At 37.4% G+C, this 144,179-nt stretch overlaps 2 protein-coding genes, 1 long non-coding RNA gene, 3 other non-coding genes and 2 pseudogenes across 9 annotated transcripts in view; 5 read left to right on the forward strand and 3 right to left on the reverse strand.

Annotated features, from left to right (window-relative positions):
• The window catches only part of LOC116536535, a 500-nt pseudogene extending 230 nt beyond the window's left edge, over window positions 1–270 (forward strand).
• Window positions 271–10,880: 10,610 nt separating this feature from the next.
• On the reverse strand, window positions 10,881–95,764 carry ECT2 (epithelial cell transforming 2). Of its 4 annotated transcripts, none has more exons than XM_032258287.1 (25): window positions 95,587–95,752; window positions 92,110–92,261; window positions 91,413–91,492; window positions 91,202–91,294; window positions 89,523–89,705; window positions 88,058–88,147; window positions 87,203–87,310; window positions 86,101–86,174; window positions 85,252–85,382; window positions 85,000–85,115; window positions 84,838–84,900; window positions 83,012–83,234; window positions 77,053–77,189; window positions 70,681–70,800; window positions 61,707–61,775; window positions 60,028–60,138; window positions 59,141–59,237; window positions 57,364–57,445; window positions 31,297–31,375; window positions 31,010–31,129; window positions 28,142–28,280; window positions 25,762–25,916; window positions 17,037–17,144; window positions 15,914–16,060; window positions 10,881–12,195 (listed from the first exon to the last, which is right to left on the reverse strand). In XM_032258287.1, exons 2-25 carry the CDS (start codon window positions 92,237–92,239, stop codon window positions 12,106–12,108), a joined length of 2,745 nt encoding a protein of 914 aa, XP_032114178.1. In that variant the 5' UTR covers window positions 92,240–92,261; window positions 95,587–95,752; the 3' UTR covers window positions 10,881–12,105. The 4 variants fall into 4 exon arrangements, with proteins under 4 accessions (XP_032114178.1, XP_032114179.1, XP_032114180.1 ...); XM_032258291.1 differs by lacking the exon at window positions 10,881–12,195 and adding an exon at window positions 13,793–14,097 and having other exon boundaries at window positions 95,587–95,753; XM_032258288.1 differs by lacking the exon at window positions 91,202–91,294 and having other exon boundaries at window positions 95,587–95,764.
• On the forward strand, window positions 38,265–38,403 carry LOC116536537. Its single transcript, XR_004262689.1, has one exon. It is a non-coding gene; the product is annotated as a U4 spliceosomal RNA (small nuclear RNA).
• On the forward strand, window positions 73,073–73,194 carry LOC116536548. The gene has a single exon (XR_004262699.1). It is a non-coding gene; the product is annotated as a small nucleolar RNA SNORA72 (small nucleolar RNA).
• On the forward strand, window positions 73,740–86,000 carry LOC116536514. The gene is made up of 3 exons (XR_004262682.1): window positions 73,740–73,816; window positions 78,292–78,300; window positions 85,991–86,000. It is a non-coding gene; the product is annotated as an uncharacterized LOC116536514 (long non-coding RNA).
• LOC116536513 lies at window positions 73,953–74,680 on the reverse strand (annotated as a pseudogene).
• A 37,510-nt stretch (window positions 95,765–133,274) lies between the features above and the next one.
• NCEH1 (neutral cholesterol ester hydrolase 1) overlaps window positions 133,275–144,179 on the forward strand; it is a 61,008-nt gene continuing 50,103 nt past the window's right edge. Inside the window, exon 1 of the mRNA XM_032258292.1 lies at window positions 133,275–133,740. Within this exon, the coding sequence (XP_032114183.1) occupies window positions 133,603–133,740 (138 nt within the window). The 5' untranslated portion in view covers window positions 133,275–133,602. The remainder of the gene's footprint in view (window positions 133,741–144,179) is intronic.
• On the reverse strand, window positions 139,219–139,326 carry LOC116536544. The gene has a single exon (XR_004262696.1). It is a non-coding gene; the product is annotated as a U6 spliceosomal RNA (small nuclear RNA).

Consider the following 144,179-nt stretch of genomic DNA (forward strand, 5'->3'; position numbering starts at 1 on the left):
GTTCCGGGGCTGGCATTGGAATGGTGTTTGGCAGCTTGATCATTGGCTATGCCAGGAACCCGTGTCTCAGGCAGAAGCTCTTCTCTGTGCCTTTCTAAGCTTTGCCCTGCCTGAGGCTATGGGGGGCTCTTCTGTTTGATGGTCACCTTCCTCATCCTCTTTGCCACGAGGCTCCTTGGGGGTCACCTGTCTGTCCCCAATGCTGCAACTCCACACCATTCCTGGTGCTGGGGTGTGCTAAGCTTTACCATTAAGCATAACGTTTCTTAAAAAAAAATTTTTTTTCCTCAGCAACATTTATTGAATAAGCTGTTTTTCACCCACTATTTTACAATGATAATGCTGTCCGTTTTGGAGTTTTCAGGTATGATCTACTAATTCATTTGTGTTCCGTACGTACACCAAGACTTCCAGCACTGCACTGTTTTGATTACTACAGCTCTAGAATAAACCTTGTATCTGATCAAACAGATCTTCTCACCTCTGTAACTGTATTCATTATTCTTGACCCTTTGTATTTCCATATAAATTTTAGAAACAATTAGTCATGTTTTATGTACACACACACACACACACACACACACACACACACACACACACACACAAAACCTATTGATATTATTTGCTTTATTTGAATTTGCTCAGTTTGGGGAAAACTGCTGTTCTTCAACACTGAGGCATCCAATCTTGACAATCATATTAAGGTCTTCTTTAATTACTGTAAATAAAGTTCCACAGTCTTCTCTGTAGAGATTTTGTATGTCTTTTATTAGATTTATTCTTAAGTATTTCGGTAGTTTTAATGCTACTGTAACAAGCATCTTTTAGGAAAAAGTATTTTTACCTCTTTGTGGCTAGTATCTATTTGTATATTGATTTTGTTTCAGAATTTAATCTAAGTTATCCCTAGATTATTTATAATTTTCTATCTAAGCAATGATATCGTCTTTGAATAATAAGAGTATTGGTTTTTTTCCTTTCTAATTCTCATACCATTTCTTTTCCTTACAATACTGCACTGCTGGAGCTTGCAGTAAAATGTTGACAGAAGGTGGTAGAATAAGCACTCTTTGCTCCTTCCTGATCTCAAAGGAGATGTTGCCAATGGTTCACCATTAGAAACGATGTGTGTTACAGCATTTTTGTAGGTAACCTTTATTAGATTAAGGATGTCCCTTTGTATTCCTGATTTGCAAAGAGGTTTTATGATAATGGATGTTGAATTTATCAAATGTTTTTTTCTGCAACTATGAGATAATGTAATTTTTTTCTTTATTAAGTATGAAAATATATTGATGAATTATCTAAAGTTAAATAACCTTGCATCCCTAGTATAAGCTCAACTTGGACATGATATATAATTCTTAGCATGTATTACAAGATTTTGTTAATATTTTATTTTGAAACTTTGCATGTATTTTCACAAATGAGATTAGCCTTTCTTAAAATGTCTGAAGTTATCCAGAATTCATAAAATGAGTTAGGAAGCGTTCTGTTTCACTAGTCTCTGTAAGAATTTGTAAGATTAATTCTTCATAAATAGTTGATAGAATTCACCAGTGAAGCCATCTAGGCCTGATAATTTCTTTTTAGAAATGATTCTTTTTTATCCCTCTTTTTTTTCCCCCCCAGACAGAGTCTTGCTCTGTCACACAGGCTGTACACAGTGCCACAACCTTGGCTCACTGCAACCTTGGCCTCCAGGTTCAAGCCATTCTCATGCCTCAGACTCTCAAGTAGCTGGGACTACAGGTGCCGCCACCATGCCCAGCTAATTTTTGTATTTTCAGTAGAGATGGAGTTTACCATGTTGACCAGACTGGTCTTGAACTCATGGCCTCAAGCAATCCACCCACCTTGGCCTCACAAAATTCTGGGATTATAGGCACCTGGCCTTACAAATGATTTTAAATGCAGATTATATTTCTTTGGTGTTTACAGGAACATTTTTCTATTTCTATTTCATTAAGTTGTGTTTTTCTTTTTGTTGTTGTTTTTTGAGACGGAGTTTCACTCCGTCGCCCAGGCTGGAGTGCAATGGCGCGATCTTGGCTCACTGCAACCTCCGCCTCCTGGGTTCAAGTGATTCTCCTGCCTCAGCCTCCCAAGTAGCTGGGATTACAGGCGCGTGCCACCACACCCAACTAATTTTTGTATTTTTAGTAGAAACAAGGTTTCACCAGGTTGGCCAGGCTGGTCTCAAACTCCTAATCTCAGGTGATCCTCCTGCCTTGGCCTTCCAAAGTACTGGGATTATAAGCATGAGCCACCACGCCCGGCCAAGTTGCGTTTTTCTAGAAATTTGTCTGTGAGTATTGTACTACTCTGTTGAACTAACGAGTCCCCATTTGTTCGCATCTTCCAGCATCCACACCTCTGGATAGTAGCACCTTTCCACATTTACTTTAGTTTTGGCTATGCGATTTGTTTTGGCCAATCAGAGACAACAGGAAAAATAACATAAGCAGAGATTTTTAAATTGCTTGCTTTTTGGAACCCTAGAACTGCTACCATGTGAACAACCCTTCACTGGACAACTGATGATGAGACATGCCTCCACCACTCTTAGCAAAAATGCCAGGAAGCCTGTGATACCCTGCGTAATGATTCTCCAAACATGCTGACATCCAACGCCAGGAACTTATGAATATGTTAGATATGAAACGAACTTTGTAGATGTGATTGTTACCTTCTTGCGCTGGGGAAATTATCCTGGATTATCCAGGTGGACCTGATGTAATCACCAGTGTCCTTATAGTAAGAGGGAGGCAGTAAGAGATTTGTCTACAGAGGAGGTGATGTGTGACAGAAGTAGAGATTGGAATGATCAGTCACAAGCCAAGAAATACTAGCAGGCTCCAAAAGTTGGAACAGGTAAGAAACAAATTCTCCAGAAGGAACAAGCCTTCTAGATAGCTTGACTTTGGTGAGTCAGGCTGATTTTGGACTTCTCATCTCCAAGCTATAGGAGAATAAATTTGTGTTTAAACCACTATACTCAGTAATTTGTTACAGCAGCAATAAGAAACTAATACAGGTTTTGGTATCAAATGTGGAGTGTTGCCGTAACAAATACTTAAAAACGCAGGAATGACTTTTGAATTGGCCAGTGGGAAGAGGCTAAAAGAATTACAAAAGGCAAAATGGAAAAGCCAGTATGTATCCCAGTATTGCAGGTATATGAGGTAATGCATGTTAACTACCTTCGTTTAGCCATTACACGATGAATACATATTTCAGAACATCATTTTGTAAACCATAAATATATATAATTTTTGTCAATTAAAAAAATAGGCAAAAGCCAAAATATACTGGGGGAAAAAGCCTAGATTGCCCTAAATACACTGTTACTAGAAATATGAATGTTAATGACTCTGCTAGTGAGCACTCAGAAGGAAGTAAGGATCATGTAGAGGGGGCCCACATGATGTCAGAATACCTAAATTGTCAAAAACAGACTGCTGGCAGGAATATGTTAAATGTGTGCTGGGGAAAAATGAGGAATTGGAAACTAGAGGAAGCGGGACCCTTTTATACAGTGGCAGGAAACTTAGCCGTATTGTGTCCTACAGTTACATGGTGGTGGGGTGGGGGGCGGGGGGAGCGGTGGAAGGAGCCTAAACAATCAGGATTCAGTCAGAGGACCCTATTCAAGCCTCCTGAATCTTTGTGAAGAGATTAGGCATGTGACTCAGCTTTGTCAGCAGAAGTCAGGACTAGAGATCTGATTATTCAGAAAAGATATGTGAAAGATCTCTTGTCTAATAGAGTAAATTGTGTGCCATATATGGGAATTTACAAGGATTCTGAAATTGTTATACTAGGAGAAACACCCGCATCTTAGACTGATAAGATTCCATAAGCAAGAAATGGACTGATAAAATCACTTAACTGCAAACTTGTGCTATCCTTCATGAAAAAGTAGGGACGATTCATGGTGCATCCTTAGGAACTTAACCAAAGCTTTTCTAAGGATGTTCCCTGTCTTAACAAATTACGGAAAGTCACTTTGCACAATACATATTTTGAGGTCATTAACACGATCTCTTCCTAGCCTTTGCTTAGGCAGAAACCCAACACATTTATAAGCACAATTTTGACCAACTGAAGTGGTCCCTTTATGATGATGTAATTGTCTACATCTTCCCGGCAGAACTCTTACTGTGTATCCTCATTATAATTCTATAATTTTTATGTGTACATTGATAAATTACTAAATTCACCAAGAATAACTTAGAATCCAAAAAGCTATAATGGGACTTCTAAAATGTCAACAATAATATGCTTAAAAGATAATCTTAAAAAAGTGGAAAAACAAAATACCAAGCATCCAATGGTCAGCTTTGATTGATGTCTAGGTCTCAAAACAAAACACCAGTCCCAAAGTGGCCTCTTTCAAAGTAAGCCAAAACAGTTTATTCAAACTCAAACCTGCTGCAACTTTTCACATTTTAATGTTTTATTGTTACCTATAGTCACCCTATTGTGCTGCTGAACACTAGATCTTTTTCCTTCTACCTATCTTTTTTTTTTTAAGAGACGAGGTTTTTGCCATTTTGGTTAGGTTGGTCTCCAACTCCTGACCTCGGGTGATCCACCCGCCTCGACCTCCCAAAATGCTGGGATTACAGGCGTGAGCCATCACACCCAGCCTCTAACTGTATCTTTGTACCCATTGACCATCCCCTCTCTCTATCTCCTTCCCCACTATGCTTCCCAGCTTCTGGTAACCATCATTCTACTCTATCACCATGAGTTCAGTTGTTTTAATTTTTAGCTCCCACATATGAGTAAGAACATGCAATATTAGCCTTTCTGTGCCTATCTTATTTCACTTAACATGTGCTCCAATTCCATCCACGTTCTTGCAAATGACAGTGTTTTATTCTTTCCTATGGCTGAATAGTACTCCATTGTGTATACGCACCACATTTACTTTATCCATTCATCTGTTGATGGACACTTAGGTTGATTCCATGTCTTGGCTTTTGTGAATAGTGCTACAGCAAACATGGGAGTGCAGACATCCCTTTGACATGCTGATTTCCTTTCTTTTGGATGTATGCCTAGCAATAGGATTGTTGGATCATATAGTAGTTCTATTTTTAGTTTTTTGAGGAACCTTTATACTGTTCTCCATAGTGGTTGTACATACGTTCCTGCCAACAATGTACAAGGGTTACCCTTTATGTCCTTGAACAAGCATCCGTGATTGTTCTTTTTATAAAAGCCATTTTTACTGGGGTGAGATGACATCTCATTGTAGTTTTGATTTGCATTTCTCTGATTAGTGATGGTGAGCATTTATTCATATATGTGTTGGCCATTTGTATGTCTTCTTTGAAAAATGTCTATTTAAATCTTTCACCTTTTTAAAAATCAGATTCTTTTTCCTGTTGAATTACTTAAGCTAATTATAGACTCTGGTTATTAATTCCTTGGCAGATGGGTAGTTTGCAAATATTTTTCCATTCTGTCACTGTCTCTTCACTTTGTCGATTGTTTCCTTTGCTGCGAAGATGCCTTTTAGCTTGATGTGATCCCATTTGTCCATCTGTGGTGGAGGGTCTTGCCTCAACGTTGGTGGCTGCTGACTGATCAGATTGGTGGTTGCTGGAGGTTGGGTGGCCGTGGCAATTTCTTAAAATAAGGCAACAATGAAGTTGGCCACAGTAATTGACTTCCTCTCATGAAAGATTTCTCTGTAGCATGCAATGTGTTGATAGCATTTTTACCCCTAGTAGAACTTTCAAAGTTGGGGTCAGTTCTTTCAAATCCTGCCTCTGCATTAGCAACTAACTTTCTGAAATTTTCTAAATCCTTTGTCATTTCAACAATGTTCACTGCACCAGGAGTAGATTCTATCTCAAGAAACCACTCAAGAGGCTCATTAGTGGGCTTAAAATAGTCAGTTTAATCATGCTATAAAAAGATGTGCTGTCATTCAAGCTTTGTTATTCCATTTATACAGCACAGGCAAAATCTATTTAGCATAATTCTTAATGGCCCTAGGATTTTCAAAATGGTCAATGAACATATCTTAAGTTACCAGCCATATTAGCCCCTAACAAAAGAGTCAGCCTTTCTTGGAAGCCCTGAAGACAGGCATTGACTTCTGTCTTGCTATTAAAGTCTTAGATTGGCCAGGCACAGTGGCTCATGCCTATAATCCCAGCACTTTGGGAGGTCAAGGTGGGTAGATCACCTAAGGTTAGGAGTTTGAGACCAGCCTAGCTAACATGGTGAAACCTTGTTTCTACTAAAAATACAAAGAATTAGCTGGGTATGGTGGTGCGTGCCTATAATCCTAGCTTCTTGGGAGGCTGAGACAGAAGAATCACTTGAACCTGGGAGGCGGAGGTTGAAGTGAGCCGAGATCGCACCATTATACTCCGGCCTGAGCCGTAAAAGTGAAACTCTATCTCAAAAAAAGTCTTAGATGGCATTTTCTTCCAACAGAAGTCTGCTTTATCTACTTTGAAAATCTGTTATTAAGCATAGCCACTTTCTTCAGTTATCTTAGCCAGCTCTTCTAGTTAACTTGCTGTAGCTTCCCTATCAGTACCTGCTGCTTCACATTGCACTTTTATGTTTTGGAGACCATTTCTTTCCTTATGAACCAACCTCTGCTAGCTTCAAGCTTCTGCAGCTTCCTTATCTCTCTCAGCCTTCATAGAATTGAAAGAGTTAAGGGCTTGCTCTGAATTCGGCTTTGGCTTAAGGGACTGTTGTGGCTGGTTTGATCTTTAGACTACTCAAACTTTCTTCTATTAGCAATAAGGCTGTTTCGCTTTCTTATTATTCACATGTTCAGTGGAGTAGCACTTGTAATTTCCTTCAATAACTTTCTTTTTGCATTCACAACTTGGCTAACTATTGCACAAGGGGCCTTGCTTTCAGTCTATCTCTGCTTTCAACATGCCTCCCTAAGTTTAGTAATTTTTTTAGAGGCCATTGTAGGATTAATTATTAATTAGCCTAATTTCAATATTGTGTTTCAGGAATTAGGGAGATCCAAGCAGAGGGAGAGACTGGGGAACAGCTATTCAGTGGAACAGTCAGAACACACACAACAATTAGCGATAAAGTTTGCAGTCTTAGATGGGTGTGGTTTTTGATGTCCCAGAACAATTACATCAAAGATGACTGATCGCAGGTCATCAAACAGGTATAATAAGTATAAAATACTGCAAGAATTACAAAAATGTGACACAGACACGAGATGAGCACATGCTGTTGGAAACACTGTGCCGATAGACTTGCTCAAAACAGAACTGCTATGAACCTTTAGTTTGTAAAAAGCACACTATCTGCTAAGTGCAATAAAACAAAATATGCCCATTATCTATCTACCAAAACGATATACATTTATCTTATGACCTAGTAATCCTATATGAACTTTTTTTTTTTTTTTGCAAAATATGCTGACAGAAACACAAAATGACCTATTCACAAAACTTGCAGCACCATTGTGGCAGAACACTAGAAACTAATGTTCATTAACAGGGGATTGGGTGAATACAATAGAGTCTACTCACACAGTGGAGTATTCTGCAATTGTAAAAAGAAATGAAGAACTTATATACAAATATAGAGTGATTCCCAGATGCAGCTGTGGAGAGCGAGACTGTCTTAAAAACAAAACAAAACAAAAAACTTAAAAGCTTTAAAAAGAAAAAATATATATCACATGAACCCATATTTTGAAGCGATAAAAGCAAGATTGCAGAACAGTAATTATTATATACCAACTTTTCTGTAAGAAAGGGAGAGAAAATCGTATTGCATATTGATATGGTTTAGATCTGTGTTCTCCACCCAAAACTCCTGTTGAAACGTAATCTCCAATGCAGGAGGTAGAGCCTGGTGGGAGGCGATTGGATCATGCGGGCGGTTTCTCATGAATGGTTTAGCACCATCCCCCTATAGTGCTGTTCTCAGGGTTCTCACAAGATCTGGTTGTTTACAAGTGGGTAGCACCTTCCCCCTGTCTCCCTCCCTCCCTCCTGCCCTGGACACGTGAAGTGAAGTGATGGCTTCACATTCACCTTCTGCCATGATTGTAAGTTTCCTGAGGCCTCCCCAGAGGCTAAGCAGATGCCACCATGCTTCCTGTGCAGCCATGCAGAACTGGGAGCCAATTAAATCTCTATAAATTATCCAGTCTCAAGTATTTATAGCAGGGCAAGAAAAGATTAATAGACATCTGGTACTATCAGATTTAAAGGTGAGCTTACTACCGTATCTAAAGATACTTCAACTAATTTAGTTAAGCCTGCAATTGTTTTTCAACAAGGATAAGCCTTTGCTGCTAGATACTTCTTTCAGAAGAACCCTAAAAGGTGACTTGCACAGGAGGTTCAAAAGCAGCAGCAGAAGGAACAAAGAATGTCAGTAAGTGGTTCAGATAAAGCTATGGAGGGAAAAAAAATGTTTTTAAAAAAAAAAAAAAAAAGAAAAACTTAAAAGTTTTAAAAAGATAAAATATATATCACATGAACCCATCAATATATATAAACATTATGTATCCATAATTAGAAAAGTATTTTAAAGATCCTCTACCAGGAAAAAGATTTTGACTCAGTGAAGGCTCTGATGATCTTTAGCTTTTTACTTTTTAAGCAATAATGTATTTTTAAATTAAGGTATATACAATTGTTTTTAGACATAATACTATTGCACTTAATGGTCTACGGTACAGTGTAAACATGCTTTTATATGCACTGGGAAACCAAAAATACATGTGACTCACTTTATTGAGATAGTTGCTTTATTGTGGTGGTCTGCAACCAAATCTGCAGTCTCTCTCAGGTGTGCCTGTGCTACATTTCCCTCCATAGAGGTTGTAGTCATTTTTATATTCACAACAGACACATGTGAGAGTATGTTTACCCACAGCCCCACCAGCAGAAATATTGTCAAATAGATTTCTAATGATGATTAAAAATGGTATGTTAGTTTTAATGAACTTTCTCTTTTAAGGTTCATAATCCTACATGTTTAATGATAACTCTTCATTTTCTGTGAACCATCTATCTTCTGGCAAATTTTCTATGGGGTTGTTTTCAGAGAATGGAGTTTTCCTTACATTATAAATGTAAATCCTTTGTCTTTTGTGTTACATTTTTCTGTGACTCGTTTTCAACTTTGTTTACATTGACTTCTTTTGTATTTAGTTCTATTAAAAACTCCACTAAGTTTTCAGTTGAATTTAAGTGTATAGGTAATTTGATGAAAATTCGCATCCTTTTCACATCTTTCTATTCATACACATTAGCACTCTCCATTTATTTTTCTCCTATACTATGTTTTCAGTGATAATTTTTTAATTGACTTGGCTCAATACTTGACATGCATGCTTGATTTTAAGTTTCATGTTTTTCTAGTTTTAGAAGACTCTCAACTCTTCAAATATTGCTTTCTGAGCCCTTCTATTATTCTCTCCAGGTATCCTATTATAGAGCTGTTGGATATTCATGTTCCATTTTTTACATCTCTTTAAACACTTCTTAGTACTTGTCGATGGCTTGTGAGGGTGAAATTTATCTATTAATTTACCAGTTTTCTCTTCAGCCAGGTCTCTAGTTTTACTTCTAGAAGTTCAACTTGATTCTTTTTCCAGTCAAGCTTATTTATTTTAAAAAGTCACGTCTATTATTCAGTATGAATTCCTTCTTACAAATACATTTTCTTTTTGATTGATTTATTATTTCCAGCACCTGGAGTGCACATTCAATTTACTACATCTCTTTACTCTCCTCATGCCTTTCCATTTCTCTTTTTGCTTTTAACTAAGATCTTACCTTCAGCTAGGCTGAGTCAGGGATCAATGTTTCAGCATTTTAAGGCTTATATATTGGTCTCAAATCCCTTCAACTAGTTTTTGGTATCAGTCTACACTTAGCACTATGGCTTTGGTTCTTAATTTCTCATACCTGAGGATTTTCAGATTATTCTTTTAACCTCAGTTATTATGAAAATTATTTCTTGGTTATATTTCATCAAGAAATGCTTGAGGTTTCTATTAGAAGAACATCCACTCTAAGTGTAGTAGCCTACTCAAGACATGGTGGCCAAAAGTTCTCAGAATTTTTATTAAACACAGTGGCTAAGTTTCCGTTAAAGAACCTTTTGGAACTTACTGATAAATCACGTCTTTCTTCTTTAAATTGTCAGGATAAGTCCACTGATAAATCTTCTGATATTGAACTAACCTTCTTGGAAATAACACTGTTGGATGACCTAAATGCCTTTAAGAAATTTAAAATGCTCTTATAATACATAAAACCTAAATTATGATTTTCTCAATAAACAGTTAATTGTATTTAATATCCATGCGTGATACAGAATCCTAATGTGAATACATGCAAACTGTCTTCATCTGATAACAAGGAATAGTCTAAAAACCTAACGTAGGCAGATAACAGTAAAAACCAGAAACACTCTCTTTCAAATTAAAATTAACTACCTGCTATATTTTGCCAGTGTACACTCAATACTTTTCCAGCTTTATGCCTTATCTCATGTCATTTCTTGTCTCTGGAAACCCCACCCTTTTGGGGGAAATAACAGCTACAGTAATAAACAGTTATAATAAAATGATAACAGTTGTACATTTTCTGCCTGAAAAATGCATATATGCACATAAACACAAAATTTTACATCAAACCTCATAAAATTACCTACATTTTGCAAAGTAGATTCAGGATTAAAAATTCCTATCTTACAGACAGCCTAGTAAAACAAAATGCTCAAAAATATTTATGGAGGAAGGAACAAATAAATAAGCAAGCAAATATATAAAAGAGCATATGTTGATGCAAGCATTCATATTTGCCTATGAAAATTTCCCCAAAGAAATTAAGACATGAGGCATAAAATATACTTGGGTTTTAGGTATTTATTTACAAAGTTCTTACTTATACATTGCTTTTAAAATATAGCAAAGAGTCATTCACTATTCTCAGAAGTGGCATAGAAAACACTATAGTCAGTTAAATTATTAAAACAGATACTTGAAAATTAAGCGATAAACATTTGTAGTACTCCCTAAAGAAATAGGAAATAAAAATGCATTTATTCATATGAACTTGATTATTCTGAATCACTGACTATAAAAACGCTATTGTGAAACATATCACACTTTGAAATAGCAAATGAATTTCAATTTTACATTTAATTATAAGACCACAATAAAAAGTTGAACATACACATATCTATGGATTTCACAGAAGATTAGTAAAACTGATGGCAACTTCAGAATTATTTCATAAGAGTATAAGCAGTCTTTACCACAATTTTTCCCATGGTCTTATCCTTCAAAATAAAATTCCACACACTATCAAACTAAATTGAGATTTGCTAGTGGCTAAAATCACCATAAATATACAGTACTGTCTCTGAAACAGCTACCAAACATCTTGTTTTTGCAAAATACACAATGCTTCTCAATCTTTCTGTCCTTATCTCAATTTCCAAAAATATTTTGAAGCAATCTCCTTTAAATGTTATTCTTGTTAATAAGGGCAAATCTTTTAAAATCCACACGCTAGATCATGAAAACATTTGAGAAGAAAATAAACTGCGAAAGGAGTGGTTATTTAAATACTTCAAACTGCACATGTGAAACAAGACCCACTATTTAATCAGGATTCTATGCAAGTTTTTATCCAGTATTATAATGCCATTTAATCTCCGCATAAATTGAGCTGCATAAATATCTATCTTCATAAGTTCATTCATGGACACTATACAAATAGATTCACAGCAGTATTTGGCACCTGTCCATAAAACTTATTTACTCTCTCAGGGTTGCAAAGCTACTGATATCAGCTGATAGCAACTTAAATGACTAGTCTTTGAATGACTGATTCAAACAAAAAGATAAGTTACATCAAAGTCACTATCAGTGTTTACATGAATTAACTTGAAAATGTAACAGGTAAACCTTTCTCTTTCAAGAAGAAAAATCAAATAGCATAGTTTAGTGTTACTTATCTTCCTAACGGCTTTCACCAAGTGCTGATTACAAGTACCATTTAAGTCAGTTTCTTATTTGAGTATGAGGTGTTTATACATTTCTATAATTTAATATTTTCTAAAGCTTCATATCAAATGAGTTGTAGATCTACTTAATGTATGACTTCTCCTTTCAAAGAAGGAAGGAAGGCTGACAAGGGAGGGAGAAGGGATACCCTGTAAAAACAAAACAAATATTTCATATTTTAAATTTTCTTTTAAAAAAATTATAAAATACAGTTCAGTATCATGCCTATTATTTTTACATTTTACAAATTACCATAACAATTAAGTATAAGACATCTGACAATTCTAAACTCTTTAAAATTAGAAGAATGGAACAGGCAGAAAAAACAAAACTATTTTAGCATTCTGAAAATAAAACCAAACGGACAGATCAGTTAGCTAGACATTAACTCGACTGAACAGATATTGCCCTATTGCTAGTAGTGATACCTAACTTTCTTCTATGTATGAAGCATTAGTGATCTAGTGTTTCGGGTTATAAAAGAAAAAATGACAAATTGGCAAACAAGGTTTCTTCTTAGTTCATAAAGCAGAATTAAAAGGAATGAAATCATTTCATGGGAAATCGTTTTCTAAAAGTTACACACTCTTAAAGAGTGTTTGTAATATATGTGCAACTCAGATGTACATATGTGAGTGTGAGAATGTATATATATACATAATTTTGTTCCACTGTAATCTCAGCTACTCAGGAGGCTGATGTGGGAGGAGTGTTTAAGGCCAAGAGTTCAAGACCAGGCTGGGCAACTTAGCAAGGCCCCTGTCTCTAAAAAAATTTTTATTTATTTTTTTGAGATGGAGTCTTGCTCTGTCCCTGATGCTGGAGTGCAGTGTGTGATCTCGGCTCACTGAAACCTCTGCCTCCCAGGTTGAAGCAATTCTCCTGCCTCAGCCTCCTGAGTAGCTGGGACTACAAGCGCATGTCACCACACCTGGCTAATGTTTTGTATTTTTGGTACAGACAGGGTTTCACCCTGTTAGCCAGAATGGTCTCCATCTCCTGACCTCGTGATCTGCTCATCTCGGGCTCCCAAAGTGCTGGGATTACAGGTGTGAGCCACCACACCCGGCCCTCTAAAAAATATTTTTAAACAATTTAAAAAATTTTGTTCCATGTAACATTTGAGTGAAACAGCAATCATTCTAGATAACAGTTATTATTAAATTGCTAAGTTTTTCATCCCCAAGAGGTCTTAAAAAATTTTTAAAATAAAACAACTCTAACAAAAAACATGCAAAGACTCAAGAATAACTGTAAATCAAAATCAATTATAAGGCTACTGTTTTATTTTAACATGTGTAAAGGCATAACTGTAACTAAGAGCCAGCAAGGCAGTTGGCTATAAGTTCTCATCTACAAGGTAGTAAAATGAAGCATTTTAAAAGCTGGGTTGATAAAGTATCATCATTCAAGTATCAACAAAATGATGATATAAATGTATAATATAAAAGTTTACATTTTCCTCAGGTGGAACTTTTATGATTTGGCATATTAAAAGCATAATTTTATATAAATGTTATAAACCTAACATTAACAATCAGATTTGGAATATAAAATTACTATTCTTTAAAATGATCATTTTCCTAAATAAGAAAATTTCTAATGGAACTTATTTTTTCTGGACTTAAGAAACTCTATTAAGCCTAAATTGTTATTAATTAAAAGCAGTCATAACATTGTGAATTCCAAAGTTCCCACCCACGAAATAAGTGATTCCCTGGAGAAAAAATATGTTCCTTTTTTTTCCCCTACAAATACAAATTTTAAATAGCTAATAAGCTCACATTAAACTTCATGAGGCTTGTTTCCATTAGTGGTTGGCATATCTCCTAATTCTTCACAAGTGTCAAAGATGACTTGGAAAGAACTTTTTTGAAATTTGAAAAATCAGTATTTCCTTCTAGTATCTCTGAAAAACTAGCTCGGAAAGCAGAATGACGTACAGATGGAAACCAGGAGTACTGAGAGCGCCCACCAGTAGAGTTTGAGCGCTGCACATAAACATGCTTAGTAAATCCAATTACATTGTTTGTGGAAACAGAATGGGTAATCTGTTAGAACAGAAACAAGCAATTGAGAAGATGACATGAATGTCTTGAAGATATTTTAGGTGCTTCTTACATATATTGTCTATTAAAAGTGACATAACCATAAATAACAAATTAACTTTTTAAAATTTTCTATACAATTCATTTATCTTCATTTGAAAGATGAAAATGTTAACAATAGTTGCCACAGGTGGCTTTGAGAAAACTATAATCTAATTCTCAAAAATTAATGCTAATCTGCATTTGTCAATTTTAACTGACCAAACTACTTTGTCTATTCACTTAAATGAATAGGTAAAGCAGTGCAGCTTCTCTCCCACTGGTTAAGGTTGATGTTGATTAGAAATCTGTATAAATATACTGATAGATTTAGCCATAACTCTGATGTGTTAACTAAAGACTTTAACCAACTTTATATATTTACTATTGTGTGCCTTACCTGCAAAAATTTTATTTAATAAAAAGAAATCACTTATAAAACACTAGAGCACTCACAATATGCCAGGTACTGTTCTAAGCATTTTATATATAACTCACTTAATCCTGATAACTACTTAAGACTCACTTTACAGACAATGAAATTGAAACAGATCTTTAATAACTTGCCAAAACACATACAACTAGTAAATAGAGCAAGGATTTGAACACTTGGGTTCCAGAGTCCATGCTCTTAACCACCACCCAAATTGCCTCTCAGTATATAACATCATATATGTATGTGTGATTATATAATATATATATTATTTAGTCCTTACAATGAAAATTATGGAATAAATAAGCACTATTAACATCTTTTCTCTCATCTGCATTTCTGCATTTCTGCAGATGAGAGAATAAGAAACTTGCCACAGGACACACAGCTAAGAAGTGACAGTCACTTGCTTAACCTCAGTAGGTTAACAGTAATTTTATAAAGAACAGATATTTCACTCAAATATTTAGTAATAGTATTAAATATCTAATAATTAAATAATTCTGAAACGGTTGGAAATTTGGATTAATCAGGAAAGATTTTAAATATACATATACATATAGATATAAATATATATTGTATGTGTGAATTTAGAACCCATACTATCCTCTGAAATTCTGTTTCAGAGATTATATTCTACTCATCATGAAAATAGTAAAAGGAATAAAACTCGGTCTCTGTTACGTTATTGGAACCAATCTGTCTAAACAAAATCATAGTTATTTAATTAGTAAAGTGATAGGCCAGACTGAAATATGTTTCTTTTCTCAGAGATTTTAGAACATATTTCAATCCCAATAAAATTTCATATCAAACAAACTAAACATTAAGTATGTCTCTAGTTCATTTGTAGTAGGGTCTTCTCAGTTGCCTTTACTCAATAAAGAGGTTAGAAGTTTGGACATACATATTTTAAAAATGACCTATGACTGTTCAGATACCAAGGTCTGAAGTGCACTAGGGAAGACCTCCACTCCCCCGCCATGCTTTTCATGTTGATTCTTCGGTGCTAGCGTACAGAGCTGTGCTGTCCTTCTAGGAGCCACTAGCCACATGTGGCTATGAAACCCCTGAAACATAGCCAGTCTGAAATGCATCTAGCTTTGTAAGTATAAGATGCACCCCACATTTTTAAGACTTAGTGCTTAAGAATGAAAATATATCACTGATAATTTTTACATCGATTCGCATTCAAATGATAATATTTTGGCATACTGGGTTAAATAAAATACATTATTAAAATTTTTTTAGAATGGAAGAAACATTTCCAATTTTTAAAAGTTAAATTCCATACCAACTTCATAAATATGAATAAGTCATTTAGCCTGTTAAATCAAAATAACTTACTGCTAATGATGATGTGCTTGAAAGACGACTCATTCCATGCTTATCACTGCTGGAAGGACTTCTTCCCTCCACTGAGCTGTGGGATGTCATAAGGGCCCTTCGAAGAGCTCTTTTTGGAGTTTTGGAGAAAGAGAACGCTCTTGTAACCTAGAGTTTAAGAGTTACAGTTGGTTAAACCTAGAGAAATTTAATACAGCTGATAAGAATGTTTAAACATAAAAAAGCCAAATATATAGCAAAAGTCTTTCTACTGTAGTATGTGGCAGGATTAGAATCTCTTTGGCACAAGGCAGTGAGGAAATTTGTAGACTATTCCAACTTTCATTTAGAGAGCACTGCAGTCCAATGCAAGGAGGAGGAGAAACACAATCTAGCCTGGGAGAGGGTAAACCAGACTGGCTGAATCTTGTCTGATTACCCACTCTAGCTGTAAGATTTCTAATCCAAAAATCACCTGAACCTCTATTTCTTTATTGAAAGAGTGAAGGAATTCACTGAATAATAATCTAACATGATTTTCTTTTATACATCATACATGTTAAATGATAGGAGATTCAAAAATTATTAAGATAAAATGCCTCCCCACAAAGGGAAAGAAAACAAATCTTGAAAATCTAGCAGTAGAGAATATGGCTGCGAATTTCTCTTGGAACACTAACATTCTAATATTACTTTTAAAAAGCCTATTATCGATATACTTATGTAGTCTTCAAAACTCTCATAAGGTAAGTTAAGTTATCTTCATCACGAGAAGACTAAAATATACTTCTAGAGTCAGGAATAGATCCCAGGTCCCATGACTGTCGTGTGCCCTTTCCTGAAAATAACTGTGGTGATATATTTAAGATGAGTGCACACATATTTCAATCTAAAACACCAACAGTACATTTCTTCTTTCTTTCTTCACAGAAGCATCACTATTACAATAACATGAGGGATAACAAGTTATAGTTATTGTGGCAAAGTCATCACTGATGTAAAACTATTGTTTCTGTGGGTCATTTCCTAGAGCTGAACAGCTTTGTTTTATAGACTATACTGGTGTTTGCAGCAATATTCTTTGAAAATAGTCTGGAAAATATATGTTAGAGATGTGTCCAATAATAATTTCACTAAAACTCACCTTTTTTGAAGTCTTTTTTATTGCTCTTGATGCTCTACTCAATGTACTATCCATATCTTTTGTATTTACTTCAAAAGTTTCTGGATCAGCAGTGTAAATAAGATTCTCCTATTGAAAAATAATACTTTTTGTTATCTTAAAATAAAAACACAACTGTTTCTAAAAATCACACTTTTATGCATATTTATACATTTGTTCACTTTACAAACACAAGATTTTTTATGTGTTTGATATAACTTCTATTCCAAAATGTGCTAAACGATAGTGAAAAATAAGCATTCAGTCAATGAGTAATTCATTGTAAGGGTCATGGATACAAAAGCAATTGGAAATAGACATCAAAATAAAATCTAACAACTCTGAAACAAGTTAAAAACTTAGCAGACTTAAACTTAATGCTTAAGTATAAAGTCAGCTACAAGCCCGATACCACAAACACTGTTCTTGACATAAACTCAAATTAAGATTTAGACTTTCTCCCACTTTACCCTTTCTTCCCTAATCAGCATTTGTAAGGATTCTAAATCAGAGGTTCTTTCTGAACCTGTGACCAAGAACCCACAGGGTGACAATGAATAGAAATTGGGTGCAACATTTTGAGCGCACATGTGCAAAGTGCATATTTCTGAAGAGTAGGTTCACAACTTGTATCACATTCCCAAAGGAATCAGAGAGCTCATACAACCACTAGTCTACTCTTATATCTATGAGGCCAGCCTCTGCTGATATGCTGGAGAGGACAGGATGAGGTGGGAGCTGGAGTGAGACTGGTCAATAGGCACAAAGTTACAGTTAGAAAGGAGAAATAAGTTCTGGTGTTCTACTGCACAATGGGTGACTACAGTTAACAATACTGTATTGTATATTTCAGAATAACCAGAATAGAGGATTTTTAATGTTCAAGGAAATGAGTATATTAGGCAATGGATATGCTAAATACCCTGATTTAATCAACACGCGATGTATACATGTCTCAGAACATCACATTATACCCCATAAATACGTACAATTATGTGTCAATTTTTTAAAAAGACCTCATATAGGCCAAGAACCACTGAACCATTTAAACAGGATAACTAATCTCCAAGTAATTAAAAATGTTACTTGCTCAAATTATGGTTGGATTTTCAGAAGAATGCAAGTTAGACAAAATGTTTTTGCATAGTCCCATAGCCAATTTGCACTTTAAATTTATAAATCTAGACTTATGAACAGGCAAATTGACTTGTTACTCTGGCATTGTAAGACTACTGTCCAGCACTATCATTCTATGGTGACAAGGAGTATTAAACAACCGGCTCACGCTTGTAATCCCAGCACTTTGGGAGGCAGAGGCAGGCGGATGATGAGGTCAGGAGATAGAAACCATCCTGGCCATGGTGAAATCCTGTCTCTACTAAAATACAAAAAAATTAGCCGGGCATGGTGGCGCGCACCTGTAGTCCCAGCTACTAGGAGGTTGACGCAGGGGAATCGCTTGAGTCTGGGAGAAGGAGGTTGCAGTGAGCCGAGATTGTGCCACTGCACTCCAGCCTGGTGAAAGAACAACACTGTCTCAAAAAAAAAAAAAAAAAAAAAAAAAAATTATACAATCTTGTGAAGTTGTTTTTTCTGAAATTATTTTTATTTGCAAAATGTAGAATATATCTAGTGTACCTAACCCATAGAACCATAAGGCTAAAACAAAATAATGCACAGAAGTACTCTGAAACCTTAAGCCTCTTTACAAAGTGTTAAATATTATACAGTTACAATGCTTGCTTTAGCTCTCCACCACTGATACACAGACAGCCTTTGTTATGCTAAAGCTTCTCTAATTTTGTCATTTAAACCACCACATCCCCTCTGCCTGCTACAGAACCTCTCTTTCCACTTGATCGATTTCCTATATAACTCTATGTTGCTATCTTGTCCAAATTAGGTAATAGTACCTGTAAATGTCAATATGTTTTCAATTTAATATTACTTTTTAAGAAAAATTTAGAAGACACGAATTACCCATAACTCTCCTAATTAATTACCATCTACATTTTGGTATATTTCTTAGAGATATTTTTCTACATACATAAAATTTTTCTTCATAACTGGAATATCATTCAGTTTTGCAACTTATGTTTTTCATAGCTGTACCCTGTATTTTTTTAACTCAAAATATTTACTCAATGAAAAGCTGACAAATCTCTTCTGATTATACCACAATTAATTTCCTCATTTTACTATTTTTGAGCATTAGAGTGAAGTAATGGGGAATTACTGTGCAATGGGCACACAGTTCCAGTTTAGGAAGATGAAAAAGTTCAAAAAACAGATGGTGGTGATATTGTACGACAGTATGAATATACTTAATGACTTAAAAATGGTTAAAACCAGTAAATTTGTTATGTATATTCTACCACAATAAAAAAAGGAATAAAGTGTATGTCTTTGTATTTCAAAATATTAAACCACATGTTGGTAATTTTCTAAGCTAGAACACTAGAGGTCGAAAAGCAAAATATGAAATGTTCCTGATGGATAAACTGCTTTCCAAAAGGGGCATACTGCTACAAACTATACTCTCACTATCAGAACAGGAAAGACTCTATCTTGCCTCACCAGCCCTCAAATTTTTTTTTTTTTTACAATTTGGTTTGTAAAAAATAATTGATATATTGCTATCTTTATCAGTATTCCTTTAAACTATTAGTTGGGTATATATTTTTTCATGTTTTATAGATATATTTTCTAAATTAATTAATTATTTTTAATTGTACTTTAGGTTCTGGGGTACATGTGCAGCTCATGCAGGATTGTTGCATAGGTACATACATGGCAATGTGGTTTGCTGCCTCCATCCCCCATCACCTACCTCTGGCATTTCTCCCCATGTTATCCCTCCCCGACCTCTCCACCCCCCATCCCTCCCTGGCCCCCAACAGACCCCAGTTTGTGATGCTCCCCTCCCTGTGTCCACGTGTTCTCACTGTTCAACACCCACCTATGAGTGAGAACATGCGGTGTTTGATTTTCTGTTCATGTGTCAGTTTGCTGAGGATTATGGTTTCCAGATTTATCTATGTCCCTACAAAGGACACAAACTCATCATTTTTTATGGCTGCATAGTATTCCATGGTGTATATGTGCCATATTTTCCTTGTCCAGTCTATCATCGATGGGCATTTGAGTTGGTTCCAGGTCTTTGCTAATGTTAACAGTGCCACTATGAACATACGTGTGCATGTGGTCTTTATAATGAAATGATTTATAATCCTTTGGGTATAAACCCAGTAATGGGATTGCTGGGTCAAATGGAATTTCTATTTCTAGGTCCCTGAGGAAGCGCAACACTGTCTTCCACAATGGTTGAACTAGTTTACACTCCCATCAACAGTATATAGATATTTTATAGCAAATTTTATTGGAAAAGAGGTCTTTATTTCCCACACTGTCTAATTGGTTACTGCCAGCATAAAGGAAAACTCTTTGTATGTATGTACTTATGTTTTATTTAGCTGCTTTACTAAACTCTGTTACAAATTCTAATAGTTTTCAGTTGGTTCTTGCCAATTATCAGACAATCATTTGTAAAACAACTGAATATTTGATAATTCATGCCAATCTGTAAGAAACAAAACACTGAGGAATGTGATTCAAGCTCTGCTGCACAAATCTGCAAGGTTTTACACTACTAAAATTTCCAATATCTCATAGTGGAGAAATCACATTTCCTATATTACTGTATATACAGATAAGCTCAGTTGTACCCTTACTTTTATGAACTTAATTTTGCTTTGACTTTGTTCCATTTTTATTTCAATTTTATCTCAATCAACAGATCTATACTGAAAATCTACTCTTTGATAAAATTTTTTTATGTTCATAAGGTATAGAGGCAAATTCAGAAAAAGAATGTTTTGACATTTAAATACATTTTCCTTAAAGAAATGAGTGATATGGTAATTACTCTGATTTGGTCATTATACAATGTATACATGCAACAAAACATAACACTGTACCCCAAAATATGTACAATTATGTCATTATAAAATAATTAAAATCAAAATAAGTATATTCTTCTATTGTGTTTTATTTTTAAATGCTAAAGTAACTTATCAATGCTCCTTTGAATTGGTAAACTTATGACCTTATTTTAACTGAAAGCTAATTCAATAAAATTAGCTGGAAAGTAATTAAAAACCATTTATTAACTTGTGACTGGTTACAAAATAACACACATATACCAAAGAGTCACCTATTTACAAAACAGCTTAGAAACAGGTAAAATATCCATTTATGACTGCATTCTAAAGAGAAAACTACTTAGGAGTAAATCTAATAAATACATTTTTGGCCAGGCATGGTGGCTCACGTCTGTAATCTCAGCACTTTGAGAGGCCCCTAGGAGACCAGATCACTTGAAGCCAGGAATTCAGCCTGGCCAACATGACGAAACCCTGTCTCTACTAAGAATACAAAAATTAGACAGGCATGGTGGCGCACGTCTGCAATCCCAGCTACTCAAGAGGCTAAAGCATGAGACTTGCTTGAACTCAGAGGCGGAGGTTGCAGTGTGCCACTGCCCTCCAGCTTGGGTAACAGAGCAAGACTCTGTTTCCAAACAAAACAAAACAAAACAAAACAAACAAACAAACACAAAAACAAGAAATACATTTTTGAAGAATGTACATGTGTCTATGCTTATATTTCTAGAAAGTATCAAAAGTCATACTCCTGGCAAGACAGATTAGCCAGATAGGGGTGTGAGACATATTTTACTGCTGTATACCGTTATATGTGTGATTTGTTTTCTTATGTACAAATATTATCTTTCAATTTAATAGATGGTTAAAATCATAGCATGACTATTAAACTAAATATTGGTAACTTAAATTTACTCTTTATATATTTAGATGCAAAATGTATCAATTTTTACATGTAATGAAACTAAACTCCAAGTGTGTTTAATTTTGCTAAAATGGTCTTTATAATGAAGGCCGCTGAAATTTAAATTCTTAGCAAATGCCAATAAAGGAGCTTCTCGATTTTTTCCTGTTGTTACCTACAACTAAGTATTAATAACCACTGATGAACTAAAAATGGAGCCAATGGCTTCATGTTTTCTCTCAATGAACTAACACACTGCTTCTGACTTAGGGGAGGGGAAGACAGATATAAGATTTTTAACTTTCTAGGAGATTCTGGGTTCAGAATGACCGAAAGGGTAAACATGTAGGTAGTTCACTAGCAGCTAAGAATATAATAAAATCTATTACTTTTGCTAAGATATAAATATTGAAGTACTTCCTTTAGTGCTATCTACCCAAAAAAAGGTAAATAGGGTAAACCATAGGCAAAAGTGCAAAGTGGGGGAAACTTATCTTCAGTAGTCCTAGGTTTCTTTGTTATTCATTCTTTTTCAATAATTCTCTCTCTCTTAAAAAAAAAAAAAAAAAAAAGATAGAAAAATCTTTCTGCTTTTTAGTCTCTTTCTCCAAATTTCTAAAATAAAAGACAAAAACTAAAAAATAAAATTTAAAAAAAAAGTGAAATTTATAGATTACCCAAAACTCATTTTTATTTACTTTTAAGTTCTGCTGGACTTGAGAACACTCATTTTTAATAACACACTTAATATAATTCCAAAAACATTTTATGACTTATTCAAAGTATGTCAAGCATTAAAGAAGCTTTGGAAGGGCAGGGATTTTTCAATCAACTCCAAATTCACATGTACCTGAAGACAGACCCGCTGAGTTCAAGATTAAAAAGTAGTAGTCAATCTCTCCCACTGAGATATATAATATTAATTTCAGGAGAAACTGAGCCTCAGCTATAGATTTTGAAATCCTGTTCATGGGTGTTAATTCACAGGAAACTTTCTAGCATTTGACATCTTAAGCCAGTTAACCTGCCTACTTGTGAGTTATCAGACACTTCTTTCCATTCCCTAAGCTGCCCTGTTACCCTAGTCTTCAAATGCTATCTACAATCATGTGACCCCTCCCTTTGGCCTATTGCCTCAGTATTTTCCTCAAACTCTGTAATCATGCCCATAGCTTAGAGCTTCCGATTTGGCCAAATTAAAGTGGTACCAATAATAGTCATTCATACTAACAACTATGTATGCCTAATCAATGGAAGAAAAATTATAAATACAAATCATATCAACTTCATTATAAATATTATTGGCTCACAAGCACAAACTCTTTTAATATGTGGCCAACTGCTGGTCTATTACTCCTCATGCAGTTAGAAATTCTACTTACAGGTTAAAAGACTTAGAATGAAGATTGCAACTCTTAAATAGCCCATCGTGATTTGATCAAGATGTAGGATACGCTTTGCAAATTTCAAAAGAAATATAAAGTTAGTAGCAAAAGTACTAAATTGTAGCACATGTCGTTTAATTATCAAGTTATTTTTAAACTAACCAAACTTGGGAAGAAGGCATCATTGCTTAAATTTATTTATTAATAAAATTATACTTCTGACATTAGAGGTTAGAAATCTATAATGGCTTCTGCAAGGCCATCAGCTTATCTTTGGCAATATATGAATGTTAGAGTACAGACCATGCAATTAAAGGTTACATGCTGGCAACAGACCAAAAATACATACATAAGGATTCTGATTCATAAGATCTTCAATAGATTTAAACTTTAATCTTTAGATTCTGAAATAACAAAATATGGAACATGACATCCAAGGGGAGACAAACTATTAAGATGGTTTGACCAAGAATTAGTCATGCTCTTGGCCTTAGATTCAAACTTAATGGCATCAGATTAAGTTTTCTTTCAGCCTGATCATTTTAATTCTTACATCATTAAAGAGTGGATGTGACAAATGAAATAGTATAGAATAAAACAGTTGTGCTTATTTTACTCTTTTAATTAAGAAAGCTCAAGTTACTTAGGGTACCAAAAATATATATACAGGGTACCAAAAACAAAACTACTAATGCAAAGAAGCAGAGATTTTTATATCTTCTCACATCTTTTGTATACATATACATATGTAGAAACATATTATCTTCAACATGGGAAAATTTTCTTAAGACATTGACTCAGGACTTGATAAAAATTTACTATATGTAGAATTTTAAATGCAAAAAAGGGCTCAACTGAAGTCACTAAGTATCTGAATTTACAAATGTATTTCTTAAGAACAAAATTTCAACAAATTTAAAGAATTTTGTGGTATAAGGATAAGTCAGAACATAGTTAAACATCTGCTGCCATCTTGTGGCTAATTTTACTTTAGAAATTTTTTCCATATGTTATTTATATTTCAGTTCTAGGATTATTAGCCATCGTGTGGCTAGTAATTCAATAAGTTATATTGTAAGAAACATTTTCTATTAACATTACATTTAAATATTAGGGTTATAAGCTTGGAAAGGACTCTATAAGCTATCTAGTCTGACATTCTGGTAAGAGCAGGAGTAATTTCTGCAATAAGGAATTAATACAGGTAAAGAAAACCATTTTATACGTGGAAACCTAGAAAAAAAATTGTATAATTAGCAGTTTTGTAAGATTTATAATGAAAGTGGTCTACATCATTTTTCTAGCCAGCATTCTATTGTATGTGCTAGCACTGTATTTCCCTCTCTGAATCTTTTGTGCAACAATTTTTTATTTATAAGAACATATTCTTGGCTCATAGAAATCTAAAACATACACACACACACACACAGTCTGATTATTGTTCTAAACGCTTTGGAAGGAGGTTTTCATCAATGAATACTTACTTTATAAACCACATATCTAAATGTCTTCCAAGGTTTCACGCTTCACTATGATTACATTATGATTACACTAGGCTTCATTTCCACAGAAACACCCAATGCAATCTCAGTTACAGTACCACTGTACTGAAAAGGGTCACCTACTGTATCAGCACATTCTCTTCAATCTATGCCATTTGTGCAAAGAGTAAGGGGTCTATATCTGTCATGTCTTTCTCTCCCATATATATAGAGAAAAAGGAATGAAATTATCTTTCAGGAACCTACATTTCATCCAAGGAAAGGATATCTGATTCAGGCATGTAATTTAATGTCAACATTTTTATTCTCTCATCTATTTTCACTTTAATCTGTATAGTACAATGATAATTATATATTTATGATGGCATTTGATTTTAAGAGGTTCGCATGAAAAAAATAGATTGGCAACATGCTACTAGCTATCTATTGCTTTCAATAAGATTCTTTTTTTTTTTTGGCCCAGATGTGGTGGCTCACAGCTATAACCCTAGCACTTTGGAAGGCAAAGGTGAGCAGACTGCCTGAGTTCAGGAGTTTAAGACCAGTTTGGGCAACATGGTGAAACCCCTCTCTACTAAAATAAAAAAAAAATAGCCAGGAATGGAGGGTGTGCCTGTAGTCCCTGCTACGTGGAAGGCTAATGCAGGAAAATCACTTGAACCCAGGAGGTACAGGTTGCAGTGAGCCAAGATCACGCCACTGCACTCCAGCCTGGGCAATATAGCGACTCCATCTCCACAAAAAAAAAAAAAAAAAAACCAAAATACTGTCTATTTCATAGCCATGTCTAAGAGCACCAATGAAAACCACAGGGTATATTAAAAAACAACTTACTAAACCAGTTTTTTAAATAAACACAAAACTAAAACTTTCCATTCATAATAAACAAGTCATTAAAAATGTACAGGCTTAGTCTAAACACATTGTCATGAAATTTAAACTTTCATTATAATACTGTTTTTTCAAAGAACTTACAGCATCTGCTTTACAAATGGTGTTGGCTACATGTCGACACAGCATCTTTAGCCAGTTTTCTTTTGGAAGTTCATCTGATGTCATCTGGAAACTGAGTAGCACATTTGCCTGCTCTGTTGGTGGCCTCACAAGCAAGGCAAAAGCATTATGGCAATCTAGGGTTCCAGAATAACCATAAACATTAAGTGTCACTCCTTGGAAAACGACAGTTGTATGCAAGTTTAGTTCCCTCAGAGCAATGAAATTCCAATGAAACGAACTATCTGTTGTCCACTTTCCTCCTCCCCTCTATTTTTAATAAGACAAAGAACATCACCATACTAAGTTGAAGCACTGACAAGATAATATAGTATACCATGTAAGGAATTATATTTTACACATCACTTAATATTTTCTATGATAAAATTTAAGTAAAGAAAAAAATTAAATTACAACATTTCTTAGAATTCTAGAATTCAAGTTATAAGAATTCAATTACTCAATTTAAATCACGTTCAAAGAAGTTAAATTTCCAAATACGAAAAGTGTTACAAAAGTTGCAGGACCAAGATGCTAAAATTCAACCTATTTTAAACAAAGTCTGCCATAATTAAAATCCAAAATTGAAGACTTTAAAAACAAGAATATAGTCAGTCTTCTGTATCTGTGGGATAAGCATTTGTGGATTCAATCAATTGCTGACCAAAATAGTCGAAAAAAAAATTGTATCTGTATGAACATGTATAGACTTTTTATTCTTGTCATCATTCCCTAAACAATACAATAGAACAACTGTTTGCACAGTATTTATTGTGTAGGTACTATAAGTAACCTAGAGATGACTTAAAGTATATGGGAAGATATGTATAGATTATATGCAAACACTGTGCAATCTTACATCCAGAACTTGAGCATCCTGGACTTTGGTAACCAGAGGAGGACCAGGAGCCAGTCCCCATGGATACACCAATGGTAACTATACTACGTAACCTTTAATTAATCCAGAGTTTGACAACTAAGTGAAAAGAGCAATAAGTTGCTGTTCAATTTTTCTTTAAGAATCATTTCTTGGCCGGGTGTAGTGGTGTGTGCCTGTAATCCCAGCACTTTGGGAGGTCGAGGTGGGCAGGTACATGAGGTCAGGAAATCGAGACCATCCTGGCCAACACAGTGGAACCCCTCTCTACTAAAAATACAAAAATTAGCTAGGTGTGGTGGTGCATGCCTGTAATCCCAGGTATTCGGGAGGCTGAGACAAGAGAATCGCATGAACATAGGAGGTGGAGGTTGTAGTGGGCCAAGATTGTGCCACTGTACTCCAGCCTAGTAACAGAAGGAGACCCCATCTCAAAAAAAAAAAAAAAAAAAAAAAGAATCATTTCTTGGCTGGGCACAGTGGCTCATGCCTGTAATCCCAGCACTTTGGAAGGTCCAAGTAGGAGAATCACTTGAGGTCAGGAATTCGAGATCAGCCTGGCCAACATGGTGAAACCCCATCTCTAGTAAAAACACAAAAAATTAGCCAGGCATGACAAGGTACACCTGTAATGCCAGCTACTCGGGAGGCTGAGGGAGGAGAATCCGGAGGTGGGCTTCAGTGAACCAAGATTATGCCACTGCACTCCAGCCTGGGCAATAGAGTCAGACTTCATTAAAAAAAAAAAATCATTTCTTTTAAAATAAAATAAATAATTTCTCATGAACTGAAACCTTTCACTATTAGAGGAATAGGTAATGGCAAGAGCTAATATCGTAAAAACACATGCCTAACATTCAAAATATGGCCATGCACATACACCACAAGGTGTCAAACAGATGACACTGTTGTAGGTAGGTATAAATTTTCAGCAATTTCAGGCATTCAGAGAACCTGCTCTCTAACACTACCAAAATTTAGAGTAAAATGTTCCTTAATACACCATATGACCCCATATTAACTCTACCAGTTACTCCGGGTTTATTTATTGCACTCACATCTATTCCTGATCCATACCTTAAACATAGCCATAAAAAGGCAACTCTTGGCAACAATGAAAGTGTTAAGACGGGGTGCAGGTAATAGACTGGTTATTTTGCATTCTGAAGGAACCAAAAAGATAAGTTTTGGTGTGGGAATAGGCTAGGCTATGGCGCTATCTTAATACATAGCCATTTAAAGCTCTTTGACCTTTAAAAGATGAGGGTATCCTATAGGTTGAGATAGTACTTTCATCTGAAAAAAACAAAAAGTCAATTCTGTTCCTAGAGATGGAGTTAAGATACAGGTGCAAGAACAATTACTTTAGCAGTCTAATCAACTATATTTAATTTACCAACTGAAAAAAGCCATAATGGAGTCAATCAAACCTACAATGAATACAAACTATTTTTATATAACCAAGAATTTATCCGACCAGCATACCTTCTGTCTCTCTTATGTCCAGTACCTTCTTAATCTGAGAAAGAGGCATTAGGTGAATATGCTTAAGAGAAGCTGGGGGTCGGGTTTGGCCATGAGGACTCCTAAATGTGCCAATAACCTTGTGCCGTTTTCTTGCTATCTGGTTGTAGAAAATAAAGTAACAGTCAATAAAATGAATAAAAATAAGGCAAAATACTTAAAAAATAAACTAGCACTAATCACATAGATCGATATGTAACTCATTTAGTTATTATTCATTACAGAGTTGTTATAAGAAGCAGAGTTACTATGCAATAAAAGTCAAACATGTAATTGTGTAGCAGAAATGCTCATGTTTACCTAAGAAGAATTCAAAAGTCAGGAAAACAGGCCAAGGGATATTTTGCAAAAGGTTCAAGAGGTATGAAAGAACTAGAAACATGATAAGAAGTGATAGGATCAAGGAATGACGGAATCTTAAATAAAAGGCCTGGAATTCAGGAGAAGAGGAATAATTGGCTAAGCAAAATAATTAAATGATTTTAAGCTTTATTTTTGAAAAGGGAAAACAATTACAAGTGTTAATTTGATGACAAATGCTAGTACTTCAGTGCTTAACAAAAAAAAAAAAACCCTTAAAATATGGATAAAACATTTAAAAGTTAAATATATCCTTAAATTTAAAATTAGTTGAGATTCAGTATAAAATAACCTGTCCTTAAGAAAATATAGATTTTACCCATTTTGAATGTTTCTTTTATTATTAAATATGATGCTGGCTATACGTTTTTATCAAGTTAAGAATGTACCATAATTTCCATTCCCAGTTTACTAAGAGTTTTGTTTACTTTTCCTAAACAAATAAGCTAAAGAATACAAGCTTATTTAGGATTATAGGTTTTTCTTTTCTTTTTTTTTTTTTTATTATGAATTCTGAAGTCCAAATTTAATGTTATAAATAAAGCAGTTTTTGTTGAAGTGATTCTAAGACAGGGAAGCTAGAAGAGATAGAACAAAAAGTCAATAGATTCAAGAAGGTAAAGGAAATGAGAAGCCAGGGACTTGGGAGCTACAGGAAATGACCAATACCAGAAATTAAAGTGTATGGCAAGTCAATGAACCAATCACAGAAGACTTCAAGGAATTTGGAGGGAATATAAGATAAAAAATGTAAGCCACAGCTTTGTCAGGAATAAGGGATAAAAACCAGAAAGGATTAGCAAAGAAATAGAGATAATCTAACCTTTTAGATGAATAAAGCAAGCTAATCTACGGACTCTAACAGGAAAAACCTATAAAAAAAGCTTTAATAGAAGCAAACGAATAAAGTACTGATAAACTATATACAGTAAAACCCCATGACGATGTGAAGCCAGATAACATATAATTGAAAATTGACTCCGCCTAACCTCTGTTCTCAATCAGGGCAGGCTAAAGTCCTCTTTATGAGGGAAACAGGTGGTTGAGAATTATCTGCCTCAAGATTTTTTCAGTTTCTCACTTCAGGATATGGTCAATGCCGTATAGTAGTTTTACTTTTGGGCTTTTTGTAACATGATTGACCAAAGAAAAGTATCATTTTTCATTTAGCCTCATGACAACAAAACTCTGCATTTAACAAAAGTGAATTTTTGGTGAGATTTTATTGTACTTGTAACTGTTCTGCACATGAATTGTTGAGATTGTCTTGTATTTTATACAATAAATAATAACGTATATGATATATGAGAAGGCAACACTTTGATAGAAGTGAAGTAGGAAAGGACAAACAGAAAGCATATAAGACATTAAAAAAAAAAAAAAAAAAGGAGGCAGGTGCGGTGGCTCACACCTGTAATCCCAACACTTTGGGAGGCTGGGGTGGGTAGATTGTTTGAGTCCAGGAGTTCAAAACCAGCCCGGGCAACATGACAAAACCAGTCTCTGCTAAAAATAATAAGCTGGACATGGTGACGAGTGCCTATAGTCCCAGCTACTTGGGATGTTGGGTAAGAAAATCACCTGAGCCCAGGAAGTCAAGGCTGCAATGAGCTGTGATCTTGCCACTGCACACCAACCTAGGCAATGAGAGTGAGAACCTATCTCAAAAAAAAAAAAAAAAAAAAGAGAAAAAGAAAAAGAAAACTCTTTAAACATTTTGATGAAGGTAACAGAAAGTTTCCAGTAACAGAAAAGTCAAATGAGTCTTCTTACTAATGTCTGCTTTATCAAAATGAACATTTTTCTCTTCTGAGATAAAGGAAAACTGCACTTCTTTTTATCCCTTACTACTGTTGTTTAAAAATACATATTAGAAAGATGAACGAGTTAAAAAACACACACCTGATTCAATTTGCTCGTAGGGGTAACATAAAAAGAAAATCTAATATGGATACGTAAAAATTTTAGAATTAGATTCATTATACCCCATCTGACTCCTCATTTACTCTAAAACCTGCTGATTTAAGAAGAATTAAGGAATCATAAAGAATTCACAATAGTAAATCATCAAGTGATCTCCCTCTTCAACAAAATACAACCTCATCATTACTGAAAAAAATCTACTTAAATTTCAAAAATCTCAGAACTATTTTACGAATCTTGAATAAATATACATAGAAACAAGAAGTTCTCAGAATTCTTGACCTAAGCATTTATTTACATGGAAATAAATTTTCATTTTAACAGATTTGAAATCATGAAAATTTATCATGCTTCTTAATAGTACACTTTCTTCTAAAAGCATTCTATTAACAGTATTAAATCAATTGTCCTCAATTTTTTAAAGAAATTATTATTTGAGTTTACTTTAAAATTCGACATTATACTTCAATTAAAGCTGGGTTTTAAATATTCAGGGAAGTTACAAAATTCAGAAGTGTTATTATACTATGTGAAGTACATCTTTACCTCTAGACAATCATTGAAGAGGAATAGAGTTACTTGTTCTCCTCTGTCACAGGGGTGCTCACCTAGAGAAATTGTTTCAACCCGTTGTACTAAGCTTCGGTGAGAAGATAAAAGATTAGCCTGTATAGGTTGAAAAAATTAACAAAAGAAATCACTTGGTATCAAGTAACTTTTAAGAAGCTGCAATGTAAAAGAAAATAGTGCCAAGATATTATTTATATTAAAACCACAGAAACCTCATTAACAAAGAGAAGATAAATTCATAACTGTTAAAGAAGAATACTTACTGGGCATCCATCTACTTCATAAACAACATCAAAAATTTGCTTTTGAGCTTCCGTTTTTCTCTTATCCTCATTAATATGCCTGAAAAATAGTTATTTTTAAAACTTAGAACACTAAAACTGCAACAAACACAACTCATGTCACAAGTTGTGTTTAATATGAATGTCTTAATTTTGATGAGTGAATCGGTTAAAATATTCCTTAAAAGTATCCCATTACAGGTTCACAGCCGAATTCTACCAGACATACAAAGAGGAGCTGGTACCATTGCTTCTGAAACTATTCCAAACAATACAAAAAGAGGGAATTCTTCCCAAATCATTTTATGAGACCAACATCATCCTGATTCCAAAAGCCGGCAGAGACTCAACAAGAAAAGAAAACTTCAGGCCAATATCCATGATGAACATAGATGCAAAAATCTTCAATAAAATACTGACAAGCCGATTGCAACAGCACATCAAAAAGCTTATCCACCATGATCAAGTAGGCTTCATCCCGGGGATGCAAGGCTGGTTCAACATACGCAAGTCTATAAACGTAATTCACCACATAAACAGAACCAAAGACAAAAACCACATGATTATCTCAATTGATGCAGAGAAGGCCTTTGACAAAATTCAGCAGCCCTTTATGCTAAAAACACTCAATAAGCTAGGTATCAATGGAACGTATCTCAAAATAATAAAAGCTATTTATGACAAACCAACAGCCAATATCATACTGAATGGGCAAAAACTGGAAGCATTCCCCTTGAAATGTGGCACCAGACAAGGATGCCCTCTCTCACCACTGCTATTCAATATAGTATTAGAAGTTCTAGCCAGAGCAATCAGGCAAGAAAAAGAAACAAAGGGCATTCAAATAGGAAAGGAGGACGTCAAATTGTCTCTATTTGCAGACGACATGATTGTATATCTAGAAGACCCCATCGTCTCAGCCCCAAACCTCCTGAAACTGATAAGCAAGTTCAGCAAAGTCTCAGGATACAAAATCAATGTGCAAAAATCACATGCATTCCTATACACCAATAACAGACTTAAAGAGAGCCAAATCAAGAACAAACTTCCATTCACAATTGCCACAAAGAGAATAAAATACCTAGGAATACAACTAACAAGGAACGTAAAGGACCTCTTCAAGGAGAACTACAAGCCACTGCTCAACGAAATAAGAGAGGACACAAACAGATGGAGAAACATTCCATGTTCATGGTTAGGAAGAATCAATGTCGTGAAAATGGCCATACTGCCCAAAGTAATTTACAGATTCAATGCTAACCCCATCAAGCTACCAATGACCTTCTTCGCAGAACTAGAAAAAACCACCTTAAACTTCATATGGAACCAAAAGAGAGCCCGCATAGCCAAGTCAATTCTAAGCAAAAAGAACAAAGTGGAGGGCATCACACTACCAGACTTCAAACTATACTACAAGGCTACAGTAATCAAAACAGCATGGTACTGGTACCAAAACAGAGATATAGACCAATGGAACAGAACAGAGGTCTCGGAGGCAACACAACATATCTACAACCACCTGATCTTTGACAAACCTGACAAAAACAAGCAATGGGGAAAGGATTCCCTGTTCAATAAATGGTGTTGGGAAAGCTGGCTAGCCATGTGCAGAAAGCAGAAACTGGACCCCTTCCTGACACCTTACACTAAAATTAACTCCAGATGGATTAAAGACTTAAACATAAGACCTAACACCATATAAACCCTAGAAGAAAATCTAGGCAAAACCATTCAGGACACAGGTGTAGGCAAGGACTTCATGACCAAAACACCAAAAGCATTGACAACAAAAGCCAAAATAGACAAATGGGACCTAATCAAACTCCACAGCTTCTGCACAGCAAAAGAAACAGTCATTAGAGTGAATCGGCAACCAACAGAATGGGAAAAAATTTTTGCAGTTTACCCATCTGACAAAGGGCTGATATCCAGAATTTACAAAGAACTAAAACAGATTTACAGGAAAAAAACTAACAAGCACATTCAAAAGTGGGCAAAGGATATGAACAGACACTTTACAAAAGAAGACATACGTGAGGCCAACAAACATATGAAAAAATGCTCATCATCACTGGTCATCAGAGAAATGCAAATCAAAACAACATTGAGATACCACCTCACGCCAGTTAGAATAGCGATCATTAAAAAATCTGGAGACAACAGATGCTGGAGAGGGTGTGGAGAAATAGGAACACTTTTGCACTGTTGGTGGGAGTGTAAATTAGTTCAACCATTGTGGAAGACAGTGTGGCGATTCCTCAAGGACCTAGAAATAGAAATTCCATTTGACCCAGCAATCCCATTACTGGGTATATATCCAAAGGATTACAAATTGTTCTACTATAAGGACACGTGCACACGAATATTCATTGCAGCACTGTTTACAATAGCAAAGACCTGGAACCAACCCAAATGCCCATCGACGATAGACTGGATAGGGAAAATGTGGCACATATACACCATGGAATATTATGCAGCCATCAAAAACGATGAGTTTGGGTCCTTTGTAGGGACATGGATGAACCTGGAAACCATCATTCTCAGCAAACTGACAGAAGAGCAGAAGATCAAACACCGCATGTACTCACTCATAGGCAGGTGTTGAACAATGAGAACACATGGACACAGGGAGGGGAGCACTATACACTAGGGTCAGTTGGGGGGAAATAGGGGAGGGACGGTGGGGGGTGGGGAGCTGGGGAGAGATAGCAAGGGGAGAAATGCCAGATGTAGGTGATGGGGAGGAAGGCAGCAAATCACACTGCCACGTGTGTACCTATGCAACAATTTTGCATGTTCTTCACATGTACCCCAAAACCTAAAATGCAATAAAATAAATGGGAAAACAATAAAATAAAATAAAAATAAAAATAAAAAAACAAAAAACAAAACAAAAAAAAAGTATCCCATTACATTAAAAAAAAGTTTCCATGCCTATGGAGCCCAGGATGAGTTTTAAAAAAAAAGCAAAAAAACTTCTGGCCAGGCATAGTGGCTCACATCTGTAATCCCAGCACTTTGGGAGGCCGTGGTGGGTGGATCACCTGAGGTCAGGAGATCAAGATCAGCCTGACCAACATGGTGAAACTGTGTCTCTGCTAAAAATATAAAAATTAGCTGGGCATGGTGGCAGGCACCTGTAATCCCAGCCACTCGGAGACTGAGGCAGGAGAATCATTTGAACCCAGGAAGCGGAGGTTGCAGTGAACCAAGATCACGCCATTCCACTCCAGCCTAGGCAACAAGAATGAAACTCCATCTCAAAAACAAAAACACAAACTTACATTGACTCCTTCAGAAATGTGTTTTACTATTATTCCTTTCTATATTATTTACTATACTCCCTATGCACTTAATAAAATACATTAAGCCTATACAAAATTAAGCCTAATAAAATTTTGAAATTCTCAATATAAGTTCAAATAAGGGTTTATGTGAGTCTTTCCAAGTCATAAGCTAATCATTTCACTGAAACAAAAACTAAGGCTACTGCTTCAGACAAGATAGAACAACAGGGAATGAATTTACTCTTCAGCTTGAAACAACTAAAAAAATCAGTCAAAAATATAAAGAAATAAGAGTTCTCAAGAAACTTAATATCCATTTCTGTAAAACAGAATCAAGCCAAGCCCGACAGCTATCCTGGCTTATAGCTTACAGAAAGTTTCTTCCCTGCAAAGAAAACATAGATAGTGCCTAGCTATATCCCTAAGAGAAAGATGCAAATGTGGGAGGTCCAGTGTAATAAGATGGCTACTTTGCAAGGCAAATTACTGGAAAACAGCTGCACAGAGAGAACTGCTGGTGTTCTAGGAAAGCTTTCTTGTAACAACCATGCAGTGATCAAGTTCTCAACATGATCGGAGGTTAGGGAAGACACATTAAAAAATTAGAGGTAACAGTGCTCAGTGCTCATATGGCATGGAACAGTGACATTAATCAGAGTGGAAAACTTCAAGATACATGTGACATCAGGGTAGAGTACTAAGAAAGGTCTTTCCTCAATAGTGGGGAAAACTAACTCTAGACTAAATACTGTTCTGATTCCACCTAACAAAGTTTAAGAGCAAGACACGAAAATAACAAACTGTTTGCAAGCTACTTAACTGCATGCCAGAAAAAACTCAAAACATTTCCAAGAATACAAAATATCTAGCTCTCAGAAAGTAAAACTGACAATGTCTAGAATCCAATAAAATACCAGGTACGCAAAGAAATAGGAAAATAAGACTACTGAGAAAAAAAAAAAAAAACCCAAAACAGAGATGACAGAATTAGTAAACAATTTAAAGTTATTATATCCATGTCATAAATTCAAAAAACTACAAGAACGATTGAACATTTTAGGCAAAAACATGAAAGATACTTTTAAAAAGATCTTATTTATTGACCAAATAAAAGTATCATTTTTCATTAGCCTCATAACACAACTCTGTGTTTAACACACATGAATTTTTATTGCATCTGTAACTGTTCTGCACATGAACTGTTATTTAAGATTCTCTTGTATTTCGTACTATAATAATGTATGTGATATATAAGAAGGCAACGCTTTGGCAGAAGTGAAGTAGAAAAGGACAAAAGAAAAGCATATAAGTCTTTAAAGAAAAGGAGGTGGTGGTGATCATTTCTGATGACCCAAATCAGCCATCTAGAGGTAGAAGCTACAGTGTTTTATACGAAAAACACACTGGATGAGAATAACAGCAGGCTAAACACTACAGAAGAAAAGGTTAGTAAAATTGAAGACAGCAATAATGTTAAAGTCAAAAATAACATAAATTTCTAATTTCACTTTTTATTGGGGAAGCAAAAATTATAATTCAGGACATATATAATGACTGGGTGGTCTTCAAATAATAAAGTTTCTTCTAATAATAAAGAGAATGTTGGGAGTTTTATTAGAACGAGAAATGTTGTTATGCATTGTTTTTAACAAAAGCTTATTGACACTAGCATATAGTTTTGGGGAGCTGGCAAGCTGAGTGAGTGACAATGGTGAGTAAAACTAGTCACAGAGTCATGGCAGGTTGTTTCAGCAACTACTAGGTAAAACCAGTCTTAGGATTACAGCAGACCACTTTAAGTAGCCAGGCTTGTGGAAAATTAATTATTAGAACAGCTGCCATGTGCCCTGAGTGATTTTCCCCCTGGTCCCTCAACTCTGACTTGGTTGGGTATGACCAGAATGAACCAATTTTGTATAATCAACACTCACATTTCCCCTTTTCATCAAGATCTTTCTCTGAAAGCACAGCTAATCAATTATCTTGAAGTTAGGCTTAATTGTCCCTCAGGGCCCGGACAAACCTGTCCTGGTTGTCTCTATCCCACACTGTGGGTAAGATACAGGGGATCTATGTCAGGGAGCTGGGCTACATTTGAGTAACAAAGAGGACAGAAGGGAAAATTTTCTCAGGGAAGCTTTGCCTGAAGTTCCATCTTATTAGTTCCATAGGAAATTAACAATCATCTCAAAGTGTTGAGCTAACATTAACCTGCTGGGAAAGCTGGCTTTACAAAAATTAGACAAGCAATAAAAACAAGGCTTAAAAATCATAAGAAAATAATATAATAAATTTAGTTTGTACAATCGTTTCAAAACAAGAACATAAGCCTGATGGCATCTAACTAAACAAATCAAAAGACCATGGGGGATACTCGGTGAGACTAGTTGTAGCCATTAAACACTATTTTAGAACTGGGTTGAATTAAAGCAGAAAACGCCAACTCTACAGAAGGGATCACCAGTACATTTTGAACAAAAAGTTGTGTTATAGATATTGCTAAAGTTACTCACTAGGTAGAATAAAATACTTTCTCATGCCTGTAATCCCAGCGCTTTGGGAGGACAAGGCAGGTGGATCACGAGGTCAAGAGATCAAGACCATCCTGGCCAACATGGTGAAACCCCGTCTCTACTAAAAAATACAAAAATTAGCTGAGTGTGGTGGCACGCGCCTGTAGTCCCAGCTACTCGGGAGGCTGAGGCAGAAGCATTGCCTGAACCCAGGAGGCAGAGGTTGCAGTGAGCCAAGATCATGCCACTGCACTCCAGCCTGGAGCCTGGCGACAGAGCAAGACTCTGTCTCAAAAAAAAAAAAAAAAAAAAAGACTTTCTTAGGTCAGGTTTTGTCAAGTTACTTAAAGCAGTTACTGATTGTGAAATTTAATTACAGCATTATTTTGTCAAGCCAAAAAGACAGACATCAAGAGGGGTAGGAGTGTCATCATAGGGAGTCTTGCCCCCCATTGTCTTGGGAAAGGCTATCTACAGCATTAAGAAAAAAAGTCAACTTATTGTCCTGGTGTGCAGTCTGAATGTCTCTGATTAAAACATCAGACATTTTGGTGAACTCTTTATGTGACCCATACATCAGGCATGAGACTTGCTTCTTAAAATTTATCTAGTTTCAGTTGATAGGGCTTTAGAAACAGTACAGTTCCCATTTTTAGTAATTTTATGGAAGACAGCTGGATTGCAGAAATCTGGAAGAATTTAGGATCTAGTCTACAGGTAGATAACAAGAATGCAAAAACAACCAACAGAGCTACAATCTAACAGGTGTATTATAGCTTTTTATTGGAAATGTAACTTTTTTTCTATACCGATCACATATAAATCTCAGATTTTAAAACCTCTTGAGGTTAGGAAACCAAACCAAGGCAGACTTTATTTTTACTGACAGTCTTAAGGTTCCTGGGTCTGCCAGGAAGTGACAATTTTTAATTTACTCGCTGTAAGGCTAGGAACCTTTGAAGTCAGGTATTTTATGCATATTTTCAAATATGACATTTCAGTCAAAGCCTTGGTAATATAACCAATGTTTTCAATTGTATTCTGCTATAGAGAGATTTCTATTAGACATATGTAAATAACTAATTGCCAAAAGAACGCACATAAGTTTTCTAATTGCAGAGGCATTAAATAGAAAAAATAATAATGTTTTAGCTTTGCACAGCGGCAGTATCGGCCAATGAGGTTTATCCAAGGCGTGATTATTGCTAATTAAAAACTTTTCCCAATACCCTGCCGTGACAACTTGCAATATAGTCGGCATTGGCAATTTTTGACAGTCTCTACGGAGACTGAATTTAAAAATAAAGTAAAATAAATGTTTTCTCTGTGTTTACAAAAACATACTTTATCAAACTGTTATTAATTATATATAGCTTGAGAGAAAAAATTTTCTTAAGTCTGAAAAACAAAATATTTGCATAAAGAACAAATAATATTTTAAATAAAAGTCAATAAAACATCATCATCGGTTATTCAATCCTATGTAATTCATTTTTGTTCTGCTTGATCTTGATTAGCAGTTTCATGAATCCAACAGTTTCTTAAATTAGAGTTTTGGAAATCTTTATTAAGTCCATTGATCTTAAAGTTATCAGAAGCTTGACTTAAGGGCACTTGTTAGAGTCATTTTCATGATTATCAGTGTTTTTAGAGAAGAATTCAAAACTGTAACTAGATGGCAAAAACTTAGAATAGCCATAGTTTAAAAATCTGATGAAAGTTTACAACTGACAACAAAATCTGTAATCTCTATGAAACACAGCATTAAGATAAAAACCAAAATTATAACAACAGATTTCTATAATTTAAACAATTTATGAAACGTATCAACAAATATCCACGAATGCAACTAATAGATCTAGTATCACTTGTCATTTGTCAATGTCTTTTATACAATTTATCAAATAAGCCTAATCATTTAATATCTCCCAAGATGAGGGAAATCTTTTGAGGCCTTCCAGGGGTTCACCTAAAAAAATCTCAGTTAATTTAGGTTAAAAATACTAAAACTAGAATTTGATTTTGGGGAAGTTTGTCAAAGAGGTTGAAAGTTTCAAGACATTTGATCAAAACCGGATCACAGGTCACTTGTGAAATAATAGTCATTTATGTAACCAGAGTTTAAAGCCTTTCAAAAAGCTTTAGAAGGGATACAGAGCTACATGGATTAAAACAAACAAACAAAAAACCCTTAATCTTTTAAAATTTCAGATGTTTCTTTTGTATATTACGTAGATGGGTTTTTTTTTTTTTTTAAGTAATCAAAAACCTAATAAACAGGAAACAGGATATATTACATAGATGGGTTTTGTTTGTTTTTTAAGTAATCAAAAACCTAAAACAGGAAACTTTCTTGATAAAACATAAAAGCTGTTTCTTAGGCCGTTATCAAAAAGGCAAAGAAAAACTTTCTGCAGTATGATTGTTCCTTCTTGGGGGAAGCTCATTTAGATAAAAAGAGCACTTGAATTTAATCAGACAAAGAAATAATGTTACACAGTAACTGTAACAATTCAGACACATCATGAAAAGCCACAGGTAAAGAATTAAGGCCTTCAAGATAAATATTTTAGTGTCAGAATATAACAGCAGAGTTAGAACCATAGAATACGGTTATGGAAGCTGACAGAAAAAAGCTGAAAAGAGTTAGCAACCCAGGCCTTCTCAAAAGGGGAAAAGAGCAAAAAGTAACGATATGCATGACCTGAAAATCATGTGCTGAGACACAGTGAAAACTGAACCTCCAGCCAGGCATGGTAGCTCACATTTGCAATCCCAGCACTTTGGGAGACCTAGGCGGGCGGATTGCTTGAACTCTGGAGTTTGAGACCAACTTGGGCAAAATGGCAAAACCACATCTCTTAAAAAAAAAATATATATATATATACAAAAATTAGCCACGCATGGGGTGCACACCTGTAGTCCAACATACTCAGGAGGCTGAGGCAGTAGGACCACTTAAGTCTGGGAATTGGAGGTTGCAGTGAGCCAAGATTGTGCCACTGCACTTCAGCCTGTAACAGAGTGAGCCCCTGTCACCAAAAAACAAAAAACAACAAAAAAAACCTCTGATACATGAATCTGAGAAATTTCAAAAGGAAAACACTATCTTAAGAAATAAGGCTGAGCGTGGGGGCTCATACCTCTAATTCCAGCACTGAGAGTATCACTTGAGGCCAGGAGTTCGAGACCAGCCTGGCCAACATGGCAAAATGCCATTATCTACTAAAAATATAAAAAGTAGCAGAGTGTGGTGGTGGACACCTGTAATACCAGCTACTTGGGAGGCTGGGGCAGGAGAATATCTAGAACCTGGGAGGCAGAGGTTGTAGTGAACTGAGATCACATCAGTGCACTCCAGCCCAGGCGACTGGGTGAGGCCATCTCCAATAAATAAATAAATTAATTAATTAAAATAATAATTTTAAAGACAGAAGACAACATTTTTAACCTGAAATGGGGAAATTAAATAGGTATCAGGAAGAAATGTAGGAAAAAAGTGAAACTGCCTGCAGTTTGGAAGATGGCTGTTAAAGAAACAGATTCTGGAATTAAAAATTAAAACCTCGCAGCAGATCACACTGCCAGATGTGTTCCTATGCAACAATTTTGCATGTTCTTCACATGTACCCCAAAACCTAAAATGCAATAAAATAAATAAATGGGGAAAAAAAAAATTAAAACCTCTTGCAATTTTATTAAAAGCTGATCAATACTTCAAGAAAACCTCGTTGTTTTTAAACACAGAGATTCAGAGTTTGGTCCTATATCAATCAGTAACAACTGACACCAATGTTTAATTTTTAGAAAAAACTTATAAAGAAATCCTTTCCAACCCCATCAACCTGATCACACATAACCCTTCCTTTATAAAGCCCAGCCTTCATAAACCCTCTTTGACTTGTTAAGATCTTTCATTATTTTCTCAAACACCTAATTTTTCTTTTTTGATACTAGAACAACCATTTTGCCCTAGGACAAAAATTTATCACAGACATTTATTTTAAAATTATTATTTAACTAAACATACATCTTTGTATCCATAACTATCTTTGCATCTCTCTCTTGCTCTCCCACAGTTATTTTTTCTCCAATTTTAATTTTCTTCTTAAATTTATATTTTGAAACAAACTTTAACTTGTGAATTTGAGTCATTATTTTTTAATTAAAAAACATTGTCCTTTTTATAATTTTATGTATATTAATAAATGTAAGTATATTTAGTCTTTTTTTTTTTTTTTTTTTTTTTTTTTTGAGATGGAGTTTCGCTCTTGTTACCCAGGCTGGAGTGCAATGGCGCGATCTCGGCTCACCGCAACCTCCGCCTCCCGGGTTCAGGCAATTCTCCTGCCTCAGCCTCCTGAGTAGCTGGGATTACAGGCACGCACCGCCATGCCCAGCTAATGTTTTGTATTTTTAGTAGAGACGGGGTTTCACCATGTTGACCAGGATGGTCTCGATCTCTTGACCTCGTGATCCACCCGCCTCGGCCTTCCAAAGTGCTGGGATTACAGGCGTGAGCCACCGCGCCCGGCCCTATTTAGTCTTAAGTATATTTATAAAATTTAAGAAGCAAAGAACAAACCTATTTATTCAGCAATTTGTTTTATTCTTTTATTTGGATATAACTCAGGCATTTAATGAGTTCTCTGTTACTTAATTTAATGTAACATAATTTAAAGATTTCAAATTATTTGGAAAGTTTAGTTATGTTTATGCCATTTAGTTACATAAACTTTTTAGTAATTATGCCTAGATTCATTATGAAAATTGAGGTATCAGAGCTAGTCATTATTTAAGTTTTTTTAATTAATCAAAATTAAAACCTGTTAATATCAGATGTGTACCTAAATAAGAACCTAAAGTGAAATATATGGGTATGTTGTAAATAACTCAGAAGTCACAGCAGTTTTTATTAAATCAATAATATTAATCTCACGTATCAAAGAATTACATGAAGATCATTTTATTTTCTGCTGGACTTAAAGCTCCAAGACTTTAAAACATTAACAGCAACAAAGATAAAACTGGCCACTAATTCCAAGCAAAAATGTATTTTGACAATTTTAACCTTTTCTTTTTGAGAGTCTTGCTCTGTGGCCAGGCTGGAGTGCAGTGGTACAATCTCGGCTCACTGCAGCCTCCACCTCCTGGGTGCAAGCGATTCTCCTGACTCAGTCTCTGAGTAGCTGAGACTAGAGGCACACACCACACCACACTACCACGCCTGGCTAATTTTTGTATTTTTAATAGAGACAGTTTCACCTTGTTGCCAGGGTGGTCTCAAAATCTTGGAAATCAAACTTGCTCAGGATGGCCTCAAGTGATCCACCCGTCTCAGCCTCCCAAAGTGCTGGAATTACAGATGTGAGCCACAATGCCCAGCCAGTTTTGAAGACTTGAATTTTATTTTATCAACAATTTTAAAACTAAATTATCAAAGATTTAGTCAGTCACATAAACTGAAAAAAGATTAATGTTAATCACTATATATTTTACATGAGTGTTCACTTACTTATACCTAATGGAATAGAATCTCTTAAACTTCTGGCCAACTATACCAGACATGTTATATAGACATAACATGTAACATAATACATGTACCTATGTATACACACATCTAAACATATATACATATGCACAAATAAAGGTCTCATAGCTTTTATTTCAGAACTGTAGTCACAAGATAGTAAAACATATAAACTTACTGGTTTATAAGACAGGTGAATCCAAATTATATTTCTAACAAAATGGAATAGGGCAAACGTTAAAATTTTTCTAAAAATAGGTAATCTTATGAAGGCTGTGTATCAAATTTGGCGTAAAGAAGTTACAATCAGTTGTCAATATACTGGATTGGACAAAGAATAGATAAATGTGAAAATGTGACTGAATCAGATGAAGAAGGCAAAGGTCTATATGGTATTTTTCTTGTTCTAGATTCTCTGTCCTTGATAAGAAGAATGTCACCATTCCTTTTAGTACAGGAAGGGTGTCTTTTACATGAGAATTTCATCTTTTGCTTTATAAAATTGCACAAAAGGCTGGGCATGATGGCTCACACCTGCAATCCTCCCAGCACTTTCGGAAGCCAAGGTGGGTGGGTCACTTGATGTCAGGAGTTCAAGACCAGCCTGACCAATATAGCGAAACTCAGTCTCTCCTAAAAATGCAAAAATTAGCTGGGTGTGGTGGCACGTGTCCGTAATCCCAGGTACTCAGGAGGCTGAGGCAAGAGAATCGCTTGAACCTTCGAGACAGCGTTTGCAATGAGCCGAGATTGTGCCACTGTACTCCAGTCAGCCTGGGCAACAGAGTGAGACTCCGTCTCCAAAAAAAAAAAAAAGCAGAACGGTCTAAATAATTTTGTGTTATATCAATTTTGTTCAAGTGTTTTTACTTAAATAGTATGCTAGAAAGCCAAGGCATTTTGAAAAAGAGAGTTTAGTTTAGAGAAGGATAAAAGGAAGGATTGTAGAAAAAGAAGGGGAAAGCTCTGGATTCTCAGCTAACTCTGAGACAGAATTTTGTATTGCAGCAATCTTTGAGTACTGAATTAGTTTTGGAGCCTCATGATACCAATTAAGAAATGAATCTTACTTGGAGTATATGATTTTGTAGCGTGGTCTTTTAGTTTTAAGAATAACAGCCTGTGAATGATCCACAAAATGTATAAACATGTTACCAGCTGGTGTCCCAAAAAATATCTTAGCATGCCTTTTGAACTTTGAGAGCCTGTATATAACTAAATTTATCTAGGTTATTCAATTCAATACCAAAAACACAAAAGCCAATTAAAACACAAGTGCTACAAAATGAATGATCCAATTTATATAATCAACTTTTACAACAGAAATAATCCAAAATTAAAGAGACAACAGAAAGAAAGGAAAAAAAAAAAAGCATAGCACCCATGAGTTGTGTCACTAACTTAAGAGGCCAAATATAGGTGTAATTTTCCCAAACTTCATAAAAACTTTAATTCCACAAAACCAAAAAGTGCAACAAACCTCAAGCACAAAACATGAAGAAAATCTGTAATTCCAGCACTTTGAGAAGCCAAGGCAGGTGGATCATCTGAGGTCAGTAGTTCACAACCAAAGTGGCCAACATGGTGAAACCCTGTCTCTACCAAAAACACAAAAATTAGCTGGGCATGGTAGTGCCCACCTGTAATCCCAGTTACTCAGGGGGCTGAGGCATGAGAATCACTTGAACAGCGGAGGCAAAGGCTGCAGTGAGCCCAGATCATGCCACTGCACTCCAGCCTGGGTGACAGAGTAAGACTCTGTCTCAAAAAAAAAAAAAAAAACCATGAAGAAAGTGACACCTGGACAAATAATTCATAACCAGAGCTTTAAAATAGTGAACAAAGATAAAATCTGATATAAAACTAAAGCTCTTCTGGAGTAAGAGAAATTACACTAGACAGTAAATCTGAATGACTAATAGCAGAAACAGTAAATAAGATTAATAAACTATATGTACTTGCTCTCCTTTCTATCTTGTTTTAAAAGATATAAAATTACGTGACGTATTTAATAATACGGTCCCCCATATCTATGAATTCCCTCAGTTATGACTTCAAACAACCTCATCAAAAAGATTCAGGAAAAAAAAAAAAATAACAATCCAATTTAAAAAGTAGAAATAACATAACTATACAGCATTTACATTGTATTAGATATGATAAGTAATTTGGAGATTATTTATTAGGTATAGTATATGCAAATATTACAATACTTTATACTAGAGACCTGAAAATTAAAAAATTTTGGTATCCATGATTGGGTGGGGCAGTGTCCTGGAACCAATCTCCCATGAATATAAAAAAAAAAATACTAGAATTATAACCATGTAACACATATAATAAATGGGTTAGAACATATAATAAATGTGCTATGTTTTAAAATAACAGCACAAAAAGGAGGAAGGGAGAATAGAGAAGTAATGTTAATATAACTCACTGGAGACAGTCATTATAAATCTGAAGTAGTTTCTGGTAAGATACATGTGATAATCCCTGTAGCAACCAACTAAGAAAATCAGTTAAAAGTGTATATAGTGAAATAATTTTTTTTTTTTAAACTTTTTGTAGAAACAGGGTTTCGCCATGTTGCCCAGGCGGGTCTTGGCCTCCTGAGCTCAAATTCATGCACCCACCTTGGCCTCCCAAAGTGCTGGGATTACAGGCATAAGCCACCATGCTCAGCCTAAAATTATTTAAAAAATGAAATGTCCAGTGCTAAAATAAGGATTGCTTAAAAAAAATTAAAACATTACACTGAGAATATTCAGTTAATGTTAAAAAAAAAAAAAAGCAGAACAAAAGACATTACACATAAAAAGCAATAAGTAAATGGCAGAGTAAATCCAAATATATCAATAATATAAATAACATTAAATGAAAATGCAGTCAACAATCCAGAACCAGAGATTATCAGCCTGAATAAAAACACATGGTCCAACTATATACTGTCTATAAGAGATAGGCTAGATTAAAACACAAATAGGTTGAAAGAAAAAGGATGGAAAAAGATACCACACAAACAGAAGGCAAAACAGAACTATAACGGTTACAGTAATATCATATTTTAAAAAGCTTTAAGACAAAAATTTTTACTATAGACACTTTACAATGATAAAAGAGTCAATCCATCAGAAAAATGTAACAATTATAAGACACATATGAACTTAAGCAAACACAGAAATGAAGACATTAGACAATTCAAAAATAATAGTTGAGGACTCCAATACTCCACATTCATTAAAGAACAGAACTACTAGACAGAAGGAGGAAATAGGAGACTTGAACAATACTATAAAACAACTAAACCTAACAGAAATCTATAGAATGTTCCGCCCAACAACAGCAAATACACACATTCTTCTGAAGTGTACACAGCATATTCTCCAGGGTAAGCCACAGAAGAAAAGCCTCAAAAAGTTTTAAAAGATTGAAATCATGCAAGGTATCATATCATGCAAGATTGATTAAAAAAACTGAAATCACAGAACAAAAATGGAGTGAAACTAGAAATTAATACCAAAAGAAAACTTTGTAGAAATTCACAAATATGTGGGAATTAACATACTCCTAAATAACCAATGGGTCAAGAAAAACATCACAAGGGAAATCAGAAAAGACTTTCTGAGACAGAAACACAGCACACCAAAATTTGTGAGATGCAACTAAAGCAGTGCTTAGAGGAAATTTTTAGCTGTAAATGGGCATAATAAGAAAGAACAATCATAAATCAATAATGTTACCTTCTACCTTAAGATAGTGGGAAATAAAAGAGCAAACGAAACCTAGCACAAGAAGAAAGTAAAAAGAGATTACCTTAATAGAAATTAATGAAATAGATTGTACAAAAATAACAGAAAAAAATCAAGTAACTCAAAAGTTGGTTCTTTGAGAAAAAATCAACACTGACAAACCTTTTAGCTAGGCTGATCAAGAAAAAAAGAGAATACTCAAGTTACCAAAGTCATCACTATTAACCTTACAGAAAGCATTATAAGGGAACATTATGAACAATCATATGCCAACAAATCAGATTGCATAGATACAATGGACAAATTCCTAGAAAGACACAAAATTCAAAATTCATAAACTGAGTCAAGAAGAGATATAAAATCTGAATAGATCTATAACAACAGATAAACTTCTTATAATAAAAATCCTAAGCCCAGGTGGCTTCACTGATTTTTTTTTTTTTCCTTTGAGACAGAGTCTTGCTCTGTTGCCTAGGCTGGAGTTCAGTGGTATGATTTTGGCTCACTGCAACCTCCATCTCCCAGTTTCAAGCTATTCTCCTGTTTCAGTCTCCTGAATAGCTGGGATTACAGGCGTGTGCCACAATGCCCACCATGTTGGCCAGGCTGGTCTTGAACTCCTGACATCAAGTAATCCGCCCACCTCGGCCTCCCAAAGTGCTGGGATTACGGGCATGAGCCACTGTGCCCAGCTTCACTGATTAATTCTAACAAATACTGAAGAATTAATAACAGTTGTTCACAAATTCTTACAAAAAACAGAACAGAAAGAAGCACTACTCACTTCATTCTGCGAAACAAGTAATAGCCTGACACCAAAGCCAGAGAAGACATCAAAAGAAAGCTACAGACCAGTATACCTTATGACTATAGACACATAATCTTCAACAAAATACTAGCAAGCTAAATCCAGCAACATATAAGGATTATACATCATCACCAACTGGGATTTATACCAGGAATATAAGTTCAAGGTTGAGTTAATATGCAAAAATCAATTAACGTAATATGCCATAATCAACAGAACAAAAACAAACAAAAAAATGACCAGCTTGGTAGACACACAAAAAAGCATGTGACAAAACCCAACAGAAAGCCTGGTCAACATAGTGAAACGCTATCTTTAAAAAATAAATTTTTGGGCCGGGCACGGTGGCTCACACCTGTAATCCCAGCACTTTGGGAGGCCGAGACGGGTGGATCACGAGGTCAAGAGATCGAGACCATCCTGGTCAACATGGTGAAATCCCGTCTCTACTAAAAATACAAAAATTAGCTGGGCATGGTGGTGCGTGCCTGTAATCCCAGCTACTCAGGAGGCTGAGGTAGGAGAATTGCCTGAACCCAGGAGGCGGAGGTTGTGGTGTGCTGAGACCGCACCATTGCACTCCAGCCTGGGTAACAAGAGCGAAACTCCGTCTCAAAAAATAAATAAATAAATAAATTTTTTAGAAAATGGCCGAGGCTGTTGGCATGTGCCTGTAATTCCAACCTCTATTCATGAGGCTGAGGTAGGAGAATCTCTTGAGTCCAGAAGTTGATGGCTGCAGTGTGCTGATTGCACCACTACACTCCAGCCTTAGTGACAAAGCAAGACCCTGTGTCAAAAAACAAAACAAAAATCTATTTTATAATAAAAACATAAAACAATGTAGATGTAGGTGAAAACTTGCTCACTCTAATAAAGGAAATCTACAAAAACTCCAGAGCTCATCCATAGTGGTGAAAAGACCGAATGCTTTCCCCACGAAATGAAAAACAAGACAAGACGTCCACACTCACCACTTCTCTGTTTAACAATGTACTGCAGCTTTCACCTAGAATAATTAGATACAAAAATAAAAGCTATCCAGCTTAAAAACAAAAGTAAAACTATATTTGCCAATGACATAATCTTACTTATGGAAAATCCTAAGGAATTCACTAAAACCGGCCGGGCGCGGTGGCTCAAGCCTGTAATCCCAGCACTGTGGGAGGCCGAGGCGGGTGGATCACGAGGTCAAGAGATCGAGACCATCCTGGTCAACATGGTGAAACCCCATCTCTACTAAAAATACAAAAAATAGCTGGGCTTGGTGGTGCATGCCTGTAATCCCAGCGACTCAGGAGGCTGAGGCAGGAGAATTGCCTGAACCCAGGAGGCGGAGGGTGCGGTGAGCCGGTCGCGCCATTGCACTCCAGCCTGGGTAACAAGAGCGAAACTCCATCTCCAAAAAAAAAAAAAAAAAAAAAAAGAATTCACTAAAACATTATAAGAATAAAGAAGTTCACCAAGGTTGCAAGATACAAGATCTCCATATAAAATTCTATTGTATTTCTACATGCTAGCAATAAACAATCCAAAAAATGAAATTAAGAAAACAATTCCAATTACAATAGTATCAAAAAGAGTAAATACTTAAGAATAAGTCTAACAAGCAACCCACAAAGCTTATCCTCTGAAAACCACAAAATATAGTTGAAAGAAATTAAAAGTAAATATTCATAAATCAGAAGATTTAATATTGCTACGATAAGCTGAGCGAGGTGGCTCATGCCTATAACCCAAATACTTTAGAAGGCCAAGCAGGGTGGATCATCTGAGGTCTGGAGTTTGAGACCAGCCTACAACATGCTGAAACCCCATCTCTACTTAAAAATACAAAACTTAGCCAGGCATGGTGGTACACACCTGTAGTCCCAGCTACTCAGGAGGCTGATGCTGGGGAATCAGTTGAACCTAGGAGGCAGAAGTTGCATTGAGCCAAGATTGTGCCTTGCACTCCAGCCTGGATGACAGTGAAGACTCCATTTCAAAAATAATAATAACATTGCTAAGATAATACTCCTCAAATTGACGTACAAATTCAATAAAATTTCTATACACATTCCCCACTGTTTTTTGTTGTTGTTTTTCAGAAAGTGGCAAGATGCTTCTAAAAGCCACATGCCAAATTTCTATAACTCAGAATAGCAAAACCAATTGTGAAAAAGAACAAAGTTGGAAGACACATTCTTTCCAATTTCAAAACTTAAAGTACAGTAATCAAGGCTGTGTGGTTCTGGCATAAGCACAGACATACAGATCAATGAAGCAGAATTGAGAGTAAAGAAATAAACTCTTACATTTATGGTCAGCTAATTTTCAGCAATTGAACAAAAGCTATTCAGTAGCGAAAGAATACTCTCTTCAACAAACACTACTAGAATAGATTTCCGTAGTTTAAAAATGAACTTCAAAATTAACTCAAAATGGGTCACAGACCTAAATGATTTTTACCTAAAGACTAATCCCACAAACATTCTTAAATAGAAAATAAGAAAAGCATCCTTGTAACTTTGGGTTAGACAAATATTTCTTAGATAAATGTACCATTCATTAAAATAAATTTTTGTTTGTTAAATTAAAATTTCATAAATTAGACTTCAAAATCTAGAACTCCTATTTTTTGCAAGAAATGTCAAAAGAAAAACAACAAGCTAGAAACTAGGAGGAAGTATTTGCAACCATATATCTTTTTTTAAAAAAAGGCTTTTACCTAGAATATAAAGAACTCTCAAAATTCAAGCACAGAACAAGCAAAAAATTTTTTTTCAAATAGAAGACTCAAATAGGCACATCACCAAACAAGGTAATATGACAACAAATAATCACATGAAAAGATGTTTAACATCATTTGTTGTTATGAAAATGGGAAAAACAACCACACATCTATGAGAATGTCACAAATTAAAATGACTGGCCAGGCTGAGCATGGTGGCTCAAGCCTATAATCCCAGTGCTTTGGGAGGCTGAGGCTGGTGGATCATCTGAGGACAGGAGTTCGAGACCAGACTGGTCAACAAGGTAAAGCCCCATCTCTACTAAAAATACTAAAATTAGTTGGGCATGGTGGCAGATGCCTGTAATCCCAACTACTCCTGAGGTTGAGGCAGGAGAATTGCTTGAACCCGGGAGGCAGAGGTTGCCATGAGCTGGGATTGTGCCACTGCACTCCAGCCTAGGCAACAGAGTAAGACTCCATCTCAAAAAATAAGAATAAAAAAATAAAAAATAGTCCAGGTATGGTGGGTCACTCCTGTAATCCCAGCACTTTGGGAGGCCAACGCAGGCAGATCACAGGGTCAGGAGATCAAGAACATCCTGGCTAACATGGTGAAACCCTGTCTCTACTAAAAATACAAAAACTAGCTGGGCGTGATGGCGCCTGCCTATAATCCCAGCTACTTGGGAGGCTGAGGCAGGAGAATAGCTTGAACCAGGGAGTCAGAGGTTGCAGCGAACCAAGATTGTGCTATTGCATTCCAGCCTGACGACAGAGGGAGACTCTGTCTCAAAAATAAATAAATAATAAAAAAACTAAAATGACTGACCACACCAACTGTTGGTAAGGACATGGAAACTTGAACACCACACACTGTTGGTAGGAATGCAAAATAATATAACCACCTTGTCAACAGTTTGACAGTTTCTTAGAAATGCATACACCTTGCTGGGTGCAGTAGCTCAGGCCTGTAATTCCAACACTTTGGGGGGCTGAGGCAGGCAGATTGCTTGAGTCCAGGAGTTCAAGACCAGCCTGGGCAACATAGTGAAACCCTGTCTCTACAAAAAATACAAAAACTTACCCAGTAGCGTTGCACCTGTAGTCCCAACTACTCAGAAGACTGAGGTGGGAGGAATGCTTGAGCCTGAAAGGTGGAGGTTGCAATGAGCCAACATTACACCACCACACTCCAGCCTGGGCCACAGAATGAGACCCTGCCCCCTACCGTCAGAAAAAAAAATGCATACACCTACTATCTGACCTACCATTCCCACTCCTAGGTATTTATCCAAGAGAAATGAAGGCATATGTCTATCCAAAGACTGGTTCACAAATTTTCAAAGCAGCTTTACTTGTAATAGCCAAGAATTGGAAACAATCAAAATGCCATCAACATGAAAATGGATAAACTCCGATATATTCATACGATGGAAAATAAAGTAAATTCACTACTGAAATAAGCAACAATAAGGACTAATCTGAAAGTAATTGTGCTGAGTTAAAAAAAAAAAAAAAAAGCCAGACAAAAGATTCCATGTAAATAAAATCCTAGAAAGTGTATATATGCATATCTCACTTTATTGTGCTTTACTTTATTGTGCTTCACATATAGCGTTTTTTGTTTGTTGTTGCTGTTGTTTCAAAGAGATTGAAAGTTTCTGAGCAACCCTGTGTCAAGTAGGTCTACAGTGCCGTTTTTCTAACAATACGTGCTTACTTTGTGTCTCTTTCACATTTTGGTATTTCTCTCAATATTTCAAACGTTCTCATTATTATTATATCTGTTATAGTGATTATGATGATGATCTGTTATCATGATTATGATTATCTGTTATGGTGTTATGATGATGTTACTATTGTAATTGTTTTGGGACACCACAAACAATGCCCATATGAGACACTGAACCTAATCAATAAATATGTATGTGTTCTGAGTGCTCCACCAGCCAGCCATTCCCTTTCTCTCTCTCTCCTCTTGCTTCTCTATTCCCTGAGATACAACAATATTGAAATTAATAACCAACCCTACAATGTCCTCTAACTATTTAAGTGAAAGAAGGAGTTGCACATTTCTCTCTTCAAATCAAAAGCTGGAAATGATTGAGTTTAGTAAGAGGGGCAAGTTGAAAACAGAGATAGTCCTAAAGCTAAGCCTCTTGCATTGAACAGCCAAACTGTGAATGTAAAAGAAAAGTTATTGAAGAAAACTAAAAGTGCTACTCTAGTGACATGAATAATAAGTGAAACAACCTTATTGCTAATATGGAGAAGGTTTCAGTGGTCTAGATAGAAGATCAGACCAGCCTTAACAATCCAGAACAAGCCCCTAACTAATCCAGAACAATTTCCTAATTGTCTTCAATTCTGTGAAGGCTGACAGAGGTAAGAAAGTTGAAGAAAAGTTTGAAGTTAGCAGAGTTGGTTCATGGAAGTTTAAGGAAAGAAGCTATTTCCGTAACATAAAAGTGCCAGGTGAAGCAGCAAGTGCTAATGGAGAAGCTACAGCAAATTATCCAGAAACCCTAGCTGAAATAATTGAAGAAGGTGGCTATACTAAACAACAGAGTTTCAATGTAGACAAAACAGCCTTCAAGTAGAAGAAGATGCTTTCTAGGACTCTCACAACTAGAAGGGAGAAGTAAATGCCTGGTTTCAGAGCTTCGAAGGACAGGCTGACTCTTTTGTTAGGGGCTAATGCAACTGGTGACTATGTGGTAGCCAATGATCATTGACCATTCTGAAAATCCTAGGGCCCTTCAGAATTATGCTAAATCGACTCTGTCTGTGTTCTGCAAATGAAACAGCAAAGTATGGATGACAGCACATCTGTCATGGTCTACTACATTTTTTTCCTTTTTTCAGACAGAGTCTCACTCTGTCATCAGGCTGGAGTGCAGTGGCGCAATCTTGACTCACTGCAACATCCAGCTCTTGGATTCAAGCAATTCTCGTACCTCAGCCCCTGCGTAGATGGGGTTACAGACGTGCATCATCACACCTAGCTAATTTTTTTGTGTTTTTGGTAGAGACGGGGTTTCACCATGTTGGTCAAGCTGGTCTGAAACTCCTGGCCTCAAGTGATACGCCCACCTCAGCCTCCCAAAGTGCTGAGATTACAGGTGTGAGCCACTGCACCTGGCCCTGCTAAATCTTTTAAGCCCACTCTTGAGATCTACAGCTCAGAAAAATGTTCCTTTCAAAAGATTACCGCTTATTGACAATATACCTGGTCATCCAAGAGCTCTGACGGAGATGTACAGAAGACTAATTTTGTTTTCATGCCTGGTAGCTCAATGTCCAATTCTTCAGCCCATGAATCAAGAAGTAATTTCAACTTTCAAGTCTTACTATTTAAGAAACACATTTCATAAGGCTATAGCTGCCACAGACAGAACAAATCCATCAGAAGAATCACAAGAATCACCAAGACAATTGAAAACCTACTGGATGACGTCCAAAAGAGCACAGACTATTTTTCCAAGCAGAAGTGAGCATTGGGCCGTTTTAGTACCAGGCTGCAGTGGACAGTCATAACAAAAGCTCTTTTCTATTTTCATAAGTAAAACACTAGACTTTAGATTCATATGAGATGTGATGTGGTACAAGCCAAGCCTTTCCTACGGGGGTTAGAGAGGCCAGCCTTTCTTCCCTTGGTAGGAATGGCTTGAGTTGTGCTGTGGGGCAGGCTACTGATTTGTATGATGTATCAATAGAGGGCATCAGCCAACTGATCGTTTGCAGTTTCTATTAACTGACCAAAAAAAAAAAAAAGGAAAAAGAAAGCCTACTGGAAAGGATTCACCATCTTTGTTGCCATTTGAAAACATCTATCCAGCAGGTGACGCTGGGTATGCGAGGCCAGGGGCACAGGTGGAGACCTCAGGGGAGGTAACACCAAGGTGACGGGTTGCAGGTTGCAGAGAGCCACGGTAGTCAGCAGCAGAGAAGCGGGGCAGAATAAAACAACAACAGCCAGAGCTCAGGTCAAGGAGGCACAAATAAAAATGAAGAAAAAGAAAAGAACATTTGTGAATCATGGGAGGTCATATATCAACATTAATCGTCTAGAAGTTGATTCCAGTCCTTATGGATGACTTTGAGGGGTTCAAGGTTTCAGTTGCAGAAGGAATTGCAGATGTGGCAGAAACAGCAAGTGGACTACAATTAGAAGTGGAGGCTAAAGATGGGACTGAATTGTTGCAATCTCATGAACAATCCCGAACAAATAAAGAGTTGCTTCTTACATATAAGCAAAGAAAGTGGTTTCTTGAGATGGAATCTACTCCTGGTGAAGATGCTGTGAACATTGTTGAAATGACAAGAAATGATTTAGAATACTATAGACAGTTGATAACGTGGTGTCAAAATCTAAAATAACTGACCCCAACTTTGAAGTTTTACTATGGGTAAAATTCTATTCAACAGCATTGCATGCTACAGAAAAACTGTTCATGAAAGGAAGAATCAATTGATATGGTCAACTTCACTGCTGTCTTATTTGAAGAAATTGCTACCCGGGTGTGGTGGCTCATGCATGTAATTCCAGTACTTATTCCAGTAGTAAGGGAAGCCGAGGTGGGCAGATTGCTTGAGTTCAGGAGTTCATGACCAGCCTGGGCAACATGGTGAAACTCCAGCTGTACAAAAAATATAAAAATTAGCTAGGCATGGTGGTACACATCTGCAATCCCGGCTACTCAGGAGGTTGAGGTGGGAGAAGGTGAAAGCTGCAGTGAGTTGAGACTGTGCCACCGCACTCTGGCCTGGGAAACTAGAGTGAGACCTTGTCTCAAAAGGGGAGGGGGGGGGGGGGGGGGAGGGAGAGAGAGAGAGAGAAAGAGAGAGAGAGAGAGTAATACCACAGCCACCCCAGCCTTCAGCAACCACCACCCTGGTAAGCAGCCATCAACATCGAGGCAAGACCTTCACCAGCAAAAAGACCAGAACTTACTGAAGGCTCAGATATCAGGTATGTACATTAATTTTTAAACATAATGCTACTGTATAATTCACAGGCTATGGTATAGTGTAAACATAACTTTCATATGCACTGAGAAATGAAAAAATTCATGAGTTGCTTTACCGGGATATTTCCTTTATTGCCATGGTCTGCAACTTAACCTGCAATATCTGGGGCATTCCTAAATTACAGTGATATAAGGTTGCCTTGGGAAGGGCAAAACAGGATAGGCCAGAAAAGGAGATTATTACCAAGGGGCATGAGTAAATTTTGGGGGTGATGGAAATGTTCCTCATCTTGATTGTGGTGATGGTTTCTTGGGAACATATGTGTGCCGAAATTAATCAAACTATATTTTAAATATGTGTAGTTTAAAAAAGTCATATTTGAAGTAACTAAAAACATATGTATATATAACAAATTAATATTGAAAAACTAAGCACATATACCTGATGTTGTTAGAATCCAATTTTAGGAGGCGTTTTTAGTTTGCCTAAATGGTAAGGACTAGTGAAGTGGTGTTGTGTCATCATTTCCTATATCTGATATGTTATGGTGGTTTTAATCAACCAAAATAAGCATTAAATCTCTAGAGTAAATGTTCAAGAATCTCAAGAATTTAGATCCGGTAAAATTCTATAAGGCTTATAAATCAGCATCACAATTTGACATTAAAATATCAGCTCCTATAATTCAACATTTATTGAGAATCTGTGGGAAAGGCACTTAGGGTAGGGATACATTAAAAATAGAAGTTCTCAAGAAATTTAAATGTCTTATTGATTCAGCTCATTATCCCTAGAGCAGCAAGCTTGACACTATTCTAAAGAAGGCAACATGTCAAATGACTACTCTATTTGCTACTTTTCCTTACTTACTTTATAATCTTTGCTTACCAAAATATATTATACATAAATAACAAATAGCATAAGCCACTTGTAGAGTATTCTACACTCTAAACAGATAAATTGAGCAGGTAACAATCTCTCAGTTTCTTTTATAAAAATATGAAAACAATGACTGTCTACTTTGTAAAGTCTGTTGAAAAGATCAAGGTAAATACTGTGTGTCAGAGTATTTTAAACCATAAGGTGCTGAAAAAATATGGAGAATTGTCATCATAATAGTCTCAATACTATTATCCTGGTCCCAGGGGAAAAAAATCAAAAGCATGATGGTTGTTTGGTGAATGTACAAAATACAAATACAAGCAAAAAGAAAAGAAAACAAAAAAGTATATACAGTCAGCCCTCCATATCTGCAGATGCTGACTGTAGGGGACCTGAGCACCTGCAGATTTTGGTATCTGAGGGAGTCTTTGGACCCCTGTTTACATAACACTTTCAGCAGGAACAGAAGCTGATAATAACTAATTTGAGCATTATTGTTTCAAATAAGAGAATGAGAGAGAGGTCTCTGCTGAATCCCCTCTCTAGAGCTAGTGAAGTTTTTCCTTAAGAGCTTTTCTGGAAGCCTTTTAAGAAACTCTCACACAGAAGCACCTGGAATCTCAGAAATCAATTAAATACACTGATATACAAAGCCCACTTAAAGTGCCTTCTCTGAGGCAAAACAAAAACAGTTAACGGCAAGAGAGTTTTCCACTCAGCTCCTAACAGTCAGAAGATCATTTCTGATCAGTCCTGTTTCCAAGTTAGATTATAGTAAGCAGCCTAAGTTTATGATCAAACTTCCCAAATCAGGCTGGGCACGGTGGCTCACACCTGTAATCCCAGCACTTTGGGAGGCTGAGGCAGGTGGAACACGAAGTCAGGAGTTCAAGACCAGCATGGTCAAGATGGTGAAACCCTGTCTCTACTAAAAATACAAAAATTAGCTGGGCATGTTGGCAGGCGCCTATAATCCCAGCTACTCAGGAGGCTGAGGCAGAGAACTGCTTAAACCCAGGAGGTGGAGGTTGCAGTGAGCCAAGATCGGGCCATTGCACTCCAGCCTGGGCAACAGTGTGAGACTCCGTCTCAAACAAACAAACAAACCAACAAACCCCTCAAATCAATTTCATTGAATTTACACTTTTAATACATTTCCAACTAATCCTGCCAATTTAATTCCACAGAATTCTAGGTAGAAAACAAAAAGTTAAAAGTTAAAGTGAAAAAGTATTGCAAATCTTTTCGTTTCACTGTGGTCAAATTCTCACGTTACATTTGGGCAATTCACATTAATATGAAGACAGAAACAAGCTATGACTAGAGGTATATGAAGAAAATGTCTAACAGGGCATTTGTAACATTTTCAAGTTTCTAAACTATTATTTTCTGTGCCCAAGAGTTTAATAACTTCAGAAATAAACATTTTGATTAATGAACGTATCTTACGATACTTCTGTGTAACTACACTATTAGAATAATAATTTATTTTACAAGAATTTTGCTATTGATATTTTTCTATTTATGATTTTAGTTGTTCTTAATTCCATTAGAAATCTAAGGCACGATCAAAAATTGAAACAATGCACTTACGTCATTACTTCCTTTAGTGATCCAATAGCTTTTTCTAAAGTGCTTTTGTCTGGATTTTCATCAGCTGTATGCTTCTTAAGATCTGTAATAATACAATGATTTTTTCATGCATAAAAAATTAACTGATTTCTCATCTAAGACTTTAAAATGCTGTCCATCTTGATACAGCTGATTAATGTTTAAAGATAATATTCACTCTTTACTTTTAAAAAAGTTTTAAGCACTATTTCCTAAAAAACTCTCTCATACATCTGTTAAGGTTTCCATTTTTACTGACTAAATTTTCAGAATATGTAATCTTGATTTTTCTTACACTTATGTTCCAATCCCCTCAAGTAATGCTTGAGGAATCCTAAATTCCCCAAACTCTCTCCATAGTGCTAAATGAAAACATAGGATCCTCAGTAAGCTCAGAAATCATAATGTATTTTGTATTTCATACTGGGGCCCATGGCTACATCACAGAGAGCATCTGGTATCTTTAAGAACAGATTTTGTTACTTTAGAGACTTATACTTAACACATTGACTCTTCTACTCCAGGTTGTTTATTTGTGTTTCCTACGTCATCCTTGGCATAGTCTTATCAAATCTAAGTTTAATCTAGTACCACTGTCCACCTAATTAATCTCTCATGCAATAATAAAGCTTAGAAATAATTTTATTCATAACATTTATGAATTTCTACAAGTACTTAATGAAATAATAATGAAGATACATAAATTAGAAGAAAACCACAATGTTTTGGAAACCTGAAGTTTGTTCATATATTCTCCTTATAATTTGTAAAACAGAACAGTTTTAAATAGTAGATAAATCATTTTATAAGCCAGTAATTCTCAACTATATTAGATAATTCTAAAGAAAACAAAAATTGTCAGATTTTTAGTTACTACTATAATTCATATACTAACCAAGATTTTTAAAGAAAATAACAAACCATCACAAAATTTGCCTCCTTGTCTGCTGTACATATTAGTGTAGATTAAGTTTAGGAATTAAATGCTTTATTATAGACTTATTCCTGTTTATAATTTTTTTTTTTTTTTTAATTATTTTTAGAGACGGGGTCTCTGTATGTTGCCCAGGCTGGTCTCCAACTCCTGGGCTTATCCCTGGTCTTCCAAAGTGCTGGGATTACAGGCTATAATTTAGTTTTCACACTTAACTAAAAATAAAATAAAAACTGATACTGTCCTTAGACAGCTAAATGTAACAGAATATACATATACATTTTTTACCACAGGCAAAATTTATTCATAAAAATTCTCTGCTGTAAAAATCCCTTCTATTGATATCTGTAGTTCAGTTCTGGAATAAATACATGTTTCAAGAGGATTCTGAGCAATCTAAAGGCAAAAAAAGTAAGCGTAAAGCCAAGTATATAGAACTTTACTAAAATTCAAAAAACGGCTACAAAAAACTTGGGACATACGAATTTATCTCTCTCTTTGTGATTCTGTGGGCAAATTTTGTAGGTACTTGGATGTAAGATGATTTTGAATTAGTGACACACCATGAAATAGACTTTTAAATGAAAAGACAAAATGTATACTACTAGTCAATATATTTGATATCACAACAAATAAAGTATTTCAGGCTAGACTGAATTTTTGTGGCACCAGTATTTTTTAAGATAATCCATAAAGCAAAACATATATAATAAACTTTAATGCTGAAATCTAAAAAACTCTGAAAATAAGAAGAAATTCAACTTTTTTGGAAAAAACAATTCCACTAAAATATCTGAAGTAGTCTGAAACAGATCAGACACGTACCATTTAAAAGTAACGCAACACTGGGTAACCTCTGTACTGGTCGGATAAGAAGTTCAACAAGGCTCTGCCGTCCACATTCTGGTTTTGCTTGGTTTATCTGAAAAAAATTTATTCAACAATTTCAAAAAAGGTTTTCTGAAAAGATTGTATGTCCTATGTCCTACTTTTTATTAGATTACACCTTATCATCAGTGTCCCTGATACAAACTAATAGAGGTGTAATTGCTCCCCAGCAGATTACTGTGGCTGAATAATTTTTCAGTGCCTGAAATGACCTCTTGGCCAGCCAGTGGTTAACATCTTACATAAAAGGTGAGTTCCTCTACAAACTCCTATATATGCCATCTTACAATTCTCTTAAGTCTGCATCGTTCACAAGAAAAAGCACATTTAATAACATTAATTAGGCTAGTACCACTACATAACAAAGGAACTGTTAAGAAAAAAAAAAAGGCAAAACAAATCTCACTGGAAAATCATTAGGTGTTTCGAGAACTAAAATAACATATAACTTTTTAAAAACTTTTTTGTAGAGATAGGGGTCTCACCATGTTGCTCAAGCAATCCTCCCTTATCAGCCTCTCAAAGTGCTAAGATTACAGGCTGACATTGGCCAGTGCACCCAGCCACAACTTAAAAAAAAAAAAAAGACTACATATAACATTCTTATTCACTCAGCTGCCTCCTGGCACCTAATACTGAAAATATCAAACTTTCCAAAGCTAAACATCATTGTCACCACAAGTACAACTAAATTTAACAGACATTAAGATGTTCCTACATAGATACATTTTACTAAAGTTAAAATGTACTTCATTTTTTCATGATTTTGATGTATTACTTTGGAAATAATCCTCAAATTTTTATTTGAAAGAAATATATATTACCTTGAGAAAAGCATGAAATCTTGGTTTCTGTTTTTCACATTTAATAATTGTTTCCTTGCTCATTTCAAAGAAGTTTACAAAGGGAGGGTACGTTTTTACCAAATCTTTTGACTAGGAAGAAAAGGGGGAAAAAACATTATTGTTATGCATTTATCACCCTTAGAGACAATGAAACTTAAAGTCAAATAGTTAATAGTCACAATCTGACATATTAGATGTAAAAGTTTATGTTTCTTCTCAAATATAGAAACATTTTATAAATTTCTCAGTAAACAGTTAATTGCCAAACAAAATGCATCAATTGGTATACATAGTCTAAAACATGTAACGACCCAGAAAAAAACAAAAGCATGTTAAAGCTTAATTGTATTGATACAAACATGACAAAGAAAATGTCTATGAGCTCAAAAAATATTAATTAAATTACAGCTGATCTATGTAGATGCCAAAAGCATGGTATTTATTCAAAAATCCAAACCCCCATTAAAAGATCAGTTATATTACCCAAAAATGCAAGCAAGAAAAGGAAAATGGTCTTGGCTAATTGAGAAAATTAAAAGGTATCAAAAAAGTACGAAGAAATAATTTGTACATTTTTAATTCTCAACCAAACTGAAAAAATATCTAAGAGACTATTTTGTAAGGAAAGAAGTTAGAAAGAGGCTTCAAAAAATAAAAGTATAAATGCCAGTACTCAAGGCACTGAAACTTACAAATTTTATTTAAAGAGATTCAAAGAAACATACAAATTCTATTTATAGAACCTCATCAAAATTAATTCATAAAACTTAAGTTGTGTGGTTCTTATCCTAGTAAAGAAGAGGCAGTTCATTAGAAGCCGTTAAACAGAAACAGACATGACAACAGTGTTATCAAAAAGAAGGGAGAAAAATAAAAACTTCTTTGTACATTTGGTAGAATTCAGCAATATTCACAGTAGCAAGGATATGGAATCAATCTAAGGGCCCATCAGTGATAGACTTAATAAAGAAAATGTGGTATATATACACTATGGAATGCTATGCAGCCATATTAAAAAAAAAAAAAAAAGCAAGATCATCTCCTTTGCAGACACATAGATGGAGCATCATCCTTAGCAAACTAACACAGGAACAGAAAACCAAACATCACATATTCTCACTTATAAGTGGGAGCTAAAGGATTAGAAGACATAGACACATAGAGGGGAGCAATACACAGCTGGGACCTATTGGAAAGAGGAGGGTAGGAGGAAGGAGAAGATCAGGAAAAGTAACTAAAAGGCACTAGGCTTAAAACTTGGGTGACAAAATAATCTGTACAATAGACCCCCATGACACAATATTACCTACATAATAAACCTGTACATATTACACTACTGAACTTAAAATGAAAAATAATATACAAAATAAAAATACAATCCGTGGCCATTTATGAAGGGCAAATAACTTGATATACACTAAAACAATTACAGCACAGCATGATAATTAGCATTCTTCTAATAGTCTTGGACCATTAAGAAGGTGTTAAGTTGTGTCTAGAAGGCATGTTTCAGAAGACAAAGAACATTTCCAGTATATTTTATAAACACAATCATGGCAGTTTTAAAACCTCTCACATTTAAATAGGTAAATTACATTCCTTGCCAGTCCTTGATCAGATCATACTTTAATCTGAAAACTTAGAAATACAATACTTACATATTTTAGAAAAATGTCACCGACGCTTTTGTTCTCATCCCAATTAACTATAAGGTCTTCAAGATCATCCTGAAATAGCATGAATTAAAATATTTAAGATTAAACCTGACAGCTCCTTATACATCTTTTAATATTTCCAAGATACTCATTGGAAAGCAGCACTTTACAAAGTGTCCTAATTTGATTTGTAAAATAATGAACATCCCATTCTTTCTCTTCAACAAGGAGGTTTTTTTTTTTACTACAAAGAAAACATCCTTTGAAAAATAATTTTTAAAATACAAATATTGCAAAGTCAATAAGCCTAACTTTCCAATATGATGTAATAACTCAGTATTTTTTTCTTATAGAAAACTACTTTCTATAAAGTAGTTGCTGAGGCATCTTATTTAACATCAGTCTTTAAAGACTGTAATCTCTAACAGGCATCAGCAAATTTAAAAGTGTGAATGGGCTGGGCGTGGTGGCTCATGCCTATAATCCAAGCACTTTGGAGGCCAAGGAGGGCGGATCACCTGAGGTCGGGAGTTCAAGACCAGCCTGACCAACACGGTGAAACCCCGTCTTTAAAAAAAAAAAAAAAAAGTGTGAATGAATGAGTGTGACTGTGTTCCAATACCAAAACATGCAATGGGCTGGATTTGGCCCATGAAGCATAGTTTGTTAATTCCTCATAGTCATTCTAAAATATTACTTCTTTGTAAAAACTAAGGAGAACATTTAAAAGCTTTATAATAAACAAGCAAATAAGATGATAAAATGAGATGCCAAGGAAATGACAAGACCTAATTGAAATTCTAAGTGACTAAAGTAGATATCAATCAACGAGCTCTTATACTAAAGATTCTCTATAAAGTTTCAACTAAAGTTTCATCAAAGACTGCCAGGACATCCTTTCAGTGGAATCCCTGATTAAAATTATTTTTGTACTACTACTAAAGCATTATTTGATCTTTTCACTCATTCTCTCACAAGTACATACAGTTGTTTTCTACAAGCCACATGATGTGTGATATTGCAACAGACTGAATGCAGAAGCAGATATGAGAATCAGTCTTCTATTAAGTTAGACAGTAAAAAAAACTACAATACCACCACTCCCCTTACTAATTATTTTTGTTTGGAAAATTATTTCTCTTAAAGAATATGTTACTTGTGTTACCATGTAATCAGTTATTATTTTAAATGAATTAATATAAAATTAGATAACCCACATGCAAAAAGATGAACTTAAACCCTCACCTCATGCAAAACAACTTGTTGAAGAAAACAGAAAACAATCTTCAAAATCTTGAGTTTGGAAAAAAAATTTAGATATGACACTGAAATCACAGTCCACAAAAGAAAAAAATGAGTACACTGAACTTGATCAAAATTTAAAACTTTTGTACTTCAAGAAAACTTGTATCCACAATTTATAGTGAACTCTTAAAACTCAAGGATAATCCAATCGAAAATGGGCAACATACAGTAGCCATTTCACCAAAAATAATATACAAATAGCTAATAACCATGTGAAAAGACACTTAATCATTAGGGAAATAAAATTAAAGCCACAAGAGACATCTCCTCACCCACTAGGATGGTTGTAATTTAAAAAAAAAAAAAAAAAGGCCAGGCGAGGTAGCTCATGCCTGTAATCCCAGCACTTTGGGAGGCCAAGGTGGGCAAATTATGAGGTCAAGAGATCGAGACCACCCTGGCCAAAGGGGTGAAACCCCGTCTCTACAAAAAATATAAAAATTGGCAGGGTGTGGTGGTGTATGCCTTGGGAGGCTGAGGCAAGAGAACTGCTTGAACCTGGGAGGCAAAGGTTGTAGTGAGCTGAGTTCACACCATTGCACTCCAGCCTGGTGACAGAGCAAGACTTGGGCTCAAAAAAAAAAAAAAAAAAAAAAAAAAAAAAAAAAAGGGGGGGGGGGGGGGCGCGGATTTGGACCTCTCATTCATTACTGGTGAAAATAACAACTAATGGGTCCAAGCTACTTGGGAGGCTGAAATGGGAGGATCACTTGAGACCAGAGTTTGAGGCCAGCCTGGACAATGTGGCATGACCACATCTTTAAATTAATTAATTAACTTTAAAATTATGAGAAAACCCTGGGATTTTCTCAAAAATTTTAAATATAAAACTACTATACAGCTCATCAATCCTACTTCTCGGTATTTACTCAAGAGAAATGAATACATGTTCACCCAAAGATCTACACACCACATTCTCACAGCAGCATTATTCCTAATAGCCAAAAACGAAAACAATCTAAATGTCTATCAACTGGTGAACAGACTTTTAAAAGTTAGTATAGTCATATAATGGAATATTTGACCAGCAAAAAAGAACTTCTAACATGCTACATTTAGATGAACTAAAAAAAATGTTAAGAGGAAACCATACATAAAAGACCACTATCTAAACATATTTACAATACTATATAGTATATGAAATAGTATATTTATATACTATGTATATACACATAGTATCAATGTATATTTATAATGTATTATATATATAAAATGTACAGAAAAGGCAAAATCATAGATACAGAAAGTGCATTAGTAGTTGCCTATGGCTGGGGCAGGAATAGAGATTAACCGTAAGTAGACATCTTACTTGGGGTGGGTAGTGAAAATGTCCTAAAGTGGATTTATGGTGATGGTTGTACCACCCGGTTAAGTTACTAAAATAACTGAATTGTACTATATAATTTTTCTTTTTTTGAGACAGGGTCTTACTCTATTGCTCAGGCTGGAGTGCAGTGGCACAATCATGACTCGCTGGAGCCTCAACCTCCCAGGCTCAAGCGATCCTCCCACCTAAGCCTCCCAAGTAGCTGGGACGACGGGCATGTGCCACTACAGTCAGCTAACTTTTTTTATTTTTTGCAAAAATGGGTTCTCACTATGTTGGCCAGGCTGATCTCAAACTCCTAAATTCAAGCGATATTCCTGCCTCACTCTTCCAAAGTGCTGGGATTACAGGCAGGAGCCACCACACCCGACCTGAATTGTGTATTTTAAATAGGTGAATTTAAAAACATGTAAGATGTGCCTCAGTAAAGCTGTTAAAAATAATACACCTTAAATAATATTTTAAAATTCTAAATACAGCAAATACCAATATATAAAATCCACTTAAGCAAAACTTCTTCAATTTTTAAGAATGCAAAGGGATCCTAAGGCCAAATAATTTAAGAATCACTGTCCTATACTAACTAGTAGATTCAATAGAGTTCAAAAGGGAGAAAAACTACTTTCGATGGCGCAAAGTAAACTCTAAGAAAGAATATATTTTAACAGTCCACAAACATCAAGAACTAGGAAGATTTAACTGTTCAGAATTGTACTTGAAAGAAAAAAAAAAGGAGAAAAAGATTATAAATAAGCCTAATTTGGGGGCAATATAATGCACTGAATTCTGGCACTGACTACTGAGGTTTAAATACTAGCTCTTGGGCTTCTGTGCCATTTGACAAGTTATTTAACCTATATATTGCTCAATTTCCTATTCTGAAAAATGAGAAAAGTATTTATTCCTACCTCATAGAGTATTATCTGAGTTAATACTTGTAAAGCACTTAGAGGAATCCCTAACAGTTATGCTCAATAGGGTACTATTTACTATATTTTCCTATCTTCATGTTAAATTTATGTAGGGGAGATATTCAGAAAACTGTGATGCAAAATAGAAAATTTACAATCAGGAGTATCTTTATAAAACAAAAAAGACTTTTGAATGGCTTCATATACATATTCAAACACACATACATATGAATAATTTAAACCTGTGAAATAAATACTTTTATAAGAACACTGCTCTAAGAAAGCAAAATAATCTTTAGCCATTCTGAAATATAGTCTGCTCTGTTTCTGGTTAACTTAATTCCTAATGCTTGTTGACTAAAGACTGCTGTTTTAGGTTGGGCGCAGTGGTTCATGCCTGTAATCCCAGCACTTTGGGAGGCTGAGCGGGTGAATCATGAGGTCAGCAGTTTGAGACCAGTCTGTCCAGCATGGCGAAACCCCATCTCTACTAAAAATAAAAAAAATTAGCGAGGCATGGTGGCGTGTGTCTGTAGTCCCAGCTACTCGGGAGGCTGAGGCAGAATTGCTTGAACCCAGCAGGCAGATGTTGCACTGAGCCGAGATCACGCAATTGCACTCCAGCCTAGGCAACAGAGAGTCCATCTCAAAAAAAATAAAAATAAAGATTGCTGTCTTAATACTATTAGCTCAGGAGCTAAGTAGTAAAGGAACTAAGGCTTAGAGAGATTAATTAACTTTCCTCAAGTCACACAGTTGTGATCCAGTATTCAAACTCAGGATTGTCTGACTCCAGGTTCCATGTTATTCCACAGTTCCTCCCCGTTAGAAAGGGAGATTCATTTTGGCAGGCGAGTCCCCAATAGCTTTATTCATAATGCCACTATTTCTTACATTATTTCTGGGGAAAAATGCCTGACACAATTTAGGACAGAGACTGAGATGCATTTCCTCCTCCTTGTCTATAATACATCAGAAATTCTCATAGGATTCTCTTAACTTTTCCTCCAAAAGAAAGGACAATTCTACAGAATTAATCTTAACGAGGGTTTCCCTTTTGCTGAGCTCACTGTACAGTGAGCAAATATATGGGTTCCTGAAACAAGTACCCAGTTCTTTGAGGCTTACACTAAAATAACAAAGGATACATACAAAAAGAAAAAGAACTATCAATCCCTCTCTTACTCTTTTGTTTCATCATAGATTCCAAAGCCTGGGCAAGAACATTAGAAAAGAGGGGAAGTCATAAACAGATGGGGCTTAAGAAAGCTAAGCTACTTACTTCTTTTCCTCTTTGTTAAGATTTATTCTACACTGTTAAGTAGGTAGTAACAATGCAGAATTAATCTTAACGAGGGTTTCTCTTTTGTTGAGTTCATTGTACAGTAAGCAACATGCATGGGTTCCTGAAACAAGTACACAGTTCTTTGAGGCTCACACTAAAATAACAAAGGATACATACAGAAAGAAAAAGAACTCCTATCAATCCCTCTCTTACTCTTTTGTTTCATCATAGTTGCATAAGAGTAAGAAATTTGTTTATTTTGGGTTTTGAGGCAGGGTCTCACTCTGTTGCTCAGGCTCTCATATCATTGCTCAACCACCCCTGCCTCCTGGGCTCAAGCAATCCTATCACCTCAGCCTCTCAAACAGCTGGAACTACAGGCATGCACCACCACGCCCAGCTAGTTTTTGCATTTTTTGTAGAGAGAGGGTTCGCCTTGTTGCCCAGACTGGTCTCAACCCGTAGGCCCAAGCAATCCATTCATCTCAGACTCCCAAAGTGCTGGGATTACAAGCATGAGCCACTGTGCCCAGCTAAGAGTAGAAATTTGTACATCAAGGATTAACGATGTTTAATCTTGAAAAAGAAGATTCCATACTGAGGAAAAGAGAAATGTAGATAACAACCTCAAAAATTTTCATCTTATTCGAAACATCAACCCATTAGGCCCTGGAAGTAAATTAAGAATGAGGCTACTGAAGTTGTTCACATTATACCTACATAAGGAAATACACTGAGTAAGTACTATTCCTGATGCTGAAATTTAAAGGTAACACAACCATCATTCAGTAAACATTTACTGACAGTAATCTAAATGCCAGTGGGTGTAAACACATTGAGTAAAAAAGTTTTAACACTACATAAAACTTTGAAGATTAGTTTACCCAACTTCATGAGTCGGTTATTATTATCCCCATTTTATAGACAGGAAAACTGAAGCACTTAAAGTTACCTGACTTCAAAGTCAATCAAATCTGCTTTGTTCAGGCCAGGCACAGTGGTGTAATCCAAGCACTTTAAGAGGCCGAGGCAGGTAGATCACCTGAGGTCAGAAGTTTGAGACCTGCCTGGCCAACACGGTGAAACCCATCTCCACTAAAAATACAAAAATTAGCCAGGTGTGGTGGCACACATGCACACCTGTAGTCCCAGTTACTGGGGAGCAGGAGAATCATTTGAACCCGGGAGACAGAGGTTGCAGTGAGCCAAAATTGCACCACTGCACTCCAGCCTGAGCAACAGGGCAAGACTTTGTCTCAAAAAATAAATAAATAAATGTTTATTTCAAGTACATATGATTAACCACTATGTGATATTATAAAACACAGACACCAGTGTTTTCAGGAATGCTATATCGAGCTGATATGAAAAATTGTACATATTTAAGACACATTTACATGGTATATTCATTTACATGCTAAAAGAATGTATCTCAGCATGATTTTAAAGAAGCAAAATAGCATTAGCGGTTAGGAGAACAGACTTTGAAGTTATACAAACAAAGGTCTTGGATCCAGGATTTATTAGATGACTGACTCTGGAAAATTATCCTCTGTGTGTAGTGGTTTCACATCTATAAAGTGTGTACAATAATACCAACTTCTTGCTCAATAGTTGTGTTAATGCTCAGTAGATGGTTGGCTTCATTTAAAATAAGAAATAAAAATTGCTATATATTAAAGGACAAAGAAAATAAACCAAAATTTTAGACATATTTGGATGATGGGATTGTGGGTATTTCTCTCCCTTTTTCCTTTTTTTTTGATTTTTACAAATGTTTGACAGCACATACTGGTTTCATGGTAGAAAAGAACATAAGCTTTAAAATTTCTAAATATTTGACAAACCTGGAATCAGCTCAAAAAAATTAGTTGCAGTGAGCTGAGATCAGGCTGCTGTACTCTAGCCTAGGTGACAGAGCAAGACCCTGTCTCAAAAAAAAAAAAAAAAAAAAAAACCCACAAAACAAAAACCATAAACGAATAGTTTAAGTACTAGTAATTCTACCTTACAAAAGAAGCTTAAAAAATTAAGTTACACATGAGAAAACTAAAGGGTGACGAATTTTCAAAGCTTCACTGAATCAAAGAACAAGATTTTCTAAATTAAGATTATGACTGTAAATATAAAATAACATTTTGTCATAGAAAGATGTCCAGACTAGCTAAATAACTGACACGAATTCAAATTGATCCACAGAGCAGCAAAACACCAAGATAAAAACCTACTTGACAGGCTGGGCGCAGTGGCTCATGCCTATATTTCCAGTACTTTGGGGAGGGCAAGGCGAGAGGATCACTTGAGGTCAGGAGTTCAACACCAGCCTGGTCAGCACGGTGGCACCCCAGATACACTAAATATACAAAAATTGGCCAGACATGGTGGTGTATGCCTGTAGTCCCTGCTACTCAGGAGGCTGAGGAAGGAGAATGACTTGAACCTGGGAGGCAGAGGTTGCAGTGAGCCGAGATCACGCCATTGTACTCCAGCCTGGGCGACAGTATGAGACTCTCTCTCAAAAAAAACAAAAAACACCACAAAACCTACTTGACCTTCCACTCTGCTTTTGTGCCACTCAGTAATTCTTACGAAACAAAAAATATTCTAAAAGTGCTTTCCTCTTCAAAAATTCAGAATCCTAACTGGAATAAGATTAACTAGCCTGAAACTCTGTAGCTTTATAAGCTTTTTAAACAAAGTTTCCTTTGGCATTCTCTTTAGATCTAGAAATTAACTGAAACATGATCAGCAATACTGATAAAACACAAAATACAAGCAATTAGCAAGTATCATTTTTACTAACTTACAGATCAGCTAATTTTTGTTTATAATGTGTACTAAAATCAAAAGCAGTCTTATATAATGGAAAACATTCTGTAATTCAGATCGGTTCTTTTATTGGAATGTGGCATAAACATTAATGTGAGTTATTTTGAAAAGAAAATTGATCAACTTTGCTCAAGTACTACCTAGGAAAAATAAGAGGAAACAAAGCTAAACTACTTAAAAAGTAGTTTAAGAGTTCAGCTAAACCCGTCCAAAAATTATTTTACTGTAAGAGACTGATACCTGAAAATCCCAGGCCCTTCGCCAAAGGAAAATCATTAATAAGAGGACAGCATTGTCTTACATACTTTTGGCATTTACCTACCTATAAATGGAGAAGGGACTTAAATGAACTCTAAGTCCATCGGAAGTTTAGAGTCTTTAAAACAAGCCAAAGCAAAACAAAATATACACCCCAAGAGCAAAAACAATAGGAACATAAGAAAAATAGTACTAAGAGTCACATGTCTCTATAGAATAGATTTCATAAAGCCTCGATTCCTTGTTTGTAGGATTAACTGAAAATAAAAAACAGCAAACAAAGGCTGGGTGCAGTAGCTTGTGCCTATAATCCTAGCACTTTGGGAAGCTAAGGCAGGGGAATCAGTTGAGTCCAGGAGTTTGGGACCAGCCTGGGTAACACAGCAAGACCCTGCCCTGTCTCTACAAAAAAAGACATTTTTAAAAAAATTAGCCAGGCATGGCAGCATGCAACTGTAATCCCAGTTACTTAGAGGGAGGCTGAGGTGAGAGAATCACTTGAGCCCAGGAGGTCAAGGTTGCAGTAAACCATGATACTGTCACTGCAGTCCACCTGAGTGACAGAGTATTCTCCATCTCAAAAAAAAGGCAGGGCATGGTGGCTTACACCATGATCCCAGCACTTTGGAAAGCCAAGGCGGGTGGATCACTTGAGGTGAGGAGTTTGAAACCAGCCTGACATGGCAAAACCCATCTCTACAAAAAAAATACAAAAATTAGCTGGGATGGTGGCACATGCCTATGGTCCCAGCTACACAGGATGTTCAGGTAGTGGGAGAATCGCTTGAGCCCAGGTGGCAGAGGTTACAGTGAGCCAAGATCCCATCAATGAACTAAAACCTAGGCGACAGAGAAATACTGTCTTAAAAAACAAAACAACAGAAAACAGCAAACATTATGGGGCGCTGGAACAAAGCAACAAATGATTCAAAGGAACTAATGAGGGAATAAGAAGTTTTAGGTAAAAAACTTATTTGGCTGACCAGAAGTACCTCAAAGATCATAATAAATATGTACAATCTAAAAAAAATTACTATCAATCAAACATATATGAAAATTTACCTTTATCTTAGTATGTACATCAAAGATATCTGGGATGCTACCAAAAATAGTCTTAATCTCCTCTGGTGCAAGGATAGGTCCACCACGTTGTCCTTCCTCTTCCAGTGGTACCTGAAATAACTAAATGAGAAAAAAGACTAGTTTGAGTAGATTGTGGGAAAAAGCAAAGAACTAAAATATAGACAGTGATAAAGGAGAGAAGAAATGTTAATAGAGAAGGAGACACTAATAAAAAATACCCTAAATTGAAGACATTTCCCCCATATTTTTTACTTTATCCTATTTGTGTATTCTATTTATTTGTATACCTGTGTATATGTGTATACCTGTGTATATGTACATACATATGCTCCTCACAAAATGTTGTTTGAAGCAAATAAAAGTTCATCACACAGTTCTGCAAATCAATCATTAAGATTGTTAGTATGATACAAGAGTAATTTCTACTTTTGCATTCAAGTTATCAAGGAAGAAAGCAACAAAGCAATCTGTTATCTCTAGACATATACTTAACATATGTGCTAAGTGTTTTAGAAATGTTAGTATAGAAATTTGGCTTGAGGGAAGACTGGATTTGAAGCTAGAAGATCTGTTTGTATCCATGTTGCTGCTTGCATCAATCTTAAAAAATAAAAGAAAAAAACTAAGAATTAATAAATGAGTTTGGCAAGGCCACAAGATACAAGGTCAGTGCATGCATATGTGTGCAGACACAAATCAGTTTTACTTCTATATACCAGTAACTTAAAATAGAAAATAAAATTTTAAAAGTAGTATCACAATAAAAAATTAAAATATTTAAGTATAAATATAACAAAATATGTTCATGATGCTGAAAACTACAGTATACTGATGAAAGAAATCAAAGACAACCTAGATAAATGTAGACATACGGTCATGGATTGAAAGAATCAGCACAGTAAGAATGTCAATTCTCCCTCCCTCAAATTGATTTACAAATTTAATGCCAATCAAAGTTCCAGGACTTTTTGTAGATATAGAAAACCTGATACTAAAAATTTATATGGAAAGGCAAAGAAGCTTCTTGCTATAAAGCTGCAGTGTTCAAGACTGTATGGTATTCGTGAAAGGAGAAACATACATAGATGAATAAGACAGAGAGTTCAGAAACAAACTCATGCAAATATGGTCAAGTAATTTTAGGCAAAAGTACAAAAGCAATTCAATGCAAGAAGGTTAGTCTTTCAACAAATGGTATTACAATACCATTTGCCATAAGCAAAAAATGAATTTCAGCCTAAATATAACACTTTATACAAAAATTAACTCAAAATGGGTCATGGACAAACAAAAAACCTAAAACTATAAAACTTAGATGAAAACAAAGGAGAAAATCTTCATGACTTAAACTGGGGTAAAGAGTTCCCATACCTGATATCACAAACATAATCTAAGAATGAAAAAACTGTTAGACCTCAATAAAAATTTAAAACTTTCCTTCAGCAAAAGACACTTGAGAGAATTTTTAAAAATATGCTATGGACTATGAAAAAGTCTTTGCAAATCATGTTTGACAAAGGACTAGTATTCACAATATAAAAAGAATTCTCCCAGCCTGGCCAACATGGTGAAACCCCATCTTTACCAAAAATATACAAAAATGATCTGAGTGTGGTGGTATATGCCTGTAGTCCCAAGTGCTCAGGAGGCTGAGGTGGGAGAATCACTTGAACCCTGGAGGCAGAGGCTGCAGTGAGCCAAACCAAGAGGGCACCACTGCACTTCAGCCTAAGCGACAGAGTGAGACCCTACCTCAAAAATTTTTAAAAAAAGAACTCTCAAAACTCAGAAGGAACAACCCAATCTTAAAATGGGCAAAAACCATGAACAGTTATTTTAACAAAAAAGATATACAGATGTCAAATTAAGACAATATATTCAACACCGTTAGTCACTATGAAAATGAAAGCTGAAACCACAATGACAGATTCTATCTTTCCAATATTTCCCAAATCTATCCTCTTGTCTTCACTGATACTATTCTAAAAAAGTTCAGATCTTCAAAATCTCTCACGACTGCTGAAATAGGCTCCACATTAGTCTCATTGCTTTTCCAATTTCCCCTCTTCTATTACTCCTCCAAAGTAAACCAAGTTATCTTTCTGAAATGCAAGTCAGATATCACTGATCTCCTTTCCCATTAAAAAAAAAAAAAAAATTATTCTATAGCTTACAGATAGATAATATAGCACACCATTCAAAGGCTTTCTCTAGATTGGTATAGGCATCTCAACTCTCACTGTAACCATATGACTACTCCACCCTTAATATTGATAATACATTGAATGATTGCTTGTATTGTTTACTCAGAGACTTCTCACCTATATCCTCTACTTGTACCAATCATATTCATACTTTAAAGTTCACTTCATTGTGAATATTCTCACTGTTTTGATTTTAAGGACAGGCTAAACTTTCACTATATTAAGACCATGCATGTGTCTCAGACCTACCTCTTTTCCTAGGTCTGTTTTTTTTCCTCCTGTGGTTTTCTTTTTAATGATCTTAAGTCTTATGATCACACATAATTTTTAAATTTGTGTATATCTCCTCTACTTTAATCCTTTTAAGTTGGCAAAGCACCATTCCCAATCACAAATACATAGCAGTTCTACAGTTTTGTTTCTGAATGGCTGTTTAAAGACAATCCTAAATTATAATTTAGTTTGACTTAGACTGTAAAGAATTCAAGAGTGAAGTTTAGTTGGTTACTACTTTAAAAGCATATGACCTTATAGATCATCTATAAAATGTATGACATGTTAAGTAATTTCTGATATTATACATAAACCACACTAAAATGCCTTTCAATAGGTAAAAGGAGCCATTTTAAATACAGGGAATTCTAATTAGATTGGCATAGTTAAGGCCAAAATATAAAGTAGCCATTGCTACCCATTTATCTTCAACCCTTGCCTTTAAGAAGCAAATGAACACAAAACACAGGTGAATCTTGCTTGGTTCTGAGACAGTGAAGGAATTTCCCCCATATTTAAATATATTCACATAACCAGTTATATAAATCTAAAAACAATCTCAAGTTTTAAGATGGCACTCACCCTCTTTGTGAAAAGTTTAACATTACTAACAAAGTCTAATCATATCTTTAGAAGGAGTAAACAGTGACAGCATTTACTAAATTGGAATTACTATTAAAATTTAAAAACTGAACATATTAATTTAACCACAAGTCAGTCTTAGTTTTAAATCATGACTTCCCAACAAAACATTCTGTCAGTCATTCATGATGGAAATTCTGGTGTATGAGATCTATTAAAGTATGGTACACATAAAAAAGTCATGAGACATTTGTTTTGTAATAAATAAGGCAGTGGCCAATTATTACTCATTAGTAGCTTTTTTAAGATAAGCTATCAAGTCTGCCTTTTCTCCCTTCTTCTTAATGTCGGCAAAGATCATTTTTGTTCCAGGGATGTGTATCTTGGGATTCTCCAAATACTCCATCAGTGTATCCTCTCCCCAAGTGATGCCTTTGTTCTTACTGGAGTCAGTGTAAGAGAATCCAGTGGCCTGATCTGTCTTCTGCCCAAAGATACCATGGAGATTAGGCCCAGTCTTGTGCTTGCCTCCGTTTTCCACAGTGTGGCACTGGGAACACTTCTGAACAAAAATCTTCTTGCCTTTCTCAACCATCATCCATATTTAATGCTCTTTCTCCTTGCAGGCGCAACAAAGGTTACCACTCCAAAGCCGGATGTCCCACTCTCTCCCTAGGTCTGTTTTTATAAATGATGGTGATAAACTAGCTCTAACTTATATGATCATTTTGTATGACCATGTAAGAGCTGTGATTCTAGGTTCTCTTTGGTCAACCTTAAGGAAAATGACAGTATAGCTACTCTAATAACTACCGCAAATAATCAGTGCTAATTTGCAAACTTCTGTCTAAAGAACGCATTAACAAAGAAGGGAAATTTCATGACTACCAGCTGCTATTAGATAAGCTGCAAAATTGCTGTATTTTTATTTTCTAGAAAAGTTCACTTCAATTGTTACTTTTTTTTTCCTGAGATGGAGTCTCACTCTGTCACCCACGCTGGAGTACAGTGGTGCAATCTTGGCTCACTGCAACCTTTGCCTCCTGTGTTCAAGTGATTCTCCTAGCTCAGCCTCCTGAGTAACTGGGATTACAGGTGTGCAGCATCATGCCCAGCTACTTTTGGTATTTTTAGTAGAGATGGGGTTTCACCATGTTGGTGAGGCTGGTCTCGAACTCCTGACCTCGTGATCTGCCCACATCAGCCTCCCAAAGTGCTGGGATTACAGGCATTAGCCACTGCGCCCGGCCTAAACTTCTTTTAAAAAAAAAAAAAATCGGTTTAACACTTAGCACAGTACTTTACATTAATTAGGCATCCAAGTAGTATGTGGAATAAATAAAGCCGCCTCTGGATATTCATTTAATTTGAGGATATGTTACAATTAAGTTATTCTAAATCCTACTCCCCCTCCAAAAAGAAAAATACCAGTCCTAAAACAAAGTTCTTAAAGGAGAATATTATCATGGGCTGGGTACACTGGCTTACACCTGTAATCACAACACTTTGGGAGGCTGAGGCAGGAGGATCCCTTGAGCACAGGAGTTTGAGACCAGCCTGGGCAACACAGCAAGACCCCCATCTCTAAAAAAAAAAAATAACAAAAATAACATTTAAAGAGAGAATATCATCATGAATTTAGGCCACAATCTTTTAAATAAAACCTTCAAGAATTTATACTAAGCAAAGTGGTATGAAACTTCCTCCAGTCTAATAATTCCATGAGCTTTTTAAAAGAAGTTTTAGTAAATTTAATTGATATGCAAATTAGAATTCTGAAATTTCAGTGTATTTTACCATGGCCTGAAAGGGTTTACATTTCTAAGTAATAAATGCTACTAAAGTACGTGAATAGTAGTATATATACCAAAGGGATTTTCGCTATTCATCCACATTTTGAATCACTATAAAAACTTAAACAAGAAACTCATCTAGAATGATTTCCTTTTAGAAGGAAGAACAAAGGTGACTTAAATCTGATACAGCAAAGAACCTCATAAAACCTTGACTACTGCTAAACAAATAATTAACTGTGAAAAATAACCTCTCTATGACCACCAAGTAAGAAGTCTTTCCATTTCTTAACCATCCATTTTATCAATGATACAAGCAACTTAAGAATATTAAATTGGACTTTAATGAGTTATTTTTTGAATTCAAATAAAGGTCGATTAAAAATTATACCCAAATCAGAAACTCTCTATTGTTTTCTATTGAAAGATAAGCTTAGTGTTATCAACTTCATTTTCTTTTTTTTTTTTTTTTTTTTTTTTGAGAAGGGGTTTCGCTCTTGTTACCCAGGCTGGAGTGCAATGGCGCGATCTCGGCTCACCGCAACCTCCGCTTCCTGGGTTCAGGCAATTCTCCTGCCTCAGCCTCCTGAGTAGCTGGGATTACAGGCATGCACCACCATGCCCAGCTATTTTTTGTATTTTTAGTAGAGACGGGGTTTCACCATGTTGACCAGGATGGTCTCGATCTCTTGACCTCATGATCCACCTGCCTCCGCCTCCCAAAGTGCTGGGATTACAGGCTTGAGCCACCGTGCCTGGCCAACTTCATTTTCTTAACAGTATGTTAATCTATCTCTTTTATTACCTAAAACAGATTTTTTCCTGCTTTCTATAGATACCAAAATAATGGCCTATTCTTGTCTTTCAGAACCTTAAATTTCAGTTTATTCCTTAATATCTTCTATAATCTCATCCTACAAGGATTCATTAGAACTGTTGTTTTTCTTCAGAAATAACTTTATAGTATATTTTAATACTGGTAAGCAATGAGTTAACATCTATTTATGACTAACCACTACATAGTTCATGTGTCACATGAAATGATTACTGAACAAAATTACTTATATCAACAGTGTTATGCTTCATTGCTGTTGTATAGGTAATGTTTTTGACATATATACAGTACTAAATAAAGCAATGACTCTTAGAACATATACTTTCAGAAAAAGTTATCTATCACTTTCAAATATAAATGCAGTACATTGACAAAGAACCTGCAAAATTCTGAATTAAACTTGATACCCTCTGAGACCATCTACAGAGTTCTGTTCTCCTTAAAGTAATTATTAAAGATGGTGCTATTTCTGGATAAATAAAAGGTAATACTACAGTTATGACATTTCCCTAACAGCAGTTTTTGTCACCCATTTCCATTTTTAATATCAATGTTCAAATTATATGCTTATATAATTGTCTTGTAGGAAATAGTATCACCTAGATTTTTTTTTTACTTAGGCACACTGGAAGAGAAATTATTTTACAATCAAACTCATACTTACCTGAATAATTGTTGCCAATATATTAACATAATTACTTTCAGTTTGATAAAGCTCTTTTGCAACTTGCCACCTTGCTGACTGCTTTGAAGGAACCGGAGTGGAGTTTTTAGAAGACTTAGTACAAGACTTTGGGGTTTCTGAAATGTTAAAAGGTGGAAAGATTTAATGGAGGCCAAATATAAATACCAAACATTATGTAGACTTAACAAGATAAAAGGAGAGAAAACCTACTCTTATAAATCTATCACCATACAGATTTCCACTCAAAATTTTTTTTCTCATAGGCTTAGGCCAGAAAAAATTACTGGTCAAAAATATCACTGATTCCAGTTGGTAGGCATTCTACTAAATGTCATGTACTCTTCAAAAATGTCAAGGTTATTAAAACGTCAAGGTTACTAAAAACAAAGAAAGACTAAGGAACTGTTCCAAGTTAGTGAAGACTAGAGAAAGACAACCTAACAAATGTTTATCAAATGTGTATTGGATCCTAGATCAAAAAGAAAAAAACTTTTTATTTTGCTAAAAAGGACTTTAGGACTTTAATAGGATAACTGGTGAAATCTGAAGTCTACAAAATAATTCATAGCATTAATGTTAATTTTCTTAATAATGTAATGTGTAGTTATTTTAAAAATGTGCCTCTATTATAGGAAACAGTTAAGTAATTAGAGCTAAAGGTACATCATGTCTGCAACTTCCTCTCAAATTGTATAGATATTCAAAATTCATGTGCATATGTGTATGTATGTGTCTTTAGAAAAAGAGATTTTGACTGAATGAATGCTAAAGCAAACATGGCAGAATATGTCCATTTAGGAAATCTGGGTAAAAGTTATAGGAGTCTTGGTACAGCTAAAATAATAGAAGAGGAGGTGTAAAAATACTTACATAAAAAAAGGAAAAGGTTGTTATAATTACACAATTACAATAATGAAAACTTGTCATATACATATATCAAAGAGAAACCCCCCTCAAATAAACCAATATTGACTGAAAATTCTTTGTTAGTTCAAACTATCTTAATGTAATATAAAACAACCAGTCCAGAGTGGAAGGAGGGTGCAATAGTATATTTTATATATATTTCATGAAAGAAAAAAAATTTTAGATAGGCGCAGTTACTCACGCCTGTAATCTCACCACTTTGGGAGGTCGAGGTGGCAGATCACTCTGGAGTTCAAGGCCAGCTTGGCCAACATGGTGAAACCTCATTGCTACTAAAAATACAAAAATTAGGTGGGCGTGGTGGCACATGCCTGTAATCCCAGCTACTGGGGAGGCTGAGGCAAGAGAATCACTTGAACGCAGGAGGCAGACGTTGCAGTGAGCCAAGATTGTGCCACTGCACTCTAGCCTGGTGACAGAGCAAGACTCCATCTCAAAAAATACATATTTTTTCAAAGGTTGAAAAGTGAAATACACGTGTTTCAATGCATAGTAGCTTAAAATACATTTTCTTGCTGTTAATACGGTTAGAATACTTTAACATTATGTATAGAATCACCTAATGGCTAGTTTTTCAATAGGAAAAGAAATGTATGACATAAAATAGAAATGGATGATATAAGAACCATAATATATATTTCCAGCACATCAATTTTACTCAATGATAAATAATTTTAAATGCTTTTATATGAAAACAAACATGTACTATGGAGTTCTGAGTCCTTTTTTTTTTTTTTGAGACAGAGTCTCACTCTGTCGCCCAGGCTGGAGTGCAGTGGCATGATCTTGGCTCACTGCAACCTCCATCTCCTGGGGTTCAAGCAATTCTCCTGCCTCAGCCTCCTGAGTGGCTGGGGTTGTAGGTGTACGCCACCACGCCCAGCTAATTTTTGTATTTTTAGTAGAGACAGGGTTTCACCATGTTGGTCAGGCTGGTCCCGAATTCCTGACCTTATGATCTGCCCACATCAGCCTCCCAAAGTGCTGGGATTACAAGCGTGAGCCACCATGTGCAGTCCTTGAGGGCTTTTTAAAGAAAACAGAATTCAAAACAATTTCTCACTTGCCAAACATTATTTTAGCCTACACTTACCAGACCCAGAAGCCTCTGCCATTAAAGGATATACTTCAGTGGGAAAAAATTGAGACACACTGATCTAATTTAATTATTTTGTGTCTAGGCAATGACCTACAAACTTGGGAATCTATTTTATAGAGCACCTAATATATGAGTATAGTTGTCATATCTGTTTACTTCAGTGGTTCATTTTCTTCTTGTCTCCTAAAATGCATATTCAAGTTTGAGTCCTTTATGATCTCCTCTTACCATCCCATGTCCTTGTCCATTCTGATTATGGACCCAATATATTCTCAGATCTAATCATGATCTCCCTGTCAAGCTGGTTCAACTTTTCCAAATGCCTACTGGATAGTTCTGCCTAATGCAACCTGGATTTCTCTAAAACTACACTACCTTCCTCCAAAATATACACTTCCTATCTACGCCAAGGCAACATTTCTTTCATTTAATTTAGTAATTTGCCTTCACCTCTTTTTATTTCCTTCCTATTACTTCATTCTACCAATATTTCTCTAGTGCTTACTTTTCTTTCCAACCACCACATACTCTGGTTCAGCAGCTTATTGTTTCATGGCTCAAGCCACTGCAATAGATAACATCATGATCTGACTGTCTCCAAACTGCGTTCCTTCTAATCATTCTTCAGAACTCTCTAGGAATTATCTATTCAATTTCTCTGCTGCTCAAGGAGTTTGTAAAATTCCTTGTTGATGACAATATATAGTTCAGATATTAGTTTGATTTGAAAGTTATCTAATATTAGGCCTCAATTAATGTTTTTAACTATTACTCCTCCCATTCCAAGCAAACTGACCTATCCATTCCTTCCTAAAAACTCAATTTGTATGCTATTATCTGTACGTTTGCTCCTCTTTATATTCTCAAATTCATCTCAATTTTCTGGGCCAACCTTAAATTCACTTTTAATTCTTTCGTTAAGTATTTAGTGAATAACTACTTTGTACTAGGGTCTGTCCAAGAATGAAACAGAATAAGAAAAACAAGGTTCATTTTCTCTTAATGATTACTTATTTGAAGAAACTCAAATAATAAAGAAATAAAAACTATAATTTCTATCAGTAATAACTACTACTGAAAACAACAACCAGGTCACAGGGTTGGCAGAAAGTAATAGAGGGATTTAACTTTACAGACAATCCACCACTCAGATTTCCTTGAGGCAAAGAGATCAAGTAAAGTTCTAAGGCATGGATATAGTAAAAACATTTGAAGAAATAAAAGGTGGTATAACTGAAGCTGAGAGAGTGCAGGCATTATTAGAGAACATAATACCACATAAGATTAGGTAGATGAGGGCAAGATTACACAGGGACTTAAAAGCCATGGTAATATGCTGCCCATGGATGTCGTTGAAGAAGCATCATTAAAGTCTCTCTTCTCCTTGAGGTCATGTCTAAGTCAGAGTCCCCTAAAGAGTCCGACCAGCTGAGAAAGCTCTTCATTGGAGGGCTGAGCTTTGAAACAACCGATCAGAGCCCGAGGAGCCATTCTGAGCAATAGGGAACGCTCAGGAACTGTGTGGTAATGAGATCCAAACACCAAGTGCTCCAGAGTCCTTGGGTTTGTCAAAAATGCCACTGTGGAGAAGGTGGAGGCAGCCATGAGTACAAGGCCACACAAGGTGGATGGAAGAGTTGTGGAACCAAAGAAAGCTGTCGCAAGAGAAGATTCTCAAAGACCAGGTACCCACTTAAGTGAAAAAAATATTTTTGGTAGCATTATAGAAGACACTGAAGAACATCACCTAAGAGGTTATTTTGAACAGTATGGAAAAATTAAAGTGACTGAAATCATGACTGACCAAGGCAGTGGCAAGAAAAGGGGATTTGCCTTTGTAACCGTTGACAACCACTGACTCTGTGGGTAAGATTGTCATTCAGAAATATCATACTGTGAATGGCCACAACTGTGAAGTTAGGAAAGCCCTGTCAAAGCAAGATATGGCTAGTGCTTCATCCAATCAAAAAGATCAAAGTGGTTCTGGAAGCTTTGGTGATCATGAAGGTAGTTTCAGTGGAAATGACAATTTTAATCATGGAGGAAACTTCAGTGGTTATGGTGGCTTTGGTGGCAGAGCTGTGGTGGTGGTGGATATGGTGGCAATGGGGATAGCTATAATGGATTTGGTAATGATGAAAGCAGTTTTGGAGGTGGTGGAAACTACAATGATTTCGGCAATTACAGCAATCAGTCTTCAAATTTTGGACCCATGAAGGAAGGAAACTTTGGAGGCAGAAGCTTTGGCCCCTATGGTGGTGGTGGCCAATACTTTGCCAAACCACTAAACCAAGGTGGCTGTGGCAATTCCAATAGCAGCAGTAGCTATGGCAGTGGCAGAAGTTTTTAATTTGGAAACAAAGCTGAGCAGGAGAGGAGAGCCAGAGAAGTGACAGGAAAGCTACAGGTTACAACAGATTTATGAACTCAAGCACAGCGATGGCAGGGCCTACCTGCTACAAAGACATGTTTTAGACAAATACTCATGTGTATGAGCAAAAAACTTGAGGACCGTATTTCTGACTAATTGTATAACAAGTTATTTTAGTTTCTGTTCTGTGGAAAGTGCAAAGCATCCCAAAAAAGGATTTTAATGTAGATTTTTTTTTTCTTGCACCTATGCTGTTGATGGCTAAATGTAATAGTCTGATCGTGATGCTGAATAAACGTCTTTAAAAAAAAAAAAGCTAAAGTAATATAAAGCCATCAGGTGATATTAAAGCAGAGGAGTGCCATCATCTAATTTATATATTTTTAAAGACTTCTCTAAGTGTTACATATAGAAAGGCACAAATTAAAAGGAAGAGAATCAAGACTTCTCATTTAGTTAAGTTTAAGATGTCTATTAGACATGGACAAGGAAGTACAAAGTAGGTAGCTTGACAGGGAAGGGGAAAAATTTGGGAGTCATCAGCATACAAATGTTTTTCAAAACCATGGAACTTACTAAGACAATTTAGGAAGAGTACCATAGAGGAGAAACAACGACTCAGGAGGAACATGCAACATTTAGAATTGAAAAAAGGCCAAGGAGAATGAGAAATGTCCATAAAGGAGTAGCTACTGATGTGCTGAATGCTACTATTGCATAAAAACTGTCTCCTGAGGACTACAGATCAGTTGGAATGGGTTGAAAGAACAATGAGAATCAAGGAAATGAGACAATAGATCAAGGTAATTCTTTTTAAGTATACTGATGTGAACAGGAATAGAAAAATGGGACAAAAGTGGAAAGTGTCATGAGTATAATGGATTTGGTAATGATGAAAGCAATTCTGGAGGTGGTGGAAGCTACAATGATTTTGACAATTACAACAATTAGTCTTCAAATTTTGGACCCATGAAGGAAGGAAACTTTGGAGGCAGAAGCTCCAGAGGAGATTTTGATTTTTTTGTTTCTTAAATCTAGAAAATATACTTGTTTACAGACTAAAAATCAAAGAGAGGGAAATACTGATAAGCAAGGAAGAATTACAGGAGCCTTTCTGTATCAGTTCAGCACAAAGTGAACTCACCCCCCTCTGACTTCATTCTACCTATTTTCTCCATAATTTATGTGACATCCCCTGTGGTTTTGTTTGCTTTCTGAACGGCACTATCACTCTCTAGTTATATGACTCTGGACAAATTACTTAACTTCTCTGTATCTCATTTAGTCATCTGTACAACAGGTATAATAAAATCTATTATAAACACACAAACTATATAAAGCATTTCGCATGTACTAAGCAGTCATCAAATTGCAACATTATTAAGCTTAACTATTCATGTGTCTTTTTCTCTTCAGCTAGAACGAAGGTAATTAAAGGCAAAGACTTTCATATTCACTACATCAGGAATTTATCCATATTCTAACAATTATTCCATTTCACTAAATTTTAAAGGCATTTTTTTTTTAACAATGTGAATTACCTCCGTAGTTAATGCTAGACTCTGGTGTGTTGGAGATATCTAGTAGTGACCCTATAGAAAGGGAATGCTCAGCTGATGCGCGCTTACGAGGAGGAAATGGTGACAGATCTGTCTCTCTTGAAAGCTGAGCAAGTGTTTCTTTTAAACGACGTCTTTTGCGATTGCTGTTAGGGGTATTTAGAGAAAGCATTGACACTGATTTCTTGAGCTCAGGAGTATTTGCCTGTAATCAAAAGCACAAAAGCTCAATTTACCTCCATGGTTCTTTACTGAGACAGGAACAAGAGGAAAATATATTTACAAGTCTGAAAAAATCTGGATTTTGCACAATAATTTTATAACCTATACTCTACCAGGCAATTCAGAAGTTTCATAAAACATAATAGTCAAGAGACAACCGTAATTGTCTAACTCCCAGTACCTCATATTTCTTCATAGCACTTTCACCATTACATTTTCATCTGTAAACTTGTTTACTGTCTGTCTGCTCCTTTATTAGGCCATAAACTCCACAAAGGCAGGGACCATTCATAGTCTGTTCACTGTATCCCTAGTACAGTGCCTGGACACAATGCTTTCTGATATGTGCTGAGTAACACTCGATTTTAAGAGTTCTCTCCCTAAATCTGAAACATACTTTTTAAATGTTGTTATAACTTTAATTGTGAAGAGTCTGAAGAGTGCACAATACCGTACTATACAGATTTTACAGAAACACCTCATCTTCAATATTCCACTTAAAGTAATTAAATCCTAAACTGAAGTAAATCTTCCCTTAAAGCCTACTTCCATAACTCTGTCATTCTGGTGAGTGATACCACTCTTCACCAAGACCCATTATAAAGACTAGATTTCCTTGACGATATTCTACTATTAAAGTCATCTTTTTAATGACATCTCTCCCTTATTCTTCTTCAGTGGCTCCCAATACTTATAGGATAATATCCAAACTCATTAGCATATTAAAAATTTCTTGATTGGCCAGGTGCAGTGGCTCACGCCTGTAATCCCAGCACTTTGGGAAGCCAAGGAAGGCAGTTAGGTATTCGAGACCAGCCTGGCCAATATGGTGAAATCCCATCTCTACTAAAATTACAAAAATTAGTCGGGCATGGTGGCGCACACTTGTAGTCCCAGCTACTCAGGAGGCTGAGGCAGAAGAATCACTTGAACCTGGGAAGCAGAGGTTGCAGTGAGCGAGATCGCACCACCGCACTCCAGCCTGGACAACAGAGTAAGACTCCATCTCAAAACAAATGAAAATTCTTGATTTTATCTATCCATTAAGTTTCATCTGTTGTCCTTCCTTCCCACACTCTATTTTAAAGCCATACTAAGCTACTTGTTATTTTAACGTATTCTCAAAGCTTTCATACCCTCTCCCAATTGAGGTTGTAACAAATGTCATACCTAGTTTGCCTAGTAAGTTGGGTCAACATTTTTTGCCCTGGTTAATCCCATCTGTGTCTTTCAGAAAGAGTGAGGCTACCTAAAATACATTACTCAATTGCAGCACACATCATTCTGCATCACAACTATGTACAACTCTATCTTTCCATTAAGAGCCTAAGTTTCTGAAGATAGAGATACTCTTGTTCATAATGTTATGATCAAGAATTAGCACAGAAAATATATTAGGTTAAAATAATACACATTACATTGAATAGTTCCACTTAAATCTAACACAGACTAAGATAACTTGATATCCCAATTGTTTGAATTATTCTGAAATTCCTAAACATGCTCTCTAAATCTTCTGGACATTAAAGTGTTATTTTCAAACAATCAAGCTTAGAGAACAAATAACTAAGGGGTTAAAAGCATACCTTTTCATATAAATACATAGTTTCTCCAGCCCGGGCATCCATTTGAATGCTTCCCCAGAACCACTAGGTGAAAGAAAAAACATTTTAATAAACAGTTTAAATTTTATCAGAAAAGTTATTAATAGTGTTTTTAAAAACCAACCTCATTCTAGAATTACTTGCCTCTTGCTTCACAACATAAAGTTTCTTTGAAGGTTCAAAGGGAAGATCTTTTACTATATTCTCTTCAACTACAAGGTGAGTGCATCTTTCATCTCCAAGTGGTAAATATTTACCTCCTAAAGAGAAATGCACATAAGCATAAATAAGCCAATTTCCAAACTCAAATTTTTAAAGAGGTGTATTGACCAGGAAGCGATTAAGCAGGCTTAGGCACTAAAATACATATAACTTTCACATTATACTAAATTTTACCTTGCATTTCAGTCATTTCCTCCATATTGGTTTTCTCTTCATCTGAAAATCCCAGAAAACTTAAAACACAATCTTGAAATGGAGGAACTTTAAATTCATTTCTAAAGTCATCAACTGCTGCACAGAAATTCCTGAAAACAAAATAAACTCTTCTAAAACCAGTTTAACTTAAATTCAAGTGTTAAGTATATCAATAAATCTATAGTAATTTTCAAGGTCTTAGCATAACCTATTGAAACTATTTTACTTTGGTCCTGAACTGTTCACAAAAACTTCAGTTTAAAAAACTGATGTGTCCTCAGTCATCCCAAAAGTACTTTCTGACCAAATGTGATTACAGATAAGGTTACAAAAGATTCAAATATTTTCTGTTATATGAAATTTTATATGTACTGTGTTCTAAGGGTTTCATGAAATCTAAGTAATGATAACTTTCATGAAATCTTAATCAATGATGAAGTGCCACGGCAAGAAATCATGAGCTCGGAAAGCTAAGCAAAACAAGGAAATAAATTACAAGCACCAAATAAAATGTAACCAGACAACATAAAATTTTAAAAATATGTAACAAAATCCAAATACAAAGACTTAGCTATTATCTAATGATTTCAGAATGTTTATAATAGTCAAAATTACTTCACAAGGTAAAATCCAAAGATATCACAGGTGTCTTTCAATTTTCAATTTTTTATAATTTTTTATTTTGCTCTTCCTAGATTTTATTTCCAAAGCTACTCAGACTGAATTTATTTTTTCTATCTATGAAGTTACCTTCTTCAGCACATGGATTTATCTTTAAAGCAGAATATTTAATTTACATAATGAACTACTAAATTTCTAACCACTTACTGTTCATTTCGCCTTTCCCAAGCTTTATAAATCCATTCTGGCTTCATAATTGGAGTACCTAGACTCACAGCAACCTAAAAATATAAACATTACTCTGAATTTTCTCCTTAAATAACTGCATTCAAGGAAGTTCTAAACAGTTACATACTTAATTTTTTTTTTTTTTTTGCAGTTTTAGATCACTATTTGCTTTCTAACAACATATTTAAAAAATTAGCAGAAAAACTGTCTATCATACAACTTAGGTTTAAATAACTTTAAAACAAGTTCCATAGTGTCCAAACTGTTTCCTTACTTTATTTTAAATAAATATATCTCTAAAGTTCATCTTTATTAAATTTCTATTTCTCTCTTTTCTTCACGTTTACTTCTTTGGAAGTATGAACCCCAAGATGACACTACAGAAGAAGACATCAGACCAAGTCACTAAAAACTTAGATATGAGTTGGAACATTTAGGGTAAATGGAAGAGTACCCTAAAATTGCCATTTGCTACACAAATACACTAAGGGAGACAGAAAAAAATGATAAATTCTTGCTGAGGCATTTAACTAAAATCTTAAACTAAGATTTCAATCCTAATAAAAGTATCTTTTCCTTTTATAATTTTCTCAATTTAAACCTTAGAACCACTTTAAAAGAGCAGATCTCTGTTTACTTATAAAGGGAACTTAGACAAGAGTGAATTATCTGCTCTCACAATTCCTCCAATGTTATTCATCTACCAACCCCCACAATCCTAGTCATCTTTCAACACCTCACTCAAGTTCCATTGCCTACTTAAAACTTAACCACTTTTGGCCGGGCATGGTGGCTCACACATGTAATCCCAGCACTTTGGGAGGCCAAGGCAGAAGGATCACTTAAGCCCAGGAATTCAAAACCAGCCTGGGTATCAGAGTAAGACCCCATCTATTTAAAAAAAGAAGAAAGAAAGAAAGAAAACTTAACCACTCTTATGATTTAAAAGTTTTTACTAAATATACTTAGAGCAAAAATTAAGTTTCTGTGTCTTAATTGTGGAAGAAATAAAAGATTGCTATTAAACCCATCCCAAAATAATGCCGTATTGAAATACACAAAAAAACCCAAATTTACATACCCTGAATTTTTCTCCTTGTGTACAATTTGCCACCAAATGTGTAACTTTTGAATTAAAGTCTTTTCGAATAACTCCACCCATGTGATGGACCAATGTCACCAATCTGACCTCAAAAGAAAAATTAAGCAACAATGACTTCATGATTATTTAAACAAAATTTCAACTACTGCTTACCACTCATTTAGCATTTACTAAATACTTTCTATTTATAAAATACATACAGGATTTTAATAAAGATAATAATTTTATGTCAAACTAAGTATTTAAAAAAAGATTAGTTTGCCTATTAACACAGCAAAATTACAGAGGTGGGATTAGTAAAGATTATCACGGAAAACTGAGTTAAACAACTGGCTTTCATATTGCCTAAAAATGTTGCTAATACCATACTGCGTAAATATATTGTTTAAAAAATACCAAGTTTTATCACATCAAGACTCTTCCCACAGAATTAACAGTAATACCCATCAGTTCCAACAACAAAGTATTGTGAACCAAAGAAAGAACTTTCTATGAATTCTCTAGGGCAACAGAATAGGGCTGAACTTGTAGAATAAAAAATTGCCACGTATAAACAAAAACTTTAAGTAACCAATGCAGCCAATATGCAGCCAACAAGACAGTCAAACAGAATTGCTATGAAATCTTTCTGTTAATTCATATTAGCCACCGTAGACAAAACATTGGATTCTTTACAAGGCTCTTCAGAATTTGTTTCTTCACAAAATTTAAACTGGTATAGACACAATGTTTCCCTTCAATATTTTAAAAATAAAACCATAGTACTAAAATGAACAGCAATTTATTTTGCTGTAAAAAATATGTTTTGAAAAAAATTTATTTCATAATACTTACTAGTTCTTCCTTTTTCCTAAATCCAGTAAAGCATAGTACTAGATTCATCATACTTGTACAATACAATGGGCGACATGAAAATGGCAAAGGCTGAAGGATACAACAATTTTAAATGTGAGATTTCTCTTTAGCACAAAATACAACAAAACTTTCTCAAGCTAAATATATTTCCCCGCTTGCCATTCAACTTTCCCAATCCAAAGATTTACTGGCATTTTTAAATATGCAACAAAAAAACAGCAAAAAGACAGATTGCAAGTTTTCCAATAAAAATATTTCCAATGATTCCTTAAACATATGTGATATACATAACCTAAACACTTTACTATCAGCAAATAAAACAAATATTAAATGCACTGACACACATAAAGTACTGTCTATAAGCAAAGTTTTCAGACTCCATACACTACTATAAATGATTCTAATTAATGTTATTAAAACAGGTCAGAGGAGTTTCATAATAAACACCGAGTAAATGTAATACATACACTTTTTTTCTTTTTTGTCAAGTGCTCAGTGTGAATAATACATACACTTAAACCAAATAAAATTCTAATCTTTAAGCTAATAAATGGTGATATTCAGTAAATAATTTACCCAATGATTTTCTGTGTACAAGAGAATGGTTTAAAAATAATAAAAGAATAAATTTGATTTTCATCATTATATAAGATTATTTTTCAAAATTTAGTCTTTGAAAGTTTATTTGGGTTTTGAAAGCAACCACTCCAAATCAAAATGTTAGAGAATTAAAGGTTAAAATGTCCTTATTACTAACATGTATAACAATAGAAGTACAAACACCTAAGCAATTTTAAGTAAATAAGGCAAGCTTAAGAATGCCTAGACAGCAATAAAACCAAATAGAAACTAATTCTCATACAACTCATGTTAAAATACTGTTTAAAAACAGTATTTTATCGGAGGCAGAGGTGAGTGGATCACACGAGGTCAGGAGTTAGTGACAAGCCTGGCCAACATGGTGAAATCTCATCTCTACTAAAAATACAAAAAAAATTAGCTGGGTATGGTGTCATGCACCTGCGGTCCCAGCTACTTGGGAGGCTGAGGCAGAAGAATCACTCGTACCCAGGAGACAGAGGTTGCAGTGAGTGGAGATTGCACCACTGCACTCCAGCCGGTGTGATAGAGTGAAACCTTTTCCCAAAATAAACAAACCAGATAATCTTCTCTAAGACACTGTGGTGTTAAGACTGTGTATATGTCTGTGAATATGCATATGTACAATTATCATTATTTAACTTTCAAAGACCTTAGCTTTCCACTACTAAGTTTGAAATAGAGGAATTAAAGGACCACATTAGAGTAGCCACCATTATTCCTATGCTAAATGTTTTACTCTCAACAATTAATGAGATTTTTTCCAAATGAATTTTTTGCTAATTAAAATTCATTAATAAAAATTTAAACTTGAAAAGTCATGATAAATAACACATATGCTTACCTCTCCTTTTTGTGAACAATTTAATACAACTGGTGGTCCAATAACTCTACAATCAGCCTTGTAGAGGTCATTAAAGACAGAATCCTGAAAGTCCATGACTACGAATACATTTTCAAATTCTGGAGAATCCAAGCCTTCAAATTCTTCCACTGACTCCATCTTTACAAAGCATACTTTAATTTCCTTTTTGTCATGTAGTTATTAGAAATAAAAAATATTTATATATCAAATAATCCGTCTTTCTAAATAAAGCTTAAAAAATCAGTATCAACATTTTTAATGTTTATATTTGTAGAAAACAAGTTTCAATCATACAATAATCAGCGTTACTCTTAATATTTCTTTACTTATATTTTTACATATACATACCTCCATTCAAATTGTTTTTAAAATCTTAAAGATCAATATTATAAAGGTATAATTCTGACTTATCACTTATTAGTCATAAATCATTAAGTATGCATAATTCCATAAAATTAGAATGCTAAAGTTTTTAAGTACATGCATTTTGATATGAGGATGCATTAGAAAGATATCCACTCCAGATCAAGAAAATGATACCATACATAAAGTTCTTATTGTACAAATTATCTTCAGAAAAATAGGAAAATAATACTACAGCACTTAATACTTACAGAAAGGAAAATTAGCATAATCATTTTAGTAGATATGTGAGAAAGAAGAGAAAGATACACAATATGTAGGTAGTTGCAGTATGGCAAATGCAGGATATAAGAAGGCAAGTTACTTACAGTAAACACTTTAAACATCCACAAAAAATAATGAAGACACTAAAGTACCTATATAACTCTTTTAACTCTTGCGTTAAATTTAAAAAAAAAATAAAAATAAAAGCTCAAAATGAGTCAGTAAATTATTTGAATTTTATTTGCAAGGCTGCTGCAATGTGAATGAATACCCTCGAAATTCATATTGAAGCCCTAACCTAGAATGAAGAATGAAGTCCTTAGTATGTGACTATATTTGGAGATAAGGACTTTAAAGAGGTAATTAAGGTTAAATGAGATCATATGGATGGGCCCTAATCCAATCTGGTGTCCCAATAAGAGCAACTGCCAGGGATGCAAGGACACATAGAAGAAAGGCCATGTGAGGACACTGCAAGCTAAGGAGAGAGGCCTCAAGAGAAAGTAAACCTGCACACACCTTTATCTTGGACTTCTTGCCTCCAGAACTCTGAGAAAAGAAATTTCTATTGTTTAAGCAACTAAGTATGTGGTATTTTGTCATGGAAGCCCTAGCAAACTAAAATAGCTGGATTTGAGAATTAGATATTTCGTATGCTGAGGCAAATTCCCTGATGATTATAAATTAATGTGATTTATAATTGTGGAAATACAGCAAGAATTTAGGCTGTATAAAATTAATGAGAAGAAGGAAGCTAAGGAGTTTGAAAGAAAATTATCAGATCATTGTAGATTTTATGTCAATTACAGTTACAATGGAAATCCTTATAAAGTAATTTGGCATTATTTAAAATATATGCCATAGTTTTGGGTACCAGAAACACCTAATTTTCTAAAGTATAAAACAGTTTCTATTTATTAAGCTTCAGATTGCACAAAATACACCTTGTGCCTAATTCCAATCACCATAAAGTAGAATAATACAATCAAGGGAAGTGCAGCATGCCACATGCAATGAGTTGCTTGACCTACCATATTAATAACACTTTTTATTAATTTTTCATCCGATTTTCCAGGACAACTTTCTTTTATCTTTATAACAGGGACTTCCATTATTTTAATAGTCTGTGAAAAGAGACTTAAGTATGAGATTAAGAAAACTAAAAATTATTTACACACTGATGGAAGAAAAATTGCTTTACAAAAAACAAATAAAACTAAACTAAAACCTAAAACTCCATACCTTTAAGGCTTTTATAAGTTCTTCTTGTTTTCCAGCTTCTTGAACCAATATCACTCTTGTTTCAATCTGAGGCATCTCTTCTGTTAAAATAAAAACATTTCATTATGTTTTTCATGTATTAACATCACAATCAGTAGTTCCTTATTGCGCTTTTGGCTTTATCTGGTATGTACATCTTTGAGAGAATCACAACTTTCTCTAAATTTAAGATGATTCAACTCTCAATTAGAAAAATATTTGGCTATATTAGAGAAAGAGAAAACATATTGTAGTAGGGTATAAACAATCAGCATTCCTCCTAACCAGAGAATGAGCTATCTTATAGTTATCCTCCTCAACAGTGCATACAATTTTAGAAAAGACCCATTTATAAAACCGTAAAGGAAAAAGTAGCTCTTCACCTAACTAGTCATGACTATAAATTCTAGCTAAGAATGCTGTAGCTAGACTGCCCTCACATACAGAAAAAGGAATATCCAAATTAAGATGCCTCACTTTCCAAAGTTGCAAAGCATACAAATGAATAATCCAAACAATAATTAGAAAATCTACCTAGTATGAAGGGATTCTGTCAACAAATATTTACTTAATACCTGTGCTCTAGCACTACAGCTGGCATTACAATTAAGTCATAAGAAAGTCACTAGTAAGTTTAGAATTAATCTAGAAATTGTTTTAAAGCAGATAACAGGGTTACCTTCTACATATGAAGCAGATCCAATAAGTAAGTTTTCCTTGGAAATCTCAGTAACTTTAGAATCAAAAATGGAAGAGTCTGCCAAGCTAGTCCTCCTGGTAGTGGATGTTAACATACCATATTCAGCCATGGTTTGTATTCTTCTAAATCAGCTGCAAGAATAACATTTGAATAAAAATATATAAACATGATCATTGGGCAAAAATAAGCATTAGAGGTTCTTTTGTACCTAGAGTTTATAAAAAGTATTATTACCCATTTTTCTTAATGAACCACAGAAAGTCACTGAACTTCTATGAGCCTCAATTTCTTTTTCTGTAAAATAACATACTAATATCTGACTCACAGGAATAAAAAATAACAATGTATCGAAAGCACAGAGCATTACTAGACATACAACAAATACTGAACTGTAGTCATAAATATTCTACCTCCCTCTTCCACACCTTTGCCCTCAACCAATTTCTCTTCTTATATTCACCTGTAACACCACCATAACACACCTCCCAAAAAATCCTAGATGAAAATTTGAGATCTATCCTTATTCTTTCTGCTCTCACATTCCCCTCCCCAAAATTCCTATCAATCCCACCTCAAATCTCTGGGACCTGGCCCCAGTTCTCTATATGCTCAATGCTACAATGGTCACTTGGTCTAATAAAACAGCTCCAAACAACTTCATCATCAGTTTCTTTAGAAATCACTCTCCACATGGTTTTCAGGGATATGCACCTAAAAACACATGTGACCATATCACTTCCCTGTTTTACAACTTCCATGACTATTCCTTATATATCCAGGTCCAAATTCACCACCAAGTTCACAATTTGGTCCCAGTCAAATGATCCACCTTCAGCATCTATAACTCCCACAGTCCCTATACAATCCATGCAACAGCAACAATGAATTTCTCAGCTATTTTTCAAGCACAAATCATAATTTATGTCACATCAGTTTGCAATTAATAGTGCCCGACTCTCCACCTAGCTTGTCTTCCAACCCCCAATCCATCACTCTTGATTGATCCTCTGTGAACATCTCTGAACCTCTCCTGTATAATTCGACTGCTCCCTTGTCAGTATTTTCACGCTCCTTTAAAAACACCTCTCCCCTAAAAGGTTTGACAAAACAATTATACATGGGTGAGTGCCAATATAACTCTGAATTATGAAAGAAAATCGTTTTTTAAGTTTTCCAGGACTTAAGAAGAGTTTAAAAGCTACATAGGGAATAAAAGGTTTAACAGGTTTTCATTAGGCTGAGCTGGGTGGCTGACATCTGAAATCCCAGCATTCTGGGAGGCCAAGGCAGGAGGATTGCTTGAGGCCAGAATTTCAATACTGGACTGGGCAATTTAGCAAGACCCCATCTCTACGAAAATTTAAAAATTAGCCAGGTGCCTATAGTAGCTATTGGGAAGCCTGAGGTGGGAGAATCATTTGAACCCAGGAGTTTGTATTCTTCTAAATCAGCTGCAACAATAAAGTAGTGAGCTGTGATCCCACTACTGCACTCCAGCCTAGGTGATACTGCAAGACTCTGTTCTCTCTAAAAAAATTTGTTTTAGAGATTTTCATCAATTTTCAGTAAGTTGACTGTTGATTACCTGAGAGTAAATTTCCAAAATATTAGGCAAATATATAGAGGACCCACTTTTAACTAGAGCTACATGTCTGACTTTCCCCTTTCCTACTTCTTCAGATTAATAAAATAAATACCTTCCTCCAGAGTGAAGAAACAGTAAGGAATCATATCATTTTTGGATGCTGATAATAAGGAATGTAATAACTTGCACACTAATAACAGCACAGTTGTTAGCATGTTACATGACACTTGAAAATCAGGCAACTCAGCTTCCTGTCTCAGCCCTGCACATGGCCATTTAAGCCTCAGTTTCCACATTGGTGGAACAGACATTGTACTACAACTCAAATCTAGTTATTATGAAGCCTGAATAGATGTCTTAAAGTGAACAATAAGCAACTATTCTCATGCAGATTCACAATATGGATATTTCTTATTGCTTTACCATACATCCACGTCAATCATTATTCTAAGGCTTTCCAAAGGTATGCTCCAATAGCTGTAGCAACCTTTATTTAGAATCAGCGATAAATTCTATCCAGCCCTTATTATTTTAAGTCTTCTACACTACCATTTCCAATGAAAAGGCTTGGCTTTCATTCAAAGTCCCTTTAAAAGAGTGTTTTAAAACAAAAAGTCAAGAGAGATGAGCTAACCTGCTTTAAAGGGAAATCAAAAATACCATTTGAAAATATTTACATTTTCCTCCTATGCCTCCCTCTTTAAGAGTGAGCAAAGCAGATGATCAACAGCAGATGATCAAAAGCAGATGATCAATAATTAAAATTGTCCCTGATGATACTGTATATGATCAGTTTATTGCCAAAACAGCTTCAAAATTTAGAGAAAAAGAGATGCATGGTAAATTGATGACATAACTAACATCCAACAGTCTGATTAGAAACGGAAATATATTAATCACTTTTTTCAAATTATTGTACTCCAGAAGCCTTTAAAATAAACACAATAGGATCAGTGTTCATAAACCTCCACCGCTTCTCACCCAAGAACAGACCCAAGGAGCTTCTGACTAAATACACTATAACGCATGCCCCCTGTTATCCCAGAGAAAAAATTTGCCATGTAAACAAACATTCAAGTTTCCTTTTACTTATATACTTTTTAGGCAATCATCTTCCAAGGTGAAGAACTAAAATGCAATTCTGGATATAATGGTGGTATTAACAATAACATTAACAACTGGCATTTACTTAACGCTTAATACGTGGCAGACATTGTCCTAAACCTTTTAATCTTTGCAGTAAACCTAAAAGGCAGGTACTGTTATTATTTTCAATGTATAGATGAAGAAACGTAGGAGCAGAAAGGTTACTTAAGAGGTTGGTAAGGGGTAAACAGATATTCAAAGCTCGGCTGAATCCAGAGGCTGCGCCTTTAACCACTAAGCCAGACACATCCGTGCCGAGCGGTGGGTAGGACCGGGAGCGGATGTCCTGGATTTATCTTGCAAAAACGAAAAACTAAACTTCCCGCAAGGAAGCCAAAATGAATCCTAAAGTAAAACCACTGCGTACTCTGAGATAAGCCCCCGAAGGCTACAAGCGCCGGCCCCCAGAGCCACAGGGCTGCGCGGCTTGCCAAAATCCCTTTCCCAACTCCCTCCCGTTACCCACACTCTTCCGGCCAAAAGAGCCAACCGGCGAGGGGGAAAATGCCCAGCAATGCCGGGGGCTTCGGGCTCCCACTCCGCGTCGGGGCCCGGCTGCCGGGCTTGCGGTGCGGCGGGGGAATTCCCGGAGCCGGGAAGCCCGAGCTGCGGCGCTCCGGAATTCGCGGTCACGGGGGGCGGGGACGTCGACCGCAGGCAAAAGAGCCTCTGGCGGTGAAGCCGCTGGCCCACTTCCACCTCCCTCACTCACACAGAGTCCTTACCACTCTCAAAACAATGCCCTGAGCGTTCCGCCTGTTCAAACGCCGACTCCTCTCACAGACACCGCCATTCCTTGCCGGGGGCCGCCACAACTGATTCAAAAAGTGAGCAGCTCTCTGTAAGAGCCATGCCGATTGGCGCGGGATGTCAGCCTCTTTCCCATAGGCAGGAGTCTCCAGAGGGGCGGTGATTGGTCGCCGCTCTCCACCAACCCGCAGGCGCCGCTTGATTGGCTGAGCGTGTGTTTCAAATAAGCCCAACGGCTCGGACGTCGGGACGTCAGGAGTTTGCAGACAAGTGCCCGGATGTGGCCAGGAGGTGGCGGTGGTGGTTCCTAAGCGCCAGCAGGAGGAGCAGGTGTTTCTGTGACTACCGGGTGTTTACTCAGTAAACAGCCTATTTCTTGAGGAGAGTTTGGGTAGATTCTCCCTGGCCCCACCCAGCTTCTTTTTCTAAACGCTACCAAATCTTTTAAGTTTAAATCAGTGCCTCCAGAGATAAATGTTTTCCCACTGGTTGCTGTGAGCTGTAGGATTTTCCTATCGGGATGTTTTCTGCTTTGGAATGTATTTAAATTTGAGTTAAGGGATTTAGACTTCAGTGGTTGTATTGGCGTGTGGCAAGGCCGAGGACCGGTCCTAGAACTCGGGCTCGTCAGGTGGACTTCAAATCAGCAGCCGCTCATTTAAATCCTATTATTTAAAGCACTGCGCTCCCATCTAGGGAATATCGCGGGTTAGAATCAATTCTTAGAAATTAGAAAAATTCTCGGATTTTTTTTTAAAGATAAGCTTGAATTTGATTAAAAAAAAGTCACGAGATCACAGAATTTTTTGGAGCCAAAGTAAATTGTCTCTTCACTGCTCCCCTCTGCCCACTAAGAACTTGTACTTTCCCCTAAAGTCAAGAATTTACCAAGTTTTTCTGTGATTCGTGTTGCTATTATGAAAATAGTTTATTTTCTAAATATGATATTATGTAACATAATCTTTTAAGAAAAATGCATCCCCACCTGGTGGGTTTTGCATAGTTCCCACCTGAAGGCTAATATAAATAAAAGAAGAAAGGGGAATCGATACCAGAACACTACCAATAAGAGGAGGCAAACCTGTACTTTGGGATGGAAAACTTAAGAGCATCTCAAGCAGGTCGTGGGGACTTACAATTTTTCCTAATTTTGTCAGGCAACCTTAGAATGCCTGAAAAGTTTATAATGCTTTCCACAAAATGAATGAAGTAATCTGGTAATTACTGGTTTCCCTGCTTGTCAGTACTTAAGTCTGCCCTTCATTAAAATGCTGTGATAACTGTTAGGGCAGAAGAAAAGAAAAACAGCAATTGAAATTTCCATTGGGAATGAGGTTGCATATTTGGAAGTTGGGTGTGCCCAGCATTCCAAAAATATTCATCACTGAAAACATATTAAGCTGCTGTGGAAAGCAGCCCCACTTCCTGTGTGCACCACTTTCTGCTCAACAGGCTTTCCAGGGCTAATGATTAACTGTGTATGGCATCATTGCCCTGGATTTTAAACCTCCCTAGCAAAAGCCATACTTGATTTTTTTTAAGGAATGTGCAGCAGTTAGATTACCAAATAAATGGGTAATGCAATCTTTTTCACTCTCTTAGGTCTTCATTTACGCATCAAATATTTACTAATTGTAAGACAGCCATCGTGCCTGTTGGGGTTATAAAGATGAATAAGGCATAGAAAACTGCCTCTCTGGACCGCACAATCTGGTAGGGGAAATTAGCAGATAAACAGATAATTACAGTAGAAGGGAGAGAAGAAAGAGAATGAACATACTGATCGTTTAGTATGCACTTTATACCTTATTTGTTCCTTAAAACAACCCTCAAGTAGGTATCATAGTCCTATGATACCATGAACCTTAGGAAAGGTTTAAGTAACTTACCCAAGGTCTCCTAATAAATATTTAAGTCTACATTAGAACCCAGAAATAATAGATGAGTGTAAATAAAGTCTAGTATAGATCTGTCTGCAGGCTCAAAGAAAGCAATGGGGAGGGGAGTATCTCAGATAATTGTGTGCATAGGTGATCATATGCCACTTAATTGCACCTAGCAGAGGCCAGGTGTTGGTAAAGTAAAACATGATCCTTAATCTTCAGGTGTTTTCAAAAAGCTAGTACTGCAAAGGCAAATGCTACACATTGCTATTTAATAAACACAGGAATCTTCACGTGTAGGTACCAAATAAATATTTCTAGAATGAATGAGCTAGATCCAAGTTCATCCATAATGTTTGGGAGACTGGATGTCCTGACTAACCTATTTATAGGTTATTCATTTAATAACTTAAGCACCCATTAGGCACCATGCTAACACTGAGAATATAGCTGTGACAAGACAAATATGGACCTTGTTCTCATGACTCTTCTAGCAGATAGCTGTATTCGTGGTGAAAATTTATTCTATGCATAGGTTTTCACAGAATTTAAATACTTACAAAACAATAATAAAAGTAACTTAGTCTTACTGAGTCAGAAGCTGTTTCAAGTGCTATAGTGTTTCAAGATCAGCATTATGAAAAATTTTTAAATACTGTATAGGGCATAGACAATTGAACTGAATGCCATATTAACCTTGAGCTTTTTAAAAATATATATATATTATATATTTTTTTGACCCAGAGTCTCATTCTGTAACCAGGCTGGAGTGCAGTGGTGTGATCTCGGCTCACTGCAACCTCTGTCTCCTGGGTTCAAGTGATTCCCCTGCCTCAGCCTCTGGAGTAGCTGGAGCTACAGGCACGCGCCACCACACCTGGCTAATTTTTTGTATTTTAGTAGAGACAGGATTTCACCATGTTGGCCAGGATGGTCTCCATCTCCTGACCTGTGATCCACCCACCTCGGCCTCCCAAAGTGCTGAGATTACAGGCCTGAGCCACCATGCCCAACCCCCAAAAATAAATGCTTAGTATTAGCTTGTTTACTTGCACTTTAGGCTCATAAAAGGTCTATATATATATACACATATATATATATGAGAGACAGTAAACAGTTTGGTGTGGCTGGATTATAATATACATGTAGGAAATAAGAATAAATAAAAGGTTCCTCTTCAAAGCTTTCTTCTTAGTTCACTATGAATAAATAATAGTTTCTTCAAAGGTTAATTTACTTTAAAGGTTTTGCTCATAATCTTAAAGTAGTTGTTAGTCATAATAAAGAAATAAGTGCATCCCGTGTACTTGGTTCTTACACTTTAACCTAGATGTTTGCCCTGACATGCCAGGACAAGCCCAGGCAAGCCTTAGGTCATAGCTTATTCCCCTTCCTTATTTGAAAATGTTATCACTTCTCTAAGCATTCCTGAAGTTTCTTTCTCTTTTCCTTTGTTCTCCTCTGCCTTTACTTCTTTAGAAAATTTCCAAGTTTTTAGCCAATCCAGTCAAGCACAGAATATGAGGTCCCATTCGGGCCAATGGAAACTAGACACAGCAGTAGGGCGATTGCATCAGGTTTTGAAAGTTATAAATGTCCCTGTCTCCTTGTTCAGGTGTGCTCTCGTGGCAAGACTGCCGGCAAGTTGCATCCTTCCTGCAGGAAGTAAAACTAGCCTTGCTGAGTAATCCATTGTCTCGGTATGGATTTTTCCCGACATTATAAACCCATTTCCAGCAATACGTGAAGAGAAGAGTGGAAAACAACTAACTATGCTAGGTTAGGCTGGGTGTGGAGGGCCATGCCTGCAATTCTAGCACTTTGGGAGACTAAGGCAGGAGGATCTTTTGAAGCCGGGAGTTCAAGACCAGCCTAGGCAACAAAGTGAGGACCCACGCCCCCCTCCCCACCCCATCTCTACAATAAAAATAAAAATTAAAAAATTTGCTAAGCTTTGTGGCATGTATCTGTGGTCCCAGTCTTTAGGAGGCTGAGGCAAGAGGATTGCTTGAGCCCAAAAGTTCAAGGCTGCAGCAAGTTACGGTCTCGTCACTGCACTCCACCCTAGGCGACAGAGCAAGACTCCCCTGACCATCCCTTAAAAAAAAAAAAAAAAAAAAAGCTATGTTAGAAGGAGCTCAGGAAGGGCTCCAGTGTCATTATAGAGTTTCAACTTTATGCTGAAAGCACTGAAGATCAATTAAAAACCTTGAAGGAAGTTATATGGTCTGTGTTATTTTTTTAAAGTAGCAAGCCAGCAACACAACTTCATTTGAAATAGAAGAATGAAAGAGAAGAAAGACCAGTGAGAATACAGTTGAATTGGAACACACATGAAATGATAGTTTGAACTAAGAGAAAAGGTGGATTGGAGAGATAAAGAATAGAAAAAATTAGCAGGACTTTGATTAAATATAGAAGGTAAGAGTGGAATCAAAATATGTAAAAATTACTACATTCATATAAATTACTGATAAATAGCAGTATCATTAAATAAATAAAAGTCTCCTAATTCAGAAGGCTAGCTCTCTTTCTTCCTTTTAATGAACAGCCAGTTCGATTCATAGTTCCTTGAATTTTTGAATCCCAAAACCTCTGTTCAACACTTATTTTGATAGGAAATATTCTAAATGTTATACACTCAGAATTGCTTTAGCTCTAAAATATTAACTTCAAACATTCCATTCTGATTATGAAATGTTCTAGCCATCTCAATCCCTTTCACACACAAATCAAGGATGTTTAGCCTTCACTTCCCCTTAATGATAGCATCCCTTTCTAACCCATGGTCATTAATTCAACTGGTAAAAGACCACCACTTTCACTGTCTTGCTTTTCTTACTGCCTCTCTGATCTTTCCTTCTCAGTTTCCTTTGCTTAGACATTATTGTTCCCCAAGGTATTATTCTCAGGCAAACCCCTTTCCCTAGGTGAACTCATTCATTCCCAGGGATTTAAGTGATATGCATATGGCTCCAAGTCTCTCTTTCTTCCCAGACCTTGTTGAAACCCACTCTGTAAAACCAGATGTTTACCAATTTTCTCTACTCCTGTGACCCACAATCATATCAAACTCTATATGTGCTGAAGTGAATTCTTCATTTTCCCCAGCTCTCCACCCTTCATCTCCTCTGCCTTTTGTATTTCTCTCTTGATTGGCAGAATCCTTATCTACTCTCCGACTCCCAGGTTGGATCTCTTAAAGTCATCTTCCTGTTCTCTTCCTCCCCTCGGTCTCCCTGCACCACCACCCCCAACATCATTCTCCCAATTTGACCTGAAAAACATTTCTGGAATCTGAACCTTCCCCTTTCAGTCCACTGCCTGAGTTTAGGCCTTCATTGTCTCTCATTCAAACTGTGACAAGGACAGCCTTCTAGTTGGTCTTTTGGGAATTAATCACTCTCTCTACTTCCAGTCATCATTCACAGAATTATCTTCTTTTAAAAAAATTAATATGACTATGTATCTCCGTGCTTAAAAACAAAACTAAACCAAAAAGACATGGTTTCTTCACTGCTCAGAGAATAAAGTCCAGTGTAGGTTAGAAGACCCTTCCCAAGATGACTATAAGCAAATTTTCTATCACCTTCACCTCTACCACATATGCACCCTGTGTTCAGCCATATTGAACTTTTCATCAGTCCACAAACATTCTAGGTACTTTCGTAAATGCCTACATTTGAATATTCTTTTCCACCTGCCCTGCCTCCCTTTGTCTGCATGAAAATTCCAATTCGTTCAGGACCCCACTCAAGCATCACCTCAATGAAGCCTTCTTTGACTATCCCATGGAGAGTTAGCTGCTGCTTCTGTTTTGTAGGAGCCTAATACTGTATATACCTCAGTATGGCTCCTGTCACCTTGTATGGTAAATATTGGTTAACACGGCTGTCTCCTCTATTAAAATATGAGCTAGTCAAGAAAGAGTAGGAAAAAGGACCATATCCTTTTCATCTTTGTACCTTAGCACTTGTGTCTCAAAAAATATTTATGGAGGCCGGGCATGGTGGCTCACCCCTGTAATCCCAGCACTTTGGGGGCTGAGGTGGGCAGATCACTTGAGCTCAGGAGTTTCAGACCAGCCTGTGGCAACATGGAGAAACCCTATCTCTACCAAAAATACAAAAAATTAGCTGGGCTTGGTTGTGCACGCCTGTGGTCCCAGCTGCTCAGAGTCGGGGGCTGGAGTGGGGAGATCTCTAGAGCCCAGCAGGCAGAGGTTGCAGTAAGCTGAGATCATGCCACTACACTCCAGCCTGGGCAACAGAGCAAGAACCCATCTTAAAAAAAGAAAAATACACACACACACACACACACACACACACACACACACACACACATGGAAAAGAGGGAAGGAGGGAAGATAACCAGATTTTTTAGTACTTTGATTTATGGCTATATCTTACTTTATGTCAGAGGCTGGCTGGGGTTTCTGCATCTTTTTTTCATCAGTAAATTGGCAGCCATAAATACTCCTTCTCTATTTGTTACTGTTGTTTTATCAATTGTTCATGATGTCAAAATAGGTCAGCAAGTTCATGTTGACTTATTACTGCCTATTTCAATGTATTAACTTGGTTATGGTTTGTGTACAAATTGGAATAAATTATCTGCATACTAAATATTAGAATGTGCTTTCTAACCCTATGTGTTTCTCTCTCTCTTTTTGAGGTGAGATACAGTTTGCTCTGTCACTCAAGCTAGAGAGCACCAATATAGCTCACTGCAGCCTTGAACTCCTGGGATCTCCTAGGCTTAAGCAATCCTCCCACCTCTGCCTCCCGAGTAGCTGGGACTATAGGTGTGTGCCACCAAACCCACCTAATTTTTTAAAATTATTTTATTTAGAGATGGTGTTTCACTGTTTGGCCCACGCTGGTCGTGAACTTCTGGGCTCAAGCAATCCTTCCACCTCAGCCTCCTGAGTCACTGGGATTACAAGGCATGAGCCATCACACCTGGCTCATCCTGTTTCCTTAAAATATGTGATAACTGCTTCCCCATGATTAGGGGGCATTTTAGTGTGTTTCATTTCTGTAAAGGGATACCTAGCTGGCCATAGTGGCATGTGCCAGTAATCTTAGCTACTCAGGAGGCTGAAGTAGGAGGATCATTTGGGCCCAGGAGTTCAAGGCTGCAGTGAGCCATGATAGCACCACTGCATGATGTCATGATGTCACCACAGCCTAGGTGACAGAGCGAGACTCCACCTCAAAAAAAAAATTTGAGGTGGAGTCTCGCTCTGTTGTCCAGGCTGGAGTGCAGCGGTGCAGCTTCGGCTCACTGCAACCTCCATTTCCTGAGTTCAAGTGACTCTCCTCTCTCAGCCTTCTGAGTAGCTAGGATTACAGGCATATGCCACCATGCCTGGCTAATGTTTGTATTTTTAATAGAGACAAGGTTTCACCACATTGCCTAGTCTGGTCTCGAACTCCTGACCTCAAGTTACCTGACCGCCTCAGCCTCCCAAAGTGCTAGGATTATAGGCATAAGCCACTGCTCTGGGCCTCATGGCTCATGGTTCTGCAGGCGGTATAAGAAGCACAGTGCCAGGCCGAACACAGTGGCTTATGCCTGTGATCCCAGCACTTTGGGAGGCCAAGGCGGGCCAAGATCCTAAGATCAGGAGTTCGAGACCAGCCTGACCAATGTGGTGAAACCTCGCCTCTACTAAAAATAACAACAATTAGCCAGGTGTAATGGCACACGCCCGTAATCCCTACTCAGGAGGCCACTGTGCTCCAGCCTGGGCAACAGAGTGAGATCCATCTCATGAAAAAAAAAAAGGAAAGCACAATGCCAGCATCTGCTTCGGTGAGGCCTCTGGAAGCCTCCACTCATGGTGGAAATGGAAGGGGAGCTGGTTTGTGCAGAGGCATCACATGGTGAGAGAGGAGGCAAGAGTGAGAGGAGGGAGGTACAAGAGGCCAGACTCTCATTTTTAGAAACAAGTTCTCACTCTGTGACCAGACTGGAGTGCAGTGGTATAATCATAGCTCACTGTAACCTCAAACCCCGGGGCTCACCTGCCTCGGAGTCCTGAGTATCTGGGACTACAGGCATGAGCCACCACACCTGGCTCAGACTCTTACAAAAACAACCAATTCTTGCAGGAACTAATAGAGCTAGAACTAATTTATTACCCCCCAAAACAGCACCAAGCCATTCATGGGGGAATCTCCCCCATGACTCAGACATCTTTCATTAGTGCCACCTCTAATACTGGAGATCAATTCTACATAAGGTTTGGAGAGTCAAATATCCAAACTATAACAGGATAATAGGGAATGTCGCTTAAAATAATGCAAGCCAACGTTTCTCTCTTAAACCCCCATAGCTTAATTGCTGAAACCTGATTTCTTCCAAGTAAGTTTTCCAAGATTGCTTATGCAAATTGCCTGGAAGTAGCTACCAACACTGTACACTTCTCTCTGTGCAGATGTGACTGAAGAGCTTCCCACTGCTAGTCTCAGGCTGAACAGCTCCCCACCACTTCTTCGTTTCCCTGGTTTCTTGTCCTAGCCACCCCTTTCTACAGATCAACTCCCAGATAGAGACCCTCTGGCCCACATGCTGTCATTCCCAAGTGGGCCTCTTCTCCTGGGGCCACCACCGCTTTGCAAAGTTTTCCCACCTTAGGCTCCCAGAACACTTCTCTATAATAGGCTTCGCCTTGTCTGCTTGAGAGGCTCTAGCGTTCGAATAGGGAGCCAGATTCCCTGGGTTTCAGACCTGGCTTTTCCATTTCCTAGCCACATGACCTTAAGCAAGTTATTTTACATCCCTATGCCTCAGTTTGTTCTTCTGTAAAAGGACATAATAGTACTTATCTCAAAGTATTGTTATGAGCATTGAAGGAGTGTATATAATTGAAACATTGTGGCACATAGTAAATGTTCAATAGATGTTAGCTGTCAATGTTACTATTGCTTCCACTACTATACTCTTACTACTATTCAGCTGACCTGTAATTGCCTGATGGAAATGATGGCTGTCTACACTGCCTTCTCACCCCTGACCACAGGAGCAATGGCACCTGTGCTGCGGTTCCCCTTGCCCACGCTACCCCCACCACACCAAGCCTGACCCAGTGAAGACCAGCATTGAATTCTTTTCTTCTTTTCTCATCGGAGAAGTAGTTTCTTCTTCTATACCAAATCTAATCATCTTCTTTTTCTTTTTCTTCTTTTTCAATTCAGAAGTTCTTACTAAACCCTATTCTCTTGTTCAGGGAAGCCTTGGTGCACCTAACTTGTCTCTTCTTGTCTGGAAGATGTGGACTGCTTGCTGCTGCCTCTGGCCAGTCTTCTCTGCCCTTCCAACACAGATCCTAGCCAAGATTCCTTATGCTGAATGTTAGCCTCTTCCTCCAGGTCCCTTCACTGGGAATACTATAACTATTGAATTCATATGTCAAGAGAAGATAACCTTTGTAAAGCTTGTATAGGATATATATATATACATATATATATATGTATATATATGAACATATATATATAGTTTTCACAATGACAAGTTCATTGAATGAATGAACTATGAAAAATATGCAATCTACAATATCTAAGATGCTGAATGAACATGTTTTAGACACAAAATAGTAAAGGAATTGAAGTACTTAGTATATTGAAGAGAATGACGTATTTTCCCCAATGCAACAAAATACTTTTTGATGCGGAGGATGGAAGGATGGAACTTTGTGTGGAGGAGCAGCTCCCCATCTGCATCTCCAACTGGATACTCTGACACTCTGGAACATTCTTCCTGATCTCCATCTCACCCTTGTTCCTCTTCCAATTTACTCTTTCCTCTGTCTTCATATTTCCTCTCCTCTCTTCCCCTCCATATCTTTTTTTTTTTTTTTTTTTTTTTTTTTTATCTCTACTGCCTCAGAGCAGCAGAAAATGATGAGTTTAGTCAAGTTAGTATTTGGTATGTCATATTTCACAAATGTGCACACTGCCAGTGCAATCATTCATCAAATCAGAGTAAACAAGATTTCTCACACCCTTATAGTTTGTTCTAATCTACTCATGAGAACTGGTATATTTGAAAAATCATTAACTTTCTTACCAAGATGATCTAGGCAACAATTATCGTGGTGGGCTTTGTTTTTATTACCTAAAGTTACAACAAAATATAATTTATAGACTTTATTTCCAAATGTGAAGTGTTATATAATCAAGCAGTAACACTGTTTTATGGTAAACTTAAATCTTTCACCATAGGATTAAATGTTTTACCTTACCTAAATGTTCACATTGTAATGTCACCCAGATCTCATGCAATTGTTTTTCTCCTTCAATATTGCCATCCCTACCTTGCAACACATTCATAAAGTACATAATGCCACACTAGGTACAATCACAAAGATTCAGTCCTACCAAGAAGTTATCATTTAAGATTTTTATTTCAAAAGTTTTAGTGAATAACCGTGGAGTTCTGTCCTTTTTTGGAATTATTAACATTTTCCAGCTAAAATGTCATATTTCCAAGTTGGTTATAATATGGCATCTTCTAACCTGTCATCTGTGCCTGTAAAATAAGCTTTAGAAATTATAATCACAGTGAGCCAGAAGAAGCTGTTTTGCACACTTCAATAGTCAGTAAATTAGTGTAGGAATTGTTGCTTTATTCATATGAACCATTAGGCTATAAATCACTTGACGTAGATTTGCAAGACTCTACAAATTTAGCACTTAATGTTTCATTTGGAAAAATAGAATTAGCTTTCTTTGAGAGGGCAAGAGGTTTTCAAATATGACAAGGCCATTATTTCAAATTATGTAATTTATTAATAAAATTTCAGATATAGGAGGAAAAAAAATCTCAGCTTCTTAGCCTCATTCTTTATTTAACCGATGAATTTTAACCAAGGCCAGCAGCATGGAGGTTACACTCCTTTGCCAAGGTCAGGTAACTAGTTACTGACAAAACCAAGATCAAAAGTTTTACTTCCATTAGTCTTCTTGTTATAGATATTTATATTTTATATTGTACATATAAAACTACTGATTTCTTTATTCATAATACATATATGTTTTGCCTTTGAAATAATTAAGATGCTTTCAGTTTTGTAAGAGCCCTTTTGGTCTTATTCACCAATGTATCTCTGTATCTTCAGCACCTAGCAACATAGCACATTCCTGACACATAGTAGTCTCAAAATTTGTTCCAAGAATAGCATTGTAACTGATGTCCAGTAATTCATATTGCCTTCATCTGATTCATTCTCTAGCCTGCATTCAGAGTAACATTATGCAAGTCTAAACAGATTATGTCATCACCTCCTCAAAACACTTCAATCCTACTAGGCCTGTATGGTCTGACCTCTACCTGCCTCTCCAACTTCATCTTATAGCATGTTTACTTCCTTTCTCTTAGGTCTAACTATACTTGCCTTCCTTCTAAGCAATGTTTGCACCTGCTCTTCTTGCTACCTATCCCTCTAATCCCCATTCCTTTAACCTAGAGTAAGCAACTGCTACTCAACTTTCACTGTGTGCTCACTTCCAACTCCTTGAAAGGTCTTTTCTAACTACCTACCTTATCAAAACCCTCATTCACTCCCCCCAGCACCTTGAGTATCTCTTTTGTGGTACCTGATGTAATTACTAAATTGATATTCATCTCTTTCACTATCTAAGCCACATGAAAGTAGGGACAATGTCTTTTTGTTAACTATGTTGCTCACAGTGCCTGACAGATACAAGGCACTTAGATATTGCTGAAATAACAAGGGAATGAATTAATATATAAACAATTTTATTCTTATTATAATATCACTGGTGCTTTTTCCAAAGATAATAAAGTTTCGATTATTTTTACTTTAATCCATTATTTATGACAGTTTTTCCTGTTGTTTCTTACTAGGTATAATGGATGAAGTGGCATATATCCAAAATTAATAAATTTACATCCCTAATGGAAATTTGAGTATGTTATCTAAGAATGACATGATTTTTGTACCATAGCCAGCCCAGTTATGAGTGGAAAACAGTTAATGCTAATGCTACTAAACTAATTCAGTTAAGACTTGCCAGTGTTTATGAACATAGGTAATTATCCATATCAAAAATTCCATTTTCTAGGCTGGGAGAGAGGGCTCACGCCTGTAATCCCTGCACTTTGGGAGGCTAAGGTGGGCAGATCACCTGAGGTTGGGAATTTGAGACCAACCTAACCAATATGGAGAAACCACATCTCTACTGAAAACACTAAATTAGCCAAGTGTATTGGTGGTGCATGCCTGTAATCCCAGCTACTTGGGAGGCTGAGGCAGAAGAATCTCTTGAACCGAGGAGGAGGAGGTTGGGGTGAGCCAAGATCATTCCATTGCACAATATAAGCAGTCCACAGACCGTAAAAAAAATTTACAAACATATAGGTATACACATATATTTATACACACACATATACACAAATATATATCTTCAACCTATATCTAGGAGATATAAATCTAGCTATATAGTTATATATTTATAGAATATAGGTCACATAGAAAATTATATATAGATGCATTTGTGTATCTGTCTAGAGTTCTTATACCCCAATAACAAACAGCTAATTAACAATGGATAAAAGTTTTAAATAGATACTTCATGACAGAATATAAACTATGGCCAATAAGTACCTGAAAACATGTTCAAAGTCATTAGTCATCAACAATATGCAAATCAACACTAAAATAAGATAGTAATATACATCCTCTAGAATGAATAAAATTAAAGAGACTATTGTTTTTAATTTATAAAAATTTAAAAATATTTGGTAAGGATGTAGAAAAATCAACCTTCATACATTGTTGGCAGACAGAAAATGCTACAAGCTCTTGGGAAATAGATCTGGTATACACCTATCCTATAACCTTGATACTCACACTAGAGAAACCAATACGTACATCTATAAAAAGACATATGAGTGTTTACAGCAGTTTTAAAACACAAACAAACAAGGGGTGATTTACTAAGCACCAGAGGGGCGCAGAAAGGCAGAGAAAGTCCATATTTCGGAAACTATAAGTGAGTTAGTGGAAACCTAAATTGTCATGATTCTAAAAGTTTTTACCCTAGAGAGAATTAACAAATGGGTACCTTATGAAATAATTTGTAAGGTTATATAAGGATTGTATGAAATAGTGTTGATTAGAACAGTGCCTGGCACCTAGAAAGCACTCAATAAATGCCCTTACTATTATTGCCTATTTGGCAAATATTTATTAGGTACTTCTAAGCCAGCACTATGTTAATCAATGGTGATAAAACGACAAAACAAACGGACGTAGCCTGATCTAGACAATTTCAGTCCTATCATGCTGCTTTCCTTTCTGTACAACTGGAGTGCACAAGGCGATACCACGGAGCACGATACAGAGAGGTAATTCTATGTTAATATGTATGACAAAGAAAATGTTCCCCCAATGCATACTAATATGAAGGTTGTGATGCTTGATATAGTCACAGATGTGATCAGAAAAAAAAACCTAATGCTCTATCTTTCATTATTTTTACCTTTCACACACAGTTGAACTTATTTTGTAGAGGCTGTTAAAATATTAAGCTATTTTCTCCTTCATTAAGTGTAATTTCCCATAATTTTTCATCAGCATTTTGCATGCTTCCTTTTTTTTGAAGATCAAATAAAGCTGTTATGTATAAGATGTTATCAATATTTTCAAATTACATTGTTTCATTTTTCCTAATTAAAATCCTTTTGGTTGCTGTCTTATCTGTTTTTCATGAATGTGACTGATCAAGGAATTGGTATGTATTAAATCACTGCCCTTCACCAAGTGCAGTGGCTCACACTGATAATACCAGCACTTTGGGAGGCCAAGGCAGGAGGATGGCTTAAAGCCAAGAGTTTGAGACCAGCTAGGCAACAAAACCAGGTCCCCTCTCTACAAAACAGAAGAAAAAAAAATCACTCTGAGAACACTGAAGTGAAGTTAAAAGCCAAGAATGTGGTATCATATACCCAACTGTTAGTAGTAGATACCTCTGAACACCGTTTCTATATTGTTTCATTTTAAAAAATTGTGAACATGGGGCCGGGCGCGGTGGCTCACGCTGGTAATCCCAGTACTTGGGAGGCCGAGGCAGGTGGATCACGATGTCAGGAGTTCAAGACCAGCCTGACCAACATGGTGAAACCCTGTCTCTATAAAAAATAAAAGTAAAAAATAATTTTAAAAAAATTGTGAACATGGATTACTTTTGTAATTTAAAACTTGGAAAAACAAAACAACCCAAATTGTGCCATTCTCTTTATCAAACCTTTGACTTCCTGTTGAATGCCAATGACATATATCCAAGAACCTTCAAGGTCTTTTACTTGCCCTCCCCAAGCAGAATGAACAAACATATTTTAATGCTATGAAAATAAGAAACATAAATTGAAAGAACCATTTCCTTACAAAAAAAAAAAAAAAAAAAAAAGGTCTTGGAATACTTTAAGGTAGAAACCACAATGCTTATCTGAAATTTCAAAATATTCTTCCTAATCATCATCTGCACATAAACTTTACAAATAATTGTGAAAACTTCAAAGAAAAGCTTTAAGTATACAGGATATTAGTCTATTCCATTATCTTGTTAGGGCTATAATGAAAACACTATTTTATTAATACCATCTTAGGTCTCTAGAGAAAAATCAAATTTATGTGTAACAAGATTATCACAGGGAAAAGAATTTAAAGTAGAATAGATTTTGAACTATCCTTGAGCAAGCTCTGGCTTGATTTCTTGAGTGCACTTTAAAATTCCTCAAGACAGAAAAAATATATATTATTGTGGCAGTTCGTCTTATTGAATCAGGAAAAGATGACTTAGGCCTAGGCCATAGAAATGAAGAGTTAGGTTCTAGTTAGCCATCTTTGACTTAAGGCACGTTACTGGGCTTCTCCTCCACCTGCTTCACCTGGAGGTTCTTTTTATATTTCCTCTCATGTGGACAGGTACTGCCAGGTATAAGGCATCCCACAGTGCCTTGTTCTTCTTTTTCTTCGTTTTTTTTTTTTTTTTGAGACTCCACACCCAACTAATTATTGTATTTTTAGTAAAGACAGAGTTTCACCATGTTGGCCAGGCTGGTCTCAAATTCCTGACCTCAGGTGATCCACCCGCCTTGGCCTCCCGAAATGCTGGGATTACAAGCGTGAGCCACCATGCCCAGGCTTCTCTTCCTTTCTCATAAATCCTGAATAGCTCAGGCTGAGTCAAAGTGTGCAGGGCTCCACTACATTTATAAACGATGAAAATCTGCTCCTCAATACTGGGTTCAAAAAAAACCCTCCTTTTCTGTAGTTTTCCAAAGTTTACCTATGCGGGCTACTCGTCAGGATTCATGGGAAATTTAACCCATCTTAGCTGATTCCTAAGGAAGTGAAGATAGTGCAGGCAGGGCCCACCTTTCTAGGATCATAAAACATCTGCGGCATGATGTACAATACAAAAACTTTAGGGGAAAGGACTCGGTCGTCAGTCCATTTTGACCACATCTGAACTGTTGTCAATGCTTGCATAAATTATTAGCAGGCAGCCACCTCTCCTACTTTCACTTGAAGCTCAAGCAAGAGTGTCGTATTTCCCCAAATAGTGACACTTGTTGCTCAGTCTCCGAGCATCGCCAAGCTACCCTCACTGAGAGTGTCTTCCTTCTCCTGGAGTGCTGTGTAGGAGCAGATCTGAGATTCCCATCACTCTGACATCTGCCTTCAACATGTTTCAGGAAAAATACACTGGAAGTCAGATCAGAATCTATCTTCACCTGAGAATCTGTGTTCTCCCTCTCCTCCTTCTTCCCTCCAGTGCTTCTGAAGCACAAAATGGTTTACTTCCTTGAGGGCAAACAAGGGAAGCGGGGATACTGGTAGGGTCTTCAATATCCTGGAGCTTTTCAAAGAAAGGAGCTCTCACTTCTAGATGTACGTTGTGTAATTATAATTCATTCTATTAAGTATCTAAACATGAGTTACTATGTGATACTAAAAACAAATTAAATTTAAACAGTATTGATTAACGTAAACATTGAAGCACATAATAAAAGTTTTAAAATCGAAAGTCCAATAGATTATCTTAAGTATTATATACACATCTAACAAGCTAAAAAACACAAAATTTTATTGATTATAAAGCTTATTATTACTTTTATCACTCAAGGAGTTAAAAAGTATTAATATTATGGATCTAAATTTGTGATGTTTTTGTTTTTGTTTTTGAAACAGAGTCTTGCTCTGTCACCCGCGCTGGAGTACAGTGGCACAATCTGGGCTCACTTCAACCTCTGCCTCCTGGGTTCAAGTGATTCTCCTGCCTTAGCCTCCTGAGTAGCTGAAATTACAGGCACCTACCACCACATCCAGCTAATTTTTGTATTTTTAGTAGAGATGGATTTCACCATGGCCAGGCTGGTCTTGAACTCCTGATCTCAAGTGATCGGCTCACCTTAGCCTCCCACAGTGCTGGGATTACAGGTGTAAGCCACCACGCCCAGACTACATTTGTGATTTTTATTATTTGTCCACTATTCTCATTATTATTTCTAATTCTTTTTAAGGTTGAGAAATATAATCCTAAGTATCCTAAATATTAGGATTACAGAAATATTAATCATATTAATATTATTGATTTAGGATTAATTATATTTATACTAAATTATACTAATATTAATTATATTAATATTATTATAGAAATATTAATTACCTATAGGGTTATAATTCTAAATGGAAAAAATAAAAAATGTCAATGCAGATTAGCCAAGGTTACAGATTCTGGATTGTCAGCATATTGGGCCTGCCTGTACCTTTGAAATCTGAGTTGCTGACCTCCAGCCTTTTTCACTTTTTCTATGAATTTTTTGTGGCATAGACTCTAATGTGGAAGGCAGAATCAGTAAGCACAGTGGGGATAAATCATGGGCTGTTAGAGCTAGAGAATACATTAAAATCAGTCGCTACTGTAATCCCAGTACTTTGGGAGGCCAAGGCGGGTGGATCACGAGGTCAAGAGATCGAGACCATCCTGGTCAACATGGTGAAACCCCGTCTCTACTAAAAATACAAAAAGTCAGCTGGGCATGGTGGCACGTGCCTGTAATCCCAGCTACTCAGGAGGGTGAGGCAGGAGAATTGCCTGAACCCAGGACGCGGAGGTTGCGGTGAGCCGAGATTGCGCCATTGCACTCCAGCCTGGGTAACAATAGTGAAACTCTGTCTCAAAAAAAAAAAAAAAAAAAATCAGTCGCTGCTTACTTCATCTTCTAAATGACGAAAGAGAAAGAAAAGGAAGCAGATGCTTGTGACAAGGAGACTATCACGATGATTTTGTAATAGCATAGGAGTCGTGATCCTATGACCTTGAGCAAAGGTGATGGCAATAATAAAAAAGAAAGTAGCTGGGCATGGTGGCTTACGCCTGTAATCCCAACACTTTGGGTAGCTGAGGCAGAAGGGTTGCTTGGGTTCAGCAATTTGAAAACAGCCTGGGCAGCATAGCAAGACCCTGTCTCTATTGAAAATATTTTTTAAAAATACGGCTATAAATTTTTTTTTTTAAGAAAAAAAAGTGAGATGCAGGGTGAACAAAAATGGAAGGCTTTCTGATGACTGATTAGATGTCAGAGAATAAGATGAAATTTGGTTCTACTATTGTAACAGTTCTGTAATTGGTAACATGGTAAGAGGAGCTGATTTGATAAGAAAGTATAGTGTACTACAGCAGAGCTTGCGTTGTTCCTTAAGGCAGTAGGATAAGCGCAGTCACTGAATGGAGAGTAGACTGCCCTTGAACAGTGCTCATATCCCCAACAGAATTGTTAGCAAATTAGTTTTTCTTCATACTATGCAATAACTTTAAGTATTTTAATAACAGCACCAGTCAAAGTGGGATCTGTAGACCAGAACATCAGTATGCAAATTGTTACCAGTTGAAAAGTACAGAAATTGACAAGTATTTAGAAACTTTAACAGGAATTTAACATTGCTGTGGCATCCAAGTGCACAATCAGAATAATTGAACATAAATATCTGTCTGCAAGGATTTAAAAAATCCTAGTTGTTGTTTATTCCAACACTAAGCACAATAGCAAAGATACGGAATGTCCCTAAATGTTCAGGGATAAAGCTTTGGTAGCAGTACGTCTGGTTGTATGTCCAGGACTGCCACTGTCTAACTGTGACTTCGGGCAAGTTACCTCACCTCTCATACTTCCTCTCTTACTTTGGGATAATAACATTACTTACTTCTGTTTTAGCTTGCCTGGCAAAGCAGCGCTCAATAAATAATACCTATTATTATTAGCACAACCCTACCATTTGCATATGAGGAAACCGAGGTCCAAGAGGGCCAAGATCACATGATTGCTTCATAATTGAATTAGGACTAGATGCCAGTGATCTTTGCGTTCCGTTAGCTGCCTTTCACAATGGTGTTTTGCAATTCTCTAAGTTCCTAGCAATGCCTCAACATTGTGTCTATTTTGTCATCAGGTTCTGTATATATTTTTATTTTGTGGATATGCACCACCTTGTGTTTTACGTCAGGGCTATGCATTCATTAACATAATTATGGAAATGCAGTGATGTAGACCTGTAGATGAATAGAAAGGAGAAAAAACAAATGTATCTATGTTCTAATTCCTGTCTATCCAATGATGCACCAACACTGGCTAGTCTGTGCCATGAGGAATCCACATATGTTAAATGGGCTGGATTTACAAAACATTAAAAAACACCAGTGTGAGCCAGGCGCAGTGGCCCACACCTGTAATCCCAGCACTTTGGGAGGCTGAGGCGGGCAGATCATGAGGTCAGGGGTTCCAGACCAGCCCGACCAATATGATGAAACCCTGTTTCTATTTAAAAATACAAAAATTAGCTGGGTGTGGTAGCACACACCTGTAACTCCAGCTACTTGGGAGGCTGAGGCAGGAGACTTGCTTGAACCTGGGAGGCAGAGGTTGCGGTGAGCCAAGAGCACAGTACACTCCAGCCTGGGCAACGGAGCGAGACTCTGTCTCAAAAAAAAAAAAAAAAAAATCAGTGTGAATTTATACTGCAAATGGTTATTACAGTTAGGGGTTTTGGTTACACACAACAGAACCAAATAACTTTAGCAAGTTTTAACAGAAAATCATAGGGACAATCATGCAGTCCATCCCTAACACCACCGAGACTGTCCACAGAGCCTCTGGGAATATCAAACACAAACTCTACCACCAGGACCTTTTGCTTCTGTTAAAACCCTTGGCAAATGAAGCCAAGGAAGGCCAGGAAGGGAAGATTCTCATGCACATACACCTGATAACAAGAGACTACAAAAATCACAGCCTTGGCTGGGTGTGGTAGCTCACGCCTGTAAAACATGCACTTTGGAAGGCCGAAGCAGGTGGATCACAAGGTCAGGAGTTTGAGACAAACCTAGCCAATACGGTGAAGCCCCGTCCCTACTAAAAAAAAAAATACAAAAATGTGCTGGGCGTGGTGGCGGGCACCTGAAATCCCAGCTACTCCGGAGGCTGAGGCAGGAGAATCACTTGAACCTGGGAGGCGGAGGTTGCAATGAGCCGAGATTGCACCATTGCACTCCAGCCTGGGTGACAGGGACTCTGTCTCAAAAACAAACAAACAAATAAAAAACAAACAAACAAACAAAAAAAACACAGCCTTGCACAAAGGCCACCCCAACCCTACACAGAAAATCCTCTGCTGTATAAGTCTGTACAGCAACTGCCTGTCCAACGTTGGATAACATCACTCTTGTTATTTATCTTTGCAGCTGGATGATTGATTCAAAAACCACTTCCATAATCCTCCTCATTTTGCCTTTAAAAACCCTTTTGGGGCCAGGTGTGGTGGCTCATGCTGTACACCCAGCACTCTGGGAGGCAGAGGTGGGCAAATTGCTTGAGTCCAGGGGTTTGAGATCAGCCTGGGCCACATAGCAAAACCCTGTCTCTACTAAAAATACAAAAATTAGCTGGGCATGGTGGCACATGCCTATAAGCCCAGCTACTGGGGAGGTTGAGGTGGGAGAATCACCTGAGCCTAGGAGGTCGAGGCTGTAGAAAGCCAAGATTACACCACTGCACTCCAGCCTGGGCAACCAGAGTGAGATCCTGTCTCACAAAACAAAACAAACAAACAAAAACAAAAAACCGCACACACACACACACACACACACACACACCCAAAACCCCTCCCCTTTTGAGTGTGGTGGTGTGTACCTGTAATTCAAGCTACCCAGGACACTGCCAGGAGGAGTCTCGGACGAGCCTGGGCAACACAGTGAAACCCCATCTCTTAAAAAAAAAAAAAAGTCCCCATGCCTCAGCCTATTTGAATAAGCACATGGTGTTTTATGGCATGCATATTTCTATTGCAATGCTACTCCCGAAAAATATCATTTTCTTTTAGAGTCCCTCTTTCTGCTATTAGATTCGACGTGCGCCTGGTTAAATCCCTTTAGCTCCTCATGGTTCAAAGCAAATATCACCACGTTGGTGAGCCGCCTTCTGCCTAACCTCTACCTGGGTGAACTAATTACTCCTACCTCCATGCTCCTTTGGTACTTGACTCACACCACGCTGCGTAGAGGGGCTTCTCACAGTGTATTATTTTTGGATGGGGCTTCCTGCATTGCATCATTGTCAGTCATGTAAATATGTTCCCTGCTTAAAGGCAAGCGAGTCACATCTTTGCAAACGGACTGCCCCTGCCTGCCATTCTCCTCCAATGCCCCCACCACCAGCATAATAAATGACATGCATTCCATATATTTTTGTAGGATTTAACTAAATTGGTAGTTAATGCCTTTTATGCACCATTCCTTGAAATGTTTCAAGTGTTTCTTGTTATTGCTGAATATGTGAAGGTGGCTTCTGCATAAATATTAATGCATTATAGTCACACTTTCCTATCTAACTAGGACTTCTTAGAATAGGTACAGTATAAACTAAATTTATTTTTTACTTTCTGAAAGATTTTTTAGTAAGGCATAAGTTATGAACTGAATTTAATTTCCACAGTCGAGTATTTCTAATGCTTGAAGAATTTTTAAAAAGCAGCATGTGAATGAACATAGACTGTAAGCTTAGATGGTGCCGCTGTACTCCGGCCAGGGCAACACAGAAAGATGCTTCTAAAAAAAAAAGATCGTGACTTTACTTTTAGGTGGGGGTGGATGTGATTTCTGCGGCCACCAAATCTATTTCTCTCTACTTGTCCTTTTCTTGAACACAACGCATGACATGTATATATGGACCACTAAATATTACAACTGAATTTCCGTGTTAGAGGGATTGTAATTATAGAAAGAAACCAGGAATTTGAAAAATATTATTATTATTATTATTCTGAGACAGAGTCTTGATCTGTCACCCAGGCTGTAGTGCAGTGACGTGATCTTGGCTCACTCACTTCAAATTCCACCTCCCACATTCAAGTGATTCTCCTGCCTCAGCCTCCAGAGTAGCTGGGATTACAGGTGCCTGTCAACAGGCTTGGCCAATTTTTATATTTTTAGTAAAGACAGGGGTTTTTTCATGTTGGCCAGGCTGGTCTCGAATTCCTAACCTCAGGCGATCTACCTCCTTGGCCGCACCCACTGTACCTGGCTTATTTTTGGTTTTTGATGAAGAATGGAGAAATTCCTCATTCTATCTTAGAAAGAGCTTAAAGGAAAAAAAATGATATTTGGCTTTAAGAAATGAAAATACAATTACTTTGCATATAATTTAAACTCTGTTAATTTCCTCTCCCTCCTTTCATTCCTTACTTCAAGAAGGAATTTTGGGGAAGAAAATGTGTTTGAAGAGAATAGTATTATTATTAGAACACTGAATTTGAGTCCTGATGTTGCATACTCTGGGATGCTAGGTAAGTCACTTGTTTTATTTGAATCTTAGTTTTCTCATTTAGAACACTGGATAAAAATTAATTCCAATTCTACCAATCTAACAGAATTGTCTTAAATGATAAAACACATATGGAAGATTTTGATCATTAAGAGCGCTACAATGATCAGAATGTAGATCATAGCACAACAGTAGCACTAATGACCGAAACGGCTGAAATACAGAGCACAGTTAACCCCATTTTACTATTGAACAATCTGAGCAGATGGTGGACAGAAAAGTACAAAACACTGAGGCATAAATAATTCCTAGGAATGGCACCTATTTTCGCCTTAAAGATAGCTTCAGGGTTGAGTTTCTTCACTTTGCTAAATACTTGGACCCTTAAACCTATATATAACCTTATTTAAATAAAAGTTTAGTCTATAAGTCAAGAGGCCATTTTGCTCAGCAAGGAATGTGTAGGAAATGGGTCTTGTTTTGACAGGCCAAGATTCCCTACAAAAAATAAATTTGGCTGGAGGCTGGGCATGTCAGTTTATGCCTGTAATCCTGGCACTTTGGGAGGCTAAGGCCAGGGGATAGCTTGAGCCCAGGAGCTCAAGGGTGCAGTGAGCTGTGATTGCACCACTGCACTCCAGCCTGGGCAATAGAGCAAGACCTTGTTTCTAAAAAGAAAAAAAAAAAAAAAAAATTGTCTGGAGATTTAAAGGCACGGTTCCAATCAACTCAGTTTAAGTTTTGAGAACAGAATACATCGACACAGACTGAAAAAGGATAAGATTTTATAAAAAGTATGAAAAAGCATAAAAGATAATGGAAAGAAACTTCTAGTAACATGGATTTAGTGAGAAGTAGATGATCAAAGAATTTCTAAAATCAATGAGACCTTCATTTAATAGAAATAAGTGACCCATCGATATGAGAATATAAAAAATAGAAATAGGTCCCCATGTACAATAAAAAAAAACCTCACATATCAGTATTTTTCCAAACAGGCTGTGAAATAAGTCCCTTCTTACTTCCTAGTAATAGTACAAAGAGCACAGCTTCATTAGTTAGATACAGAAAACTCTATCACTGATTATAGAATTGATCTTGCAATTCTTTCATAAAGTAAGTCTGAATTTACAAAATAATTTAGAATAAGTCGTATTACAAAAGCTGAATCATTCAGCTTTAAAGGAAAAATCACTTTAGAACAATGAGTCACTTGAAACCATGGAGTTTAATCATGCTCCAGGTTTCTTTGTAATCATAGAATTTCTTGCCAAATATACATTCCTTTATTTAGTTTTTTTCTTCTTAGAGACAGGATCTTGTCTGTCACCCAGGCTGGAGTGCCGTGGTGCACTCGTAGCTCACCGTAAGCTCAAACTCCTGGACCCAAGCTATCCTCACCCATCGCTCTCCCAACACGTTGGGCTTACAGGTGTTAAGCCACTGTGCCCAGCATAAAGAGGCTTTTAACATATATTCAGCCTACGTTTGCATGCTCACGTAATTAGAAGGTCCTGGAACTAGAAAGACTCTTTGAGATTCTGGGTCCTAACCATTATTTTACAGATGAAGAAACTAAGAACACTAAGTAACTTTCCCAAGATCATACAGACAACTGATGATAGAGCAGAGTCAGGAATGTTCAGCCAACATTTCTCTTTATTAGGATGCGTTGGTTGAATTAAAAAAAAAAACTAGAATATTGTTTTATAGATATAATTTAAAGATGAAATAAATAGATGTAATGAGGAACATTTTCAATGAATGGGCTGCTTTGTCTAGTATAATTTGGTTCCATTACCAACTATTTTTGGCATCTTTAAGACTTGTTTTTAAAGCAGATTTGAATTTAGTAAACTTTTGTTTTTTAATATTATAGAATGTACAATTTTTTACCTCATCGAACTTAGTTATAATGGAGAGGCAATGATCTCTTTTTTTCCCATGGTTAGCCACTCTCTTTTTAAAGTTATTTTAAAAACATTATTATAGAAGTAATGCATGAATAAAACTGGAAAATACAAAGTAATAAAAAAATTTGTCTTGGCCAGGCACGGTGGCTCACGCCTGTAATACCAGTACTTTGGGAGGCCAAGGTGGGTGGATCACGAGGTCAAGAGATCGAGACCATCCTGGTCAACATGGTGAAACCCTGTCTCTACTGAAAATATAAAAATTAGCTGGGCATGGTGGCGCGTGCCTGTAATCCCAGCTACTCGGGAGGCTGAGGCAGGAGAATTGCCTGAACCCAGGAGGCGGAGGTTGTGGTGAGCCGAGATCACGCCATTGCACTCCAGCCTGGGTAACAAGAGCGAAACTCCGTCTCCAAAAAAAATAATTTTGTCTTATAATTCAAACACAAATGCAGTTGAAGTTTAGATGTATTTGCCTCCAGTTGTTGTATTTAAATATTTTTTTGTGTTTTAAACATTATATAACATGTTTTAAGCAATACATAACAACAGTCATATATTCATTTACATAACCTAAATAGATGTTTGTGGTAGTATCTTATTTGTTTTTGTGATTTAGACAGTTTCCAGGATTGAAACAATTTTTTGATAACTAATTTCTATTAAGAAAAATGTTTTCTACATAAAGATTTATATTATAGGATCATTTACAAAAGGAAACTATTTGCTTACTTTCCAATCTGCATGATCTATTCTATTTTTATAATTTTTTGGAGGAAAAATATGACTGAAGTTTTATTTTGAATTCTTTGATTCTTGGTAGGATTAAACACTTTCCCATCTGTCTGTTTACTAGCTGTATTTCCTGCTACATGAAAATAAATGTTGTTGAAATGTACTTATTTTTATCAATGAATTTTTATATTGATGCAAACTTTAAAATAACATAAATTTTAAATGGTTAAACAAGTGTATCAAAGGTTTATCATACTAGTTTTTCCTAGATGTAGTAAATTATCATATTCCCGTTACAAACTCTAGGGGAAGAATTCCTGAAATACTGTTGATGGAATTCAGGCTGCAATGGTTGACTCACTTCCCAGGAGCCTTAAACTCACAATTTGCTGAATAAACTCTAAAATACTCACCTTAGTGACACAGGTTCACATACAAAAGTAAATAAATAAATAAAATCCTGGACATTTAAAAGGTTTTTTTGTCTTGACTTTTGGTTCCTGGTAGCTTTAAGGAATGAAAATTAAAATTGATTTAGGAATTTTCAAGTAATCCCTTTCCAGAGGGAACACCCTCGAAGTTTTGGATCACTTTCCAAATGTGTACATATATGAAAAGTGGATCTGAATTTAGTAAACTTATTTTTTCAAGTATTATATTATGTACAATCATGTACTTGATGAAACTTAGCTACAGTGGAGAGGCAGTGATCTCTTTTTCCCATGGTTAGCCTTTCAGATCTAAATATTCAACTTTATCAGCTACATATATTGATTGAATTTCAAATTGTGTCTATGGCTGAGTTGAGACCTGGACTCAGGGAAGGCATGGGAGTAGGTAATCACTTTAACTTTGGGTTCAGATTTTTATAAAAATAACTTTTTGGCAATAGACTAGGTATCTAAGATAAGTAAATGCCAAAGAATACTAACCAATATTTTCTTTTTTCAAGATAAGCATTTAAAAACCAAGAGGCAGTAGAAAAACCCAAGAATAAATAACTCACTTGATTTATTTTCAGCATATCTAGTCACTAAAATTTAACGTCATCCTGAGTATTTGACCTAAGAGTTTAGGCCACTGGATATTTTTAATAATTATTACTACAAAGTATATTTTGTCAATATAAATGATTTATCCCTGAGAAACATAGACTGATTATCTTATCATCGATTTACAAACGTACTAAATCAGTGAAATGAATTCTAATTGTAAATCACTAATTCTAGTTCCACTAGTGGTTCAGCTAAGAATAGACTTGAAACTACTTCTGATAAGTTTATTTTACGTCATTCAGAAAATCAGTAGAGCTCCTCCCTGAAGGTGGCAAGTTCTCATGCCAGATCATGGATTACGCCTCATGCTTGATGTACCTTTCTCCTGTTGCCTATTTGATGTGCTTCTACTGACCTTTGAAGATTATTTTTCTATACCTTTACTATAGCATTTAATAAATTTCATTGTTGTATTTTCCTGTTTACTATTTTTTTTTTTTTTTCGAGACAGAGTCTTGCTCTGTCACCCAGGCTGGAGTGCAGTGGTGCAATCTTGGCTCACTGCAACCTCTGCCTCCCGGGTTCGAGCAATTCTCCTGCTTCAGCCTTCTGAGTAGATGGGATTACAGGCACCCGCCATTATGCTCAGCTAATTTTTGTGTATTTGGGAGAGACGGGGTTTCACCGTGTTGGCTAGGCTGGTCTCAAACTCCTGATCTCAGGTGATCTGCCTGCCTCAACCTCCCAAAGTGCTGGGATTACAGGCGTGAGCCACTGTATAAATAGCCCCCTACTATTTATTTTCTTTCCGATAGACTGAGAACTTCTGTACAGGAATATTGTCCCATTCCCAAGAATGATACAGTGTTCAACAGTTAGTAGATCATTGGTAAATGTCTGCATATTTTAGCAAATAAATGACAGGGCCAGGTGTGGTACCTCACACCTGTAATCCCAGCACTTTGGGAGGCCCAGGTGGGAGGATTGCTTGAGCCCAGGAGTTTAAGACCGGCTTGGGCAACATAGTGAGACACGATCTTTAAAAAAAAAAAAAAAGAAAGAAAGAAAAGAAAAGAAATGACAGTTATTGTGATGGCTGATCTTAGGTGTCAACTTGAAGAGCTTAAGGGATATTCAGATGGCTGATAAAGCATTCGTTCTGGATATGCTCCCATGAGGTGGCTTCCAGAAAAGATCAGCATTTGAATAAATGGACTAAGAAGGATCCATCCTCACTCAGTGTGGGTGGGCACCATCCAACGAGCTGAGGACCCAGAGAGAACAAAAGGCGGATTCTCTCTCTCTCTTCTGGAGCTGGATCACCCTTTGTCTCCTGCCCTTCGCCATCAGAACTCCAGGTTCTCTGGCCTTCAGACTCCAGGACTTGCACCAGCTGCCCCCAGATTCTCAAGCCTGTGGCCTCAATTTGAGAGTGACCTGATTTGCTTCCCTAGTTCCCCAGCTTACATCAGCCTATTATGGGACTTCTCAGCCTCTACTATAGCATGAGCCAATTCCTCTAATAAATCCCCTCTCATATATCTACTTCTATTATCTCCTATTCAGTCTCTTTGATAACATAGTTTATGTTCATAGATAATAAGAATTGTAACCTATTGTGATATCATGTCAGTGTGAATATTATTAATTCCTTGAGACATGGTTTCATACACAGACCATGAAAATATATCTGGTTCTTGAATGATCACATAAGACAAAGGAGCCACTTTATATCAAGAACTAGGAAATTATTTTCCCAGAGATTATAAGACTATCAGCCATAAAAATGTTTTCCAGGGTCAGGCGCAGTGCCTTATGTCTGTAATCCCAATACCTCGAGAGGCCGAGATGGGAGGATTGCTTGAGCCCAGGAGTTCGAGACCAGCCTAGGCAACATGGCAAGACTCTGTTTATTTTTTCTACAAAAAACAAAAAACTGCAAATCAGCCAGTTGTGGTGGCATACACCTGCAGTCCTACGTACTTGGAAACTGAAGCTGGAGGACCACTTGAGCCCAGAAGTTGGGGGCCACAGTGAGCTCTAACAGTGCCACTGTGCTGTATCTGGGCAACAGAGTGAAAGCTTGTCTCAAAGAGAAAGATACCCATGGTTGTTTGCATCAGTGTGGACAGCTGGAAGAAAGTGGGAAATGGAGAAAAGATAAACAAAATTCTACTAAAAGACTAGCTTTCCAACAGACAAATATTCAGTAATCTTTTTGAAACCAGATCTTACTTCACTGAAGTAAGAAAATTATGTTAGTATTTTCAGAAATATTGAAAATTAAGACAGGTTCCTTTAGTATAAAAATGCTAACAACATAAATTTCTATCCATGCAATCTTCATCTTTATCCAGATTTAGGTAATTTAAGTTGGCTTTATGAAAAAAGACTCTTAGGCCAGGCGCGGTGGCTCACGCCTGTAATCCCAGCACTTTGGGAGGCTGAGGCAGGTGGATCATGAGGTCAGGAGTTTAAGACCAGCATTGCCAAGATGGTGAAACCCCATCTCTACTAAAAATACAAAAATTAGCCGGGTGTGGTGGCAGGCGCCTGTAATGCCAGCTACTCGGGAGGCTGAGGCAGGAAAATCACTTGAACCCGGGAGGCTGAGGTTGCAGTGAGCCAAGATCACACCACTGCACTCCAGCATGGGTGACAGAGCAAGACTCTATCTAAAAAAAAAAAAAAAAGAAAGAAAGAAAGAAAGAAAAAGGAAAAGAAGACTTTTTTTCAAAAAAAAATTAGTTTTAGGTCATAAAAAGAAAGAAGACTTTCATGGCTCGTTGGTCAGTTAGCACTTATAAAGGTGTGCATCTATGCCTATTACATGCTGAACTTGATAAAATACTGCCCCTGTGAAGAAGTGATATTAAAGCAGATACCTAAATAATAAACACAAGTCAACCAGGTTGAAGAGTAGGGGACAGAAAATGCCAGGCAGAGGGAACAACTGGAAGTCACAGGAATGAGGGCCCTGAGTTGAAAGGAAGCCGGGATGGCTCTAGCATAGAGCAGAGCGGAGAGCACACTAGGTGACTCACATACGCAGGCAGAGGCAGGTCAGGCAGGGTTTGTAGCCTTCAAAAGAAGTACAGGATTTATTTGAATATGGTACTCAAATTAACAGGTGATTGGCTGGAACCATGACTGCCGATTCACCACTAACTGTAAGATAACTCTCAGGACCAACAATGTCCAGTCATTCATAAGGACCACAGCTTTCCTGATTGAACAGATCCATCACGGACACTAATTTACCATCAGTTTCTTGGAAGGCACAGAAGTTTTTTAAAAAATGGAATGTGGCCGGGTGCGGTGGCTCAAGCCTGTAATCCCAGTACTTTGGGAGGCCGAGGTGGGCGGATCACGAGGTCAAGAGATCAACACCATCCTGGCCAACACGGTGAAACTCCACCTCTACTAGAAATACAAAAACAATTAGCTGGGTGTGGTGGCGTGCGCCTGTAATCCCAGCTACTCGGGAGGCTGAGGCAGGAGAATTGCTTGAATCCAGGAGGCGGAGGTTGCAGTGAGCCAAGATTGTGCCACTGCACTCCAGCCTGGTGCCTGGCGACAAAGCAAGACTCTGTCTCCAAAAAAAAAAAAAAAAAAAAAAAAAAGGAATGTGCCTCATACTAAACAGTAAGTACCTTTGGTCAAATAATCCAACTTGAATCTTATTGCAAAGCACTTTTCTTCTTTGGGCATCCATGAGCTAAAGTTGACCAGATCCCTGGTTTATAAAAAAAAAAAAAATGAATGTAACATGTTTTCTACTAACTTTAAACCTTCTCCTCCTTCTCCTCCTCCTCCTTCTTCTTTTTCTCCTTCTCCTTCTCCTTCTTCTTCTTCATAGAAAAGGTTTCCCTCTGTTGCTCAGGCTGGAGTGCAGTAGTATAACCATAATTCACTGTAGCCTTAAACTCCTGGGCTCAAGCAATCCTCCGGCCTAAGCCTCCTGAGTAGCTGGAACTATATGTGTGTGCCACCATGCTTGGCAAACTTTCTTCTTCTTATTATTTTTTTTGTACAGATGGGATCTTGCTTTGTTGCCCAGGCTGGGCTTGAAATCCTGGATTCAAGAGATTCTCTTGCTGTGGCCTCCCAAAGTGCTGGGATTATAGGTTTGCATCATGGCACTTGGTAGATCTTGCAATTTTTTATGTTGCTACCTTATTTTAAAAGATATGTTTGTGTACACATAGATTCTTTGGACAGTGCCAGGCTTATGTTATTGCAAAGCAGACAGCCACCAACATAGTGTAACACAGGCCTTGCTCCTCCTCACATACACTTTTCTATCAGCCTAAAATCCAAACAGCATAGTCATTATTTTGGGTTACAAAAAAATTACTTCCAGCCAGGTGCAGTGGCTCATGTCTGTAATCCCAGCACTTTGGGAGGCTGAGGCGGGCAGATCACCTGAGGTCAGGAGTTCAAGACCAGCCTGGCCAACATGATGAAACCCTTCTCGATTAAAAATACAAAAAAATTAGCCAGACATGGTGGTGGGTGCCTGTAATCCCAGCTACTTGGGAGGCTGAGGCAGAAGAATCACTTGAACTTGGGAGGCTGAGGTTGAAATGAGCCAAGATCACGCCATTGCACTCCAGCCTGGGTGACAAGAGCGAGTCTTCATTTAAAAAAAAAAAAATTACCTCCAGGAGGCCACTTGTCAAATTACAGGGTGCAGAAAAACCCCCTTTCCCCATTAGCCAGAATTAAGTATTCAGTTATAAGTCAATAAGACCAAAATCTGAGCCAAGGATAGCAAAGGGAACATGGCCTGTTCAGAACTCCCTCAAACCATGTAAGGAGGCCTAGGGACCACATGTGTAGCCACTATGGGGTGTAGGAGTGGAGAGAGTGTTACCCCTCTTCTCTCCATGATAAGAGTTATGACTGACACCCCTGTAAAAATAAAGCAAATGTATTAGCATGCATAAGCAGGACAGCCATACCAAAAACATGAAAACACAAAGAAGGGCCAGATGATTGAAGTTTAAATACCCTCTTCATAGGGAGAAGGGGTGAGGGAGGGGCTGCAGGCAATTTTAAAAGGGTAGTAAATGATTTCAGGAGAAAGAAATGGATGCTCAGACAATAATTAGTAAAAAATTCTGCTTGAGAATTGAATGGGCCCAGGGAAAAGAGCTCATCTGGGCTCTCGGTGTCGTGTTAATTTTCAGTCTCTTTCTCTTTGTTATTAGTGTTTTTCTAGTTAATGAAATTTTAGAGAAGAGATTGAAGGCAATCATATTCCTCTTTAGTGTGTTTCATCTAGGTAGATGATGGAATTTCAGAGAACAGCCTCCTCTTGTGCTTTGGGAGAGACAGAGAGGGTTGAGAGGCTAGAAGAGAGGTGGGAAGGTTTGAGAGACTTGGAAGCTGCTTCTTTAGTTCAGCAGGCCAAATTATCATATTTTGGAATATCACTTTCTGAGCCTCAATACGAGGAAAGGATGGGACACCCAGTAAAGTGCTTCTATTACTTATTTAACTCTTGGTTACTGTGCACTGAATAGTACCATCCCCCCGCCCCTCCCAATTCGTTTTCTTCCCAGAACCTCAGAGTCTGACCTATTTAAATGGGGTCATGGCAGATATCATTAGAAGATGCGGTCATGCTGGGGAAGGGTGGGCTCTTAATCCTGTATGAGTGATGTCTTCATAGGAGAACAGATAGAAAGACCAACACGCAGAGAAGACAGGCATGGGAAGACAGAGGCAGAGACTGCAGGCATTTGCAAGCCCAGGAACACCAAAGATTGCCAGCAACCTCTGAAGCTAGGATGAGGCAAAGAAGAATCCTCTCTTAGAGCCCTCAGAGAGAGCATGATCCTGTTGACACCTTGGCCTTGCCAATACCTAAGATCGACACCTTGATTTTAGCCTCCAGAACTTAACATAAATACATTTCTCCTGTTTTAAGCCATCAAGTCTGTGGTATTTTATTACAGCAGCCATGGGAAACTAAGCTAGTGATTGAGGGCAAGATCCAGGAGTGGTCCCTGCATTGCGTGTTTATGGTGGGAGGCGGAGGTAATATGACGCTCCAGCTCAGAAAGCAACACTGTGGTTTTCCTGGAGTTGCCATGAGCTGACTCTAGGAAAAATTCAGCCTGGTCCAGATGCTCCAGGCTGAATTTTTTATAAACTTATAAATCTTTGGGGTGATAATATAACAGGGTGGTTTCAAAACAAAAAGAGAGAGAGAGAGAGAGAATATTCCTTTTATTCTTTGAACACAATCCTAGATTTTCTCGTAAATAAGTGTAATACTTATTTATAATAATTAAATAAGTGTAATAAATAATTATTTATAATAAATAAATAATTTTTATTTATTTATTTATAATAAATAAGTATAATAAATAATAAAGTAAATAAATAATTTTTATTTATTTATTTATAATAAATAAATAAGTATAATAAATAATAAAGTAAATAAATAATAATTATTTACTTTGTAATAATTAAATAATTAAATATATAATCCGTTGGCGAGATCAAGCATGAGCTTCAAACCATAACCAGTAGAGGGTGCTATGCAAAATAGGCAGACACATAAGTGCAGTCATTCACAAGCCATTTTTTGAAACAGATCATGCAGTGATTTAGACCTTAATGAAATGTTAACATTGCATTTAGACCAGAGACTTGCTGGATACAATTCTGAGTAAATTAAAAACAGTTTAAAGACCTTTATTACTTTGTATCAGTCTTTGTATTTTATACTTACATAGTTTGTGTTAATGGCTTGAGGCTTTTTTTCAGGTTTGAAATGTTACATATCCTTGGAAATACACTTCTATCATATACTTTGTATTACATAGTTTGTATAAGTGGTTTAATATGTTATGCTGCTTGGGTTACCCATCTTGGCTGTTCTTCAGTATAGCCCTGACACCTCCTGCAAGGATCCAACCTCTAAATCCAATGGCTTGCTGACAATCAGGGTACTTTACCTTGAGCACATCATAGGACTGAACTCATTCTTTTGTCCCAAGACCTGCTTTACCTCTGATATTTCTTATGCCAGTTAATGATGTTGCCCAAACCAGAAACTTTGAAGTCATTACTGGCTCCATTCTTTCCCTCCCCTTTCAAGGATTCACTTAGGAAATCCCACCGATTTACCTTCTCAATGATTTCCTTGCCTTTCAGCATTCACTCTCCGTGCCTCTAGCTCAGACAGACCCCTTCTCTGACCACTTCCTCTTTTTCTCTTGTCAACTTCTCCTTTTCCTAAACAGTAAATGCCAAAGCCCTCTGACCTGCTTTTCTTCTGCCCAACCCTAGGCCCTTCCTCCCTAGACACACACACACACACACACACACACACACACACACACACACACACACAGCTTCTGTCTCATTCATTGTCATGGCTTCAGTTACAGGATGAAGATTCACATTTACATCTCCAGCTTCTGAGCTTGTGTCTGGGAGCCTATGTACTATCTCTACTTAAATGTTTCACAGATACCTCAAATCTAACTATTCCAAACTGAATTTATCATTTCCTCTTAAATCTTTTACCCTTTACTATTCCTTATCTCTGAAAAGGCAACACCATTCTCCCATCTGCTTCAGCAAGTGACCTGGAAATTCATCTTGATTCTACTCCTTTACTCTCCCTCTGCAAGTCCTCTTGATTCTACCTCTCAGGTATCTTTTGACTCTTCATTCTCATTTCCATCACCTGATACAAGTTTATGCTACCACCATCTCTATCTCGGACACCTTAAAAGCAACATCCTCGGCCGGGCACGGTGGGTCATGCCTGTGATCCTAGCACTTAGGGAGGCCAAGGTAGCGGATTGCCTGAGCTCAGGAGTTCGAGACCAGCTTGGGCAACACAGTGAAACCCTGTGTGTACTAAAATTTAAAAAAAGAAAAAAAAATAGCTGGGCATGGCAGCTCGCCTGTCGTCCCAGCTACTCTGGAGGCTGAGGCAGAAGAATCACTTGAACCCGGGAGGCACACGTTGCAGTGAGCCAAGATCATGCCATTGCACTCCAGCCTGGGCGTCAGAGCGAGACTCCTTCCCCCACCCGACCACAAAAAAAAGCAACATCCTCCCAACTGCTTCCCTGGTTCTTTTCCCACCAACATGCCCTCTACGTTGCTACCAGAGTGATCTAATGCAAACCTTTAATGCCTCCCCACTACCTACAGGATAAGCTCAAACTCCCCAACGATGTAAGTTATGAGGCCCTGTGTCATGTGATCTCTAACTCCTCACACTCTCACTATGCTCCACGTCCCTGCATCTGATGCTCCAGAAATACTGAACTACCTGTAGCATTCTGCTCACATCACACTTCAGAACTTTTGTATAATGAGCTCTTCTTTCTGCACGGGATGGTCTCACTTATTGTCTGTCTGTACACACACTCCTTCTCAGCCTGCAGAACCTGCCCAGTCTTCGCCATTTTTGAGTATTTCTTACTCCTAATTTTTCTGGAACAGAATGAATCTTGACTTCTTCTGAGTTACATCTCTGAACTTTATACATGTTTAAACAACCTCTGTACCTGCGTTTCTCTGTAACTAGAGTGAACACGTTTTCACAGGGAAAGGAAATATGTCTTCATCACAACAGCATCTACCACATTGCCTTACAGATAACAACACTCAATCAATGTTGAACTAAAGTTCTGCTTGTCTTGGATGAAGAAAACCACTTCACATGGTTTACTATATGGCATTTGGGGAAAATTATTTCAAGCGATAAAAATAAAGATTTTGTTAAGCAATGATATTGCTATGTCATATATTTAGATGTTAATAAAAATTAATCTAAGACAATCCCATAAAAACATAAAAGTTAATTACTGCACTCAAGCTACACCTTATTACCTTAGAAGACGCATAATTTGACTTTTTAAAATCATCATTTATAGTTTATGATTATATCTTATCTCCCCATCTCTAACATACACCAAAAATCTATCCCCTTTGTTTCATTGCTAAACTAAACTGCAGCTCCAGGCCGCCCTCGTATCTCATCTGAACTATTGCAAAAGCCACCCGACAGGTCTTCTCCAGATAGCAGCTATTGTGCTCCTTTTAAAATATATGCATAGATCAGATCATGTCACTTCCCTGTTACAAAACCTCTAATTGCCTCCCATTGCACCAGAATATTTAAACTCCTTACCACGGGCTGCCTGGTCCTAAAGGGCCTACCCTTCCGCACCCACACTACCCCTTCCACACTACTCCTGCCTCACTAGCTCTTAGCGTTCCTCGATGGGGTTAGCATCCTAGAGCCTCTGCACCTGTCCCCTCCACCGCCACAGTGCTGCATGGCACTCTTCTGTCATTCAGATCTCAGTCCAAATGGCATCTCCTTAAAGGGGCCCCCTTTCCCACCCAGTGTAAAGCAGCTCACAGACACACAGCGTCACACCACCCTGTTCTGTTTTCTCTTCTTCTTCTTCTTTTTTTTTTTTTTATTTTGGAAACTCAGTTTCGCTCTTGTTGCCCAGGCTGGAGTGCAATGGCGTGACCTCAGCTCACTGCAACCTCCTCCTCCTGGGTTCAAGCGATTCTCCTGTCTCAGCCTCCCAAGTAGCTGGGATTACAGGCATTCACCATCATGCCCGGCTAATTTCCTATTTTTAGTAGAGACAGGGTTTCTTTCTGTTGGTCAGGCTGGTTTCGAACTTCCGACCTCTGGTGATCCACCTGCCTTGGCCTCCCAAATGCTGGGATTACATGCATGAGCCACCGTGCCCTGCCTATTTCCTCTTCGTGTTTAACCACTTAGCAGTAGAGCTGAGTGGTAAAGCACATGAGCACTAGGCTCAGACTCTGGGCTCTCATACCAGCAGGATGGCTTGTGCAAAGCACTTCATCTTTCAATGCCTGTTTTTAGAGCAACAATGGCACCTACTTTGTAGAATTGTTATGAAGCTCAATTAGTTAGTATATTCAAAGTGCTTACCACAGAATTACCTCATAGCAAGCCTAATTAATGCATATTACTGATTAATCTTTGTTTGTTTATTGTTCGGTGCCCTCTTCTGCATCTTCCTCAAATTCTTCCCTGAGCCCCCCACTCTCCAAGCATGTAAAACTAAAGAGTAGAGACCTCACAGTCTGCCTGCCACAACTTCTTTATTTCCCAATGTGGACCAGGTATGTTTGTTGAATGAATAAAGTATTTAAAACAAGTAAGGAAGGCGTTTATGTTTATCTCAAATTAGTCTCATTAAACAAAACCTCTCAGCCACAGAGACTCAGATTTCTGAGCTGAGAATTACTGCAGTTTCTTTATTCTTTCTTAGCTTCTATCTCTTAGTGTACTGCTTAAGGGAAGCCGCACTTCACTGCAAGGCAGAAATAAATATTGCTACTATCTCTTACAACCCAGAGGAATAGGAACAAGCCGTTTGGCTGTGCTAATCCTCGAGAGACTCATGTATAACACTGAGCGTGTTACTGCTGGTGGAAGAGGGAAGGCTGAGTTAGGTGTGGTGGTTTTCGAATTTGCTTGTTTGTTTTTAGTTCTGTTTGGTTTGGTCATTAGTTCTAAGATCTGTGTTTTTGTAAACATATAGTCAAAATCTAGGAGAAAAATATTGTCAACAAGGTAAAACTTTTATTTTGCAGATTTCTTGAAAGCAAGTAGTGTAACTAAATCCAGTAGTCAGCTTGGTTTATATCTCCAGGATTATTTCTAATCACCCATAAAGATTAGCTTCTGGCCAGGCATGATTCACACCTGTAATACCAGCAGTTTGGGAGGCCCAGGTGGGTGGATCACCTGAGGTCAGGAATTCAAGACCAGCCTGGCCAATATGGTGAAATCCCGTCTCTACTAAAAATACAAAAACTAGCCAGGTGTGGTGGCAGGCACCTGTAATCCCAGCTACTCTGGAGACAAAGGCAGGAGAATCACTTGAACCAGGGAGGCAGAGGTTGCAGTGAGGCAAGATTGCACCATTGTATTCAAGCCTGGGCAACAAGAGCAAGACTTCATCTGAAAAATAAACAAACAAACAAAAAACACCCAAAAACAAAAAACAGGCTAGCTTCTAATTTTCTGCACATATACTCACACACAAACATACACATCCCTATCTGTTTAGGGTTATAAGCTCGACCAGTAACGCGCGCACGCATGAGAGAGACAGAGAGAGAGAGAGAGAGAGAGAGAGAGAGAGAGAGAGAACTTGCTTGAAATACCATGAAAGTGTGCTCTTGTTGTTTTCCTCCAGCTTTGAAGAGAAAGGCAACTTTTTCCTAAAAATCTCATTATCAGGCCCAAATTTACGGTTATTTTACTGCTGTTGATTAAATTGGAATTACTATCTTCAGATGCATAATTATATATAGCAGGTGTTTTACGACCTTCATCAGTAAGTTTGGAGTTGTCATCTACCTCTTTCCTGCAACAGGGCTTCTAAATGTTTTCCTTCTGGATTTCTGGTTGAAATTTTGCTAGTCAAGTTTTCTCTCTCCTATCAGTACTCCCCCACCCCTCCTCACCCGCAGTCATTAACAGCAAGTCTGGATTTAAATGTATTTCTGCTACCACTGACCCACTGAAAGAATTTTTTCAGGTGATATCTACAAGTCTCTCCAATTAAAAAGTTATTATTTTTTCCCTTTGTAGTAATTTGTGGAGAGTTCTTCTGATAAAGAACCAAAATTCTGTGTCAAATTTTTACCCTCTAGTTTTAGCATTCATTGATGATTTTCTGTGTTTATTAGTTGGCACCCTATTGCAAGAAAAGCCTGTCTTCTTTCCTCATTTATTTATATTAATATCGATTGCTGGGTTTTATTTTAATCAACGGCTTATAATCCATTATGATGATTTATACCGATGGCAAAATTATCGCAGCTTTAGCCACTGGGAGAGACTTCAAGCTGACAGCGGCGGACCTTTGACCAGTTCCCGTCATTTTTAAAGCACTTCCGCGTCTCTGGCACAACTGATCGCGCCCCAGCCCTGGTATCCGTCTTTTCTCCAGAGGTGGTGTCAGAAAGCCGTGGTTCCTGTTCTTGGCGCGTGGGATTTAGAAACCAAGGATTGGGTGCTAGATGTACCACTGGCCTTTCATTGCTTGAGCCAGAAGAGTTTCATATCTTCTTTTGCCTTGTATCAGCTAGGACGTACAAACCACTCCAAGCGTGGCTCCAGAAAACAGAATTTTTATCACCTTTCTCAATACCCTGAGGCAGAATGACCCATGTGCGTTGGCCAGAGACGCACCACACTGAAACTCTCTTCCGCTTGAGACCCTCTAGGAGGAAAGTGCACGCGCGTGGGGATGCGTGTGTTGCAGGCGTGGATTGCATCCTCACACGCGTGCAATACGAGCCAGTGTCCTGCAGAGTCCGCTGTGCTCCGGCCCGCGCAGCACGGAGCTTCCTCGAACCCGGAGTGGCTGCCACGCTTTGCAAGGACACCGTAGAGGGGCATGTCCGCGCTGCGACTTCCTCCCGACGCCGCCTCTGATTGGCTCCTGGGCTTATAAGACACGCGTGGGTGAGCAGCTGCCGCGGGCAGAAACTTGCCGGAGGTCTCCGGGTGGCAGCGCGCTGTCCTCCTCGCCAGCCCGCGCGCGCCCAGCCGAGGGCGCGGGGCGAAGATGAGGTCATCGTGCGTCCTGCTCGCGGCCCTGGTGGCGCTGGCCGCCTATTACATCTACATCCCGCTGCCCAGCTCCGTGTCCGACCCCTGGAAGCTGATGCTGCTGGACGCCACTTTCCGGGGTGCACAGCAAGTGGTGAGGTGCAGCCCAGCGCGGCTTCTCCCTTCCTCCTCTTACGCAATACTTGAAGGGGGTGCAAAATGTCTCCGCCGGGCTCCACGAAAACGCAGGTTTTTCCTAATGCAGCGAGGCTGCCACTCTACGGTGGTCCGGTCGGGCATTTTCAGGGTACCGCGTTCGCGTCCTTGCTAGCAGCGAGCAAGAGCTGCCTTTCCTCGTCTGTGTTTGTGACGTGGGAGAAGTGCTGGGATAGAATTTGACAACTGCTTAAACTGTCGTCGGTCCTAAATATCTTCCTCCTCCTTGGTTTGCAACGTCAAAAGGCGTTTTATAAATCCACATTTTATAAGTCACCCTTCCCCACACTGTCATTCTCCCGTAGGGGCCGGCAGAGAGTGAGTTAAGTGCTTTTAGGAGTGCTCGGAAAAAGCAGGCTCTGGTTCCTGGGAATGCAGCCACCTTAGAAGCGAAGCAGGCAAGGGCGGTCTCCCAGTGTCCCCAGGCTGTGGAGCGCTCCCTTCCCGAGCCCGCAGGCAGGCTCCCCATCCAAGCACGTAAGGAACCAGAGGTATCTTGCACCCGAGGCAGATCTCAGCTCAGCCCTGGAAACGGGACTGGGAGGCTGGGCTGGCTGAAAGGTGAGGAGGCGGCAGCCCGTGTTTTCATGATGCGTGTTTTCTGCTTGCCCTGCAGCATTTATTATGTCCTTGGCTGTCAGATAGACTTTTCCTGAGCCAGGTTACTTTCCTTCACCTGGGAGGATAACATTTCTCTCCACTGTATCTTGGGCGTGTGTTCATTCCTTCCATAGACAGGAAAATGTAACTGTCTGGTTTATTCCACGGAAGGGGCATTATTTTTAGTGTCAGAATCTAAACTACAGTCTGCAGCCAAGGCTGAGCCCTCTGATTGGACGGTATTTCTGAGCAGGCTGCTCGATCTAAACTCTAACCTTCTCCAAAAGCAAGCCTCCTCCATTACCCCAACCTTGGGCTTTAATCTCAGAATATTTTTTATAAACTCCTTCTTTCAGAAATGACAACTAGAGAAAGAGAAAAAAATCATTTCAACCTGAGAAAGCTGATTGTATAAAATCATCAGTTTTCCTGGCGGGTTTGTATTCCTGTTTCCTGTCCACTCATTTATGTGTAGGATTACATAATCTGCGGGGCTTTATCCTAGCAAAAGTCCCTTACTAGGGTATTGTAAGCTATTGTAGCACATTCTTAGCATGGATTTGCTTTTCTTGAATTCAGCCACATTCTCACCTCCAAAGCCCCTTTTGTTTCTCAGGAAAGGTCTGTGAAGCTATAGACCCGCCCCCCGCCCCCCGCCCCCATCACCTTCCTTTCCTCCTGCTTCCTATATTGTTGACATGGTGAAAATGATCATCCCCTTCTTTAGCACTGATGTCGGGAAAGTCAGTTCTGATGTAGGAAGCCCTGCAATCCCTCTCTTCCCCCATGAAATTATGTAATTTGAGAGTAATGTCCTTGAAAGATCGCGGAACAGTGATGTTTCCCCGGGGGGGGGGGGGGGTTAATGGTCTTCTAGAATAACTTAAACATAGGAAAACAGGGAAAAGATCAAACTGCTATGTTAGCTGCAGAGATTATTCTTAGTTTTCAGGTCGCCAAAGAAGTCTTCTCCATCATAAGTAATCTAGGACAAGCTAGGTTTGGAGAAAAGCCTTTCTTTCCCTGCTAGGCTTGCCAGCCCATCAATGACAAGGCAGTGTGAGGTCCTCCACAGAGTATGCCCTCCAGTGGTGCTTGGGAATGATGGTGGGTGTAACCTGAAGTCAGCAGTAGATGAGTCGCCTGACACTGTGGCTCATGAGTGGATTTGCAGAGAAATGGCTCTCATCAATTCTCTTCTAAATTGTGAAATAGCAGAAAGATCATTATGGTCAGACAGAAACATATTCTACTTAATAAAGTGATTTACCAGTGTCACCTCAAATCTTCCTGAGTTTTCCCTGTAAAATAGGGCAAATAACTACCTTGTAGGTTTGCTGTGAGGCTTAGTAATGTATATGAGTGCCTGGTTCTTGTAGTTAGTCTTCAGGTTGTCCCCAAGGGTCCATTGTGGGAACATCTATAAGAATGCTCACCTTTTTTGAAGCAATAAAATAAGTATAAACTGGAGGTAATTTATGTAATTGAAACCTGGAGCACTGCTACTAAATTGCGTGGTGTCAACCTCATTACTCAACTAATTTTAGTTTGAGTTGATTGGCTCAATTGCAAAGGCAAGTGAAGCTTTTTAGAGATTAGGCTCAGTCTACTTTCCAACGCGGCACCACCTGCCTACCGTCGAGAATCGTGAATGTTAGGTTTATTCTGTTGTCGTTGGCAAATGCTTCGCCCTTTCCTACTCTTTATCTCCTTTGTCTTGTGCAGTGAGTCAGATTGTTGAGATTATGTTCATTGCACTTTTCTTCCTTGGGGTTCCCCATATTCCCTAAGAAGAAGCAACTTAGGATCTCTCAGACTCATCTCAAACACGGATGCTATGCTAGAATCACCTAAGGACTGTAAAACAAAACAAAACTTGATATTCGGGCTACACTACATACCAAACCTACTCAAAATCTCTGGGAGATTAGTGTTCCTAGCAGTGTTTAAGTTCCCCAGATGATCTTCATTGCAGCAAAACTTGAGAACCACTGCTCTATAAGATAAAACGTATTGCTGTTGTAGACAACGAACTTTCCTTAATCTGCAGGTTATATTGCATACATGTTGCTGGAAATGAGCCCTTTACATTAGCATGGATTAGTTTATCAGATTAGTTGATACTTTGGCCCTAAGGGGATAAAATACTAGCTAGGCAAATTTCAGCGTTACAGCAAAGCCACCTAAGACTTGAGCAGTGGAAAAGCACAAACAAAAGTAGGTCTTGGAAAGGCGAGGAGTGATTTAGATGAAGACCAGGCAGCAGGAGACTAGAGGAACAAAAGAACAGTCTGGGGAAGTCCTGAAGGCTGATTTCCAAATGCTATGCAAACAGATTTTTTTAAAAAGGTAATCTCAGTGCAGGTTAAAATACTGAGAAGTGTACATTGCTGGAGAAAATGCATGTTAGAACCATGGTTTTTGGAGAACAGTTTAGCAATATCTATCAGAAGCCTTAAAAGCGTGCTTATTTTTTGACCCGTGATCCCTCTAGATAGAATTTATTGTAAGTAATGATAGCTATAAAGCCATAAAGATGGCAACATTTTACAGGATTAAAAAACTTGTTCGTCAGCACCATAAGACAAAGAAAAAAACCAAACTTGTTGAACTTGTCTAAAAGCACTGCCATTTATAATAAATGCGAAGGAACATTCAGCAACCTTTTTCTTTTTCTTCTTTTTTGTAGCGCCATTTAAAAGAATTAAAATTTAAGAACAGTCAAAGATTAAATAATGGTAAATTCATATTTGAAAATACTAGGCAGTTAAAAAATTTAGGTTGTAAAATGTTTAATGACTTGCAAAAGATTTATACTGTGTGTTAAGCAGGAAACAGCTACAGCTACAAAATAGCGTATACACTATATATCAAAACGTGTATCTGTGTTTGTGTAGAAAAAGCAGAAAGATATAATTTAAAACATGATGATTTTTTTTTCTGGGCCATAAGATTTTATCTTCAGTTTTTGTATTGGTATGTTCTAGATTTTCCACAATGAACATGAAGTAATAAATTACTTTAAAACTTTTTTTCTTGGCCTGGTGCGGTGGCTCACACCTGTAGTCTCAGCTCTTTGGGAGGCTTAGGCGGGTGGATCACGAGGTCAGGAGATCGAGACCATCCTGGCTTACATGGTGAAACCCCCATCTTAAAACACACACACACACACACACACACACACACACACACACACACATTTTTTTATCCAGGCATGGTAGCTCATGCCTGTAATCCCAGCACCTTGAGGGGCTGTTGTGGCAAACCCCCATTAATCTCAGTAGTGAAGGCACCAGGTTGAAGAGGCTGAAGAAGATTCCTACAGCCTGCAAACAAGACATGGGTTTTGTTGTTGTTGTTGTTATTGAGATAGAGTCTTACTCTGTCACCCAGGATGGAGTACAGTGGTGTTTTATCTGCTCACTGCAACCTCCTCTGCCTCCTGGGTTCAAGTAATTCTCTGCCTCAGCCTCCTGAGTAGCTGGGATGACTACCCACCACCACCTGGCTAATTTATTTTGTATTTTTAGTAGAGATGGGGTTTCACCATCTTGGCCAGGCTGGTCTTGAACTCCTGACCTCGTGATCTACCTGCCTCGGCCTCCCGAAGTGCCGGGATTATAGGCATGAGCCACCGCGCCCGGCCTGGATCATTTTCTAACTCACTACTGCTGATACTGCGAATCTTTTTAGTGGTATGATATAAAAGAAGTGCTGAAATTCATACCTACGCTGGGTGTTCCCGTTTCTTACGCATGACAGTGCTTTTGGACATAGTTGATCAAGGATTTTCATCTTGTCAAATGTCCCTAAATTTGTTGAGACTTAATGTCACCTCACTTGAATTCTCAGTGCATGATGTGCTTTTGGGCTGTGTGGGTGTGGTTTAAATGACAGCTCAGCTGGAAACTGCAGAACTCCAACGTGCTAACCTCTTTCATAACAGTTTTAAACTGGAATGTTTACTAATGTCGGGTAAATTTAACTTGAAAATGTTAGTAAATAATTACTGTGCAGAAATTGTGATGACATGTATTTCTTCATGTACATTGATAACTTCACTAACCACAGTTTTTAGCTGATTTGCTAGAATTTTTCTTTAAACATGTGACAGCAGAAAGCTTTTAAGAATAGTGTCAAGGGCTTTATTGAATCAGTATGAGTTCTGACGGGTGAACAACCTGAGTTGGTCTCTGCAGGTAGACCCTATGAAACATTAAGTTCCAGTTGATTCAGCTACCAGATATGTAAGATAATCCCCAGTCAATACTTTCCTTTTTATTTTTTCTAGTGCTTCTACAAATACAGCCCTGAACATAGAAATACCCTCATTATTTTAACGGGACATCCTATTTCTACTATGCAGTTTGAGCTTGACCTGAGAAATATCTATGAAGTGTGAAAGTACAGTTAATCATTCTTAAATGCTCTTTTTATGCACAATTGCTTCTTTTAAAATAGCATATATATATATATATTTTTTTTCTTTTTTTTTTTTTTTTTGAGTTGGAGTCTCACTCTGCCACCCAGGCTAGAGTGCAATGGTGCCATCTTGGCTCACTGCAACCTCTGCCTCCTGAGTTCAAGCAATGCTCCTGCCTCAGCCTCCCGAATAGTTGGGATTACAGGCACCTGGCAATCATGCCTGGCTAATTTTTTTGTATTTTTGTAGAGACGGGGTTTCACTATGTTGACCAGGCTGGTCTTGAACTCCTGACCTCAGGTGATCTGCCCGACTCAGCCTCCCAAAGTGCTGGGATTACAAGGCATCAGCCACTGTTCCCAGCTATATTTACTTTAAACAAACAAACAAACAAAAAAAAAAACATGTAACACCACAAATATGTGTCATTCTTCTGGAGGGCCCATGCTAGTCCTCTGTGAATTGTTCCAATTTTAGTATATGTGCTGCTGAAGTGAACACCATATATCTCCCTTTGCTGCCAAATGTACTTATGTGGGAACTGTCTACCACTTACCCTTCATTTTATGTTTATATAGAATGAGGAAATGTAATTCGACTTATTTTCATTTTTTGCTTTTATTTTTATTTTTTTTTAAGAAACAAGGTTTTGCTCTGTCACCCAGACAGGGATGCAGTGGTGTGATCATAGCTGGAAACTTGAACTTCTGGGCTCAAGGGATCCTTCTGCCTCAGCCTCCTGAGTAGCTGGGACTACAGGCACATACCACCATGCCCAGCTATTTTTCTTTTATTTTTTTCTTTCTTTCTTTTTTTTTTAGGAGAAATGAAGTCTTACTGTGTTGCCCAGGCTGGTCTCAAACTCCTGGGCTCAGGTGATCCCTTCGCTTTGGCTTCCCTGAGTGCTGGGATCACAGGCATGAGCCACTGTGCCTACCTATAATTGAATTTTCAAATGAAAAACCTGACTATATTCGCTGCCTAATCTAAGGTGTGTCATGTTATGAAATTTTAACAAGCTATCTTTCAGTGTGTAATAAAATTAAAACCCTGGAAGTCGTCACCTATTAAATAAATATTAAGTGAACACCAAGGCAGGGAGCTGGTCTGGCTAAACAGAAATGTGTAAGGCAGATACCTAATCTTGAGAAGCTTACAGTCAAGTGTGAGGGATGATAAATCAACTGCCAGTGAGAAAGTGGGAGCTTGAATGATGGAAGAATTATGATAGAGGCATTTGTGAGTTGCAGCGAGAGCCCTGGAAAGAACATCTAAAGCAGACCTGGGCATTGGGGAAATGTCTCTAATCTGAGATATCAAGTTTGAGTGCTTACAGTAACAATAGCATCTATTGAGCATGTAGGGAGCATTTACTCTGTGGCAGATACTGTGCTATGTGCTTTGCATGAAGTTTAGCCCATGGTAATACAATCAGGCAGGTGTTCTTTATGTGACAAAGGAGGAGACTGAAATGCAAAGAAAAGTGACTTGCTTAAGATGACACAGTTTATACGAGGTGGAGCCTGAATTCAATTCCAGCCAGTGTTACTCCTGAACTCAAGAGTTTAACCACTGTGCTAGATTTCCTTATAACAGAAACCAGAGAAGAGAATGATGAAAGGGGCCTTCCGGCCAGAAGCAGCAGTATGTGAAGGCTCTGGTGGGAGAGGAGGGTACAGCTGAGGAACTAAAAGTGGTTTAGACTGGCTGGAGCTTGAAGTTGAAGTCAGAGAGGGAGGCAGAAGGGAAGCACCAGGCAGGTGAGGAAAAGCTCTGTGGACAAGAAAGGAGCGACTGAAAGTCTGCTAGCAGAGAAGCCACATGCTCAAAACCATATCAATGTTTAAATGTTGTTTAAATGCACTCAACCTTGACATCTCAGATAAGATACATTGCCCCAGTGCCCAGGTCTGCTTCAGATGTTCTTTCCAAGGCTCCTGCAGAAACCCACAAATGTCTCTATCATAATTCTCCTTCCATCATTCAAGTGCCCGCCTCCTCAGTGGCGGTGTAGACACTGGAACCTAAGAAAGCAGAAGTGAAGGGCAGAGACCACTTAGGAGCCACCAATCCAGGTGAGAGCATGAACTAATGAAGTGGGACTGATTGGGAAGAAAGCTGACCGGAGCTGCTGATGGAGGGGAGGATGTGAAGCGAGAGAGGATATTAGCAGAGACGGGGTTTCAGCATATTGGCCAGGCTGGTCTCGAACTCCTGATCTCAGGTGATCCACCCGCCTCAGCCTCCCAAAATGCTGGGATTATAGGCGTGAGCCACCTCACCCGGCTTATTATCATTGTTATTAAACACAGATAGTCTCCAAGTTACATGTATTTAGATAGCCATATAATTTATTGTCCAAACCAGGACATTTTTGAGAGTAGCAGGGACTGCTGTTAATAATCATGCTAGGTCAACAGTGTTTTTTTCTTTGTTTTGAGACAGGGTCTCAGGCTGGAGTGCAGTGGTGCGATCTCCACTCACTGCAACCTCCACCTCCCCAGGTTCAAGCAATCTTCCCACCTCAGCCTCTTGACTAGCTGGGACCATAGGCACACACCACCATGTGCAGCTGATTTTTGCATTTTTTTTTTTTTTTTTTGTAGAGATGAGGTTTCCCTATATTGCTCAGGCAGGTCTTAAACTCCTGGGCTCGAGTGATTCTCCTGCCTCAGCCTCCCAAAGTGCTGGGATTACAGGTGTGAGGCACCATGCCTGTCTCAGAACAATGGTTTTAAACCGGAATGATTCTCCGTCAGACCTGGACGGATGCTCAGGCTGCATTTATTTGACTTGCACACATTCGGCCTAATCAAGTCAACGTTGTGAAATGATCTTTTGTTTCCCAGTCCTCAGTGCTCCAATCTGACTTCGCCCTCCAATTACCACCGCTGCACCCCACCCAGGCTTCCTATCCCCTGTAGAATAAAAGTGCTAAGTTCCTTGACTGACCCTTGGTGCTTGCTACAACCTGGCACCATGTTGCTGACGGCAGCCTCAGTGTGTCACAGATGACAGTTTCGCTCATGAACCTGTTTAAGTTTCTCCTGTTGTCCCCTCTGTCCTGGACGCCCTCCCACCCTTTTACTTTGGTCAGTATCCCGCGCATCTTTCAATACCAACTCAGAAATCATCTCTTTGGAGAACTTCCCCATCTCCTGCCCTCTGACTGCCCTGCCTCAGCCTTAATTTCTGTCTCAACACTCTGCTAGGGCTTTGTTTTACTTTTATAACCCTTATATGTTGCTACTTCCTTACATACAGGCTCCTCACCAAATCATAAATCTTCTTACCTATCATAGACATAATTTTCCACTTACTGTTTTAGGGGTTTTGTTTTTGTTTGAAGATCATTGATGATAGAGAGACTAGAGAGAAATCAGGAATTCATGGCTCTGCTTCTGTTATCGCCGTGTTACTGTGTCTGCCACAAAGAGCAGACCCTGTGCTTCCACGTGCTTCTGACTCTGAACGCAGCCAAAGTGGTTTTAGCCAAAAGTGGTTTTCCACGTGCTTCTGACTGAACGTAGCTGAAAGTTGTCCTTCACAACTGTTTTGCAAGCCTCGCTGTTTTTGGGTTTCTAACTTCCTTATGTTTTCATAGATTTATGCTTGTCTTCAAATTTGTCATGAATTACGTGTCTGTTTCTAACTAAATATTAGTTATAATTATAAGCCATCTCCTTAAAAGAACACTGGTGGTTTTCCACACTGGAGAGCTGTCAGCCTTTCCTTTTTCCTCTTGAATAGGATAGTTGATGAATGCCCCATGAGAGGCTGAGAGACCCTTTTTGGAGCTGCCTGTCCCATATTGTTGTCCGTGCCCTGAGACTCAAACTATCTTTCTTTGATCACATTGAAATCTACTTTTTAAAAAGTGGAAGATGTTTGTCTCACTGTTTCTGGTATATGCACCATTTCCAAGGTCAAGTCACTTCGTTCCAAGGTTTCAGTCACATCCATTTCACTGCACATGGTTCTTCCTTGCTCCCGAGAGGCAAGGCTAGGCAGCAATGATCGGGGCTTCCTTAACTCTCTTAGCAAGGCAAGTCAATTCTCCTTTTAGAGGCTGGGCGCAGTGGCTCATGCCTGTAATCTCAGCACTTTGGGAGGCTGAGGTGGGCAGATTACCTGAGGTCAGGAGTTGGAGACCAGCCTGGCCAACATTGTGAAACCCTGTCTCTACCAAAAATACAAAAATAAGCCGAGTGTGGTGGCAGGTGCTGGTAATCCGAACCACTTGGAAGGCTGTGGCAGGAGAATCACTTGAACCCGGGCGGCGGAGGTTGCAGTGAGCTGAGATCACACCACTACACTCCAGCCTGGGCAGTAGAGTGAGACTCCGTCTCAAAAAAAAAAAAATTCTGCTTTTAGAAAATGATCAACTTTTAACAATAAGATTGCTGGCAGATATCTGTATAATAATAGATGCATTTGCAGAATTATCAACACAACCACTTTATAAAATAGTAGTTAATATTTTCATTTTATAGGAAAGAAAATAGAGGCTCAACAAAGTTCAGTAACTTGTTCACAGACAGGGGCCTGCGTAGTGAGGCTGGCTGTGAACCAGGTCTGCTGGACTCCACGGCCCTTTCCGCTATACTCAACAGTTTCCTGTTACGGTTGTTCAATCTCTCTTTCCCTTCTCACTCCTCTCCCCCTACGCTCAGCTCTTTTATGACTTAGCTGTATGATCCACATTAAGAACACATCAAGGCTGGCCATGGTGGCTGACACCTGTAATTCCACTTTGGGAGGCCAAGGCAGGTACATCACCTGAGGTCAGGAGTTCAAGATCAGCCTAACTAACAAGGTGAAACCCTGTTTCTACTAAAAATACAAAAATTAGCTGGGTATAGTGGGAGGCGCCGGTAGTCCCAGCTACTCAGGAGGCTGAGACAGGAGAATTGCTTGAACCCAGGAGGCGGAGGTTGCAGTGAGCTGAGATCATGCCACTGCACTCCAGCCTGGGTGACCAAGCAAGGCTCCGTCTCATCAAACAAACACACAAAAAAACAAAAAATGCATCACATAGGGAAGAAGTGTATTATATATTTACAAATTGTAGTCCTTGACGATGCTAATATTGTTAAAACAAAAAAACTTGATACAAAGTAAGTTTAACAGTTTATTTGAGCCAAGGATGACTGATGAATCGGGCAGCACTCACAACCAGAAGGGGTTTAGAGAACTGTACTCTGCAGAGTGAGCAGCAAGATTCTCTAGACCAAACACCCAAGAGAGGCAGAGGAATTAATTACCTGATGGGCTACAGCTAGGCATTTTGCCTTATTTGGGAATAATTCAGTGGTCAGAGGTTAGTGGTTTCTCATAGGTTCAGCCTAAGTTTT

This window comes from Sapajus apella, unplaced genomic scaffold, assembly GCF_009761245.1.
Source record: "Sapajus apella isolate SASKATOON/1434 unplaced genomic scaffold, GSC_monkey_1.0 scaffold101, whole genome shotgun sequence".
NCBI lineage: Eukaryota > Metazoa > Chordata > Mammalia > Primates > Cebidae > Sapajus > Sapajus apella.

Excerpts from the sequence above, each read along its gene's own strand:
- ECT2 (XM_032258291.1), bottom strand. The coding sequence starts at position 92,239 with ATGGCTGAATATGGTATGTTAACATCCACTACCAGGAGGACTAGCTTG. Across the intron at positions 91,493-92,109 it reads ATCTGCTTCATATGTAGAAG|AAGAGATGCCTCAGATTGAA; the intron begins GTAACCCTGTTA and ends TTATTTTAACAG. Across the intron at positions 61,776-70,680 it reads ATGTACATACTAAGATAAAG|GATGATCTTGAAGACCTTAT; the intron begins GTAAATTTTCAT and ends ATGCTATTTCAG.